Consider the following 137,017-nt stretch of genomic DNA (forward strand, 5'->3'; position numbering starts at 1 on the left):
CATTGGGTCACTGGATGAGCCGACGTTCGAAATCAGAACCGAAGAATTTTGAAGCAGCGGACTAGGATGTATTTCTATGATTAAATCAACTCCTCTGTATTAAATAAAAAATGTCATATATATGGAAGAAGAAAAAAAACATCATGTGGGCGGCGTTGTAGCCATTAAGTTGATTTTGTCGTCCTCCCGCCGCCAAAGCTGATGAAAACAGAGAAGAAGAAGAAAGGAGACGAGAGGGCCTATCAGCGCAAAGCCGAATGATGCAAATTCCCGAAAAGCCCGAGGAGGGGACGGCGTCATTCTCATTTTTTTTTTGGTCAACTCTTTTTAATTTCCACCTTCAAATGCGAGCAAGTGATCAAAGGATACTTTCATGATCGCAGAGTCATTCGGCCGCGAGACGCTTTCGGTTTCTGCGCGACACGGAAATGTTTCCTCCGGGGGCAGGCAAGGCCACGCTGGCCCAGCGTGAGTCACAAACCCGACAGTTCCTTTGAATGTTTTTTTTTTTTTCCCTTTCGCTCCACTTTGGTCGGCGCACGTCAGAACATCGAGTTTTCGTTTCAATCCGTCACAATTTGCTCCGTCCAATTTGGGAAAGATGAAGAAAGGAGAAAGAAACAAACGCTGGCGAGTGCTACGCTAACACATCATCAAAGCGGTTAGCTTTAAGGTCGACGTACGTTCCCACGGAATCGTCACAGGCCCAAAGTCAATTCGGAGATGTGCTTTGGGGATATTTTTTGATATCCGGCATGAGTCGACCTTCCACCGCTATACAAAACCTGCGCGCCTTTGTGCACGTCAGCTAGCTAACTCTCATTAGCTATTAGCTAACAATTAGCTAGCTCTCATCTTCCCCACATGCCAAAATTCACAGAAGAGTTCGGCGTCATGGTTTACAATTCCTAAATATTAAATATTTTGTGTTATTCAGGCTCCTGTAATATGCTAGAACGCAAAGCATTGTGGGTATGTAACTAACAGTAGCTTTCAGCATTATTAATTTTACCTTTTAGTTTTGTGATGAACATTTGGGCTTACTAGGCTACACTTAATGTCGGTCATGAAGGTGTTACTTGGAGATTGAAATATATTTTTTAGCTACCAATTGATGTAAAATATCCATCCATCCATCCATTTTCTTAGCCACTTATCCTCACAAGGGTCGCGGAGACTGCCGGAGCCTATCCCAGCTGTCAACGGACAGGAGGCGAGGGACACCCTCAACCGGTCGCCAGCCAGTCGCAGGGCAAGTAAAAGATAACAAAAGAAAATACAAAATACTTGCATGCGAGGAGTTAGTACAGATACAACGAGGTCAAGTACTCTATACTCACAGAGTTATCATCTGCTTTATGGAATTGGGAATCGCCCAGAATAAACAGACATCCATTCTCTGCGCTGTAATGGTTTTATTTTCATTTTTATCTACACATAATGTGTTTTATAGTGTGTTTAGATAGATGGATGGATGGATAGCTTAAAAAAAAATCGACATTTTAATTGATTCACAAAAGCAAGTAAAAAAACAAACGGACAGTGTTAAGGAAAAATAGATACAAATAATTTTTTATTTTATACATATCGCTAAATCCTTTTCATCCCTACTCGGTCGGGTAAGTGAAATGAAACCACGTCCAGGTTTTCCCGTCGACAATAGCGTGCAAATATAGTATTTCCTCCCTTGCCTGAGCCCCAACCTCACGCGGACAGCCTCTTAATAATAATAATGACGATAACGTCCTTGTGACTAATGCGGTGTGCAGGAAGCGGCCCACCTGCGAGCGCTTGATAAGCGTCGGGCGAGCGGCCGAGCCGAGAGCGCGATGGCGCCGCGATAAGCTCGATAAACGGCGGGCTGTCACCGGGAGTGGCACGCCGCGCATGCCAAACATTCAGTCGATCCGAGCACCGCTGCGCTGACCCAAAATAGCGAAATTCTGGCCACAGCGGCGGCTGACTTTCCACCTTTCCCCTCGCTAAAGTTGGCGGTGTCGTTCTTGCGTGACAACAGTGCAGTACGGCAGTACTTCCATGAAGGCCTTGGAGTCAGGCGTCCTCGTCAGATGGTTAATAAATATGGTGGAATATTGCTACAGTATGCATTGCATCCATTTGGATGGATTCGGTTCTATAAACGCAATACAGTACTGTACAGTCATGTAATTTCCGGCCTACTGAGCGCACCTGGTTATAAAACTCGGTTCAAGGAAAGAGTTTAACACTAATGCTAGCGGCGCGCTAACGCCGCGCAAACACTAGCAAAACGCAAGCAAACGTTAGCGCAGCGCAAAGCCTAGCACTAATGCTAGCGCCACGCAAACGCTAGCAAAACCCAAGCAAACATTAGCGTAGCACTAGCATTAAACTCTTTTCATGTATCGAGGCTTATAACCAGTTACGCTAATGCTAGCGCCACATTAACGCTAGCCCTGCACAAACCCCAGCACTAATGCTAGCGCCGCCAAACCGCTAGAAAAACCCAAGCAAATGTTAGCGCAGCGGTAGCGTTAAACTCTTTTCGTGTACCGAGGCTTATAACCAGGTGCGCTAATGCTAGCACCGCACTAACGCTAGCAAAACGCAAGCAAATTTTAGCACAGCGCTAGCGTAAATCTCTTTTCGTGTACCGAAGCTTATAACCAGGTGCGCTAACGCGAGCGCTGCGCAAATGCTAGCAAAACTCGAGCAAATGTTAGCGCAGCGCTAGCGTTAAACTCTTTTCGTGTACCGAGGCTTATAACCAGGTGCGCTAACGTTAGCACCGCACTAACACTAGCGCCGGACTAACGCCGCGCAAACGCTAGCGCCGCGCAAACCCTAGTTCTAATGCTAGCGCCGCGCAAACGCTAGCAAAACGCAGGCAAACGTTCGCGCAGCGCTAGCGTTAAACTCTTTCCGTGTACCGAGGCTTATAACCAGGTGCTAGCGCCTCGATAACGCTAGCACCGCATAAACCGCAGGGTTGAAAGCGTGTGAAAAAAGTCGCGGCTTGTAGGCCGGAAATTCCGGTACATTATTGAGGGTAAAGCAACCGAACGGAACGTCAGCTCTCATTTATCAGGATGTTACACACAAAAAGCAAATTGCACATTATGTTCACCATCGTATTAATAAGGGGAAAATGAACTTATTTTTACTACACCACGATTAAACAAAAAAATACTTGAATCTGGCAACATTGTAAAAAGTCACTGACCATAAATCTCTGTTATTCATAGTAAGTGACCCCTTGTGTATTTCATATCAAAATTGTGCTAATCTGTATATTGCATTGTTCTTTTTGCTTTAATACTTTCTTTTTAAACGCTGCTCAAAAATCGCGGAGCCAAAGCTGGGCACAGATGGCAGAAATAAGACAAGAATATAAGGGTGAAAGTAGACTCCATCAAAATGCAGCCGCCTGTCAACCATAAATAAATAAATACATAAAATAAGCGTTTCAGGGGAATTGGTGCATTATGAGATATTTGCTATGATGCCCCCCCCGCGGGCTGATCTTTGTGTTTCCGTTCAAGTGGAGGAATCTCGAAAGAGAAACACCCGAAAAAGCACATCATGGTCCCGCTGCAGAGCAGCAAAGCGGAAACGACTTCGCGGTCCGAGCCGCGACAAAATTGGACGCAGGCGCACCCTCAAGTTGTTCTGATTCCCCCCAAAATATTTCCCAGGAGAAAATCAGCGACATTGAAATAACCAGGATGACAATGAACTATCAATGCATTTTTAGAGGTCAGATGTGGATCAATAAATTAGGATTCGATATTGATGATAGGGTGACGTTTATGATAGGTTTCATGGGTTGAGGTCAGTGCTACGGTTTTGGGTGTGGTTGAGGGTAATTTGAGTAAAGGTTGGGGTTTGGGATCAAGGAGAGAGATTATGGATTATAGGTTTGGGGACGGTTTAGGAAAACGGACATGGGTTGGACAAGTCTGGACATCCCAAAATGCACATTTTCATGACATAACATTTTTATCCGACTGGACTTTCCAATATTTGTGCTGCATGGACATAGCATAGTTAGTCCAGATTTAGGATTTAAGAAGAGGGGCACGGGTTCGGATTGGGATTTGTTACTTTTAGGGGTTTGGTTTAGGCCACGGGTGTCAAACTCAAGGCTTGGGGTCATATCTGGCTCGCTGCATGATTTTATGTGGCCCGCGAAGGAAAATTATGGCAATAAAATTCCTTGTTTTTAAAAAAATCTTTAATCTGTACTAAAGCTGGCGGCACGGTGGCTCAGATGGTAAAGCATTGGCCTCACAGTTCCGAGGTCCTGGGTTCAATCCCAGACCCACCTGTGTGGAGTTTGCATTTTCTCCCCGTGCTTGTGTGGGTTTCTCCCGGGCACTTCGGTTTCCTCCCACATTCCAAAAACACGCAACATTAATTGGACACTCTAAATTCCCCCGAGGTGTGATTGCGAGTGCGACTCTTGTCTGTCTCCATGTGCCCTGCGATTGGCTGGCGATCAGTTCAGTGTGTAACCTCGCCTCCTGCCCGTTGACAGTTGGGATAGGCTCCAACGCTCCCCGAGACCCTCGTGAGGATAAGCGGTGAAGAAAATGGATAGATGAATATCTTACATCAATTACTACCTAAAGATCTCCAAGTAACACCTGACCGTGAGCGACATTAAAACAGTAGCCTAGTAAGCCCAAATGTCCATCACAAAACAAGTGAACCTTTTTTCCTAAAAGCCACTGTTAGTTACATACCCACAATGCTTTGCCTTCCAGCATATTACGGGAGCCTGAATAACACACAAAATACTTAATATTTAGGAATTGTAAACCCTGACACGGGAAGACGAGAGCTAGCTAATTGTTAGCTAACAGCTCATGAGAGCTAGCTAGCTGACGTGCACAAAGGCGGTCAGGTTTCAAAGTTTCAAATTGCCATATTATCAATGATAACATTGAGATATTGCAAGCATTATTGTGTGCCCAAACATCAGCAATAGATCAAAAAGCCATTCCCGTTGATTTGTGATTACAAAACTAGTTCATAAATTTCATCTGTAAATATGATGAGGTGAGAGAGGTTTTCACGGTTTCACATTCATAACGGCTCTCTGCAACTACAATGCGGCCCGCGACAAAAATGAGTTCGACACCCGTGGTTTAAGGTCTGGTTTATGATTGGGCTGCGTTCGGCTCGTGGTCCAGGGAGTCTGGGTTGAGGGCAGGGGAGGGGTCAAAGGTTGGGCATCGGTGGTTCGGGTTCGGGTGTGTTCGCGCTTTGGGTTCGGTGTCGTGGATGAGATACTTTTAATTACATCTCAGTTGCGTTGTAAATTTGTAACAATTGTCCAAGAAACTCAACATGGAGATGATGTGGAATTCGGGACTACTTCAATTTAAAATGCATCAAAACATGCAGAAAGAAATGAAAAATCGCAAAGAGGTAAGTAAGGAGTGTGTGTGTGTGTGTGTGTGTGTGCACGCGCCCCACAGAGGACACGTTTGATTAAACTTGTGTACATGGACCTGCTGGCTGCACCAGATGAGGAGCAGCAGATGTGTTTTTCCATCGCTGGGGCTTTCCGGGTTGATGAGTGCCATTTCTCAGGCCCCCCCCCCCCTCTCCCCCCCTTCCAAAAAAAAAACGAATAAATACCCGGTCCCTCCCCCTTCCGCCCCGCGTTCCGTGCAAGGTCTTCCTCTATAACATCATTAGCATGTAAATTGCAGCTGAGCCCTTTTGGGCCAGCGGGTGCTGATTGGCTGCGCAGGACCTCCGGTTTCTTCGGTGCATTGGAATTATTTTCCGCTTTGTTGAGGGATTACATGGGTTGGGGGGGGGGTTTAACTGATAAAAAAAATTCTGGTTTTTCTTTTTATTCCTGTACCGTCCCATCCTCCAGAATCTCCACCAAACTCAAATTGGGTATATTGTATGATTAAAAAAAAAATGGTTGCCACAGGAAATGGTCATAAATTTGAACACAATCCATTTAAGAACAGTTGACCAATTTATCCATATATATTTTTTTACAAAATATAAATAATACATTCCATTTTTCATCTCATCGTCTCCAGGTTATAATAACTCTCTTGGTAACATTTTAATTTTGTCACGTGTAAAAACAAGTTCACACTAACTCAAATCAACCCCAAAATAAAACAAGAACTTTTGCTAGGTTCCCATACAAATGTCAAAAATATGGTAGCAGTATTCAAGCTCATATTGAAGTGCCTACAAGGGTAAAAAATATATATATATATATACATATAATAAATTCCAAGACAACTTTCAGCTAACTGTCCTCTAAGTGTTCCTTGTTATGATTCAACTCAGTTTTCGTCGATTGATTTGAATTGACTTCGGGCTTATTATGAAGGTGCCTCATAGCCAAATGTTTTTTTTTTTCTGGGGGGGGGGGGGGCTGTGATGACGGACACGATCAGCTCATGTCATCAAGTCATTAGTATGGAGTGAACAGTTTCTGCAGGCTACAGCTCCTTTTTGTTCTGGCTCCCCTTTTATTTTCACCTCCAAAGACCAAAAGTCATATGTGGGGTGGGGGGGGGGCATATTTCATATGAATCATATTGAGTTGCATCAGGAGTCCTCTGCTCAGCCACATCCACCAAAGGTGAAAACATGAGGAATTATCCATCCACCCATTCCCAACACCGCTTATCCTGGCTCGGGTCGCGGGGGCCTGTCCCGCCTGACTTTGGGCAAAAAGCAGACTGCACCCTTAACTGGTCGCCAGTCAGTCGAAGGGCACACATATGTGCCCACACCGAGTGGAAACTGAACCCACGCTGCCTGCACTACACCGTGAAGGTAGTATTGGGAGATTGCATGACATCACGTGACAAAAAAAAAAAAAAAACGTCATCCTATTTTCCATCCTGCCCCTTTATTGATTGATATACAGAAAGTATTTTAATAGATAACACCAGAATTTCTCTGACGATTCGGTCACACACATGCATAAACAACGGGCTAAAAGGTAACTGCAGAGGCATTGAAAAAAAACCCGGCACGAAGTATATCGAAACTAACAAGCTAGACAGTGAGTTGTCTTCAATTTTTTAATCACTCAGTGTTTTCTCTTAAACTTGAGAAATGATATAAAAATGAGCGGGGAAGACTTAAGAAGTAAAGAAGCAAGTAGAAAACTAAGAACGTATGTTAGAAGAGAAGAACTGACCACTTTCAGAAGGAATGGGAGGAGTATTTTTGTTGTTGCCAGTCAGCCATCGCATTACCAAAAGAAGGAAAATCAAAAATACGACACTAACTTCCCGGCAAAAAGCGAGCTGAGAGAAAAAGTTGAAGAGAGTCAAATCTCAAAGGGGCCTTTCCGACCTGTCAGTCACTCGTACAATAATAGCCAATCAGATAGCTGCATTGTCTTAACCCCTGGCTTGACACGCCCCTGCCGCCATGGTGTCCCACAAGGTATGCTGGTTGTCAGTAGTGGGCGCTTGGAAAAGTTCATGTTACAAAGAAAATGGTCCTCAGCTGCGCTTGGGGAACGTGCAATTCTGATGAAAGATATCCTGCTAGCTTACAAGTGGCCCGCTTGATTCATTTTCCAAATCTCAAGACACCAAAACACAGTTGACGAAGTGTCTACGGTGGATTAAGGCGTGGACAATATCAACAAACGCAAGGCTGTATGTTCAAAGGTAAGTGAGGGAGAAGTATCTTCTCTGAGTTTGTACTCACCCTGTTTTACATGTGCAGTACGATGCCACTATTTTATCCTGTTGGATTTCAATATGAAGTTTGTGAGGCGTCAAACATTTTTTGCATTGATCGCCAACATTTCGCTGTCCTGCTCCGTCCAAAATCTTAATTCCGTGTACTATCCTCGCGTGAAATAGTTGAGACCTCTCTGTAGAACGCTCTCGGAAGAGTCTGACGCATTTGGCAAAAAAACATACCACAATGTCATCTGGAATACACAGAAGAGAATCCACTTCAAACACGTTCTGTTCAGTCGACATTTTGGAAGCTTGTGGGACATAGCTAAGGGGGCGCATCTTAAGGTCGCCATCGGAAAGGTCCGGACCCGTCATCGTTAAGAACATGCCAAGAAGCAGAGGCGGAAAAAAAGAGTCCATCGTTGAAGCAGCTGACACTTTGTTCTGGGACTTTAAAAATAAGGCAGAAATCTTATCTTCGATCAAAGCTCTCCAGAAGAAGTCCAGTTGCACGGCGCTGTGAAGCCAAGGCCGAGAATTTAACCCAGAAAATGTGGAACGACATCAGAGATTGAGAGTGCTTCTCACTGCAGTTTCAGAATTTACTCAGAGATCTTAAGTACCCCAACACGAGGACATGTTGAAGATCCTTCACTGCATGATGCAGCTCCACTTATGTGAGTCAGCCTTTTCCCACATGAAGATGCAAGATGCGAGTGCAAGTACCATTACACCATAACTGATGAACATTTCGAAGGGTGCTTTGGGCTTCTCTCGGCGGCTACTGTCCAAATCCCTGGCTGATTTTGATGACCCAAATAAATAAATAAATAAAAAATTATAATAAATTTTTGTTGCGTTGTGCAAGATTAGCTCACACAGTGATACAAAGTAGATCAACATACATTGGTGCTGGACTGTGTTGACGGCCCAGAATTTTGGATCACTCGTAGTTCTCTGCAGGGTTAGGGTCCAGTTTGAGAAAACTGGAGACATGGTCCCTCCCACCCGCCCCAAAAAAAGGGAGGTTGGCTGCTTGAGAAGTAGATCTTGGGGGAAAAAAAGTTTGGACACACCTTCCCTACTCCATAATTGAGTAAGTGAGGAAGTAATCGTTTGAAAATCCCAAAGAGAAGGACATGCTTCAGTTAATAGGAAACAAAACAAAAAGACAGATAGAGGGAGGGGGGTAGCTAGCTAGCTAGCTTGGCAAGTAGGTAGGTCAGTAGCTAGTTTGCTAGTTTGTTAGTTTAGCTTGCTAGTTACCTCAGTAAACACGTTGGTCACTAGGTAGGTGGTCCCGTAGTGGACCAAAGCTTTGGGCAAACTGAAAGGGAGCTGGAACGAGGGCCGTGAATTCTACTCAATAAGTTTCCGGCGGTGCTGGCTGGTCTCGCGGGACTCGCTGAATAATTGAGCAGCGTTCTCTGCGGAAAGCCAGGCAGCCGGCGAGCGGACGCTCCATCCCATCCTCCTCCTCCTCCTCCTCCTCCTCCTCTTCTTCTCCCTTAGGTTCCCCGAGCTCCGCTGACGGAAACAACGTGGCGCAGAGACGTGCCCGTCACGGCCCGAGCACGCCCCGGAGACTTCGCAAAATGTGCCAAAGCCGAGTCGGAACAGAGGTGTGCCTGCTCGCGGGATCACAAAGGACAGAAGACGTCGAAAAGACTTTCTCATTTCAAGGCAGTCGCAGAATGTGGCGCACTTCTGCCTCCGAGCCACGAAACACTTCCTCCGCCATGCTTGCCCCACATTTCCATTTAACTCTGGAAATTTTTTTTTTTTTTTTTTTGAAGGGGCAATAGTGCCCTATGAAATTGCATGATTTTACAAGATATTACACTATTCTTCATAATAGTTTGACTTTTTCTTGTGTTAAATATTGATTCTCGCCGTTGAACGTATGCTTGCTGTCTTATAGAGCTTGTGGACTTAACGTCATAAAAATCAGGTGACTTTTGTTTACGTCGCCATATTGCCGGTCTAGCAAAGCCTTGTTCAATGCTAAGTCGGTTGGAGACGACATGAAAATATGTCTTATAGCATGACGCCCTCTTGTCCAACACCATTAGACATTTAGAAGGTGAAAATAAACGACGGTACGTGGAAAAATGAGATAAACTCGGCATATAAAACCCATATTTAATGCCGAAGTTGATAAGAAATTGGACTGTTAATCCGCTTCAGATTGTCTTGGACAACTGGATACACACGTGGATCTGGTGAGTAAGTCGTCGAGATTTACACGGAAGAGTTTGAAAGCATAGAAAAGTCTGGATTGCGTACAAATACTTTGTTGCTGGAATAAATCCCACATAGTGACGGTTTTGACGGCTCGTGAACGCGGAAGCGTGTTCGGCCACACATTAACCTTTGACGGAATCCATCCATCTTTTCAGCTACTCATGTCATATCATTATCCAAGATGCTTATCCTCACAAGAGTTGCGGGAAAGCTGGAGAGCCTATCCCAGCTAGCTTCGAGCGAAAGGCGACCTACAACCTGAATTGGTCGCCAATCAGTCGCAGGGTAGATTTTGATACCATCACTGAGCGGGAATTGATCCCACGCTGCCCGCGCCAAAGGCAGACGTGTGTACCACTACACCATCAGTGACTTCTTCTTGTCAACTAGTATTCAATACAAATACCAATATTTAAATAAATGAAACCTGGTTTTACACAAACTCTCATTGATTAATTACGATTGAAAAAAAAAAATAGGACAGAGTCGTCTCCACGGAACGTAAACAGAAGCGAGTGCGGCCACACGTTAACCTCTCTGCTGGGACAGACGGTTTATTTTCTTTTTCTAAATACGCATTGTTCTCAAAAGAGCCAATTTGGCGTTAGAAATACTTGTTGATAATTTGAGATTGAGAAGAATAATTGCGACCTGAAATGAAGCGATCTTAATTGCGCCACAGACCGCGGGCGAGTCACTTTAACACATTTGAAGTCCAACAAAGAGGCAAATAAAAACTAATTACGGGAGAACGTGCAGCAAAGCCAAAGTCATCAGAGGACACCATCTTGGGTTGCCGTGTACGAGGCATGAATTGGCGTAAAGGACAGATCGGAGTTGACGGGGCAACACCCGGAGGCCGAAAAGCGCACAGTCGCGCGTCTTTTCTGACTCGGGACCAACGGGAGAATCTGGCTTGACCGCAATGAATTTTATGAAACCGGAACCGCTGCCGAGTCCTCCAATTACACGGCAACAAGTCGGGAAAACTCTCGACTTGTTATTTTATGGACTGTAAGAAAAAAAAAGTGTTCAGAAGTGGAATGAATACAGTACGACGTTGCGGCACATGCAGTCTTCGACGAACGCGTTAATGATGCCATCTGTCGTCGTTCTCGCGCCCTCGTCGTCGTCACCGCACGATGCGAAGACCCCTGAGAGCGTCTAAAACCCGTGGCTCCGGAGCCGCATTTGGCTCTTCCACCTTTCTGCTGTGGCCCTCCCCCGTCACGTTGAAAAATAAATAAAATGGACGCTTTCATTTTTCAAATTCCGAATTTGAAGACTGGGGCGCTCTTGACACATGACAATGATTTTTTTTTTGTTTGTTTTTTGTCGCTCCAAATTTGTGATCATCCGGGGTCAACATTTATCGATTTATTCGACCCTCGAGAAGCAAAGGAAAGTTTCTGAAAAATGAAAGTGACATCTACACCCCTGACGTGCCGACGCCGTGCGCTGAGGAACTTTATTCCTATTCGAATTCATCCTCAGTTAAAAAAAAAAAAACAAAAGAAAAAGAAAAAATGTCATGGCCATACTTTCAGAACTTCTCTTGCATATTTCTTTGAATGTTGGCCGAACTCCGCTTTTGAAAAGAACGAAAACCTTGCCGTGGCGCATTTTATGCAACATAGAACACTACATAATAGTGTGAATAGAAAGCGGAGAGTGTGTCCCCCCCCCCACCCTCCACACACCCTCCCTGAGTTTTCTCAGAAAAAAAAAATGAAAAAAAAAAAAAATCACATTACACATCATCTTCCATGAAGGCTAATCTTGTTATGCCCACGGACACACACACACACACACCTCATTAACTCTTTAGCGTCCCTTCTTTTAAATGCACAACGAAAATAATGTGAAGGCGACAGAGTAAAAAAAAAAAAAAATGTAATTTTTGGCTCACAGCAGGACGCGTGTTGTTGCTGTCCGCCGCGACGGCGCCTAAATGGCGAAATTGGAGGCGCGCATTTGTTCCCACACTCCATTAGCCACTTTAATCTCTCCCGCCGTCGACGGCGGCGGCGCCGACGCGGCTTTGATGGCGGTTCCATTCTGTTCCAGCATGCCTCGCCACGCGGGCCGTGATGGACCCCCTGCCGGCTTTCTTGTAGTAAAAATAAAGAAATATATAAAGGAGGAAAAAAAAAAAACAGATGGTGTGTGTTGTGGTGCGGGCGGTTGGGAAACGCACGTGGAACGTTGCGACTGATGTTTTTGACTGCTAAACTAACTTTTTAAATGTGCAACAACACAGCTTTACAGATTTACAAAAAAGACGAGCACATGTTAGGGGAAATTGACTTTTTCATTTCTTGTATCCATATTGTTGCATCTCGGGAATCATCTTCTCTTCTTCTTCTTTTCCTTTCGCCTTGTCTTGTTAGGGGTTGCCACAGCGTGTCATCTTTTTTCATCTAAGCCCACCTCGTGCATCTTCTCTAACACCCACTGTCTTTTTGTCCTCCCTCACCGCATCCATCAATCATTTCTTTGGTCTTTCTTTCGCTCGTTTGCCTTGCAGCTCCATCCTCAGCACCCTTCTACCAACATACACAATCTCTCACCTCTGGACATGTCCAAACCATCGAAGTCTGCTCTCTCGAACCTTGTCTCCATAACATCCAACTTTGGCTGTCCCTCTAATGAGCTCATTTCTAATCCTATCCAACCTGTTCACACCGAGCGAGAACCTCAACATCTTCATTTCTGCCACCGTCTTTAATCTGTACATCATGGCCGGCCTCACCACTGTTTTATAAAACTTTGCTCTTCATCCTAGCGTAGACTCTTCTGTCACATAGAACACCAGACACCTTCCGCCGACTGTTCTACCCCGCTTGGACCCGTTTCTTCACTTCCTTACCACACTCTCCATTGCTCTGTATTGTTGACCCCAAGTATTTGAAGTCGTCCACCTTCGGCCTCTCTTCTCCCGGGAGCTTCACTCTTCTTCATTCTTCTCCTTTCCAGTGCATGCCTCCATCTTCCCAATTGTTCCTCCGCCTGCGAACGTCAATGTCCAAGGGGATTCCAGTCTAAACTCATCTGTTAGCCGATCCATTACTATCGCAAACAGGAAGGGGCTCAGCGCGGATCCCTGATGCAGTCCGACTAACAACTTAAATTCTTCTGACACACCTACAGCACATCTCACTGCTGTTCTGCTGCCCTCATACATGTCCTGTACTATTCTAACATATTTCTCTGCCACACCGGACTTGTGCATGCAGTACCACAGTTCCTCTCTTGGTACTCTGTCCTAGGCTTTCTCTAGGTCCACAAAAACACAATGTAGCTCCTTCTGACCTTCGCTGTACTTTTCCACGAGCATCCTCAAGGCAAATAGTGCATCGGTGGTACTCTTTCTAGGCACGAAACCATACTGTTGCTCACAGTTACTTCTGTCCTGAGTCTAGCCTCCACTACTCTTTCCCATAACTTGAGTGGCTCATCTTTATTCCTCTGTAGTTTCCACAGTTTTGTACATCGCCTTTGTTCTGAAAAATGGAATTTGAAAAATGGTTGTGTCTCGGGGGAACCTAACCAAAATCAAGGCTGAAAATAAGTAAATCTTTCTTCCCATTTCTCAAAATGTGTCGGAGTCGTTCTACTGGAGTTGGCATGTTCTACCCCTGCCTGCGTGGCTTTTCTCCAGGCAGTCCGGTTTCCCCCAAAAACATGGACGTTGGGTTAATTGAGGACTCTAAATTGTCCATTGGTGTCAACGTGTGCGCCAATTGTTGTTTGTTTAAATGTGCCCTGTGTTTGGCTGGCAACTTGCGATCGGCTCCGGCACTCCCACGACCCTTGTGAGGATAAGCAGCTCAGAAAATGGATGGACGGATGGATATTATGTCTACAATTAATCATTGGGACTTGGAAAATGATGACGATTTGTGGCTACTTATTACGAGTTGATTACTGTGTAATTGAGAAGATTTTTTTCATAATATTTCAACTTTTAAGATATCCTTTTTGGGTGGGGTGGGGGGTGATATGTGACCACAGTACTCCATCACTGTGCTTTCAGAGTCTTACATCATAAAAATTAGTCGCAGCGGCTAGCGCAACGTCGGCGGGGTTTTTAAACGGGCGTGTCATTCCGACGGCGGCATCAGTATCAGGAGCTCGTCCCCGCGGCCGAACGAAATGCCGCCATCGGAACGAGCCGTCCTCGGGGCGCAGGAATTGCTCTTTTCATCATTTCATCATGCCACATTTTCATCTTCCTTTTTTCAGAGCTGAGTCTTTGAAGGTCCTGACATCTTTCACCTTAACTTTCTCCGTGCACTGACTCATCTCTCCGAGCCTCCTGACAGAAAAGTACACCCCAAGTTCACTTCACTTCCCCAACTCGAAGTCTAACCCGATGTAGAATGTTACAAACGACTCTCAGGATGATGAAGTGTGGTTTTACCGTCACAGTGCTAAACACATTTCTACCCAATATGAGCATTAATATGTCTGTGAACGCAAAATTCTTTGATACAGCTCTTGTATTCCATTTCATTAGATTATATTACATTACTCCATAATTCAAAGTTTATGGAATAACACATTTAGTGGCCACAAAAAGAGAGCTTTTCCATAAGAGCGTTGTTTTATATAAACTGCTTGAAGAGCTCCGTTTGTATAAAATGGTCACGAATCAACGATGCACGGGCGGACCCAAATGCAGGACTCCGAGACGAGGGCATGATGTTCAGCGCGTTTTACTATAAAGAAAAGTTGTGCACGACAACGCAGTCCGAGAAGGCAGGATCCAAAACACGAGAAACAATGTTCGATAACTATGAGTCAACTAAAGGGCATAACCAAGAGCGTGACTGGGCTGTAATGGCGCAGGGGCCGAGTAACCCTGGATGTGGGAAAGCGTACTCAACGAACTGGCAAAAACCAATAACAAAACTCTAACTTAAATACATTGTCTAATCACAGTGCTTCAGGTGTCAGAGATGAAACCGCTCTTGGCCGTGGTCCAGTCTTGCACATGACATAAAAGATCACATCAGCCATAAAGTATATGCAATTATAATGATAAATTAGTAATACGGGAGGAAATAAGGGGAAAAGGCCATTAAAAACATCTATGTGTACAAATGTATTCAGACAACAAAAACATTCATATTATTAAGGTTTTTATTTTAGTGAAAGGAGCTTGGGGAAGGACCTTCTTTCCTTGTCCGTGTGCACAAAACAGCAAGATTGACAAAGGCTTGCTTGGGTTTGGGCTTTTCGGCCGATGACAAGAAGCACAGAGGGAAAAAAAAACATGAAGAGGTGAATTCATAAACACTGAACTGGAGATATGTAGGGCCTTACTGAAAGACTACCTGAAATAAGCATGTAAAGACAAAACTGTACTGGTCCAAGTAAGGAACCCTGCGGGCCACCGTGACTGGGTTTTATACTGTGCACAGTTGTCGTCACTGAGGTTTTCAGAAGGTAAATGAAATGTTGGAGTCAAACTCATTTCAGAGGCATATCTTTCCAAGAACATGCAGATTGTAAGACTTTAGTAGCATCGGATTTTAACCCTTTGTTTCATCCTTCAGTCAGCCACTAGAAAATCGAAGCACGTGAGGTGGAAGAGAAGCTCAGTTGGGCAGCTACAACTACATAGGCAAGCAGAGAATCCACAGGAAAGACAAGACACACCTCAGCTAGCTTTGCCGGCAAAAGTACTGTCAGTCAGCAGCTGAGCAGGGCGAGCGTTCGCAAGGTGCTACGGCACGCGAATTGGCCACAAGGGAGCAGATCTTCCCCCGCCGTGTAGACTCCCCCTCGCTAATGGTCGCCGCCGGCATTGCGCTGCGACCATCTCTCGTCTGCGCACGCATCTTCGTTGACGTGGCCGCCCTCGTTTGCGCCACGGCACGTCCGATCCGGTCGAACAAGCTTTCCCTGCTTTTGCTTTTCAGGCTGATCGTATGCGATTGCTGCACTCGGGCTCGCGCGGCCATGCGACGGCAATCGCGGCAATTACTATCAACCTGCACAACTGCGTATCGAGTATTTATTCACTTGTATCTGTAACTCGACTCAACTCTTGACAGTTATTTGTTTTATTTCCTTTCATCAAGTTATATAGACAATATTTGTTATGACGGGAAAAAAATGCTGCTGATTATTCTTGCTACCGTTCACTTCTCTGTAGTATCTATTTTTTTTTCATGTATAGTTGTTCTTCCACTGCTGACAGTTACGACCGCTAATTACCAGTAATACTTCAGTTATTACACATGTAATTTTTTTTTTTTTTAACAACAAAAATGCTACTGCTTATTTTTGCTGTTGGCATCATTGACCTATCTGTAAACCACTGGATTTATTCGTGGCCGTTTTGGAATTCACATCTGTACATAAGGTGCAGAAAATAAGTATTTGAACACCCTGCTATATTGCAAGCTCTCCCACTTTGAAATCATGGAGGGGGTCTGAAATTTTCATCGTAGTTGCATGTCCACTGTGAGAGAGATAATTTAAAAAGAAAAATCCATGAATCACAATGTATGATTATTTTGAAGGATTTTTTTGCGTGTGATACAGCTCTAAATAAGTATTTGAACACCTATCTATCAGCTAGAAATCTGACCCTCAAAGACCTGTTAGTCCGCCTTTAAAAGTCCGCCTCCACTCCATGTATTATCCTGAATCAGATGAACCTGTGTGAGGCTGTTAGTTGCATAAAGACACCCGTCGACCCCATACAATCAGTAAGACTCAAACTTGTAACATGGCCAAGACCAAAGACCAAAACCAAGGAGTGGCTCCGGAAGAAGCATATTCTGGTGTGGCTGAGCCAATCTCTAGACCTAAACGCAATGGAAAAATCTTTGGAGAGAGCTGAAACTCCGTGTTTCTCAGCAACGGGCCAGAAACCGGTCTGATCCAGAGAAGATCTGCGTGGAGGAGTGGGCCAAAATCCCCCCTGCAGTGTGTACAAACCTGGTGAAAAACTACAGGAAATGTTTGATCTCTGTAATTGCAAACTAAGGCTACAGTACCAAATATAAACATTGGTTTTCTCAGGTGTTAAAATACTTATTTGTAGTTGTATCACACAAATAATTCATTAAAAAAAAAATCATACATTGTGATTTTTGGATTCTTCTTTTTAGATGATCTTATCTCACAGTGGACATGCACCTTGGATGAAAATTTCAGACCCCTCCTTGATTTCTCAGTGGGAGAACTTGCAAATAGCAGGGTGTTCAAGTACTTATTTTCTCCACTGTATCATCTGACAATTATGTAGTTACTAGATATTATTCTTGACTGTCCAACATTGCTGAACTTTTGCAAATAAAGGCTAATTCTGTCATTTTGTATTCTCCAGGCCACACAGAGTTTGCAGGATGTCTGTGCAATATCTAAAATGTGACATATCTGCATCCACTACTAAATACATGCAAATTGTAATATTTAGGCCAAACACACATCCACACAAAGTGGAAAGCGCGGGTGTGTATATTTGTGGTGGCACGCCGGAGCACGTCACGACTTAAATTGGATCATCCACACTTATTAGTCACGCGCTGCATTTGATCCAGTAGAGGGACTTAAATTAAATTAAAGGCATTTCCAACTCGGGCAAAAGGATACGACATTTTCTATGAATCATCAACAGTACTTGAAACTCTTCTTTTTACTACATACAAATTCAGTTGAATCTTAAAGGTCAAGTGTCCTGAAATGGATGATTTTTAGTATGTTATAAATGAAAAAACAGGAGCCGGTATGGATCCATCCACCCCCCCCCCCCCCCCCCACAAAACATGATTTTGACGTTTATATCTTTTTGTAACTCCCGGCATGAAAATCCTCTCAAAGGATTTGATTTCGTTTCGTGACGGAGGCAGTAGTGCGCTCAAGCGGACTCGTTTGTTTCCATTAGTTTTACCTGCTGGAAGGTAGCTCCTTGTTCCTTCGTGTTAGCCAAAATGCCGGCTCGTTGCATTGCTGGATATTGCTCGAACGCTCGCGAGGATGGGTTTACCCTTCATAAGTTTCCAAGAGACCCGGTTCGTCGTGAAAAATGGATTTCACGGACGCGAATGACGAGAGCTTCGTGGGTTCCAAATGACAGGTAGCTGTGTATACAACTACTAAAAAAAAAAAAAAATGGTTTGGAGGGGGACAACGTAATCCGTCTCTCATAACGTAACAAAAGATCCGCGTACATATGACAGGGGTGCTCAATGTCTCGATGTGCAGGCTTCCGCGTCGGGTCTCGCGGACGAGCACAGCTTCGACCGAGCTGGCTCATAAATACTGTCTGGGAGTCTGTTGTTAGTTAGAAGTGATCCGCATATCATCTAAACATGGCTCGAAACAACGGGGTAATATTCCCCCGGACACTTCACTCGATTGTAAGATGTTCTCTTCCGTGTCAGAAGGGGCGTGTTCGTCTCCCATAGTAGGGTGCACAGCGTGTTTTCAATGGCGAATGTCCGGGGTGACGTCACGGACAGGAGATGCAGCCAATATGGCGACCACTTTGGATGTGGAACGAGACCTCCGCAACTTTGCGCATGGATGACGCGCTGTCCGCTCATATTAATTTTTTCGTATAGACATTGAAGTGAATATTGTTATATGCATTTTTCATTTCAATATCTTGTTAAGAATGTTTATAGGGATGACACTTGACCTTTAAAAGTGCTACTATCCGATCGTACGATGAGTGAAATTCAGGGTACGGCCTGTACCGGTTGTGACCAATTCGCAGGGCACCGACAGACAAACACTCATTCGCACGATGGACCTAACGTGCAAGTTTTGGAGTATGGGAGGAATTCTGGGAAGACGCGATAAAGTGCAAACTCTTCACATGAAGGCCAGAATAGACACAAACAACAGTAGTGATATTTCCCCTTTTTTGAACAGGCATCATCGAGGCAGCCGTATATTCCGTGATGGCAGCCAATTACGGGGGCCTCGAGCGGCGGCCGGGCTGTCTCTTCGCTCGCACGGCCATTGTTGAAAAGAAGCCAATTATAGAGGCTTTTAAAAGCAGTTCTTGGTCAGTGGAGGTGAACGGATTCCGTTTGCGATAAACGGCCTCGGCGGCGATTGGACGCGGGTGAGGGCCCCCTCGCTATGGCGACGGCGCGATTTATTCAAAACGGCGTTCTTGCTCCAGCCGGGATTTTTGTCAGCGTGCCGCCATGCCTTCGTTGCCACGCTACCGACTCTCCGCTCGGCCCCCTGAGAATTGACAGACGTGACGCTAGCGGCATCACAGCCTCATGCGCACAAAGAGAAAGAAAGTGAGAGAGCGAGACATAAGGGTCCATCCAGCCTGCTACTGGGGGGGGGGGGTGGGGGGGGGGATATATTTAGACCGAGGCTTGCGTAATGTGCTTTTAACACAACACAGAGTGGATGAATTTTTAATGCCAGGGCGGAGAGTGGGGGGTGAATAATGTTAAGTATTTAATCTGTTGCTTAGGGAACAGACAGAGATGTGAGATCAGCCTATGATGTGCAGAACAGATGAGAAGAAAGCAAGGAAACCGGGATGGGGGGTCAACTTGGGCTGGGAAGACGTTTCTGCTCGAGGGTCAAACCTTCATTTTTAAAATGGACAAATGAGTCAGGTCAGTTGGAAGAGAAGATAAATGTGTTTGATTTCAAAGTTCCCAAGTGGAGGACTTGAAGTATCTTGGGGTCTTGTTCACGAGTGAGGGAAGAACTGAGAGGGAGGTCGACAGACGGATCGGTGCGGCGTCTGCAGTGATGCGGACTTTGTATCGGTCCGTTGTGGGGAAGAGGGAGCTAAGTCGAAAGGAGAAGCTCTCAATTTACCAGTCGATCTGGGCATGAGCTGTGGGTCGTGACCGAAAGGACAAGATCCCAGATACAAGCGGCCGAAATGAGTTTCCTCCGCAGGGTGTTCGGGTTCTCCCTTAGAGATAGGGTGAAAAGCTCGGTCATCCGAAGGGGGCTCAGTGCCGAGCCGCTGCTCCTCCGCATTGAGAGGAGTCAGATGAGGTGGCTGAGGTATCTGATTCGGATGCCTCCCTGGTGAGGTGTTCCGGGGGTTTCCAACTGGAAAGTGACCCAGAGGACGACCCAGGACACGCTAGAGAGACTATGTTTCTCGGCTGGCTTGGGAACGCCTCAGGATCCCTCCGGAAGAGCTGGAAGAAGTGGCTGGGGAAAGGGAAGTCTGGGTGTCCCTGCTGAAGCGACTTCCCCCGTGACCCGAGCCGGAAGAGCGGTAGATAATGGATGGATGTAGGGATGGATTTCAAATTAACCTCATTTTTTGTTTCATGCATTATTTAGAAATGATTCATACATCAATTTTCTGAGCCGCTTATTCTCACGAGGGTCGCGGGAGTGGCGGAGCCTTATCCCAACTATCTACGGGCAGGAGGCGGGGTACACCCCAAACTGGTCGTCAGTCATTTGCAGATTTTATTCAATTATTTACCCTAAATCCATTAATACAAAAAACATCACAGGACCATTGGTGGGTCGGATTAGACAACGGAGCCGTAGGCACTCTGGACACCCCCGGGATAGTGGACTGAATGAATGGACGGGGGAAAAAAATAAGAACAGGAGGAAAGCTCCCTGGCGCTGCGCCCGCGGACGCTCAGATTGCCGAGACATGAACAAATACCGCGATGTCTGACACGTTGTTCGGCTGGGCCCGACAACACAACATTGCTAGTCGCGCCGCCTCAAAGTTGCTGCCTCTCGTTTCCTTTTTGTTCTTTGGAGGTGGAAAATAACAAAAGGACTCGTCCCTGCAGAAAACCGTGAATAGAGTTAAAGACACCATTTACATACGAGACACGAATGAATGCATTCGCGATGACAGCAGGAAGGCGGCGTGGCACAAGAAAGCAGGAAAGGGGGGAAGCGACATTTGAGTGTTTTGTGCTTTAATGAAAAGAGCGACGATAAAGCGGAGGGGCCTTGCGCGTTCCACTGGCATTCTATCAAAACTTTTGCCATAAATATGCTGCAGAGTGTCAGCGTTTCGTGCAGGAGGAGTTCCAAAAGAAAATAGTCGAGTTTTTGTCAGGAACTGCAGCGAAGTTTACAAAAATCTCAGTTCAGCGAGCAGAGCGTGAAGTGATCTGTTCATACGTCTGGTTTTGGAGGTGTAGCTGGCGATAGTCTGTACCGTACTTGCATCAATGACACCGAGGGCACGGATGAGGGATTAAGCGCCTCACTGATGGTTTCAATCCTCAACCCCCTCTAAAGAGTCCGACAGCGTAAATCCTTGTGAGAAGACCCAAAGACGGGTTTCCAAGGTCCCATCTGTCGCTTACGTCTGCCGTCGGCCCAAAAATAGTCTCGAGTTCGCAGCCCGCTTGGGTGACGTTTACCCCCCCCGCGCTCAGCGGTTTGTGACGCCGTGTTCTCACGCAAGTGTGAAAAAAAAAAAAAAAAACAGCGAGAGAGGATGAGAGGAAAACCGTGTAGTGAGTCACGCAGCCCCGTGGGGATTGACCCAGGCGGGTTTGAAAAGCAACACGACATCCTCAGATGAGTCAAAGACGTTTTTATTTGCGTTTGTCGTCAAAGGCCGGGGATTGTGCGTTTGATTTGGGTTTTAGGTTTTTGCTCTACTTTTGGGGCCTGACACGGTGTCGAGGTTGTGAAAGAAGTACACGCAAAAACAATTGACAATAAAGTATAGAAGAGTATTAGGGCCAATCTACAAGTCAAAGCTGCAAGCAGAGATGAAGGTGCCCTCGCGCTCGTGGCGAGAGGTTGAAGTGATAATTAAACTTTGACGGCTTGCTGGGCCAACGTCCGTCGGGTTAGGCAGAAAAACTTGGCACTTTAGCGTCATCCATTTGTCTTGGATTCTGACTTCCTACTGAAGCTCATTTAGGGGAATTCCATTGTAAAAGTACATCACAGCACGATCCGTCATAATTCTCTCGAAATGACTGCCTCAAACCAAAATGGCGGACTTCCTGTTCCAACGTCCAGTTCTTGCTATTGTAACAACTCTCGTCACTATTTGCAGTCCAATTAGAGTGGACTCTCGTTTTTCAGCATGATTTTGTTCCAAAAAAGTCCGACTACAAAGACGGGACAGCGGAAATAAGGTTAATTCAATTAATCCATTCCAGATACCCCAAAATATGAACAAAAATACATTTCGTAGCTAACAATACAGTAGCTTAACATACAGGGAGCTATGAAATCAATACACTTCCATCCATCCATTATCTACCGCTTTTCCGGGTCGGGTCGCAGGGGAAGTAGCTTCACCAGGGATACCCAGACTTCTTTTTCCCCAGCCACTTCTTCCAGAGGGATCCCGAGGTGTTCCCAAGCCAGCTGGTCTCTCCAGCATGTCCTGGCCCTTCCTCGGGGTCTCTTTCTGGTGGGACTTGCCCGGAACACCTCACCAGGGAAGGTGTCCGGGAGGTAAACGAACCGATGCCCCAGCCACCTCATCTGGCTCCTCTCAATGCGGAGGAGCAGCGGCTCGGCACTGAACCCGTCCTGGATGACCAAGCTTCTCACCCTATCTCTGAGGGAGAGCCCTGACACCCAGCGGAGGAAACTCATTTCGGCCGCCTGTATCCGGGACCTTGTTCTTTCGGTCACTACCCACAGCTCATGCCCATAGGTGAGGGTAGGAACGTAGATCGACTGGTAAATTGAGAGCTTCTCCTTTCAACCGATACAAAGTCTGCATCACTGCAGACGCTGCACCGATCAGTCTGTCGATTCTTCCCTCACTCGTGAACAAGACCCCAAGACACTTGAACTCCTCCACTTGGGGAATCAATACACATATGAACAAACATCACTTTTCCTTTGATCAAAGACTCTTACTGGCATGTGAAAGACTGCGGTGAGGTTATTCTGTGGAAGGGAAAGCTGCCATTTTCGTACTTTGCTACAAGTTCTTTGTTGAATTGTGTTGTTTCTTGAAACTCGCCAGTCAAGTGCAAGCAGCTAACACAAGTAGCATAAGTGAAATGGTCTCCCTCACAGTTACAACAAGCCAACCAGTCAAACGGAAGCCAGCACCTGCAGCTACTATTAGCTGTGGCGCTAAGCTAAATGGGTGGCCAAGTGCTAACAACATATTAGGCAAGGTCGCATGGGCAACTATTGCTGGCGATGGCACTTTAGCTTGAAAACTTGCAAGACAGGCTGGCATAAACAGTTAACTAAAGAATTTCCCCTGAAGCTCATTTCACATTTACCTTATTTACTTCATGAGATGAAACGATAGACACAGAAATATTCCTAAATATATAGTTTGTGTTCCATTTACAGTATCTCGCACTGTATTTTCCACGTTAACCTTTAATAAACTCAGGAACTGTTCAAGTGCTTGCAAGCCAACCAGTCAAACTCAAGCTAGCACCTACAGCTAATATTAGCTATGGCGTTAAACTAAAAGAGTGTCCAAGCGCGAACAAGATATTAGCCTGGCGATGGCACTACGTTATTTACTTCATGAGATGAAATGTTAGATACTCAGAAATATTCCTAAATATCATGTAGTTTTTCTATTTACAGTATCTCACACTGTATTTTCCACCTTAGGCTTTACTAAACTAAAGAACTGTTCAAGGTCTTGCAAGCCAACCAGTCAAACTCAAGCTAGCACCTACAGCTAATATTAGCTGTGTGCTAACAACATATTAGCCAAGGTAGAGTGGGCAACTATTGCTGGCGATGGCACTTTAGCTTGAAAACATGCTAGACAGGCTGGCGTAAACAGTTAACTAAAGAATTTCCCTTGAAGCTCGTTTTGTAAGATATTCACGTTATTTACTTCATGAGATGAAATGTTAGATACTCAGAAATATTCCTAAATATCATATAGTTTTTCTATTTACAGTATCCCACACTGTACTTTCCACTTTAGCCTTTACTAAACTAAAGAACTGTTCAAGTGCTTGTGATGCTATTTTATTTGCGTGTCTTATGCGGATATTTAGAGTAACGGACCGCGGAGCTTTCCACATGGCTAAGGCGCGCGCAGCTCGTGTTCCAGGCGACGGCCTCTGCCAGGTGGAGGCTGGCTAACGAGGACATTATCGGATCAGCGTCTTCCGCCTGCCCGCCGCCGCAGCTGATCTGACCTTTTTCCAGTCGCAGAGATAAACCGGCCGCAAACAGGACACGTGAAGATTGTTTATTGTTCCCCAGGAAGTGAATGACTGCACAGATTACACTGCGGTCAGTGGGACTGTGTCGCCCCGTGCAATAATGTACATACAAGCATATACACAGATCCATTAAAAAAAATAAGAATAATGTGAGCACACACACACACACAACATGAACAGCTGTCTGTTAATTAACTTCACAGACCTAACACAAACAGATCAAAAGGCCCTCCAACAATGCAACCTCGCAAAAGCACGGAAAGACATTTCTTTTGCGATAATCCCCAAAACAATACACCAGTCATGACGAAGTGCAGCGTTGGCTATAATTTTTCAAGGTTAGGAAATCGTAAATATGCCCGTCAACGGTCGTTTGTTTACCCTGCCTCCCCCGCCCAAAGATAGCTGGGACAGGCTCCGGTACTCCCGCGACCCTTGTGAGGATAAGAGATCAAGAAGGTGGATGGATGGACCCCATTCAATGGGGCGTAATTATGTATAATCATGCTGTTTTCCTTTCTAAACAAATCAATGCTACAGAGGCTTCCTGACAATACGCCTTCTTTGTGATGATTAATTAGGGTTTGGATTTCTCTGGCTTCGTGGCGCAACTCAAATGGCACATTGGCAAAAATAAAACCCCTTGGAGGTGCACCTAATCAAACGTCCGTTGAGCGTATGGAGGAAAATGATTTTCTTAAAGGAGTACTTCGCTAAACAATGAAAAGCCATAATCCGATAGGTCATATGTACCGTACCTTGAACATTCGAAGTTAATCCGATATCATTTAATGGCGTTTGGAAAGATTTTTTTTTTTATCAGCAAATACGAATTTTCACGGGTGCCGCCATTTTGGCGAGTCACGTGACTGAAAAAAAAAACAGGAAGTGACGTCTCCTGTGTGCAAACAAAGGAATCATGGACGATTTGTAGTGAAATCAGATGCAGTACCACCACCACCGGACACATGAAAATGCCCGACTGTATCACGAAATTTTGCCATAATTCAGATAGAAATAATTCGAGGAAGGCTCGGTGGCATATTCTGCCCAGTAAGAAAAAGAAACATTTCAGGAACCAAGTGGCTAGCGAAGTCTGGTCGCCCTGCGCCGTACAACATATGTACACTATTTGCGCATTTATTTAAGACCAACACTTTTAGAGTACAATAAGTCTCTGAATTCTTTTCCATAAAATTGTCATGATGTTGCTAACAAAAGTACTTCTCCCGATGATTACATTACAAATCGGCCATGATTCCTTTGTTTGCGCACAGGAGACGTCACTTCCTGTTTTTTTTTCCCGTCATGTGACTCGCCAAAATGGTGGCGCCCGAGAAAATTCGTAATTGCCGACAAAAATGTTTCAAAACACCATTAAGTGATATCGGATTAACCTCAAATTTTCAAGGTACAGTACATATGACCTATGGGATTGAGGCTTTTCATTGTTCAGTGGAGTATTCCTTTAAGATGCAACTACTATGGTGAAAGGTGCTACATACTTGGCTTTTTCAACTTGGTTCCTCCTCATTTATTACATTAACAAATTAAAATCCTTTAAAAATCACTAAACGCAACAGATTGTTCAAGCACTCGAACGGCTCTGCCACCCGCTCAAACCAAAAATACAAGATTAGCAACTAGTCGACGCCACACACAAAACGCTATTGTGAAGTAGTAAAGTCGACTACCGTGATTTACGGCCTATAAGCCGCAAATGTTTTTCCACATACTTTCAACCCTGTGGCTTATGTGGTGACGCACTTAATTTGTGCATTTTTGCCAACAGCTGGAAGTGGGCACTCGAGCGGAAAAGGTAAGAGTGAGACCAGTGGAATATATGTGCCGAGGAAGTGACTTTTACCAATATATGTTTTTTTTTTTTTTTTTAACCAGCCCTGCTAGCGCTGCGCTAGTGTTAGCCTGTTGCTGCTGTGTTACTGCCGCATCTCGCTGATTTAGGCATCTTTTTGTTAAAACTCGCTCTGTTAGTGTTGTGCTACCGTGTTCCTACCGTGTAGCTGCCGCGGCTGTTTTTTTTTCCCCCGCGGTATGTTTTTTTTTTTTTTTTTTTAACCAGCCCTATTCATGCTACTGTCTTATTGCTATGTTAAGATAAGATAACGTAGTAAAACTTGGTAAACTCTTTCTGTGTACTGTCTTTCTTTGTAAATATCTCAATGTGGGTTTCAATGTGGGCACTTGCGGCATTTACACAGGTGCGGCTTATGTATGTACCAAATGGTATTTCCTTTACAAATGTACTGGGTGAGGTTTATAATTCGGTGCGCTCTGTACGACGGGAATTACGGTAGTCTGTACAAGCGCTGGTGGAAACTAAAACAGCACTGTTCCCACAAAAGTGGCATTTCTACAGCTAAGAGCACATGAACCATTTTGCTAATACGAAAACATAAAAACGGAAATTACAAAAGAGGTTTCTGTAAGCCGCCACTGGTTTTAATATGCAATTGTTGTCTCCAAAATGCAGCCAATCTGTCATTGTCGCAGGCTTATGCAGCCCATTAGTATGCACAATGAGATGCACTTCATTGTCACACAATGGGAGCTCATTAACTTCAAGCACTGGCATTATGCTGATGGTTATGGCGTTATTGTCTGTTAGCGAGGCCGTAAAAACATAACACACCGTCCCCTTTCCTCCGTGTCGTCGTTTGTTCGGGCAGTGAGGTTCAACGTTATCCGTCGGACATCAATTTACAAAATGGTCCGATTTCTCGCGTGACATGACAGATGACGGCGAAATGACCGGAAATGCTAATTGGGATTCGTGGGCGGTCGCGGTCGGAACAAAGTCAACATCCGATCCCACGTGGGAGGGAAGTCATTTTATTTCTTCAATTTTTTTTTTTTTTTTTATCCCCAGACAAGAACAGATGTTGGCGGCTGGAAAAAAAACTCGCCGCCGCAAAGGTCGGGCTGCTTCTGCGTGCTTATGCATTAAACAGCGCTTGAAGATCAACCATATAAACGGGTCTGAGCAGACACAATATAGATATATTATTATAGATCAGGTTGTAATGACTATATCAGTACACCGCCTGCGAAGAGTTTTTATCCCTCCTAGTCATTATATTGTCAGGGCATTGAGAATATATCGACAATATTTCCAGAAGTAATAAGTGGAGCGGGGAGTGACATGTGCAGTGAAGTTGACATTCCGTGTGTATCCGAAAAACTGATGAATTTCGAACCGACGCTACATATCTCAAATGGAGAAAAGACGAGAACACAGAAAAAACAATCTGCTCTGCGCTGTCAAGTGCAGTGAGGAATGAATTTGTGTATAATTGTGGGGAAAGCAAGCAGCCGCTGCACAGGCGCGTGTCACAGCATCGGCGGAGGAACAGGTCAAGACTCACGCGGCGACCGGCATCGCAATGAGAAACAGCGGGAAAAATGTACAAACTCTGGACGGAGAAGACAAACCGTTTGAAGGAGGAGTGAGAGAGGCCACTTTAAAGGTCAAGTGTCATGCCTATAAACACTCTAAAATAGATATTGTCATGAAAAATATATAGAACATTATTCACTTCAATGTCCATACCAAAAAATAAATATGAGCGGAGAGGGAGTCATCCACGCGCAAAGTTGCGGAAGTCTCATTCGACATCCAAGTGGTAGCCATATTGCCTGCAAAGTCTGTTCATTACATCACAGCGCGACATTCGCCAATGAAAACACGCTGTGCCACCGACTATGGGACACGGAAGCTCTTTTCAAAAGAAGAGAACATCTCACAGTCGAGTGAAGTGACGGGGGGGCAAGATTACCCTATTTTTTCAGGCCACATTTAGATGATATGCGGATCACTTCTAACTAACAACAGGCTCCCAGACAGTATGTATGCGGAAGCCCGACCGAAGCACCGCCAAAGCCGTCCGCCGCAGACACAATCGAGTGAAGTGACCGGGGCAATATTACCCTATCGTTACGTTTCAAGCCACATTTAGATGATATGCGGATCACCTCTCACTAACAACAGACTCCCAGACAGTATGTATTAGCCACCCCGGCCGAAGCACCGCCAAAGTTGTCCGCCGCGGAGACAATCGAGTGAAGTGACCGGGGCAATATTACCCTATCGTTACGTTTCAAGCCACATTTAGATGATATGCGGCTCACTTCTAACTAACAACAGACTCCCAGACAGTATGTATGAGCCACCCAGGTGGCGCCCTGATAAGCCACCCCAGCTGAAGCAGTCATCGGCGCCGACGGGTACATTGACACATTTAGCACCCCTAACTTACGTACAGGGATCTTTTGTTACATTCTGAGAGGATTCCCCCCCCCGCCCCCAACTATTGTTTTTTTTTTTTTTGTAGCTCTGTACATGTCTATATTTGTCATTTGGAATCCACAAAGCTCTCGTCCTTTGCACCGGTGCAATCCATTTTTCACGACAAACCGGGTCTTTTTGAAAACTATGAAGAATGAATCCATCCTCCCGAGTATTCGAACAACATCCAGCAATAAAACGAGCCGCCATTTTGGCTAACACGACGGAACAACGAGCTACCTTCCAGCAGGTAAAACTAAGAGAAACACACGAGACCGCCTGAAAGGGCGTCTGCTACCAACGTCACTTCCTGGTTCTTCTCAAAAACAAATCCCTCGAGAGGATTTTCATGGCAGGAGTGACAAAAAGACAGACGCCAAAAAACGGATGGGTCCATTCCAGCTGCCCATTTTTCATTAATAACATACTAAAATCATGCATTTCATGACAGTGGAGCTTTAAGTGAAGGTTGAGAAACTATTTCGAAACACGGCTGGGCGCTTACGACGCCACCCATGTCCCACATGGAACCCTGTCCTTTCATCCCTTCTGAAGATGTTCAAACATTCAGCCTCTAAAAAAATAAAACACACGTCTTCACAACCATTATCTACAAGTGAACGAACTATTGTGGGCGAGAGTTAGGTACCCCCCCCCAAAAAAAGAGAAGCTTGTGGAGAAAAGAAAGAAAAAAAAATTCGCTCTTAACACACCACAGGATCATCATTCAGGATATTTACAAGACGTGTATTAATTGGATCTCTGCTTAGCTTTGTTTGGAAGGGAGGACAATTTTTCAAATCCTTTGAGCATTTACAGACCCGTGTAAAGTGCTTTCTGTCTAATCAAGTAACAAATAGCTTCGAAAACGCAACGTCCTTGGCCAAGCTTCCAAACACGTTGATTATCTTTCAAGGCAGAAAACAGCAAGACATCGGCACCTTGATTGCGCAGGATCGCGCTCGTACTGAATAGGAATTCTATTTGCCGTGCAGCCTTTGAGCAGATTAGGTAGTGGCTTTTTTTTTTATTTTATTTTTTTTATTTTCAGCAAGTCCGGCGCAATAAAGCCCAACGGAGCCAATTCTTTGCAAACAAAGCCGCCAACACGTGTCATTAATGTCAGGGCCGTTACGCGGGCTGTGCTTCCCGCGTCCCTGCGCGATCGATTGGGAATCCGCGAGTCCTTAGTATCCAGCTGTCGACTCCAACGCTAATTGAAAGCCCAGATGGCAAGCGGGCTCATTACTCGGCTCCACGGTGCGGACTAACATTTATACTGTTTTTCATATTTGCCTGACTCATTAACGGAGCGCGGGGTCCGGCGGGGGCTTTGAATTTTTTATAAATGCACGGTCCGATGATGTGCTCCGATCAGGTGGCAAACCCGAAAATAAGGGGGGGGGGGGGGCTCTCATTAGCACAGTTCGGATATAAAATTGCTAAAGTGTGGACAAAAAAAAAAAAAAAATAACATTGCCTCACAGGCACATTTTCTTTAGCCTACGTAAAAAAGAAGTAAAATTCTTCTGTTCTATAGACCTCTGTAATGGACCTTTCCGACCTGTCAGTCACTTGTACAATAATAGCCAATCAGAGAGCCGCATTGTCTTAACCTCTGGCTTGACACGCCCCTCTCGCCACATTGTCCCACAAGTAACACTGGTTGTCAGTAGCGTGCGCTTGGAAAAGTTAATGTTCCGAACAAAATGGTCCTCGGAAGCGCTTGGGGAACGTGCAATTGTGATGAAAGATATCCGGCTAGGTTACAAGGTGCCCGTTTGATTCGTTTTCCAAAGCTTCAAACACAGTTGACGAAGTGTCTAGGATGGATTAAGGCTCGCGGAAGCTTAATTCTGTGTACATATCCTTGCGTGAAATAGTTGAGACCTCTCTGTAGAACTCTCTTGGACAAGTCTGACGCATTTGGCAAAAAAACATAGTGCAATATTATCTGGAATACGCGATAAAGAATCAACTTCAAACATGTTCTGTTCAATCGCCTTTTTGGAAGCTTGTGGGACATGGCTAAGGGGGCGGAGCTTAAGATCACCATCGTAAAGTTTCATTATTTAATCTCAACACATTTCACTTGTATAGCGGGATTTACGAGACCTTGTCCTGCATGCTACTTTTCCTGTACCCGCCCTGTCCTACCTGGTCCTGTCCTCCAGCCCAAGACAGTAACTACATTCCCAGCAGGCACAAGACGTGGATTCAACGTTGAATTAACGTTGTTTTAGTTCGCGATGTCAAACAACCTAAATTCAACGTAAATTCCACAGTTGAATTTTTACGTTGTCATATAACGTTATTTCAACGTTGATTCCTCGTGGATGTCGCAACTAACGTGATGTGTCAGTTTCTGTCTGAAAATATTCCCATGATGCACTGCATGTGATGCTGCCATTCGTTGTTTTCAAATGGTCAGCAATCGTTCATTTTGATTTACAGTTTTTATCGTAATTAATCCGTCTCAACTATCAGTCCGTCCGTCCAGGCTGTGAGCTCCAACAGTGACCGCTAGTTTCAATTCACGTCAGCCGTACATTCTCCGCCCGAGCTGTAGTGGGAACTTCCACGGGGTTAGGAGGTAACAAGGACGCCGGGTCGATGGATGAAGTTGACGTTCTGTGTGTGTGTGATAGGTTTGCATGTTCCGCCTGCCAGCAGGTGGCGCTGGGTTGTTTGCTGATGTAGTTGACTGAAGGAGAAGAAGAAGTCAGAGCCCACCGAAACACAGGCTGTACGATGCTAGCTAGCCGCCATTTCCACTCTCTCAATTACACTGTATCTTATTTTGTTTGTAACATACTTTAAGAAAAAAGTTATTTGTTGTAAATGTTAAACATACATGTATTACTGTGGGCTAAATGTAGTTTGACACGGCATAATAAAGGTTTCAATCTATAGTTTTAATGGCTCAATTTCCCTGTAGCATGGCTACGCTAATTTTATGTTAGATTGTCACGTCGATGCAATTTACGAATGCAATGTAAAAGCAATGTTGTTTCAGCGTTGTAAGACAACGTTGATTCTAGGTTAGATTGTGACGTCGCAATTTACAAATACAACGTTAAAACAATGAATTTTTGACGTAAGACAACGTTGAATCTAGGTTAGATTGTGACGTCGTCGCAATTTACAAATACAACGTTAAAACAACGTATTTTTGACGTAAGACAACGTTGAATCTAGGTTAGATTGTGACGTCGTCGCAATTTACAAATACAACGTTAAAACAACGTATTTTTGACGTAAGACAACGTTGAATCTAGGTTAGATTGTGACGTCGTCGCAATTTACAAATACAACGTTAAAACAACGTATTTTTGACGTAAGACAACGTTGAATCTAGGTTAGATTGTGACGTCGTCGCAATTTACAAATACAACGTTAAAACAACGTATTTTTGACGTAAGACAACGTTGAATCTAGGTTAGATTGTGACGTCGTCGCAATTTACAAATACAACGTTAAAACAACGTATTTTTGACGTAAGACAACGTTGAATCTAGGTTAGATTGTGACGTCGTCGCAATTTACAAATACAACGTTAAAACAACGAATTTTCGACGTTGGACCTGGACGTTGTTTCAAAGTAAAATCCACGTCTTGTGCCTGCTGGGTTTAACGTTGATTGGTTGTACATACGTGATTTCTTTTTTCCTTTTTCTTTCACATTCTGTTTACAAAGAGTGCTTTGTCTTTTTTTTCCCCTCTCTTTTCTTCCTTCTCTAGAAACCTGGTTCTGTTCAAGCGATCGACTCTCAATAAACATCAATTATAATGTTTAAAAGAAAAAAAAAAACATCAGAGAGGAAGCTTTGAAACTCCCTTTGTGACACAATTAACGTGTTCTAGCAGAGAAAGGGAGACAGAGCCTCCGTTCTGTTTGACGTCCGCCGAAGGTTTCTCCAAAAGCCACTGATGGGCATCGCTAGCTGAGAGCTGACAAGAAGCGTGCTAGCGTGTGAACACGTGTCCTTAATTACCGTGGTCATCTCGTGTGTTGGATGCAATTTTAACTTGTTGTTCTTGCACAGCACTAATAATGGCCTGAGGGAGGGATCCACAGTAAGGCGATGAAGGCACTGGAGGAGTCAGAAGTAAAGCTACTGCTCCTTCACGCTTCACTTACTTTCCATCTTGAAGTGTTGAGTATTAGGAGAGAGAAGGACTGGCACCCATGATACGTTTTCAGATTTCTGCGTAAGGAAGACAGTCACCTCCCACCAGGATCAATGTTACCTCAATGTGAATGTTGCAAATACAACAAAGTGGCTAATAAATCACATTTATAATGTTTTTTTTTTCTATCCACAAGGAAAGGAATGAATGTAGCCTCGCTGCATAGGTGATAAACTTACCCGTCGAGTGGAAACGTTGCTATTTCTGCGTCACTTCTCAATCGTCCCAGCAGTCTGAGAGTTTTTGGCAAATGATGGATGGACATTTTTCCATTTTCCAGAGATGGATGTTCCAAAAGAGTTTCGGCAAAGCTCCTGAAGCCCAAGGTCAGCGCCGGGCCTCTGTGAGTGTGTCTGCGAGTGCATGAGAATGATTGACAGGCTTTAGAAAAGAAAATCTGGGCATTCTTTATCCCAGTGCGCTTCTCCACGAGTCCCCGTTAGATGGTTTACAGGCACCATGTTGTCTCGATTCCTGGGCTAGCTAGCTGGATTTTTGGCTATTTTTGGACTAATGGTTGGTTGCGTCTCCTCCTCGAGCCGTCACCTTATCGTGTTGGAGCGGTTTGTGTGTCCCGATGATCCTAGGAGCTAAGTAGTCTGGGGCTTCATGCCCCTGGTAGGGTCACCTATGGCAAACAGGTCCTAGGTGGGGGACCAGACAAAGTACGACTCCAAATCTCCTATGATGACTACGAATATTGGATCTCGGTTTCCCTTGCCCGGACGCGGGTCACCGGGGTCGGTTGCAATGTGAGCTGGGTGGTGGCCAAAGTCGGGGACCTTGGCAATCTGATCCCCGGCTACAGAAGCTAGTTCTATGGACATGGCCTGGACGCCTCCCTGGTGGAGGAGTTCAAGTATCTCGGTGTCTTGTTCACGAGTGAGGGAAGAATGGAGCGGGACATCGACACACAGATCGGTGCGGCGTCTGCAGTGACGCGGATTTTATATCGGTCCGTTGTGGTAAAGAGGGAGCTAAGTCGAAAGGCGAAGCGCTCAATTTACCAGTTGATCTACGTTCCTACCCTCACCCATGGGCATGAGCTGTGGGTCCAAAAGAACAAGATCCCACATACAAGCAGCCGAGATGAGTTTCCTCCGCAGGGTGTCCGGGCTCTCCCTGAGAGATAGGGTGAGAAACTCGGTCATCCGGGAGGGGTTCCGTGTCGAGCCGCTGCTCCTCCGCATTGAGAGGAGCCAGATGAGGTGGCTGGGGGCATCTGATTCGGATGCCTCCTAACCGCCTCCCTGGTGAGGTGTTCCGGGCATCTCCCGCCGGAAAGAGACCCCGAGGACAATCCAGGACACGCTGGAGAGACAACCTCTCTTGGCTGACTTGGGAAGGCCTCGGGATCCCTCCGGAAGAGCTGGAAGAAGTGGCTGGGGAAAGGGAAGTCTGGGTATCCTCGCTTAAGCTACTTCCCCCACGACCTGACCCGGAAAAGCGGTAGATGATGGCTGGATGGTTGGTTGTGTGGCGGTAGGCCATTCCACTCATCCCAGACAAGCCGTACGAATAAATCGTAATCATGTGTAAAAATGGTTTATTTCATTAATAGAATCATTTGCATTGCTCGTATTTTTTTTTTTAAAGAATGTATTTATACTTAAATGCGGGTGCTGGTAACGGTATATAAAACCGTATTGGGTCATGGCGCCGTCTTTGTTCAGCGTTATTTACTCCTTGCGTTAAGAGCTTCCTACTCTTGAGTCAACACACCAAATGGAAGAAAAACAAGACAACAGTCGAGTGGCCGTTCTGTAAACGTACTCGGGGGGGCAGCTCGCCTGGCACAAAATGGGAGTTGAGAGGATGTGCAGTAAAAATGATTCATCCGGTCGCCTCACACACGACACACACAAGACTCTTGCGGCCATCTTAAAGCAACTTCAACCATTTGTGGCACCCGTGTGTACGGACTATTTTTAGCATGTTGCTTATGACTACACCGCGCACACGTGAGCTCTGACAAGCGTGACAACACGGAGCACCCGGGCAACAAAAGTCTCTTTTCATCTTGCAGTCAAAGGAAAACGTGTAGCATGGAGTCGTTTAGCGCTCTACGTGATTTTCTACGAACTAATAATTGAAGCTGCGCCAAAGTCTTTATTCCTACTTCCTTTATGGTTTCTTAGTGGAAAGATTTTTTTTCATTTCTTTTTTTTTTTTTTTTGCCTTAAATTTTCACGAGCACAAAAGCTCTGATTACGCATTCAAAATGTAGAACCACGTGAGGGATGTTTCAGATTTTTTTTTTTGTCAGATTCAAACCTCTCCATGATAAGTAAGTGGTTGTACAAATTGGACCCTAAACGCCTCATCATGATGCACATAATTTCCCGCAGACACTCGGGAATGAAAGACGCGAGTGAATGATATGAAAGTGCTTAATGATCAGTCAAAAAAAAAAAAAAAAAAAAAAATCACAAAATAGGATGCGCCACGGTGGGAGAGTGTTCAACATATCTGAATCACGGTTATGGAGTTTGCAGTTTGGAATCTCGACTTCGGCCTTTCCGTGTCCCAAAAAAGGGGCCTAGACCACTGTGCATAAAATTATAAAATAAGCGCGCAAGTCGATTTAGACTCAATCACTGGAAGCCATTTTTTTCCATCATCAAACAGGAAAAAAAAAATACATGATGAGAAACATTATACAGTACTGCATCAACACAATTCAGTTCCACATAGTTCACCATCATTCCAGTCTCAGCAATTATCTTCAAAAATGCCAAATGTATTTAGAAACAAATTATGATTTCACATGATCATATATCTTTTTTTAAACCTTAAACATTATTATGCTGTATTGAGGCAAATAAAAAGGAATAATAAAAAAAAAAAAACTTGCCCATCTGTTTTTCACCCAAAGTGTAAAGCATAGGTGTCAAACTCGAGGCCCGGGGGCCAGTTTCAGCAATTACCTTCAAAAATGTCAAATGTTTTTAGAAACAAATTATGATTTCACATGGTCATATATCTTTTTTTTTTTATCTTAAACATTATTCTGCTGTATTGAGGCAAAAAAAGGAATAATTAAAAAAAAAAACTTGCCCATGTGTTTTTCACCCAAAGTGTAAAGCATGGTGTCAAACTCAAGGCCCAGGGGCCAGATCTGGCCCGCCACATGATTTTATGTGGCCCGCAAAGCCAAATCTAGTGTCGATTTCCACAATTCTTGTAAAAATCCGTGACAAAACTTCAAATTGTTATATATCATAAATGATAAATTTGAGATATTACAAGCTGTTACCAAGCGTGAATAGTCGAAAAACACTTTACCCTTGATTTCTGATCCCCAAACCAGTTCATAAATTGATGATCTAAATGTGATATGACTAAATACTTTTATTACACACAGTCATAACAGACCTCTGAGGGAAACCGGAAGAGAAAAATGAATTTGACACCCCCTGGTGTAGAGTATATCCGGTACAGGTGCATCCCAATACATTTTAATACTGTAGAAATCATTAATTTCAGTCATTCAATTCATGAAGTGAAATTTGTTTATGATATAATATATATATATATATATATATATATTTTTTTTTTTTTTAAACTGTAACACAAGCTCTAATACTGTGAGATCACATTAATATAATGATGATTATTGTTCTATAATGCTCATTATTAATTCCCAGTCAAGGAACGGACACAAGGGTGGCATGCTTGTTATGAAATGAAATTTGGAGGTAGGAGACGTGCTCACTATTTATTTTTTCAAGCGCTCAAGGGTTTGCCGTCTCTTGCTACGTTTAATATTAGCCGCATAATCTCCCATGTAGCAATTTAAGACGGCTTTTACATGATAGATCACAGCACGCCGGCGCGCCCACTGCGCGCTGAATATTTCATTCATGCGTCTGCAGACAAATAATTAGGCATTTGTTCGTGGAATGTTTTATCCGAGAGGCAAACGTAGTCCAGGCTCGTATGGCATCACTTTGAAATGTGCCGGTGTGTCCTAAGGCTCACGATTTCTTTGAACCAGTTCCTATACGTGATATGCGGTCTTTTAGCGCTTTCATAACCAAATATGTCTTTTAATGAGAATTACTCCTTCGTGGCCTCAATGTTGTCCTCGTGTCCTCCGAATTGGACACATAATGCTAAATTGCTTTGGAGTATTCTATAGGTACATCCATCCGTCTATTTTCTTTGCCGCTTATCCTCACAAGGGTCGCAGGGAGTGCCGGAGCCTATCCCAGCTGTCAACGGGCAGGAGGCGGGGAACACCGTGAACTGGTTGCCAGCCAATCGCAGGGCACATCGAGACAAACAGCCGTACTCACAATCACACCTAGGGGCAATTTAGAGTGTCCAATTAATGTTGCGTGTTGTTTTGGAATGTGGGAGGAAACCGGAGTGCCCGGAGAAAACCCACGGGATTGAACCCGGGACCTCAGAACTGTGAGGCAGACGCTTTACCGGCTGCCCCACCGTGCCGCCCTCTATAGGAACGTTTGAAAAAAAACATTCGTAATGATTTTTTTTTTTTGTGGGGGGATACACGGTAGGCCTAGGGAGCCAGAGTACCAGAAACATGGGAAAAACATGCAAGATCCAAAACAGGGGATTGAACTTGAACCCTCAGAAATGTGATGGAGACGCATTAACTGAGCTGCTCGAAAATGTACAGTAAATCAAATTTAAGAGATTCATACATCGTTTAAAGGGGTTGCAAAAAATAAAAGCCGCTAAAAGCCAAAGCAAAAGCAAAACACAATTAATCCGTTAACGGCCTTATAAGACCCTCAAGAAAAATGACGCAACGTAGCCGAAACCAGTCGGCAGTCCCGACGCAGCCATTGTTTAAAAGAATTGCTATACAGCGATTAAAAATGTACAAACAATGCATATCCGCCCAATACGTCACACAGCGGGGTGGGAAATTTCAAATCCTTAGCATAAAGAGCAGCTTTCAAGCTTCCCTCGGCGACGACACGGAGGCTACTCGCGCGACTGCTTGTCGTGGCCCTTCAAAAGCGACGGCGGCATATCAGGGTCGCCTTTGCATCTTGTTCCGCAGATTGATCAGAACCCGTTCGTGCGTGTCAACACGTAGCGCTGCTGTAGATTCACATCAATATTTACAGTCCCGGTATATATTATTCAGCCGCGTCTTGTTGCGTTTGAGAACACGAGCTGGCGTGTCGCGGTGACAGCTGAGCTCCACGAAAGCGGGCTGCAAATATACCGAGAACTGGACTGGTTTTTGAGCATTTTCCCTCAGTAAAGGCCAAACTCATCTCGGATGTCAGTAAAAAAATTATTCTGAGTGATAATACCGAAGTCTGGGATGTGTTAAACACAATTTCAGTTCTTCAAAAGTGGAAAACCGCAAAAGTACCCTGCCTCTTCATGTCTGAAATGTATTATTGATCAGTATTCCAATCAAATATGGTTATTTTGAATCCCGTTAATGCGATCCTAATGATCTGCCTTAAAGTGTCACTATCATGAAAAGGATGATTTTTAATATGTTATTAATGGGGAAAAAAATGGCAGCCGGTATGGACCCATCCGTTTTTTTCCCCACCACAAAACACGATTTTGACGTACATGGTTTTTTTGTAACTCCCGCCATGAAAATCCTCTCGAGGGATTTGTTTTCGCCAAGAAGCAGAAAGTGACGTACAGGGCAGTAGCGCACTCAAGCGGACTCGAAGGTAGCTCGTTGTTCCTTCGTGTTCGCCAAAATGCCGGCTCGTTGCATTGGTCAATATTGTTCGAACGCTCGGGAGGATGGATTTACCCTTCATAAGTGTCCAAGAGACCCGGTTCGTCGTGAAAAATGGATAGGACGGGTGCAAAGGACGAGAGCTCAAACACACTGTCTGGGAGTCTGTTGCTAGTTAGAAGTGATCCGCATATCATCTAAATATAACTCGAAACGATAGGGTAATACTGCCCCGGACAATTCACTCGGTTGTGAGATGTTCTCTACTTCGAAAAGAGCTTCCGTGTCTGAAGGGGCGTGTCCCATCGTCGGGCCCACAGCGTGTTTTCAATGACGAATGTCCGGGGTGACGTCACGGGCAGGAGATGCAGCAAACATGGCGACCACTTGGTTGTCGAATGACACTTCGGCAACTTTGCGCATGTATGACCCGCTCTCCGCTCATATTAATTTTTTCGTATGGACATTGAAGTGAATAATATTTTAGGTATTTTTCATTTCAGTATCTATGTTAGAATGTTGATAGGGATGACACTTGGGCTTTAACGACAATAGTTACAAAGCAACAATTAAAAAAAAAATAAATCCCGCAACCAGAATAATAAAACACGTTGCAATATTAATACCTTATCTTTGTACAGGGACGTGTACAGCTGTATTGTAAGATGCAGTTGTGCCTTGCATGGTGCCCACTGATTGCACTGTAGCTGATTACGGTGCACTCTATTTCCCAGTGATTCTACGTGGTCATCATATCCTTAGCAAAAACGCTGTGACCTTGGTTGCTATGAAAAGCGCCATCTTATCTGCCGGCTTTGCTTGATGGCACTCAAGTGCGGCTTTTGAAGTAGCGAACAAACAAGCGGCCTCGCTGGGCGGTTTTGGCTCACCAGCGCGTAGTCGGGTCTTGGGGATTGGTACTATAACGTATTATAGAGTATATACACTACTATGGAGCATTAGGAAATAAACCATAAATCCTGGAAAGATGATTATCACCACTATAAAAACCAAAATGCCCTTCGCAAGGCTTGGCTATTGTTAAAAACCTGAAGATTAAATTTAGACTTTTTTGTTATGTTGCAATTGAATTCCATTTTGTTTTCTTTACGTTATGAATTGATATTGAGTTAAATGCTTCGATATCAAGTAAAACATACAGTGATGCGTCGGTTCTCGACCACAATCCGTTCCAGAAAATGGTTCGAGAAATGATATGTTCGAAAACTGAAATCGATGTTTTTCATTACAATGAATGGAAAAAGAAATAATGCGTTCCAAGCCTAAAAAAATGGGTTTTTTAAAAGCATTTTTTTAGCTTTTCTTGATAATAAACTGCATAATAGAAAAACATGAATAGTTTAAATACGATATAATAAAATATTTTAAGAAACATTTATTTTTTGCTTAAAATGTACGCTTTAGTAGTAGAGTAGGCTAGGCTGGGAGAGGATTGCCGTATCTGTAGCGACTCGGCCCCCAGCCTTGTAAACTTTTTTTTTTTTTTTTTTTAAATCAACAAAAGTGCAGAATAACTTTAAACAAGCAACTTACCTTCTTTGGAGCCATGATTGGTGGTTAATACTGGTCCCGGATAGTCCTGGATAAGAAGAAAAACAACAGTCACTACCGGGACGTGTCTGTAGACAGGGGCTGCGTTATACAGAACAACAAAAGTGTCATGTCATTTCCATTTTTTTTTTTTTTGGGGGGGGGGTCGTTCGAATTGACAATAACAAAACGCGTCATGGGTGGGTCAGCTGCTTGCGCCACACACGATGTTATTTCCGGGGGGCGTTCAAATAGACAATAACAAAGTGCATTGTGGGTAGGTCAGCTGGTCTGGCCACGCGCAATATGTTATATGTTTGGTCGGGGGCGTTCGAGTTCCGATTTTCGTTTGAAAACAGAAGAAAAAAAATCTTGATATTTTCGTTCATAAACCGATTTGTTGAAAAACGGGGACATTTGAGAACTGAGGCTTTACTGTATTTACTTATGTGGTTTGTCAAATTACATTTGTTGGGAATAAAATATCTGAAAATAAAAACTTGGACAATCATTTATTTGTGCATATGGAGTACAAAAGTAAAAAAAAAAAAAAAGTAGATGTAAATTTAAATGGATTTTCTTTCTCCTTGGAAATACTGATGAATACTACAACATCTTACAAAAGTCCTTACTTTTGTCTATTTCCTGTATTCCAGATTTATTGTGGAATTCAAAATGACCTCAAAAGTTTCAGCTGCTGACTTTTGGCGGCCATTTTCGCCTGTTTTGACTTGTGGTTGATTGCAGCAAATTGTATGCAGAGCGCCCCCGACTGGCCGGGCGGTGAATGGATTCAGACGATTGGCTGAATTAATATCGATTTGGGGAGAGGACTATTGCGAGGCATCGATTTATCAATAAAACTGCCAACCACTAACCTTCACCAAAAACTAATAATAATATTTTGTAACGGAAATACGTGGAATGGTCCTGGGCAGCACAGTGGAGCAGCTGTAGAGCATTGGCCTCACAGTTCTGAGGACCCGGGTTCAATCCCGGCCCCACTTGTGTGGATTTTGCATGTTCTCCCCGTGCCCGTATGAGTTTCCTCCGGGTACTCGGGTTTCCTCCCACATTCCAAAACAACACGCAATATTAATTGGACACTCTAAATTGCCCATAGGTGTGATTGTAAGTGCGGCTGTTTGTCTCCACGTGCTCTGCGATTGGCTGGCGACCGGTTCTGGCTGTACCCCGCCTCCTGCCCGATGACAGCCGGGAAAGGCTCCAGCACTCTCCGCGACCCTCGTGAGGATAGGGGGTGAAGAAAATGGAGGGATGGAATGGTCCTCTGTTGAAAATCTTACAGTAAATTGCTAATACTAATAGGACTGGTGGGTGGCTTGCAATGCGGAGGCAAAAAAAAAAAAAAAAAAATAGATTAACCTTCGTCGGGCGATAAAGTGTTGCTGTGCGTCGCTCTGGCAAGAAAAGCATCGCCCAAACCTGAATGAAAGTGAAGCCGACAATCTATTCCCAGACACTTCAAAGGGAGCGGCATATTCATTTAACCTCTATTTTCTGCATTTTCATCTCATGGTGGGGGAGAAAAAAAATAGCAGCCGAAATGGACCGCGGACGTTGTGAACAGCTTCTCTCCGTATTCGAAAGCAGGAAAGGAAAGTAATTTCCACTCTCGGTTCCAGGATGCGTCACCGGGAATAAGAACAGCACAATTGTTTTGCCGCAATGTTTATCTTTTGAGGGGGGAAACTACCTGAGGTGGAGTTGTGAGTTCCTACAATAATATTTTACATCCACCAGCAACCATATTGCCCAGGTTCATTTATCAATGTCATGATTTTTTATTACCGGTAATCCCCGGGGGCAAGGAGGGAGGGGGGGGGGGTCACTAATAATATGCACATTATTGTGGTACTGCATCAAACACTGTACTTTGGCTCACCCATTTCGCTACACGAGAGTCGAAATATTCAAAGTCTCTCAGTATGACGCGCCAACGCAAACTACAACCACAAGCGGTCGAAATGGGTGGACGAGATACACAGTAATTTTATAAATGAATATAAATACCGTGTTCAATAGTTAAATCCAAGTTAAAGTGCTAACTGTTCGCCATTTTAAATCAAAATCGACACACGCTGAATAATTCACATCATCGCAACAAGGCCTCACTGCCATTATCAGGCGCTTTTCCTCAGCTAGCTTCATGCTAACATAAAACGGGAAACATCACGAGTTAATGGAAATCAATGTTGCTTTTGCTATCACGTTCAAAGCGCTATTAGCCCACTTTGAGAATTACCCTAAACAATACTCGACTAAGTAATGGCAGCGTGTAATTGCAGTCAAAATTAGCAAATTCTCAAGTTAGCACCTTACATTGACCTAAATTCTTTGTTTAGTTGTCGCTTGTTGTTGCGAAGGGCAGCCTTGTCGATGCCTAACCTTGACAGTGAGGGTCTGTAGCGGAAGCCCATCCTTAAAAATGTGAGTCAGACACATCATCTTTACTGCATTCAGGTGTTCAATAATGCATGCTCGCTGGCTGCATGCATCAGCAGCAGATGCCCGAGCCTCCGCGGCGTCTCCTCCGCTCACAGTCACCCGCTGCTGCCGGCCCATCTGCAGCCATCACAACACTGGCAAGCCACCAAGCCCCAGAATAGCGCCGACTCGAACGGCGCGCCCGTGCTCGCCGCCCTCCACTTAGCGGCGCGTTAGGCCGGGACGGAGTCTGCAGGACGCACGCCTCTGCTCTCTCCGCATTTCAATTGCAACGGCGTCACTTTCGCAGTTCATTTCATTCGCAGTTCCGAGTGACACCACGTTGACTCGCCTACTGCCACCAGCCAACCCAACTCCCAATATATTACGTTTTAACGGGATTACCCTTCCGCAACAAGCCCCGCGGCAACAACGCTCGAATCCTGCCACAATTAACTCTGCACAAAGAAAACGGCATGCAGGGGATTGCAGATCGCTGCCAATCTCAACAATCCTGTTTGACGTTGCACGGCCATCCCAAGCCACACCAACCTTAAACTCACTCTTAGATGCTAATCACATGCTTGTCTTGTTGGTCAACTTTGACCTTCTTTAGTCAAGACAGTGTACGATATACCGCTTGCTGCTATGCCTCGGTGAACTCAGGAAGAAGTGGAAAAAATTGACTTTAAATGCGCACAAAAGCAGGAAAATAGAGGCTATATGCTAGCATCATGCGATCTATGTCGCTATGCTCTTGTCACATGGTTAGCATCGCAATGCCAGGCACCAATGATCAACATAAATAGACATCCATCCATCTATGCATCCATTATCTACCGCTTTTCTGGGTCAGGTCACGGGGGAAGTCGCTTCAGCAGGGATACCCAGACTTTCCTTTCCCCAGCCACTTCTTCCAGCTCTTCCGGAGGGATCCCGAGGCGTTCTCAAGCCAGCCGAGAGATATAGTCTCTCCAGCGTGTCCTGGGTCGTCCTCAGGGTCTCTTTCCGGTGGGACATCCCTGGAACACCTCACCAGGGAGGCGGTTAGGAGGCATCCGAATCAGATGCCCCCAGCCAACTCATCTGGCTCCTCTCAATGCGGAGGAGCAGCGGCTTGAAACTGAGCCCCTCCCGGATGACCGAGCTTCTCACCCTTCGGAGGAAACTCATTTCGGCCGCTCGTATCCGTGATCTTGTTCTTTCGGTCACATACCCACAGCTCATGCCCATAAGTGAGAGTAGGAACGCAGATCGACTGGTAAATTGAGAGCTTTGCCTTTCGACTTAGCTCCCTCTTTACCACAACAGACCGATACAAAGTCCGCAAAACTGCAGACGCTGCACCGATCCATCTGTCGATCTCCCGTTCCATTCTTCCCTCACTTGTGAACCAGACCCCCAAGATACTTGAACTCCTCCACTTGGGGAAGGATTTCATCCCCGAGCCGGAGAGGGCACACTACCCTTTTCCGACTGAGGACCCTAATCTCGGATTTGGAAGTGCTGATTCTCATCCCAGCCGCTTCACACTCAGCTGCGAATCGCTCCACTGAGAGCTGGAGATCACGGCTTGATGAAGCCAAGAGAACCGCATCATCTTCAAAAAGCACAGATGCGATGCTGAGGCCACCAAACCGGACACCGTCTACGCCTCGGCGCCGCCTAGAAATTCCGTCCATAAAAGTTATGAACAAAATCGGTGACAAAGGGGAGCCTTGGCGGAGTCCAACTCTCAACGGAAACGAGTCCGACTTATTGCCGGCAATGCGGACCAAACTCTGACAGCGGTCGTACAGGGACCGAACAGCTCGTACCAGGGGAATTGGTACTCCTATACTCTCGAAGAACCCTCCACAGGACTCCCCAAGGGACACAGGTGAATTGATACACGTACTTTTGAAAATCCTTTTTTTTTTTTTTTTTTGCAGCTTTGTTGTTTACAGCTAGCAAATAAATAATTAAGATTTTGTTCAACTCATCTCACGATCGAACTTTGACATCGTGACTGTCGTCTGGAATAGTCAAGATGCAGCAATTATAGATTGTGCCAAGTCTCTAAAACAGAAAGAAAAGTTTTTTTTTTTTGTCAGAAATCAGTCGTGTAGTTATTGACTGTACATGCAAATTGGCCAGCTGCACAAAAAAAAAAAAAAAAATTGGCGTTAAATGAGAACTGGGCACTTGTGCGTCTTATCTGTGCCAAGCACGGGCATTTTGAATAAGGCTGGCAGATAGAAATGTTAACTACTCTTTAGCCATTGAGAAACCACAACATAAAACATGAATCCTTTTTCCAAAAGTAATGCGCCAAAAAAAAAAACAAAAAAAAAAACTGACTGTTGAACTCTGTGCACTTTATGTAACATCCGCAAATAATCTCTTTGCTTCACAATCGGCTGACCTTGGGCATTATTTCAGTGTCAAAAAAGGGAAAGTGGATGTATTCAAAATATTCACGTGTACTGGTCACGCCCACATAAGCCTTCCACTTATTAAATCAACTCCCACTTTGCAAAAGAGTCCTTTCTGAGTAGAATAATGGGAATAAAAACAACAACGACAAAAAAAAAAAGCTATCTTTTCCAAATCAAATGTTAAATTGTTTGCAGGGTTCTGCTGTTATTCACAACTCGCAGCGACTTTATAGAAAGTGAACAATATCCATAACGTTTGATTCTATTTTCACCGGCGCTGCAGTTACAAGAGGCAGCGATAACAAGAAAAATGGCAGCGGAAGTGACTTGTAAGCGGTGGTCATTAGTGGAGGCTGTCCAAAGGACCTTAACGCCAGAGCTCTCTAAGGACCACGCGCATAGCGCTAATAAACCGACTCACCCATCGTTCCTGCTTTTTCTCACAAACGTGACACAAAATCAATTAGACGCGCCGCTGGCGATCACTTATCACGCACTTATTAGATCTCATTTTCCCCGCAGCGGCAGCCGGTGCACTTTTTACTTCTCGCGTCAGATGGACGCATCACTTTCAACTGCCACCGTCCACCTTTGGCGCTAATGGCGGTTTGAACCCGCCAAAAATTCCAAAAATCTGCGCTGCTTTCATTTCCAAGCGGTGTGCAATTAGTATCAAGCGTAGGTGTGAAGTTTTAATGGGTGAAAGCGGCATATTTAGCGTTCATGAGACTCACGGTAGACGGGAAGAAGCTGTTAATGTGTCAGCGGGTTCTGATCCAAATGGAATGTACCCTGCCGCCTGATGGGAGTGGGTTGAACTCAAGACTGCCAACCAAGATGGTGGCGCAGTTCTACGCGGCTACCCTCACATCCTCCGTGTCAGGTTGGCGTTTAGTCTTCAGTCAATTGATCATGCGTATTTTTTGTATGTGGGAGGAAACCAGAAAACCCAGAGAAAACCAACAAAGCACGGGGTGAACATACAAGCTCCACACAAGAAGGCCGGAGTCCAGATATGAACCTACTCAGAACTGTGAGTCATGTGCACCCACCACTCAAGCACTGCGCCGCTTGGCTAACCAGCTAGCGCTAAAATGAATTACCGGGTACAGTAAAAGATCCGCGACAGCCTCAAGAGCTAAAGGTTCTCTCTAAAAATGAAAAATAGGAAGCTTTCCCATTAAACTGTTACACTGGATATATATGAGCTTCGTGTTTTCCGCAAAGAAAGCCAACAAGGTATGCAGACTTTGCTGCAGCTGAGGAAGGAAGAGAAGAGTTCTACAGCTGTGAAATGAGGTTTTTGCCAACGCGGGTGACTGAAGCAATTAACCTGGAGCTTCGTCAACGCTGACAGAAGCCTGCCTCTAATGATTCCTCGCGGCTATAGTCCAACACCTTCAATGGGGGAAGGAACCGCAAAGGAGAGGGAAAAAAAAAAAAAAGAAGTTGTAAGATTAACACCGGACCATAAGAAACACGCGAGAAAATGAGTTATGCTTCGATCAAATCCAGGCTGAACTTTTTTGGTTTGGCACAAACACGGCACCGCTTATCACCAAAACAACGCCACACCTACAGTGCTTTGGGACTGTTTTTCTTCTTCTGGGACTGACTCCTTACACATGGTAGACAGAATCATCTCCAACAATCTTTCCCCATTGAAATAAACTGGCATTCATCCGTGGAGCTCTTCTACCCACTGGTGTCAAAGGTCAAATTGGCCGTTTTTAACTACTTTGGTGTTTAACGACAACTAATTAACAGTAAAACGCAGGCAATTACTCAGGCGCTTTTACACAGAGATTTGTGGCTCTTCTGTAGTCTGACTGCAGATCTCCAAAATCGCAGACTAAAATGGTTTTGAAATGAACACTTCTAGAGCAAATAATAATAATATGCCTTAAGAAAGAAACCATCTGATGTTTGAGAGTCTATCTTTGTAGTCCTAATAATAAGACGCACTTTTTGCATTACATCCATCCATCCATTCATTATCTACTGCTTTTGTGGGGTAGGGTCGCGGGGGAAGTAGCTTCAGCATAGATACCCAGACTTCCCTTTCCCCAGCCAGTTCTTCCAGCTCTTCCTTCGGGATCCCCGAGGCATTCCCAAGCTAGCCGAGAGACTTAGTCTCGCCAGCGTGTCCTGGGTCGTCCTCGGGGTCTCTTTCCGGTGGGACATGCCCGGAACACCTCACCAGGTAGGCGTCCGGGAGGCATCTGAATCAGATGCCCCAGCCACCTCAATGCGGAGGAGTAAAGCTTGACACTGAGCCCCTCCCGGATGACCAAGCTTCTCACCCTATCTCTAGGGGAGAGCCCGGACACCCTGCGAAGGAGGAAACTCATTTCGGCCATGTTCTTTCGGTCACGACCCACAGCTGGTGCCCATAGGTGAGGGTAAGAACGTAGATCGACTGGTAAATTGAGAACTTCGCCTATCGACTTAGCATCGTCTATACCAGAACGGACTGATACAAAGTCCGCATCACTGCAGACGCTGCACCGATTCGTCTGTCGAGCTCCCGCTCCATTCTTCTCTCACTTGTGAACAAGACCCCAAGATACTTGAAATCCTCCACTTGGGGAAAGATCTCATCCCCGACCCGGAGAGGGCAATCCACCCTTTTCCGACTGAGGACCACAGTCTCTAATTTGGAGGTGCTAATTCTCATCCCAGCCGCTTCACACTCAGGTGCAAATCGCTCCATTGAGAGCTGGAGATCACGGCTTGATGAACCCAAAAGAACCGCATCATCTGCAAAGAGCAGAGATGCGATTCTCAGACCACCAAACCGGACACCCTGTACGTCTCGGCTGCGCCTAGAAATTCTGTCCATAAAAGCATTACAGTAATGCAAAAACCTCAATGTGGAATTGAATGAAAATTATTCTTCAAGTGATGCTGCTTCGGTTTGTTGTTGAGTTTTTTTTTTTCGTCTAAATTCTTCATTTGGAGAGAGAGAGAGAGAGAGAGAGAGAGAGAGAGCGCAAGAGAGAAAAGTGCTTCGGGCTCATTTGTATGAACGGGTGGGAGACATTTTTCATACCCACTACTTTGCTTAATGGAGTCTGACAAAGCCATTGGCGGCCTTTATTTAGATGCAGATGACTTCCTCCACACTGGCTTCCTCTGTCACCGCCACAGTTGCCTGTCAGGGAGAAGAGGAAGGAGGATGTAGCGAGGAGGGGAGGGGAGAGCAGAGGATGGTGGGGGGGGGGGGGGTGTTGAAGCTCCCTCCACACTGATATTCAGTCAACATGGCTGCCTGTCAGTGCCCTTCCTAGCTCCATCTCAAGTGCCTTTGGCTAACACCGTTCTCCCTTTCACGCTTTAAGTTATCCATCAATGCGGCATTAAGAGAGCAACTCCCCCCGCTCTCTCTTCAGGAACGCAAGAGCCTGGCTGCCTGTCGTGATATTTATAGGAAGCTGGCAGGTATTGGCTAAAGGGGATTGGGACTAGTTTAGAACTTCCTCAACAAGCGCCTCCGCAAAGCCGGAGATGCTCGCGACTCAACGTGGGGGGAAAAAAAGTCAAAGGACAAAGCAGTCGTTTCCCGTGTCATGCGACACAATAGACTAGAAAAATAAATTATTCTATATTCTATTGCTGTATTGCACACACAATGCTTTTTTTTTTTTTTTTTTTTCAGGCCCAGGAGATATGATAAACATGGCCAGCAGCATACTGAAAGTGCAAGGGCTTCCCCTCTTGGGGTGCGCTTGTTTGGAAGGGGGTGAAACGCTGCGGCAACAGCGCCCTCTTGGAAAAAAAACAATCAACTGCACAAGTGCGAGCACACATTGTCAGGCAGAGCCAATGTAAGCCTCATATCTTGATAATAACAACAATAGATGCGTTCATTTAACAATATGTTTATGATTGTGGGGTATCTTATTTTTCATGTCATAGAAGGTGACTATAATCACTTTTCACTCGATTGTGACGGTCAAATTTGTCAATGTGCAGGCCCTAAGTGTGCAGGTTGTACATAGTTTAAAAATGGACTACATATTTTGTAGATTAATGGGGTTGGGAGGTTAAATTGTATTAATAAAAGTGTGTCATGATAATTAGCCATTTTGAAAAAATAAAAAAGCAGAAATGTGAATAAAAAAAGACGTTTGAAATCAATACATACATTTTAATGAAACTCATTTTAGGGGAAAATCATGTAAATTAATGCAGCAATTATGACAGGAGTCATGAGAATTACATATTTAAAAAACACAGCGCCCTTTGATGCCGTCCTCCTCAACAGACTCTCCTCCTCCAAATGTCGAAATCCTACATTTCCGGCCCCGCTCAGGCATTTATCTTCAATAATTCACCTCCCACCGGTCCCTGGAACTCATTTTTTTTACTTTTTTTTTTTTTTTTTTTAACCCTTGACTTTCCAGGGTTTTTGAAATGTTTTGTCCTCATCTACTCTGAAAGGTGCGTTTAATTATAATTAATTATTATTATTATATGTGAAAGCAAAATAATAATAATAAGGGCGAATGAGTCCGTGCAAAATGAATGCTTGTAAATGCTGATTGTAATTAAGATCCGTGATTTCGATGCTTTATCAGCACAAATTGTTGTTTGGGCTCCAATGCTACGTTTTGCAAATGAGAGCGAAGAAATTGCCAATCAAAGGTGACACGGCGCTGGCGTTTCACCGGACGCCCTTGTAGCTTTAATTAGCGCTTCAAGTGAACGCTTTTAATGGGCAGCCTGACATTTCCCTTGATGGTGGGAAAACTGATGGGAGAGTAAATGAGATAATCCTTGAATGTCATCCGGGATTTCGGGCCAACGTTTACGACCGGCCAATAACGTAAGGTTCCCAGACTAAATGAGACTAAATCTAATAAAAAGCAGGCGCGGCGCGAGGTTTACGTTCGACTTTTATAGCTCAGATGTGCAAATGGAGGCTAATCTTCAGAAGCGGGCGTTAAATCCTCTTCTTCAGCTCCTCAGATTAAAACAATCCACTCAGGGAGATGCTAAGTGATTGTTGCACGTCCACGTGGCGACCGGAGGCCCTCTGAGACGCTTTGTGACGACTTCTGATGGAGCGCGCTAAGATTGAGCGCTAACACGGAAGGCGACTTCAAGTGGAAAAACTTCAAAGTGGGCAACGCGGCCGCGGGCAAGGATTCTCTTTCCTTTCAGCTAAGGTCAGCAGTGAAGTCCTGCTGGACTCGCACGTCTTGCATTTGACAGCCTCTCCGAGGCATGTCCGGAAACGGATGGCTTCTAAATCAAAACTTCAAAGGGGACATTTGGGTTAAATGACTTTTTAAGAATATATGCGTAGTATGAAAAGAATTGCCGCTCTGAACTGCCTGCACACCTGAAACGAAACACCCAAGTAAATCTTTTGTCTCCCTATTTATGAACATGCCCCGCTGTTACGAAAATGATATACCTTGATTCCCGGCCTACAGAGTGCACCTGGTTACAAGCTTCACCCAGTACATTTGTAAAGGAAATACCGTTTGGTACATACATAACACCGCATCTGTGTAAAAGCCATAAGTGCCCACATTGAAACATGAGATATTCACAAAGAAAGACTGTACACATACAGTTTCACGCTAGTGCCGCCCCGCTAATGCTAACGCTAGCGCCGCCGCGCTAACAAGGCTGGTTAAAAAAAAAAAACATACTGCTAAAAATCACTGAGACATGGCAGAAACACACTAGCGGAGTGCTAACAGTGCATTACCAGTATATGAATGTTCTAATTTATTAAGACATACCTGCATTACCGTAATTCCCGGCCTACAGAGCGCACCTGGTTACAAGCCTCACCCAGTACATTTGTAAAGGAAATACCGTTTGGTACATACATACGCCGCATCTGTGTAAAAACTACAAGTGCCCACATTGAAACATGAGATATTTACGAAGGAAGACGGTACACAGAAAGAGTTTAACACTAACGCTAGCACTGCGCTAATGCTAGTGCCGCGCTAGTTAAAATAAAACTTACCAGTAAATATCACTGCGACATGCCAGTTACACAGCAGCAACATGCTAGCACAGCGCTAACGCTAGCAGGGCCAGTAAAAGTCACTTCCTCGGCACATATATTCCCTCCGGTCTCATTCTTACCTTTTCCACTTGAGTGCCCCCTTGCGGCCGTTAGAAAAAAAATGCACAAATTAGCAATATGAATCACGGCATAAACCGCAGGGTTGAAGGCGTGTAAAAAAAAGTTGCAGCTAATAGGCCTGAAATTACGGTAATCTAATTGTAAATAAATGATAAAATTACCAGGTACACACCGAGTTTCTCTTCCCGTGACATGATCGGCTAGGCCAGGGTGAGGATCCAGAGCGGCTTTCAACCGACAACTCAATATTGTCTAATACGTTATATGTCAAATAACTATATAGACAAGATAACTACTATGATACAACTAAAACTAAAAGAACTCGCTGATCCGTGCTGTAAGCAAGGTGGCATTTTTCGAAAATCGCTGAACGTCCTACGAGTGTGAAAGGTATGGTAAATACAGAAGTAAAACGAAATATTTTGAATCATGTGTGATGGATGAAAAACTACTGTATGTGGGCAGAGGGGGGTACTGTATGTACCTGGAACATGAGTTTCGTCATATCATATAAACACTTAATACAGCTTAACACTTAGAAGCAATAGTCGTGTTATTCTTTTCCTAATATTGTCGACATTGCGCTACATTACTCCGAGCTTTTGTCGTTGCGCTGCTACCCAATCACAATCATTTTCTTTTCCTCTTCAGTTTACTCAAAAGAATGAAAATGCAAAACAATGAAGTTGAGCTGCTCGCTGAGCTGAATTCCACTCTCGGACAAGATACCGGCTCACATAAATGAAGACGTGCCCTTTTCCGCGTCAAACGCAATCTGCCGCTGAGAAAATATCATAGAATTTTGTTTTGTAATCGTCACAATACATACGGAGTTAGCGGCTTACGGAACACGCCGGGTTGCGAATCTTCTAAACATACTCGAGTGTGACTCCCCCCCCCCCCCCCCCCGCCCCCGTAAGGCGAAGCGCTCGAGCTGAACATTTTAAGTGCGGCGGGTCATTGAAATTCATGTGAGCTGAGCACTCAAGACTTGGCTGATCCCTGCGGCTCTTTGGTCAGTTCCGCCCACAGGAGAATCTTGTTGGAAACTAAATCCGGGCTACTAATTAGTGGGGAAAAACAAAAGGAGATTTTTTTGCGGACCGTATCTTACGACAATAACCGCGTTGGAACAATCAGCAGCTATACAGCGGAACCTTAGAAGTCAAACCAGTTGCATTCTGGGACATTTGGCTACCTCGGATTGCTTGGAGGGGCTTAAACCACGGGTAATAATGAAAACTGAATCAATGAACTCTTCGATCAAACCGTCATCAAAATCAACATCAAACCTTAACTGTGACAACAGTTTCAAGTGATATTTGGCCATTATTTGCTGTAAAACTTTTGTGTATTAAAAAATAAAAACAGTAAATTGCGTTAGACGACCTTGATTCCGAATAACGCGCGACTAATGGGATGCGGTACGGATTAGCAATCTGCTAATCGCGCTAATTATTTGGACACGATACTGACCCCTGTGGTACACCTCGTAAAAGTATTGACAAACATTCACACCCAACGACAATTTAGGGCGTCAATGAAGCTAACGTGAGCCTTTTTGACATTGGGGCTGAAGCAAAACTCGGCAAAGGAAACCCAAACATCTTTTTTAATAATCTAGATGCAGTTCACCTTTTTTTTCCCCCACCCCTACATCGACCTTTTGTCACCTCGCCCATGCTGGACAACCAGGACAGCGATGCGTGCACCGCCTTCCTCCACCTCCTTCCAATTTCCAACTCTGTCGCTGAAAAGGGCGAGAAAGGGGGGGGGGGGGGGGGAACACTCGCTGTCAATCCTGATAACTCCTGGTGCTCATTACGCCCAAGTCGCTCGTGTGCCGCCACGCGTGACTGAATTTAGATGACCTCAGAGGAACATTTTGGCCAAATTCCCGGACATTCAGATGAGTTACTGCGTCGCTCACGATGCCTGAAAATCCTGCAGTTATACCGTGATACAAACCGCGACTTTTTTCCACACGCTTTCAACCCTGTGGCGATGCGGCTAATTTGTGCATTTTTCTCTAACGGCCTCAAGGGGGCACTCGAGCAGAAAAGGTAAGAGTGAAACCGGTGGAATATATGTGCAGAGGAAGTGACTTTTACCGGTCCGGTGTGACTGTCTGAGCGTTCCCAGTGCTGAAAGGTCTTCTTCAGGTTAGTACGCATGCGCGTAGAATTTTTGGAATTATTCTACTTTTTCCACATCTGTGCCAGTCTGAAACTTCCCCATCCATGCTTCTTCCGCGTGTTCATTTTCGCTCCGCGTGCATTTCGCGACGGACGTCGCACAGAGCCGAACACAGCGAATGAAAAAATACAGAAACAAATCCGAATGTCAGTTAAGTCAGCTCAGTCATGAAGGCACATTTGGGATAGTGAAAGTGTCATATCACCCGAATAATCCTCTGTTCATTCTTGTTCAATGCTGGAACGTGCTTTCCTTTTGATAAATAAACAACAACAAACAATACGTTCGCATTTGGTTCTGTATTCTTTCATTCGCTGTGTTCGGCTTTGTGAGACGCCCATAGCGAAATGCACATGGAGCGAAAAAGAACACGCAAAAGCGGAGCGAAAAGGAATATGTAGAAGAACCATCGATGGGGAAGTTTCAGATTGGCATGGATGTAGAAAAACTAGAAAAATTAAAAAAAAAAAAAAATCAAAAAACTTCTATGCGCATTAATCCGTCCTTTTCAGCACGGTTGAGCGCTCTGACCGTCACACCGGACCTGTTAGCTGTGCGCTAGCATGTTACTGCCGTGCCACAGTGATTTTTACCGGAATGTTTTTTTTTTTTTTTCCTTTAACCGGCCCTGTTAGTGGGGCGCTAGCGTTAGCATTAGCGCGGCGGCGCTAGCGTTACACTCTGTGTACCGTCCGTCTTTGTAAATATCTCGTGTTTCAATGTGGACACTTGCAGCTTTTACACAGCTGCGGCGTATGTACGTACCAAATGGTATTTCCTTTACAAATGTACCGAGTGAGGGCTATAACCAGCTGAACTCTGTTGGCCGGGAATTACGGTACTTGTAATATAGGGCTTTATTTTGTAGGATGTGACAAGAAAATCTCGTGCGCTATTGAGTGAAATGAGCTCAATTTTTGCCCGAGGCGTCCAGACGGGCCTTTTTTCAAGAAAATAAGTGTGTCAACCCGGAGGAGACAAACCGAGCGCTAATTAGCCAGTGTAGGTTTTGCTTGTACAACAAGTGACCCAAATATGTAGCTTGGATAAAGAGTATAAATGTTGTGAAGCTTCCCATAAAAATAAAAATGAAAAAATAACTTGTGATTTCCCGACAAATGAAGCCACACTTTTGCTTGATTCTTTCCACTCCTGCAGCTCCCTGACCTCAATCACAAGCTGCCACGCGGGGCTCTTTCCTGTCCATCACCTGCGTCGCTTTCGACGAGTTTTCTCTCCATCAGCCGTCAGTCAAGCGGCACCGCGGCACGACCTGCCTCCAATCCATCCCTCAAAACGACATCACAGCTTCGCGCCGTAATGTCGGAGAACTTCGCCGCATCGCAAGCGCATCATTCGGAAGCCCCCGCTTCCTGAGATGACCCAGTTCCCGTCGGGGCCAATTCACGTTAAATTATTAATTCCACTGCAAACGTCACGTCTCTTTCCTTTGACACGGAGTTGCTGTTGATTGGGATGAATGTTACGACCCGGAACGGCCAACTCAGACTGTTGCCCGGGTCGATCACTCAATCAATTCGTTTCTTCATAACCAGACAGACGTCCTTTTTTTGAATTATTAGAATTGTGTCAAATTACTACAAGGAGTCCTGGAATTAGCCTTTCTCGATCATTTACCACACTGCATAATCTGTAAAATGCAATTTCACATAACTTTAAATTTACATTTTATATGGTGCCTGTCCTCATTAGGATCACAGGTGAGCCGCAGCCCGTCCCGGCTGACTTTGAGCAAACACATTCCGGAATGATCACCAGTCAATCGCAGGGTACATAAAGGCAACCGTAATCAATGAAGCTGACGTGCATGTTTTTGAAATGCGGGAGGAAGCTTCATTAAGCTGTCATAAATAAATACATAAATACACAAGCATGGGGAGAACATGCAAATGGAACACAAGTCCCCAAACTCAGAATTGCTAAATGGATGTGTGAACCGAACAGTTTATATACTGTTAAAACATTTTTTTCAAGATGGTAAAGGTATGCATAGGTTTCCAATGACATCGCCACCACCACCCCGAGACCAATCGGATAAATTAACGATAGGAAAAAAAAACAACTTCTTGCGACACCTATCACCTGTGTTCTCCCAGCTCTATGACACACAAGATGGCGTAATTGGAAACCTATTCATAGGGTACAAGAGCTGGGTTTTGGATTTGCATTTCTTTAACTCTGAGAGGAATGGCATATTTAGAACATCTAGAAAAAGATAGCTGCATGCCTAGAAAGACTACCACAGATGCATTATTTGCCTTGAGGACGCTAGTGGAAAAGTACAGAGAAGGTCAGAAGGAGCTACACTGTGTCTTTGTGGATCAAGAGGAAGCCTATGACAGAGTACCAAGAGAGGAACTCTGGTACTGCATGCGTAAGTCTGGTGTGGCAGAGAAATATGTTAAAATAGTACAGGACATGTATGATGGCAGCAGAACAATGGTGAGGTGTGCCTTAGGTGTGACAGAGGAATTTAAGGTGGAGGTGGCACTGCATCAGGGATCAGCTCTGAGCCCCTTCCTGTTTGCAGTGGTAATGGATAGGCTGACAGATGAGGTTAAACTGGAATCCCCTTGGACCATGATGTTCGCGGATGATATTGTGATATGCAGTGAAAGCAGGGAGCATGCAGAGGAACAATTAGAAAGATGGAGACATGCACTGGAAAGGAGAGGAATGAAGATTAGCTGAAGTAAAACAGAATATATGTGCGTGAATGAGAAAAGTGGAGGGGGAAAAGTGAGGCTACAGGGAGAAGAGATAGCGAGGGTGGATGACTTCAAATACTTGGGGTCAACAATTCAGAGCAACGGTGCGTGTGGTAAGGAAGTGAAGAAACGGGTCCAAGCAAGTTGGAACAGCTGGCGGAAGGTGACTGGTGTTCTATGTGACAGAAGAGTCTCCGTTAGGATGAAGGGCAAAGTTTACAAAACAGTGGTGATGTACAGATTAGAGACGGTGGCAGTGAAGAAACAACAGGAAGCAGAAATGAAGATGTTGGTGTTCTCGCTCGGAGTGAGCCGGTTGGATAGGATTAGGAATGAGCTCATTAGAGGGACAGCCAAAGTTGGATGTTTTGCTGACAAGGTTCGAGAGAGCAGACTTCGACGGTTTGGGCATGTTCAGAGGCGAGAGAGTGACTATATTGGTGGTAGGGCGCTGAGGATGGAGCTGCCAGGCAAAAGAGCGAGAGGAAGACCAAAGAGAAGGTTTATGGATGTGGTGAGGGAAGACATGAGGGCAGTTGGGGTTAGAGAGGAAGATGCAGGAGATAGGCTAAGATGGCAAAAGATGACACGCTGTGGCGACCCCTAACGGGACAAGCCGAAAGGAAAAGAAGAAGAATAAGAAAAGATAGCTGGGATGGGCTCCAGCACTCCCGCGACCCTTGCGAGGATAAGCGGCTCAGAAAATGGATAGATGGGTGGTCAACATGACTCGTTTTTTTTTTTAAACAATTGAGCCCTCTGGTGGCCATTAAGTGTACTGAACATACTCATGCTATTTTATTTATCATCATTCATTTATTCCTTTATCCTCCAGCTGAACGGACAGTACAAAATAGCAGCTATAATGAAAATTTTAAAAATTCTCAGGTATTTCGCATTTTTTTAAAAAAAAAGATTTCGGGCATTTTACGGCAACACCGGAAACGCCGTGTCGTTGCCTAGCAACTGTAAAGTCAGCACGAGCGTTAGCAAAGTCGCACTCGCTGTTCGTTCGACGCACGCATTTTACGTATCTGAATTACACTTTCGTCGCTTTTTAGACACACTACACATAATTTTTCTCGTCTATACAATTTTCTTCTGTTTAGTAAAATGACAGCCAAGAGGAAAGAAACTATTTTGCAGGTACGATGAACAGATTCTACTAAACAATAATATTTTCAGTCAACCATCCCTGCTCAAAAAAATCTATCGAACATTTCTGAAGAACTTTAGGGCCCAAGTCCGATAGAAATTCTTTGGTTCTGTAGAAATTGTATAGAAAATCACAGCCAAAGTATTACAGAACAAGCTGTTCTGTACAAATTCTATAGAATTTGTTTTTTTTAGCAGGACTGAGTAGTACTTACTTCATTCTTCTTCTTTTCGCCTTTTTCCACCGCAGGTTTCCGCCACTAATCAAGAGCAGTGGGAGGAGGTTCTTGCAACAAAGGGATTAACGGGTAGGAATCGTTAACTTTATTCCATTTGAGTCTTCTAAGTGCGTAACAAAATTAGTCGGGGATCGTGAACGGACCTGTCAGCCGTTCCAACTTTAATTTGTTGTACTCTGGCGACCCCGAGTGGTCACCGTTGGAAGTGCAACGCTCCTCCTCCTCTTTTTGTCTGCACCGTAGTAGTCGACGTGTACCAGCACTGGTGCGGCCCCTGTCGAGCTGTCATCAGCCTCCTGCGAAAAATCAACAATGAACTCGGGGACGACCTGTTACATTTCGCCACAGTAAGCATTTCGGCGTGTCGATCAGGAACGGACAAAATTTCATGTTCAACCACTACATTTGAGCTTGAAAATGGAAAGATGGGCCAGGTTGGTTAAAAAAAATAAAATAAAATACAATGCAATTTAAATAATGCAATTGTACTCATCAAATAATTTTACTAACATTTTTAAAGTCTATAAATCAACACATTATTTAATCAAATGTGAGTCACTGCGGCGACCCCTGACAGAAAAGGTCAAAATAATTTAATAGCAAAATTAGACAGATGCATACATTTTAACTTCTAACCAATTTCTATCCATCCATTTTCTTTGCCACTTATCCTCACGAGGGTCGCGGGAAGTGCCGTCGCCTATCCCAGCTGTCGGCGGGCAGGAGGCGGGGTACACCCTCAACTGGTCGCCAGCCAATCGCAGGCCACATGGAGACAAACAGCCGCACTCACAATCACACCTTGGGGCAATTTAGAGTGTCCAATTAATGTGCACGTTTTTGGGATGTGGGAGGAAACCGGAGCGCCCGGAGGAAACCCACGCAGGCACGGGGAGAACATACAAACTCCACACAGGTGGGGCCGGGATCGAACCCTCAGAACTGTGAGGCCAACGCTTTACCAGCTGGGCCACCGTGCCGCCACTAATTTAATTGTAATCATCAAATAATGTTACTAATATTTTTGATGTCTATAAATCAGATTATTTAATGAAAAGTGAGTCACTGCAGTGACCCCTGACAGGGCAATCCTAAAGGTCAAAATAATTTAATAGTAAAATCAGATAAATACATTTTAACTTCTAACCAATTTTCTAGGGTAAAACAGCTTAATTGCTACAAAAAAAAATTACTGGATTCTTGAGACTGTAAACGCTTGTGGGTCACAACAAAAGTATGACGTCGCACAAGCTCAGCGGAAATGCTTGAATTCAAACCGAGGCGTCGAAAATTGTGCACGTACAGGCCGAGGCCGACGGCATCGATGCGCTGCGGAAGTATCGAGGGAAATGCGAGCCCACCTTCCTGTTCTACGGGGTGAGTCCGACCGAGCGGCGCTCGTTTAAAGGGTCTCGTACGGCGCTGACGGCGAGGGCTGCGTCGCAGGGCGGCCAGCTGGTGGGTGTGCTGCGGGGGGCCGACGCGCCCCTCCTTCAGAGGATGATCGTGGACCAGCTGGCCAAGGAGAAGTTAGTGCTGGAACATGGCGGACAACGCAAAGTGGTAACGTGAGCTGCAACGTGAACAGTTGTCAGTCCCCACTCTCGAGAGGTTCCACTGTAGGGAGTGAGAAATGTATTCATAAGTATTTTGCAATCAAATCACTAACTCCGTATGGGATTTCAAATTAATTTAAAAAACTGTGTACGCGGATAATGGAATAGCTCTCGAGTACGTCTTATGTGCCTTCCAGGTTGTAGATAATGAACTTGCGCTTGATGAGATTGTCGAGCAGGGGGGCCATCAGCTTTCTGAGGGTGGAGACGGCATAATAGGTACTTTGGAAATAATATTTTTTTATGTCTTCACCCCTGCACCGACACGAACCCTCCTTAATGGCTCTCGTTCTCGGTCGCTCATTATTTCAGCAGTTCCTGCCAGTAAATCCTACACCGTGGCCGTCATCAAACCAGACGCCGTTGCTCGGGGCGAGGCTGACGAGATCATTACGAAGGTGCGCCACCCCCGCGTGCTCATTTGCCACCTCGCTGTCAGAAATTCATTTTTGCCGTCGTCACGTCGCCGGGTAGATTCAAGACGCAGGGTTCGAGATCTTGGCCCGAGGTGAGCGGACGTTGACCGAGGCCCAGGCTCGAGAATTTTACCAGCGGAAAGCCACGGAGGTAATGTGCTACAGCAAAGAACAAAAGCCACTTTGCAGACTGGATTTACACTTTTTAAAAAACAATTTCCATCTGAATTTTCATTTCATGGATCTTAGATTGAAGTATATAGGATTGAAAGACTGGTAAATGAGAAATAAAAATACTGATATTGCAGTACCCTAGACTACACGCATCCGGTACCTAATTGGGGCACGGCATGTACTGGAGCAGAGCCCACGTCTTCCTGTGGTATGGCATGAATTGGTCTAAAGGAAATATCAAGTCGCCCTGCCGAGTTATTATTTTACTGATGTACAGTATATTTTGGGTGGGGCATAGTGGTAAGAGAGGTTTTTTCACAACATAACGAAGGGCAGAAGTACTTACCGGTCTTCTGTCTAGTTGGACATTTTCTGGGCAGGGGTTGCAAATTTGCAACAGGTTTAAGATCATCGAAAATTTGAAGTCCAGAGTATCATTTTCTGAAAGTATCAGATTTTTCTCGCTGCAAAATTTTATTTGGTCCAGAGAGGGTTAAGTCCATATTTGAAGAAAATACCTTTCTGGAATATTTAGTATTTCTCAAATTGCTGCATATTTCATCTGCTTATAAATTACTCACAAAGGAAAATACACCCCCCCCCCCCACAGAAAATATGTACAGACTTTGCAGATGAGTGTTGAAATGCAGACAAATTTGAAGTGTCAGGTTTTTTTTTTCCTCCCATGTGAATATTTATTTAAGAACTCATATCAACCAAACTAAGCTTAAAATATCACTTTTTGTTGGGTTTGCTTATTGAATTTGCTGAAGTGGACACTACAAGTACACAATGAGTATTTCACTTCAGAATACTGCCGTAATTCCCGCCCTATAAAGCGCACCTGGTTATAATCCTCACCCAGTACATTCGTAAAGGAAATACCATTTGGTACACACATACGCCGCAGCTGTGTAAAAGCCGCTCGTGCCCACATTGAAACACGTCATATTAACAAAGAAAGACGGTACACAGTTTAATGCTAGCATCGCAGTGCTAATTTTAATGCTAGCACCACGCTAACGCTAGCGCCGCACTGACAAAAAAAAAAACCAAGCAAAAAAAACATACCAGTAAAAATCACTGAGACAGGGCAGTAACACGCTAGCGCAGCGATAACAGGGCTGGATTGGTAAAAGTCACTTCCTCGGCACATATATTCCACCGGTTTCACTATTACCTTTCCCGCTCGAGTGCCCCCTTGCGGCCGTTTGGGGGAAAAAAAAAAAAAAATGCACAAATTAGCTGCATCACCGCATAAACCGCAGGGTTGAAAGAGTGTGAAAAAAAGTTGGAAATTAACAGTATTTACTCTTTATAGGCACATCTCAATGAATCAAAAGGACATTCAGTTTGGTTCAAAAAGTGAAAGTAAATTTATTAAGCATTAAAGTATACTTTTTAGAAGAAAATTCCGACCTACCGTAATGGATGTCTTCTGGTCTCTTGTTTTTGTGTGCATGTGACATGTAGGATGGTTTTGAGGATCTGGTGCAGTCCATGTCCAGCGGGCCCTCGCACATTCTGGTGCTGTCAAAGCCGGACAACTCGTCGGACGCGGTGGAAGCTTGGCTCCGCTTCATCGGCCCGGCAGACGTCGACGAAGCCAGGCGTCGCAAGCCGGAGAGGTGAGACGCCGAAAATTGTGCGGCACAATCCCGACGACCGTGCCACGGCAAATGATCACATTTTTTTTTTTATTCACGAGTCTATAAATGATTTATTACAAATAACGCGTCTCTCTTCATCTATCTACGGGAAGAACATAAGTGACTGGCACGACAATTACACGCGCTACCACTTGATGGGAAAAGGTATTAATAACCTGTGTACCCACCAACAGAATAGCTTTACGTTAAATTAAACAGGCCTACATTTCAGTGAACGTAGAGTACGTACGTCACGGGTGTCAAACTCATTTTTCCTCACAGGCCACATTGTTGTTCCGGTTTCCCTCAGAGGGCCGTTGGGATTGTGAAACAAAAATATTTAGTCATCTCATCATATTTACATCAATTTATGAACTAGTTTTGGAATCCAAAATCAAGGGTAATGTGTTTTTCTACTATTCACGTTTGGTGACACAAAAATGCTTGTCATATCTTAACTTTATCATTTATGATATATGACAATTTGATATTTTGGTACAGATTTTTACAAGAATCATGAAAATTGACACTCTAGATTTGGATTCGTGGGCCACATAAATTCATGTGGCGGGCCAGATCTGGCCCCCGGGCCTCAAGTTTGACACCTGGGACGTACGTCTTTGAGTATTCTCAAAAGAGCACAAAAACTGCGATAGGTTTTTCGGCGAATAGCTGAGGAAAGGCTCACCAGAAAGCAAGTATTGTAAAACACTATTGTCGTTCATGAATAGTGATGGGGAATAGGCAGGGCTTACCTTTTATATTTTTATGACATTATTTGGTGCAGTGCTGTATGTTTTGTTTAGTTTTTTTTAAATATGCGCCTTGGCTCAATAAACGCTGGGATAGAATGTCTTAACACGTCGTGCCTTTGAAATATCGAATAATTGTCCACTCGGATGTACAAGCACCAGTGTGGACGAACGTCAGATTTCCGCACCGCAAAAGGAGCCGTCTGCTCCACCAGACACACCCAAACATGACGCCCGTCCGCGGCCCGAGCGCCAGCCGAGCCGCCATCTGCTCTTCTCTCATTTCCCATCCCTCCCCCCCGCTTCCCGGGCGCCGACAGCTTGCGCGCGCAATACGGCACGCGGACGCCGTTCAACGCTGTGCACGGCAGCGAGGACGCCAATCAGGCCGGCAGGGAGCTCGCCTTCTTCTTCCCCGACCCGCGCTCGGTCCCGGGAACGGCGCGGGATGCGGAGGAAGAGCGTGTGGAGAGGACGCTGGCACTCATCCGGCCTCTCGCTGCCAGGGAAGACAGAGGTGGGGGTCCGAGGCAAATAAACAAAGCACGCGTCTGTGCGTGTGCTTGCGGCCGTGCAGACCTTAAAAGGTGCTTGTTATGCATCATGGAAATGGCGCAGTACAGTACATCACGCGAATCCACCAAGTGAACAACATCTACTGCCTGTCTGCAGTACAGTAAACGCTTGCGAGAAAAAAAAAAAAAACGCAAGCAGTTGACATCCCCTACTGAAAATCTTCCATTCTCTTATGAACAGTTTTAATTGTAGACCACACACAAAACACAATTTCAAACTACTGTAATTTCCGGCCTCCACAGCGCACCTGATTATAAGCGTCACCCAGTACATTTGTTAAGGAAATACCGTTTGGTATATACATAAGCTGCACTTGTGTAAAAGCCACAAGCGCCCACAATGAATCCCACATTGAAGAGATATTTGCAAAGACAGACGGTACACAGAAAAAGTTTACGAAGTTTTACTACGTTAGTTCAGCTTAACATTGCAACAACACGGTAGCACGTACAGGGCCGGTAAAAAAAAAAAAAAAAAAAAATACCGGTAAAAAAACAAACAGCCGCAGCAACTACACAGTAGCAACATGGTAGCACAGCACTAACAGGGCCCGTAAAAAAAAAAAAAAAAATCTAAATCACTGAGATGTGGCAGTAACACAACAGCAACACGCTAGCACAGCACTAACGCTAGCGTGGCACGAACAGGACCGGTTAAAAAAATATATATATACCGGTAAAAATCCCTTTAACACGGCAGTTACACAGCAGCAACACGCTAGCACAGCGCTAACGCTAGTGCAGCGCTAACAGGGCCGGTTAAAAATAATATACTGGTAAAAATCACTGAGACACGTCAGTAACATAGCAGCAACACGCTAGCACAGTGCTAACAGGGTCGGTTCAAAAAAAAAAAAAATACCGGTAAACGTCACTTCCTCAGCACATATATTCCACCAGACTCACTCTTATCTTTTCCGCTAGAGTGCCCCCTTGCGGCCGTTAGGAAAAAACGCAAATTAGCCGCATAAGCCACAGGGTTGAAAGCATTTGAAAAATGTCGCGGTTTATAGGCCAGAAATTATGGTATAACTATAATATTACCATGAACAAGAATTGACTGACAGTTGATTCGATTAAAAAAAAAAATGACCTGACGTGTGCATATACGTTAAAGCTGCATCATTTATTGGAATAACTCAAATTAATTACAAAAGAAAAGTTGATGGAAAATCTCTGCCACTGCCACTTTATATATTTTCCCACGGACTGTCAGTCACTGAGACGAGCAAATATGTACACAAGTATCAAAGATTAAAAACTTTCCGCTAACCATCCAGGCTAGGATGAGCTCCTGCTGAACATACAAACCGGGAATAAACCGGGTTCAGTGCACACTGTTTCGAAGTAGAATAGGATTACGACACACCAAATTTATGTTTTTATTTGATTTCTGCAATTTTATCGAATGACTTATTTGATGTCTTGTCTCTTTAGAGGAGATTCTGACACACATCAAGAAATCAGGCTTCCAGCTGTCCTTACAAAGAGAGGTGACGCTAACGGAAGAACAAGCTCGAGAGTTTTACAAACATCGCGTTGAGGACGACGACTTCCCCGCACTGCTGCAAAGCATGACCAGGTAAATCCAACACGCAGCTGACGAATATTGATAAGACGACGACTCATCATGTGCATGTCCACAACAGAGGACCGGTGCTAGCTTTGGTTCTCACCAGAGAAGATGCCGTACGGCACTGGAAGAACATGCTCGGTCCTTCTGACCTCAGAAGAGCCAAGGAAGAGGATCCTGAATGGTGAAATATATCTATATATATATATATATATTTTACTTTTAATTAGGTAAACTCTGTTCTCCTGTCAAAACGCTAAAAAAAATAGAGCGTAAGGGAACCTGTCAAGCGCAAAGGTTACAGTGATGCCGGATTTGTTTGCATTTCAAAACAATTTTTTCTCAAATCCACAAAAACCTGGAAAAAAAGTGATTGGTCAAACTCCTGTGTTATGCAGTCTTAAGACATGATGTCACCCACGATAGCAGTCCTTTGGGTTGTAAAAGCCAAAGAAAAAGCACCAAAAAAAAAAACCTCGATTCATCTGCTGATGTTTGCTGCTCTATGACCTTGAGTAAGGTATGCAGTCTTGCATCCTAATATTGTCTTACATAAAATCCATGATGTGTCCTTCATAAAAAATTTTTTAAAAAAGCCAAAGAAAAACACAAAATCTCCCAAACACAGATGGAGCCGGGGTGAAATTTTTGGTCAGCTGGAACTCAGGCCTTAGACGAGGGCAGGTGTGCTCTCACCAATGTTCCTTCTAAGCTGCGCAACTGCGCATTTGCGCACTTGTCGCACACTCTCAGCCCAGAGGAAAATAGGTCCAGCGCAGTGAACTACAGCCCCATTTTTTTTTTAAACATGGCAGCACACTGCCTCTCACAAAGAACTGCTGCTTAGCCACACCAGGCCACACACTCTACTTCCTAGTTTACCTGACACCGTCCCCTCCGCTCGTAAAGGGGTACACACATAATTACAAACACCCGGGCATGTGAATAATAGAAGAAAAAGTGGTGAAACTGGATGAGATTTTCTCTTTTTTTGAGTGAGAAAGGTCTGGTCTGAAGCCAAAGTAGAAAGTGCAGGATGAGATGGTGTATAATATTAAAATTCCACATTGGCACAGCCTGATCGAGGATGAAAGCACAGGCGATACAGTGCACAAAAAGCTAATTCTGTATTTTGAACATAGGAGGCAACATAAACTAAAAACTGTTTTGGAGCATCATTCAGCTTTCAACGTGCACTGCGAAAGATATTCTGCAAGCAATAATTCAGTTTTACAAGAAGAAAAACAGACAGGGATATCATTGTGGGTTATAAAAAAATGAAACAAAGTTGGAAGCGACATTTCAAATTTACAGTTAATAGCTAGCTTGTTATTTGTATTGTAGTGTATTTTTTTGTTTGTTGACATTTTCACTGTAAGTTTTCAAAAACACAAAATTCTTCTTAAAAATGTTCTGATGGGAATGTAATCTGAACCTTTTAATGAGCCACGTAACTTCAATGGAAAACACTGATCTGACCAAAGTGCGTACGTCTGATGTTGCTCACAGTGGTCAAAGGGGGCGCTCACGGGCTTAGCGCGTTTGCTCAGACGTGTCAAAAATAAGAGGGACCATCGGTTCTCACTCTCGTTAAACATCCGAGTTTGAATGTGATCCCTTAATACAGCAACCACCACAGTGAGGAGAGGGTGTACACACTTGTGCAACCACATCTATTTTGAAATGATTGAGCTTGCTCATTTTTTTTCCCCATCACAAATCCTTTAAGACTATTTCCACTGGAGTTGTTCAAGGCCTTCCCAATGCTGTTGTGTAACACGATGAAATACATTCAGCAACTTCATTGTAACCGTGGAACGACCTCCTGTGTGACTTCCAGTCTCAGGGCCCGTTTTTCCGCGGAAGGCGATCCGGTCAACCAGCTGCACGGAAGTCAGTCTCCTGAGGAGGCCTCCGGGGAAATCAGCTTCTTCTTCCCCGTGCAGCAAACGCTGGCCGTCATCAAACCAGACGCCGTGGACCAACACAAAGGTTCCGCGTCAAAGAAAAACATCACGTCACTCTCGTGTTGGGGCCATATTCACCCCCCCCCCCCTGTCCACCCCCTCCAGACAAGATTTTGCAGGAGATCCGCGACAGAGGGTTCTCCATCAGGCGACTGGAGGAGAAGCTTCTTTCCAGGGAGACGGCTGAAGGATTTTACAAGGAGCACAGGAAGCAGCCTTTTTTCAGCCAGCTGGTGGAGTTCATGTGTAGGTTAGTTGATCGCCCCCCCCCCCCCAGCCCCCTCCAGAGGAACACCACCAAAGGCGCCACTTGGCACTGTCACAACAAATTTTTAAGCTCTTTTATAAGCAGCAGCTCGCCTCAGGCAGACGGCCAGGAAGTCGCTCGCTTTTTTTTTTTCTTCCTCTACAGCTCATTTAAGATGTGGAATCATCTTCCGCTTCAGTGACCCTCTCGCGCTCCCTTCTACTTCGCTATTACACAACGGCTCCGAAAGAACGGACTGAGGGATGAGCGCGCAGACCACTTCAGACTTTGGCGTCACCTCCCCTCAACATCATTCCGAGCTTGTGTAGCACAATGCATACGACTTGTTTTACTCCTGTTACTTAAAAGAGGCGAGCATTTTTTCCCACCTCACCATTTCAAAGAGTTTGCCAGTGTTTTGTCTGCGACGCGCGTTTGTCACATCCCCCGAGGATCAACAACCATAGTACAGTGGTGCCTTGAAATACGACATACGAGTTTTTCGAGACATGTGCCAACGTTCGACGCATCTTCTGCTTTCACTTGCGAGTAAAAATTTGCCGTTAGCAATATACGGTGGCAGTGAACTCAAGTTAGCCAACCCGCTTCGTGACAAGCAGCATTTTGGCAGTTCAACTTCATAAAAGAAGCCCGAGGCTGTTTAATGCCACTTCCAGTTCAAGTTTACTGTCAAATTATGAAATCAAGAATCAAACCAACAAGCTTTGCCTTAATAAGGCCCATTTAACTGAATTAACAACAGCAAAACCCATAGATGGACTAACAAATAGTGTCGGTGTCGCAACACATGTAGACAACAAAATACTCACATCCTGTGTTGCTCAACCCAGGCAGCACTTCATACATGACACTTTGTGTATGTGGCACAGGCTAGGATCCCCCCCGCCCCCGCCCCCAACTAAAGAAGTGGCCCACTGTAGTTCATTCCAGTAATACTATAGGGTCACATTCAAAGCTGTCCACGTGACCTCTGCGTCTTCCCGTGTCAGCGGACCCAGTGTGGTGATGATCCTGGAAAAGGAGAACGCAGTGGAGGAGTGGAGAGCCACCATGGGTCCCACGGATCCGGACCGAGCAAAGGCGGAGTTTCCCGACTCGCTGAGGGCCCGCCTGGCCCTCGACGTCCTCCGCAACTCCGTGCACGGCTCCTCGAGCCGGAAGCGCGCCCAGGAGGAGATCCAGTCCATCTTCGGTGAACCAACCGGGATCACCGAAACTTCAGGTTACAACGTGACGTGCCTGTCGCACAACTGATTTAACCAAATGTGTATTTAGGGCTCATTTTCAATTGCTTCAAATTTTTATCTTCTTCCCATGCAGATGAACACTCAAATGAAGCCACTCTGGATGAACAGAAGCAACAATATGAAGGTATTCATAATGCAATATCTTCATAAGAGCATCATAAACGGTGTTAACTTAAAATTTGTATTGTTTTTGGTTAATTTGGTTATATTTATAAAGGCTCAATATGCATTTTTGTTTCAGAATAACAATTTACAATTTTTATTTTAAATATAATTTAAATTCAATGTAATTGGTAATTTAAACAAAATTGAATTTCTATTTAATTCAATTTTTTTAACTGATACAATGAATTAAGAATTTATTCTAGAAACAAAAAAAAAATACAATATATATGGTAATGTGACTATAGGTATGATTTGTGAATTGTACTTGAAACATAAAAACCGATACAAAAAATTTATTTATTTATTTAATATTTATATATTTGAATATTTGAAAAACTGCCAAAAATAGAAAATCATCAATATTGACTTTTACCAATTTTAATACCGATTGGATTTATTGACTTATTTATTGTAAAGTAAAATGAAAAAAGTGGCTCCACCCTTTCACTGAACTTTACATTTTAACAATAGACAATGTGGTCAGAATGTGACCTATACAAAAAAAATTTAATTATTTATTAGTAATATTTGAAATAATAAAGCCCAGAATACAGAACTGAATGGAGAATTCTGCAAGAAAACCACACTCAGTTTTTTTCGGACAACGTTAGATGTATTCAAGTTCGTTTATTATTCTGCTTAAAATTTGCAGCGTAGCCAGCATGTGCAAGTATATTCCAAGACGTACGAACAATGACGATAAAATGACTTTATTGACCTTATTTTCTCCTTCCGACTTAGGTGACACACACGAATCAAATCCTCACAGTCCAGCTTAACAAGTCAAAGAAGATTCACAGTTGTCAACCTGAAAATGCCCCCTGGAACAGAACTTCTCTTTATCATGTTTAAAATTGGAGCAAATGTCAACAACAAATTGTCACATTACAGTATTCAGCCTGGTTTTGAATTATTATACAGATGTATTTTGTATTTTCTCTAAGGAGTAAAAAGATGCAACTCTTTCTCAAGTCTTTTATCAGTCACATGAACTTTTTTCCCCCCCTTAACATAAAAGTGAAATCTCCTTACTGGCCTCCTGCCTCCGCGTCGTCGTCGTCGTCCTCATTGAAAGACCTCGCGAACATCTCGGCGATGCTCCTCTGACTGGGATCCTGCATTCAAAAAAAGAACGTTAGACACCAGATCCGACAATAAGTCCCACACCCCTTCCAAAAAACCTTAATAGCACCCCCGGAAAGTAAGAAAATAATAAGCCGCACACAGACCAGCAATTTCCAATTACAATACTGTCAGTTTTGCTTCCAGAAAATATCCAGTGCAGCTGGGTAAAGCGTTGGCCTCACAGTTCTGAAGTCCCGAGTTCAATCCCGGACGCGCCTGTGTGGAGTTTGCATGCGTGGGACTCTAAATTGCCCCTAGGTGTGATTGTGAGCGCGACTGGTTGCTTGTCTCCATGTGCTCTCCGATTGGCTGGCAACCAGTTCAGGGTGTACCCCGCCTCCTGCCCGTCAACAGCTGGGATAGGCTCCGGCGCTCTCCGCGACCCTTGTGAGGATAAGCGGCGAAGAAAATGGACGGATGGCTGAAAATATCCAGTTTGGCTTAAAATCTAGTCCCTCTGTAGTCTCGAAATCAGGGGTCACCAACGCAGTCCCCGCGATCGAACGCCAGTCCGCGAGGACCATATAAGGCGGCCGCGAGGTATGTTCCACAAATTGTTACTATTATTTGTGGTTTAAATTCTGAATCTGACTTGCTTATGTGAATTAAAATTTTAAAATATCCGACATGTCATTTACTACAATAAATCAAAACGAAAATATTTTATGCACGTGTAATGAACTGAGTGTGAAATTTGCCGGAAACCGGTCACGTAGCCCTTCATACGATCGGTGCTCACGAAGTAGCCCTCAGCCTCAAAAAGGTTGCTGAGCCCTGCTCTAAATAGTAATTAACATCATACAATAAAAGTTATGCAAGTTTGTCATTTTGCGGCTTAGGCGTGCGTGTCCATTGATCACAGCTCAGATTTTTAAAGTGCCGCATCTCCATTAGCGGCACGACCACTATTAAGAAAGTGGACCAACCTTAAGGTGGAAATGAGCCGTCACCGCGTCGGCTGAGAGGTTTGACTCGGACAGGCCGACCTTTTCCAACACTTGCATTTTCCCTTGGATCATTGGCCTGTGGAAAGTGGAAAGACGTCAGAATTGCTTCACGCTCCGCCAAGCACGCTGCTGGGAACAGTGCTGAGCGTTGTAAAAATCATACGTACCACAGGTGATCGTCGGCTGTTCCCCTAGCGACCAAGTAGTGAACGTTCACGTTGTTGGTTTGACCGATGCGATGGACCCGGTCTTCGGCCTGGATAAGGACCTGGAACGCACGAATACCGCGGTACTTCCACTTTCAAGTGTTCCAACTTACAAACTTTTCAAGTTATAAGTCACGCTCAAATGTGAGCTACCAAACTTGAAAACGACGAGCACAGCGCTTACTCCGGGGTTCCAGAACAGTTCGGCGAAGATGACCAGGTCGGCGGCGTGCAGCGTCAGGCCCATGTTGGCGGCGGTGATGGACAGAACGGCCACGCACGTCTTGCCCGAATGCTGAAACTTGTCGCACAGACGCTGGCGCTCACTCGACGCCGTGGATCCGTCGATGCGGATGAATGACACGTCCTGTTGAAAAATTGACACTGGAGGAGCGCGCAAGAACAACCCACCCAACACGCTCACTTCTACTTGTATAAAAAGTCAAATAAAAGTGACAAAAAACAAGTACTGAGCCATTTCATAAATTACTTTTTTACATTTTATGGTTTTCTTACATTACGAATTAACAAGAAAAAGGACAGCTTCATTTTCATTCATGCACAACTCTTTATACTCTTTTTACAAATTTACTCTTGCAGGAAAATATAAACAGTACTTCCCCTCCACGCTATCATACTTGTGAAAATAATGAGATAATTTTACATATGTCTTCGTCTCTGGAATATCTGAGAATTACTTTTCCTCTCGCTTCTTGTAATATATAGACTACTAATTAATTAATTTTCCCATTTTCACTCCCTTGTAATATCGTAGGTTTCATTTTGGTAAAATTATGACTTCTTGGAATAAAAATTCAGTTGCATTTGGATTATTTCCTCATAAGGCATTGTTCTTGTATTATCACAACAGAATTAAAAAAAAAAAAATTATATTACTTTATTTTCCCTCCCTAAGTAGGATTACCCCTATATTCTCAGAAGAATATTCCCCCCCCCATCTTTTTCTTGGAAAAAATCACATTTGTACTGTCCAATGCCTTTTGTTTCCTGTGATATTACAACTTTGATCCACATTTAATGTGTCATATTACAACATTTTTGTTACAAATCTATTTTTTGTTCATTCTTTTTTAAATTCTATCATAAAATGGCAATTTTGTTCATGCAACATTTTTTTTACATTTTTATTTCATAGTATCCTATTCAAAAAATATGATTGCATCCTATGATTTGCCTTACTTTGTTCTCGTCTCTTAGTCCTGAAGAAAACTTCAGAATTGGAAAATAGCTTCTTAAATCTTCTTGTTTACAACTATCCATCCATCCATTTTTTTGCCGCTTATCCTCACGAGGGTCGTGGGGAGTGCTGGAGCCTATCAACAGGCAGGAGGCGGGGTACACCCTGAACTGGTCGCCAGCCAATCGCAGGGCACATGGAGACAGACAGCACAACAACAATCGCACCTAGGGTCAATTTAGAGTGTCCAATTAATCTAGCATGTTTTTGGGACGTTGGAGGAAACCAGAGTGCCGGAGAGCCCCGTGACTGAGCGGCGACCAATCCAGGGCGGAGTCAGATATCTGGCCAAAGTTAACTGGGGTAGGCTGAAGCTCCCTGTCACCCTTCAGCAGGATAAGTGGAAAAGAACAATGATGGATGTTTCTTTTCAGTGTGGCACTAATACTCCGGTAAAAAGACATTCAAGTGAGTGTTTTTACTGTCCGGCACATGAAATGAATATTTAATCTGATGATGGTTCAAACAGCTCTGGAAAATTCCGCTTGCAGTGTAAGTTAATGGGGTGATCTTAAGTGCTCCTTCCTGGAGTGAAGAGAATCACGTATAGTTTTCTCTAAGCTTGTACTAAGATGGCAAGGGGAGGGGGGGGGGGTCACTGTGTTACGGCTTGACGGAGAGTTGGGGGCTAACAGTCCAATTGTATGAACCGCCAATTGAACCTCAATCCTAAACTCCTTAAACGCTGTCCGAGCTCACGACGATCCCATTCTTTACTTTCCCTGACCTTTTGCCATTTACTTTTCTTACTCACCTTCTTCGCTAGTTCACTAGTGATGTGATCCAGGACTAACTTGTGATGGGCAAACACAAGGAACTTGTCCCTCCCACACTCCAGCATGTCAGTGATGTACTCCCTGTCCGTGGAGGAAAAGCAATAGTTACTGCATGTAGAGAAATCATTAACACAATCAGCGTCTGCACATTAATGAATCTCACCAAATATTAATGAATAAATGTGTTGATTCTGAAGTGTGTATCATACTGTTAGCATTTATCAGGACCCAAAAAAAGTCGCTTTCAGTCTCAAAAAGGTCGCTTACCTTTGATCTACGGCATCTTACAGACCTTTGGAAAGTTAAACCAAGCATCTGTAAGTACTTTAAAAAAAAAAAAAAAAAAATTCCGTATAATAAAGGCCTCAATCGCAATGTCAATGGGTAAATATCTCGGTACAAGGCTGAAAAATAGTACTTTACAATATTTTATACTTAAAACACAACCATTTGACGAATAGCAACTGCCAATATTTGAAAGACCCATGAGTAAAATGAATTGATTTTCAAAAGTACCGTGATTCCCGGCCTACACACCGCACCTGGTTATAAGTCTCACCCAGTACATTTGGAAGGGAAATATTATTTGGTACATACATACGCCGCAGTTGTGTACAAGCCGCAAGTGCCCAGATTGAAACGCGAGATATTCACAAAGAAAGACGGTACACAGAGAAAGCTAACGCTAGCGCTGCGCTAATAGGGCCAGTTAAAAAAAAAAAACAAACAAAAAAAAAAAAAACATACTGGTAAAAATCACTTAGACACAACAGTAACAGGCTAGCGCAGCGCTAACAAGGCCAGATCGGTAAAAGTCACTTCCTCGGCACATATATTCCACCGGTCTCTTTCCCGCTCGAGTACCCCCTTGCGGGCGTTAGAAAAAAATGCACAAATTAGCCGCATCGCCGCATAAACTGCAGGGTTGAAAGCGTGTGAAAGTAAAAGTCGCGGCTTATTGGCCGGAAATTCCGGTAAATTCAACGGGTTACATGTTTTCTGTTATTGAGCAAAGTATATGAAAATATACGCACGTAATGGCTTGGAGCTTGGCTTCAGCTGTGTGGTTGTAAAAAATGAGGAGGGCGTCTCTTTCATCCTTTTTCTGAAATGGGAGCCCAAAAGTAATTTTGGCAACTTTTGGAACAAAAATAATTGGTTTTAAATCATTGAGGAGCAGGACCACTACAGCAAACTTGACTAACTCACATTTTGATGTCCTCTGGCTAACTCTACGGCAGCCGACGACAGAGCCGCTTTGGTTCGGTTGCTGATCCCGTCGATGGTCACCGTGACGACCTTGCGTTGTTTGGAGGGAAGCTGCGAGAGGACGTCGGACTTCAGCCGCCGCAGCATCAGACACTCGGACAGCAGCAGCTTTAGTTCGCCTAGATGGGAGGAACCTGAGTAGTCCCAACCCCAGGCGAGCTAGATGAAATTATTACAACACATACTATTAATTTAGTCAGATTTGAGCGTCCCCTACCACCCAATTTGCTCAGAAAAAAATCGGGGTGACCAGCGTAAATGTTAAATCTCATCAATATTTCGGATGCAGATTCTAAAGTGTGTGGTCAACAAATTCAGATGAATTATGGAGTCTCCGGTATTGGTCACATATGAGTACCGTAATTTCCGGCCTATAAACCGCGACTTTTTTCCACACGCTTTCAACCCTGCGGATTATGCGGTGACGCAGCTAATTTATGCATTTTTTTCTAACGACCGCTTGGGGGCACTCGAGCGTAAAAGGTAAGACAGACCGGCGGAATATATGTGCCGAGGAAGTGACTTTTACTCGTATGTCATTTATTTATCTATTTATTTTACCGGCCCTATTAGCGCTGTGCTAGCGCGTTGCTGCTTTTTTAACCAGCCCTGTTCATGCGACCGTGTTGTTGGAATGTTAAGCTAAGCTACGGTATTAAAACTTTGTAAACTCTTTCTGTGGACCGTCTTTCTTAATTAATATCTCGTGTTTTATATATATATATATATATATATATATATATATATATATTTTTTTTTTAACCGGGCCTGTTAGTGCCGCGCCAACATTAGCGCTGCGCTAGCGTTTTGCTGTTGTGTTACTGCCACGTCTCAGTGATTTAGACGTTTTGTTTTGTTTTTAACCGGCCTTGTTAGTGTTGTGCTACAATGTTGCTCATGTGTAGTTGCTGCGGCTGTTGTTTATTTTAACCAGCCCTACACGTGCTACCATATTGTTGCTATGTCAAGATGAGCTAATGTGGTAAAACTTCGTAAACTTTTTCTGAGTACCGTCTTGTCTTTGCAAATATCTCTTCAACGTGGGTTTCAATTTGGGTACTTGCGCCTTTACAAAGGTGCAGGTTATGCATGTACCAAATGGTATTTCCTTTACAAATGTACTGGGTGAGGCTTATAATCAGATGCGCTCTGTAGGCCGGAAATTACGGTACAACCACACACTACAAGACAAGTAACACTGATTTTTAAAATTGATGGGCAATAGTGCGAGCTCAGCCTTCTTGTAAGCAAGAAAGATGAAACTGAAAACTTTTAAATTAACGAAGAATTCTCTTACCAGAGGCCAAGTGGTTACCTGTTTCGCAGCGCAGTAGCGCAACCCAAAATCGTGGAATCGCGGGAAGAGTGTGGGTCTGACAGCAAGGATCTGCGTGTAAAGCTCAGAGGGTCTGGACATGGCGGGGGTCCCCGACAAGAGAATGACCCTCTTGGCGGTCTGAGGGTACGAAGAAGACAAAAAACTAGAAGTCGAGAAATTAATCCTGCTCATGAAGCATTACATTTTTACAATATGTCAAATTAATTTGTTCAGATGCCCACCCATACTTAGTGGAGGGAATTGAATGGAAACTGTTCTTATTTAGTATAATAAATATAATTAATCACATGTAGCGTATGCACAAACCAACCATGCAGCCCAATTTAGTATGATAAATATCAATTAGTAACTTTAACAATTTAAATTAATTTTGAAAAACTGTGTAAAATAAATTCATTCAGTGAAATGCACATTACTAAGTCTCATAACATTTTACATCTTTAATAAAAAAAAATATGTTAAATTAAATTCTCAAACCTTTTTAGTAGAATAAATGTAGTTAATAAAATATTCTAAATTCAGTTCAGAAGTACAGGTGGGTGGAACGGTGGGTCAGGTGGAAAGGTTTGGCCTCACAGTTCTGAGGATCCGAGTTCGATCCCGGCCCCACCTGTGCGGAGTTTGCATGTTCTCCCCGTGCCTGCGTGGGTTTCCTCCGGGCACTCTGATCTCCTCCCACATCCCAAAAACATGCAACATTAATTGGACTCTCTGGTTGTTTGTTTCTCAGTGCCCTGCGATTGGCTGGTGACCAGTTCAGGGTGCCTCCTGGCAGCTGGGATTGGCTCCAGCAATCCCTGCGACTCTCGTGAGGATAAGCGGCAAAGAAAATGGATGGATGGGAGTACAGGTGTACCTAATAATGTGCAGAAACCTAACCTACTCGCTAAAAGTGCTGAAAAGATAAAAGACAAGCACCTTTGACAGCGGCAAAGCAGCTTTACAGCGAGCCGTCTTTATGTTCTTTAGGAAGTGAGATTCATCCTGCACAAAAAGGGGAAACGTTTTTTTTTTTCCAAATAAATAGAAAACAAATCTTTTCCAAAAAGACGAGTGATCAACCTGACCATGATGAGGATGTTGAAGGGCTTCGCTGGCAGCTGTTTGTCAATTCTGCTGAGGAGGTCGTAGCTGATGATGTTGACCAGCCCCGCCCGGAGGTTGTCTTTGGCCTTCACCACCACGTTGATGCTGTCGGGACTCAACGATGGAAGCCAGCGACGGAAGGACTGTTGTACAAATACATATATAATATTTCCTTAAATACTCCCGTCTTTTGAGTAAGGGAAAGCTGAGCCCTTTCGAACTCTGCTGCACAAAATGAGGTACATAAATAGTCCCTCAGATTAATTCAAGTGTGGATCTCGCTAAATTGCAGTTTTAAAAGATGAGCCTACCTTATGTGCAACCAAGTCTGTACCATAATTTCTTATAAGTGGCTGGGGTGGTTATTTACTCAACTGCAGATGAAGGAGGCTTTTTTTTTTTTAAATAGCAATAATACATTAATAAGGTGTGGAAGATAGGGTTCCACACCACATTGCGCTGAGTGATCATGTTAAAATCTACCTGAACAAAACTCACCAAGAAGCCACAAAACATAAAATCAGCATCATATTCCACACTTTAATCCCTTTGTAAGAATGTTTATTATGATGGGTGCTGCTGTTTAGGTTTCCAGCTGGATTTAAATAAAGTTAGCAGTTAACAACAGCGTCTATTAACTGAGATGATTTCAGTTACAGTAATCCCTCGTTTTTCACAGTTAATTGGTAACAGACCCACCCGCAAAAAGTGAAAAACCGTGAAGTAGGGGTTATTGTTTTTTTTTTTTTGCTTCCTAGGTCCTTGTTGTCTTGCTGGGGATGTATCATTACACCCTATCAATGTGGCTTCCCGCTACAATACTGTACTAAAGTATGCTGGTGGGTTTTTTTTTCCATTTAAAATGTCCAGACTCATGTATGTTGGTGTTTTTTTTGGGGGGTTTCAATTTTTTATTTATTTCCGCTTTATTATTATTATTTATATATTTTTTTCAATTCATTTTGCTTCATAGGTCCTTGTTCTCTTGCTGGGGATCCCGCATGATACCCGAACAATTCGGCTTCCCGCTAAAGTACTGTACTAATGTATGCTGGGTTTTTTCTTTCCCCATTTAAAATTCCCGTACTAATGTATGCTGACGTTTTTTCTTTTGTTTACATTTATTTGTTTATGTTTGCTTTTTTATTATGATATCTCCTCCCCCAGTTTATTTTGCTTCATAGGTTCTTTGTTGTCTTGCAGGGGATGCTGCATGATACCTGAACAATTCGGCTTCCCGCTACAGTACTGTACTAATGTATGCTGGTGGTTTTTAAATTTATTTATGTATTTATTTTTGCTTCATTGGTCCACGTCGTGGCGCAATAGTACGGAGTGATCTGGCATTTTTTTTTTTTTTTTTTTTTTTTTTGGGAGGCGGTGGGGGCCTCAGAAATCCTCGATCCACTGAATCGGCGATAGGTGATCTGCGAAGTAGAGAGGGTTTACTGTACTGCCTTTTATTTGAAGGTGTTAGGCTTAAACACCTTGAAAGGAACAAACCACCTATTAGATGCAAAGTCATTATTTGAGCAATTGCAATATAGTATTATAGTCAACCCCACGACCCGAGTGAGGATAAGCGGCAAAAGAAAATGGATGGATATTATATTCAAACAATCCATTCTGTGGTCAAATCTTCCTGACCCTGAGTTGACTTGCGCTACTTTCCCGTCCCCTCCACCTCAAGTCGTGATCTTGCTGTGCTTGTGCTTGGCGGCTGATTTGGCCAAAGGGGGCACAGCAAACAGCTGATATAAGACCCAAGCCAATCGGAACCATATCATCTGACTTCACTCCCTGCAGCAATTTCAACTCCTGATTTGCAATGTGCTTGATAGTCATTTACAGAGCAGGCTGAGGCAGTCTCGTCAGCTGTCTGAGTACCGGCTCATCGAAAAATGCCCTCCCAGTGATTTTTTTTCTGTTTTTGCTGCTTGGAGATAAGCACAGAAGTGTTTTGGTGGGGAGGCCAAAAAAATACATAAAAGGACCAGAAGTTTTTGGTTTTTTTTTTTTTTTTACTTGACCAATTATTTAAAATAGAAAAAAAGTAAATCCATAAAGACAAGGTCTCCCCAAAAATAACTTAAATTGAATACAGCGGCACCTCAGTTTACGAATGTCTCTGTTTTCGTACAAATCAGATTTCAATGACATTCTTATGGCCCATTTCAGGAACATGCTCAAAAGACTGCAGAAACAGTCGACATTAGATTATTTCTTTGTCAAAAAGGGACGAGTCACCCCCACCAAAGACATTTGAAACAGTTGTTTTGCATTGCTATTTTGTTTTGTTCCATTAACCCTACCTGTAGTTGCAAGTTCATTTTTTTTGTAAATGTTACGTACTTTCTGTGCAAATAAAAAAACAATGCCTGTTTTTCTCCCCCCTCATTATTGCTTGTTTAAAGTTATTCTGCACTTCTGTTAATAAAAAAAGGTTTACAAGGCTGGGGGCTGAGTCGCTACAGATACAGGAGTGCACTCCCAGCCTAGCATACTCTACTGCTAAAGCATACATTTTAAGCCAAAAATAAATGTATTTCTTAAATGATTTTACTATATAAAGTATTCCAACTACACATGTAATTCTACTATGCAGTTTATTATCAGGAAAAGCCAAAGAAAATGTTTAAAAACCCTATTTTTTTAGGCTTGGAACACATTATTTTTCCATGCATTGTAATGGAAAACATCGATTCAGTTTTCAAACAAATCACTTAAACCGTTTTCTGGAACGGACTGCGGTCGAGAACCGAGGCACCACTGTATTTGTACCCCATTTTAGGAACATGTGCTGGGATGCAAGATGGAAATAATAGAGGAACGTTTTCAATAGGACTTAAAAACTTCAAAGTTAAGTATTTCCTGTTGGAAAAGGCTTTCAACCAGGATGGAATGATAAAATACTGCCCATAAACACACACTTAACCCCATTTTCTCCCAGAGGTGGCGTCATATTCTTTTTACCTCTGCCCAGGTAAAGCGCACAGAGGACGGAGTCACAACTAGTACGGGCCACTCCTTCCTGTAGTAGGCGGCGATGCAGATGGCCTGCACGGTTTTCCCCAGGCCCATGTCGTCAGCCAGGAGCAGGCGGCCTTGTTTCGACACTGCGTAACTGCAAAGACCCAAATTGAAGGGTTTTTTGAATTTTCTGACCTCTGATCGGAAATGACCTCAAAAATGGAGAGAGAAAGCTTTGAGGGAGTCAAACATTATGAAAAAGGAACATGATTGTTTCTGGGCTGCGCCTGTGCATCGGAAGAAATGTTTTTTTTTTTTCATGAAATTGTTTTTCTTGAAAAAAAAAAAAATGTTAAAGAACATGTTTAGTATAATTGTTTAAAATATACAGGCAGAGATTTGGTGAAGATATGTGAACAAATACCTCTCTATCCATCCACCTAATTATAATATTTTCAAATATCAAATTATGTGTGAATACATCAACTATTACTACATTTTAATTTATTCATAATTTTCTCCTTTGCACCGCGTCCAAATGAGGTGTTAATGATCGTCCACAAGCGCCTACCTGACTCCTTCCATCTGGAAGGGCATGAGGCTGCTTATGATCGCAGGGTCGACGCAGGACAAGTCGGCCTCAGGGATGTCCGAGTTCTTGGCTTGGGGCCCTTCAAAGTTGGCAGCGAAAGCCTGGACCACCGCCCGAGGAAGAGGCTCCACCTCCACGGTTGCTATCCCACCGAGGAGCCCCACTGAGAATGGAAGGCGGCGCGGTTACACGAGGCGGCAAACGGCAACAGGGTGATAAATCCGACAAGTAGAACTCACTCAGTCTCTTGTAGTCCTGCAGTGAAAAGCTCCACTTCCTTGTTTTCATGTCTGCAAGCATGGAAAGATGAGAGGTTGGATTTACACTGCAGGTCCAAGAGCCCAATCCTGATTTCATGCCAAGAGCCCATGATTTAACGATTTCCACATGAACTGAGTTTACACACGCGGAACACACGAAACCGACATGCACAGCCAAATTGCACAGTAACTAACACAACAACATGAAAGTATATCATTCATAAAATACAACTGTTAGCATTTTTATCACAATGATTTCCTCGAGAGCAACCTGCACATTACTCGACTGTCCTTTTTTTTTTTTCTTATTCACTGATGGACAAACCGCTAAACCAGAATATTAGATCAAATTTATTTGTCCATTTCACTGTAGTTTCAATCTACAATTTGTGTATTAACATATTTACATGTTGTTTGTGCAGTGTATTTAGGTGATGTCAAGCTAGCACTGACGTGGTACATCTTGACTGTGTTTATGTTGCACTGGCACATATGAAAAACTTGGTTTATTTGATTCCAATGTGAGGATATTAATTCCTTGTGGGTTTTTTTCCCCTTTACGCTGCAATGTTGCATATGCCACTTGGAAGGCAAAAATCAAAATTCCAACACTTAAACAATGGACCTTTCCGACCTGTCAATCACTCATACAATAATAGCCAATCAGATAGCCGCATTGTCTTAACCCCTGGACTTGACACGCCCCTCTCGCCACATTGTACCACATGCAATGCTGGTTGTCAGTAGCGTGCGCTTGGAAAAATTAATGTTACGAAGGAAATGGTCCTCAGATGCGCTTGGGGAATGTGCAATTCTGATCAAGTACATCCTGGTAGTTTACAAGGTGCCCAAAAGCTTCATTTTCCAAAGCCTAAAACACAGTTGACGAAGTGTCTACGATGGATTAAGGCTTGCGGAAGAGCGCACGTACAACTAAATGTGGACAATATCAACAAAGACTATAATGATGTTACTCGTGACCTTTCCAAGTAAAAAGTACTCACCCTGCTTTACATGCACAGTACAATTCCACTATTTTACCCTGTTGGATTTCAATATGAAGTTTGTGAGGCGTCGAGCTTTTTTGCATCAATCGCCAACGTTTCGCTGTAATTCTGACATTGCGTCCTGCTCCGTCCAAAATCTTAATACCGTGTACATATCCTTGCGTGAAATAGTTGAGACCTCTCTGTAGAGCTCTCTTGGACAAGTCTGACGCATTTGGTAAAAAAAACCATACCGCAATATTGTCTGGAATACACGATAATCGACTTCAAACATGTTCTGTTCAGTCGCCATTTGAGAAGCTTGTGGGATATGGCTAAGGGGGCGGAGCTTAAGATCGCCGTCAGAAAGGTCCATTCAGTGTAAACCCAGCCGTAGAAATACAATACACCCGTGATTTTATTCTCAAGATGGTACCGTAGATTTTTGTCGGCATTTGCTTGAACGCTGCAATCACGTCGACATGGTAACCGATATCAATCTCAAATCTGGAGGGCGACACCAGGACGCAATGGCCCTGGACCTCGGCCCCCGGTTTCTGCCAGCCGTTGCACAGCCTCAGCAGAGCGGGCAGCGCCGGACCATCTTGAGCTCGGCCGGTCGCTGCCGCCGCCAAGTCCGACGACTCCGCCCCCTCCAGGGGCCTCAAAGACACTGAGGGGATGGAAGCTACTTGGGTCACTGCAACAGGTTCGAGAAACCACACGTCACAAGGGAGCAGCTGCGTGTGCATGAAATGTTAAAACACTGCTAAAAAATTGACATACTAAGCTGTTGGTAATCTTCCATGCTGAAGCTCCATGTCTTGTTGCCAGGGTCTAAAACACAATAAACAGGGTTTACCATGGATTTCAATCCAAATTTCTAAATATGGCAGATGTACCATCAATAACACAGGAGGAAAATTAAGATCACCTTGAATATTTGTATGAAAAACAATTTTCAGCCATGAATATAAAACAATTAAATGAAAAACTTTCAGTGCAAAGATAAGTGAGCGCGGCTTTTTCCCAGTATCACTGCTGATGTAAAAATTTTTTACAATATTTTTTTAAAAATGCACAGATTCTACACACCGACGGGACTTCACCTGCTCGGGTGAGGAGGTGTGAGACGTCGAGTACTACAGAAGTAATTTTTTAAGTGTGTGTGTGTGTATATGTGTACAATATTCCTTCTGTTAAATTTCTTGCACACAGGATGGATAATATCTATATTTTCTTTTCATTGGTCTAAAAGCAGAAAAAAAAGCAGTATGAAAAGTCTGTTGTAAAATATTCAAATACACACATTACAGTAAGATGGTATGTGGCCACCTAAGTGGTCGGTGCCACTAATTATTTTCATATTAAAAAAAAAAAAAAAAAAAGGTGCACAGGACAGATGTCCATATTGCTGAGTGTGGGCATTATAAATCGGATTTATGCGACCACAAAGAGTATTTGGGTGTCAGCTCAGAGCCAAGGATTACGTTAGCCAACATATGTCAGCTTTTGGCCTGGTGTCACTAGCAGGTGGCTTGCGCATAATTTTTTTTTATTAAACGAGCGGTCATAATGTCCAATTTTTTATTTCTGTGCTGTGCTTGCAAGGCCACAATGATCATTCTACAGGTTAGGTCAAATTACTGATGAAGAATAATTTTGACCGCATGCATTTTATGGTTGATAAATGGCATCTGAAAGCAATTGAGAACAAATGGAAGTGCAATGGGCAGCACGGTGATGCAGCTGTAGGGCGTTGGCCTCACATTTCTGAGGACTGTGGTTCAAATCCCGGCCTCGCCTGTATGGAATTTGCATGTTCTCCCCGTGCCTGTGTAGTTTTTCTGCGGGCACTCCGGTTTCCTCACACATCCCCAAAACATGCAACATTAATTGGACACTCTAAATTGCCTGTAGGTGTGATTCTGAGTGCAACTGTTGTCTGGTCTCGATGTGTCCTACGATTGTCTGGCAACCAGTCCAGGGTGTAACCTGCTTCCAGCGCGATGACAGCTGGGATTGGCTCCAGCACTCCTGCGACCCTTGCGGGGATAAGCAGCTCAGAAAATTGACGGATGGATGGATGGATGAAGTGCGCTGCAGTACTTGCCAGCCTCCACTAGAGGCACTGTAGATCAGTCTAAATTACAAGGCTGCCTAAAGAAGAAATAATTACTTTCGCTATGGGAAAGTTGGGCTAAGACGGCACGGTGGATCAGCTGGTAAAGCATTGGCCTCACAGTTCTGAGGTTCCGGGTTTGATCCCCACCTGTGTGAAGTTCGCATGTTCTCCCCGTCCCTGTGTGGGTTTTCTCCGGGTAGTCCAGTTTCCTCCCACATCCCAAAAACATGCAACATTAATTGGACACTCTAAATTGCCCCCAAGTGTGATTGTGAATGTGGCTGTTTGTCTCGATGTACCCCGCCTCCTGCTCATTGACAGCTGGGATAGGCTCCAGCACTTCCCGCGACACTCATGAGGATAAGCGGCAAAGAAAATGGATGGATGGGCTACAGCTACACTGTGCCACAGCTTATTTTCCTCAATACAACCCTAACAGGATAGCAGAATTCAAGAATACTCAGAATAAGATTCTTACAACCCTAAAGTTTGAATGTAATGTGTTTCTGACGTTTACATTTGTTTGATAATCTTGAACATTAATGTGGGGGAACTATGTAAACATTTTTTCGAAAAGGTAGCAAATACCTTTTTTCACAGGAAAGTATGTGACTTGAGAGGTATGTACGTAGTTTAAAAATAGGTTTATTTTTGTAGTTGTTGGCTGTGGCAGCATTTACTACACTGCGTCATTCTGAGAGCTGTAACTGATATTTTTTAAACCAAAATAAGGGAATTAAAATATCCAAAATAAAGTGTCTCATGCAGTTCAGGTACACAGCACTTCAAAAGACAAGCACAATATTGAAGTGTTTTGTGGGTGCATATGCATAAGCTTGTTGAACAGAACACTTACCATATGTCTTGGATGGGATGGATTTAAAAGCAGCGACGAGCTCAGCGTGATAGCCCACCTCCACCCTGAAGCGTCCGTCAGTGTGCGGCACGCATTTGCCCCAAGTGGCTATCGCGGCCTTCTTAGCGGGCACAGCCTTTAATGTTGGACAGTCTGACGAGGGTTTGTTTGGTTGTTTATAGAAGGACCCGAGTGCTGCGCCCCCAGCAGAGGGCTGCTTACTTATGTGCTCCGGCGCTTTTGGACTACTAGTGCTGCTGTCAGCGCTAGTGAAAGGCTGGTTTACGTGTTGACGCTTGGCTGCAGGCGGGGCATCTCCGCCCGAAGTCTACGAGGAAAGACAGCATTAAATTAGTCTTCACGAGGCAACTCAGCATTGAAGCAGTACTAACGCCGCATTGAAGAGGAAAAAAAAAAAAAAAAAATCTCCAAAATGTGTTTATTCCTCAAAATACACCAACCATCCATCCATTTTTTTTGCCGCTTATCCCCACGAGGGTCGCAGGGAGCGCTGGAGCCGAGCCCAGCTGTCAACGGCTTGCCAGCCAATCACAGGGCACATGGAGATAAACAGCCACAGTCACAACAATTAATGTTGCATGTTTTTGGGATGCGGGAGGAAACCGGAGTGCCCGGAGAAAACCCACACAGGGACGGGGAGAACATCCAAACTCCACACAGCCGGTGTCGGGGATTGAACCCGGGACCTCATAAGTTTACAGCTTTACAAGCTGAGCCACCATGTTAGCAAAATACACTTTATTCTTGTAAAATTATACATTGACATGAAACTAAAAATGATTAATTTAGAAAATACTAACTTCAGTCTCATAGAATTAAAACTAGTCCAATACAAACAATATATAACTTAAATTTAAATTACAGCTTTCATCATCCTAAACATTTTTCCTTGGAACTTGTATATTTAAAAAAAAAAATACAATTTAATCCAAAATATATATATTACCTGAGAAAGTCTTTTATCCCCCTACCAAAAATACTACAAGTTTTTTTTTTTCAACTTAAGTTCTCGTTTAACTATGACTTTTGCCACGAGACCTTTTCCTCACCCGTGGCGTCGCTAAGCCTCCTTTGCCAAAAATCGTGCCTTTGTTGTGGTGATCGGTGACGTTCGCTTCTTTCTTGATGGGCGGAAAAAACTGCTTCGGTGCCGATACAGCGCCACGGTCCGGTTGACTGGGCGCGTTCTGCCCGAGCCTCTGAGCTCTCCTCTCCAAAGCTTTCCGTCTGTTCTCCTCAATCATTCGATGCTGCTCGGGAGTCAGCGTCGTCGACATGATGGATGCCCCCCCCCCCCCCACCCCACCCCACCCCGATTTAAATTCCCATCGAGGCAGTGACAACGGTCACATCTGGACTGTCAGGCTGCGCACAAGCTAACTTTAGCGCGGCTAACGACGTTCGCCAACAACGTGTGGGCAAGAATCTCCGGGTCACAGGGTTAGCGTTTGGCGGTACCTGGATGTGAACATTCATTTGAGAATATAATAATCTAAATATGCAGTAATGTCGACAGAACAAGCTACCATTGACCCATTAAATTAGCTTTCGGTGCAGGACGTCCTCGAACTCGGAGATATTTCCTCGTGCGTATCTGGCGCGCAGGAAGTGACGCATAATAACAAGAATGCACGTGAGGAAGGCGCGTCGCCAAATGTCTGTTCATGTTCACGTTTCTCCAAATATCAACGATTTTGAAAAAAAAAAAAGATAGCTAAATAAAAATATTGATCGTAGTTGCTGTCAATTGAACAATAGCTAGTTTCTACCAGTTAAGACTGACAGATAGATAGACGAAAAATAGACTAGACTGACCAATAAAAGCCAGACACGTGTAAACTACAATTTAAAACTCCATTTTAGTTTTTCTTATCTTTGTCAGATATTTACATTTGTTTTTTATCTTAAAAAAAACTACACTGTGATGAAAAAGTATACATAAGCCCACTTTATTTTATTTCTCACCTGTTCTTGCATTTGAAAAAAGGAACTTCCCTTTCCCCCAAATATAATTATTAATTTTTTTATGAGGAAACGGGGGGGGGGGGGGGGGGTTTGAGAAAAGGGCCTATATTTTTTCATTGCATTGTAATGCATTAAGATCATCAAATAGAAATATCAGATCCAAGTAAACTACTTTTAAATTGTGTTTTTTATGTACTGGGTGGTGGGGGGCGGGGGATATTCATAGCTACCTGGTCTTTTGTGCAAAAGTAATTGTCCCCTTATTAAATAATAAATTAACAGAAGCTTATCACATTTTTTTTTGGGGGGGACGCTAAATTCAAGAACAGGTGAAAGATAAACTACATACTTTTGACTTATCAGTCAGGAAAGGGTTAAAAATGTCAGTTGTAGGACTCCAGCGAGCCACGGTCAGAGCCATTACCTACAAATTAATTTTAAAAAAGAGAGGGGGGGGGCAGTGGTGAATCTTCCCAAGAGTGGCCTGGCCTACACAAATTACTCCAAGAGTGAAGTGACAACTCATCCAGGAGAACATCAAAAGAAGTTCAGATCTCCTTTGTTAGTTCAGGATCTGGATGAAACCGTTAATTGTAATCGTTTCCTGAAATTGGTCACCACTTTGTCAATTTAAGAACTTGTTTTCTGCACCAGAGCGGCCAAAGCCACAGTTATGAGGGTATGCACACTTTTGCAACCACGTTTTCTTTGTCACTTTTATTTTCCCTCTTGAAAAGGGTACTGTGCAAAGTGTATTGAAATGATTCATGTGAATGTCATTATCATATGACAAGTGCCTTGCTTTTGAGCAGGGGTGTGTAGACTTTGTATAACCACCGGGGACACGTGATCGACGCGCCGGGGCGTCTGGTCTGGGCTCCGTCCCAGGGTGCATCATGCTCGGCCGCACATCCGACGACAGCCGCTGCTCACACAGCACAAGTCTCACCGGATGCTTGTGTTTTTTTTTTTTGTTTTGTTTTACCTCGCCCACGGGCAAGACGATTTTCCTCCCCATCCTCGTCGGAGGCGTCCACGTATAGCTTCCCACGGAAGGCGACGCTGACAGCATGTGTAAAGAGGGAGGGTGAGAGGGGGGTGGGGGACGGGATGAGGAAAAATGATGAGGAAATCGGCGTAGCTGCCCAGGTAAGACACGTCCGGCTCGATTTTCCCTCTACAGTGACGTCTTTTCCCCCCGCATTAAAGGCGGATTGTAGTTTCGAAGCTTGCAAACGAAACCGTGAGAAGAAGAAGAAGAAGAAAAAGATGACAGCGGTGACCGACGGGCCACATCCTTATTAGTCAAATGCACGAGCCCATCAATCTAACGTTTGACTTTCCTCCCCGGTTCACTCCGCCCAATGGCTTCGGACACTTGTTTACGTCCGTGGGATTTGTCCGCCTTTTGGATTTACTCGGTCTCGGAGCGACGCTAAAAGACGTTGGACCGGAATACTACTAGCTCGTAAATCTCCCCGTCAGGTCAGCCCGTCCGAGCGCCACATGAGGGGACGCGCAGTGCGCCCCTCCGCCGCGGTGCTGCTGTGACCCGCAGGGGCCGATGCTGCGCGGCCGGGGCATGCTGAAGAGCCGCTGCTGCGTCCTGCTTGGTGACCTGAGGCTGCTCCTGCTCGGGCCGCCTATGAGCGGGCAAGCCACGCAGAGCCGCGAGCCGGGCGTCGCCGAGCGAGGCACCCCGCCCGCGGCGACTGCCGCCTCGGCCGGGGCCGAGCGAGGACCGGCCGTGCCGGGCTGGGTGGACGCCGCGGAGCTGTCGGCGGCGCTGCGCGGATGCAGCAGCTCCTCCGACGACTGCTCGAAGGGCAAACTGGAGGAGAGGTTCTCCCTCACCAGCTACACGGAAAGCGGCTTCAGGACGCCCGTGTGCAGGATCTGCTTCCAGGGACCGGAGCATGTGAGTGCGTTTCGGTCGATGCGCAAATTCACTCAAGGAGCGGAGCTGCAGAGAACCGTGTACATGTGCACCGTACTGCAGTGTTTCCCGGCCTTGAACTGAGCCAGGGCACATACACATTTGACAGTAGAAACATTTCATGGCATTTAAAAAAAAAAAAAAAAAAAAAGAGCAAAAAGTACTTCAGTGGCATATTTATGAGTTTAATTCGTTACCCAAGCAGGTTTATAGCTCAAATTAATCGTCGTTATAGTCGACCCTGCAGAGTCACAAATTCACACACCAATGAGCGATATATTATGACACACAAAAAAAATAGTTATTCAAATAAGTGAGTTGTTAGCATTATATCATCTCCAGAGATTTTAGGGGGGGGGGGAAGAGATAAAGGCATGTATGTCGATTCCATTAACATAACATCTTCATACAGAGCAGGCCATTTTCAACACTTCACATTGGTCAATAATTTGTACATAAAAATAACATATCCACTTGGGGACTGACCAATAGAAATTATTTTTTTAGGGGTGGTGGCGGGATAAAAACCACATTCAAACAAAGGTTTCAACACAATATCAGAGATATTATATTTTGTATGCGATAGATGATTGCACAAAAAAGTGAATGGTGTTACTTTGGCGCCATCTGGTGGCATCAAACAAACGCAAGTGAGTTGAGGAACTTCATGTCTTTGCTGCCGTCTTGTGGCATCTCAAGGCCACTGTCGGGTTATGCTAGGCCAATTCGTTTTGATGATTTCTAAATTGGACAAAAGAAATTATTGTTGGTATTTAGTCTGAGGTGGGTCCTTGTCTTCTGGCCTACGACTGTCGGTAGAAAGTTGCTATATGAAATACTGTAGCGGTATTCACTCCTTGCCTACACGGCAAGCCATTACAGTACTTTAATTTTCCGCGGATTATCTCTCTTGGCACATTATTTGCCTCGGCGGATTGATTGGAAAATCCTTTTACGATGGACATCGCACATTAACACAACACTGGGTACTTGCCTGCACTGCCGAGGTTTTGTTCGACAGAACCCGATGTCAGAGCGAGGCTTCCGTTGCTACTGCAACATAAGAAAAGCCAGTCTTGTACTAGTTATTGAGGCAAAAATAAATTGAGGAAAAAATAGTAGTTCAAAATTAAGTAATATTACAAAAGCAACGTCATAATATCATAGGGGGGGATGTTATTTTACATGTGTTGAGTTGTCAAATTTATGAAGACAGTCATAATTGTACACGGTCGAATTAGTAAAATTTATGAGGACAAAGGAAGTTTTGCTATGACAGGAATAATACATTTTTGAGGGAAACCATCCATCCATTTTCTTAGCCGCTTATCCTCACTAGGGTCCCTGGAGCCTATCCTAGCTGTCAACGGGCAGGAGGCGGGGGATGCCCTGAACTGGTTGCCAGCCAATTGCAGTTTTGAGGGAATCCAATTATTATTTTTTTAAAGATTCAGACTCATGGTATCTGTGAAAGTCCAACTTTGTCAGCAAAATGTTTTGTAAAATACTGACGACGACTGTGAACCCGCGAGAACTTTATTTATCATAGATATAAAATACAGAACACAACAACATTGCCATCTTCGTACAGCTTTAGAAGCTGATGTCAGTATACCAAACGACTGTACGCACTCTAGCAACACTTGTGAGGATAAGCGCCTAAGAAAACAGATGGATTTTAAAGCTCTGTGCATAATACCAATACAAAATATGTATGTGCTGTCTGGGTATTATTTTTCTCGACCGGGGTGGGGTGGGGTGGGGGGTGTCATCGACCTCACATTCAACACTGTAGTATCTGTGAGTTTGTGGCTTTAAAAGGCGGGGCCAGACCCGACGAGTGCCGCGGGAGACAGCAAACGAGAGTGTAGAGTCGGCTGTCGTCGGCCGGCTGTAAACCGCCACTATGTGAGTGAGTCTGCGTTGCATGCGCCTCAAAGCGAGCGCCAGCCCGAGACGGAAGAATGCGAAGGAACGCAATTAACGTGTCCCTTTGCCTTCATGCAAAACGTGCGACCGACTGGATCATTTCACGCTCGTTGCGTTTTTTTAATGGCGTACAAGCTAATTACTCTTTCCGCATCTCTCTGCATCGTTTCACCTCCGAGCGCCCACTTTTTAATTACACGGGGTCCAGAGGCTGATGTGCGCTTAAAAAAAAAATTTTTTTAACTCTTTCCCGCACAATTGCTCGACGCAGTCAGCACATTTTGCAGCGCATGCAGAGCAGCGGCGAACCCGGCGCGTTTCCCACGGCCTCCTCCCCGCCGCGTTACCGACGTCTCCTCGATACGTCGCGGCTCCTCAATAAAGCTTGATTGAACGCCGTTTTATCTCTTAACGCCGGGCCTCGTCCCTCGCCAGCCGGCCCGGCGTTTGGGGGTGTTGTCTCGCCGCCAAAACCCAGATACGGATCTGGCGAGGTGCGAAGCCTGCGCGTTTCTGAAAGGGGAGATAAGTGGACGGTCCGCATGCCTTTGAGCGATAGAGCCGGCGGGGATGTTACTCGTTCCTCTCTTCTGCCTTCGCTTTTAAGGTTGTCACGTAGAGCGAGGCGGCTCGTATATGATGTGACAATCCTTCTCCAAACAACACTTGCATCCCCAAGGCTGCGAGACAAAAACCAAAAAAAAAAAATGGCGTGAGAGATGTCTCAGTGCTTTGCAAAAAAAAAAAAAACAAACAAACATGGAGTCTTGTATTCTGATCAGAATCCAGTTAGAAACCAAAACCAAATGAAAATGCTCCATATAAACGCTTCGAGAGTCACTGATGGTGTAGTGGTACACCCGCCTGCCTCAGGTGCGGGCAGCGTGGGATCGATTCCCGCTCAGCGATGGTGTCGATATCTGGCGACCAGTTAAGGGTGTAGTCTGCCTTTCGCCCGAAGCTAGCTGGGATAGCCTCCAAGGTTTCCCGCAATCCTTGTGAGGATAAGTGGCCCGGATAGTGACATGACATGTTTTGATTGAACGGTGGCTCAGCTGGAAACTGCTGGAATCGCAGCTCTGAGATCCTGGGTTCAATCCTGGACCTGCCTGGGTGGGTTTTCTCTGGGCACTCCGGTTTCCTCCCACATCCCCAAAAACATGCAACATTAATTGGACGCTCTAAATTGCCCCCAGGTGTGATTGTGAGTGCGGCTGTTTGTCTCGATGTGCCCTGCGATTGGCTGGCAACCAGTTCAGGGCGTCCCCCGCCTCCTGCCCGATGACAACTGGGATGGGCTAGAGCGCTTCCATGACCCTTGTGAGGATAAGCGGCTAAGAAAATGGATGGATGGATAAACGCCTCAATCTGTATAAACAGGCCGAATCAGAGAGGAATTTCATTGATTCACGTTTGCTGAGATGATAAGCACATTTTTCATGAATCGGAATCTTGTGATAACGTCAGCGTTGACGCTCGAGAAAACATGACAGCTTCTTATTGCAGATGGTCTGACGGAGAGCTAGTTTTTAACCGATTATTTGTTTTTAATCCTGGTTGTTGCTTTCATAAATAAATAAACCCGATAAAAGGTTTCGTTAAAGTGTAAAAACAACGGCAACTACCGTGCTAAATAGACCACTGACCTCCATCTTGATGCGTACGTTGATCTGATTCAACGTCGTGGCCCACGCGAGCATCAGATCGGGATAGTTCACACCACGTGTCAGAATTCGGAACCCTTGGGGTATTTTTCTTTCTTTAAATTAAATCTCGGACATTTCAGAAAAACACCTGGGAACTGTTTTGAAGTCTGAAACCCGCTTTAGGGTTTTACAGTGCCTAAGCGACGGAAAAAGGTGGCAGGACAAGACAAGGGGTGTTCAAACATGACGCCACGCTGTAAAGATTCCGCCGTTTTGTGGACTTTTCGCATCGCCGCGCTCGCACGGGAGCAGTGAAAGTCGTCCTTCCTTCCCCTTCAAACCTTCGAGCAACCGTTCCGCTAAAACAAACGAGGGAGCGGATCCAAGCGTCCTTGCCCTGCCGTGTCTAAAAATACCTAAGCGGAAAAACCGGGCGCCCGCAGTCCCTTCGAACCAGATCAAATGTTTTACAACCTAATTCTCTCTTTGTGTTACAATCTCTCGGCGTACAAAGAGACTAATTCTGAATATAACCCTCTTGTTTGCGCAGAACGAGATAATGAGGATGATCGTCGTTACGTAAGAATCCCACAACAAAGGGAAGCGCCTCGCCGCCAGGTTGGATCGGCGGAATGATCACAGCCGCAACGTAGGTTTTTGTTTTTTTTTTGTGTCCGCGTTACAATTTCCTCATTCTTTCCGAGTCAAGCCAGACGTCGCGCGTGGGAGTTCAATTTACAATAAACAATTAAAGGCTTTCGTTCCGCGCGTGAATTGAATGCGCGTTCACGTGCGGCCCTGGCGGCGTGCGTCTCGAGTAGGCTACGCGTGTTCTGATTTCTGCCATCTTCATACAGTGGCTCTCTCTTCTTCCATCACCATAATGAATAACATTGTATGAAAATATTAGCAAAGTATCGAGAATAAAAAATTATTTTCAAATATACTAAGCTAATGTAACGTTACGCAATGGGACAATTAACACTGCGCTTGACAACAGCCGGGAAAAAATATACAGCCCTTAAAATCAAATCAGAGTTCACCATACCGCCATTTCCAGTACTTTGGTCGACAGAATATTGCGTTCTATGACAATACAATACGCACACCTGACCGTCTAAAACAGTACACTCTTCTTTTTCCATCGCAAAAAGTTTGTTCCGACCTTTTTCTGGTTTCTACTATTCAGCAGTAGAACATGGCTGAGTTATAACAAAAGTGCGGTTTCCGCAAACGATCGCAACATACTTTCCTCTACGTACTGTTTGGGTCTTCTCCAGGTACTCCGGTTTCCTCCCACGTCCCCAAAACATGGATGGCAGGTTCATTGAAGACTTTTAAATTGCCAGTAGGTGTGAATGTGAGAAGGCGGCGCGGTGGGTCAGCTGGAAAGCGTTGGCCTCACAGTTCTGAGGACCCGGGTTCAATCCCGGACCCGCCTGTGTGGAGTTTGCATGTTCTCCCCGTGCATGTGTGGGTTTTCTCCGGGCACTCCAGTTTCCTCCCACATCCCAAAAACATGCGACATTAATTGGACACTCTAAATTGCCCCTAGGTGTGATTGTGAGTGTGGCTGTTTGTCTCCATGTGCCCTGTGATTGGCTGGCAACCCGTTGACACAGGTGGGGCCAGGATCGAACCCGGGTTCTCAGAACTGTGAGGTCAACGCTTTACCAGCTTGATCCACCATGCTGCCCCCTTCCCAGAAACATGCAACATTAATTGGACACTCCAAATTGCCACGAGGTGTGATTGTGAGTGCAGCTGTTTGTCTCGATGTGCCCTGCGATTGGCTGATGTTGGAAGGCGCTCCTTCTGGGGTCTTTTCGCGTGTTTGTCCAATTCCAGGTTCGGTCAATAACTGGACTCCAGACAAACACAAGTTTGACGAACAGAGCGCTCTGTGACACACAGTGTGACACAGGCAAAGGCTGTAGTCCAACCCCAAGTGTGTGTGTGTGAAAGCAGAACAAAGATTATCTAGGCAATGTTGGAAAGCTGTCGTCGGCGGAGAAGTCTCAAAACAGGATCTAACTGATGTGACTTGACACCCAAGGGTTAGTTGATTCTATGGAGAACCGCCTCTGTTGTGACGGACACTCAAGGCAGGTGCACTTACGGGAGTTCCTGGAACTGAGTATTGGCGCAGGTTGCTGTCCTAACATAACCTTTTCACTGGCGACCAGTTCAGGGTGTACACCGGCTCCCTCCCATTGACAGCTGGGATAGCCTCCAGCACTCCCGTGACTCTCGTGAGGATAAGCGGCTAAGAAAATGGATGGACGGATGCAAATGTGAGAGCGAATGGCTGGTCTTTGTGTAGCCCTGCGATTGGCTGGGAACCATTTCGGGGTGTGCCACCTCCACCGCTCGCCCACAGTGCCCTGGAATAGCCTCTCACACCCCTGCAACCCTATTTAGGATAAGCGGTTCGGAAAAAAAAATGAATTCTGATCTTTCCCGTTCTGTGGTTGTCATCCCTGCCCGTTTCCCATCAGAAAACAAGAAAATCCGAAATACAACTTCAGGCCATCATTTTCTGAACCTTCTACGGCCCAAGAGCTCAAATGAAGGCCGCTTTACGTGACGCACAAGTAACGAGCGCTCCTTTCATTTTTCGTCCTAATGACTTTAATGGATCATAGAGTATGTTAACCAGTGTGGCAGCTGCTCCGGTCCCATCACGACACCGCCGGTAATTTAGCTCAGGGTTACTCCGAATTGCCTGCGCTCCTTTCCACAGCCCACTGCCCTCAAAAGTCTTATTCAGCTCCATCACCGAAATAATTGCTGGGAACCTGCCAGGTCTTTGGCAAATGATGTACAATTTGATCGAAAAAGAATGCAGCAGTCCTGCGCGGGGGGGGAGGGAGGGTGTAAAAGTGCCATTTTGGAGCCACCGCTCGCATCTCGTCTTCACCTCCGAATCCTCGCTTTTGCTTGCTAAATGGCAACCCGGCTAATGCGCTCGGACTCGTCTGCGGCACAATAAGAAGCCTGGAGGGGCAACGAGTTCGAGGCTTTCTTCCGATGCGCCTCGGCGTGATGCTTCCTGCGTCTTACGGAGGGACAGACGTGCTGCCATTTTGTTGGAAATGGCCCAGGGGGAAAGCAAATTTAAAAAAAAAAAACCATAAGAGCTCATCTTGATCCAGGCCTCCCTCCCCCCATTTCATCTCAGACACAACGGAGCTCATTTGAACGCCAATAGAACCCCCCCCCGTCATACCTCTTAAATTAATCTCCCGGGAAGTGGGCTTCCTGGTGTCTCGACTCACTTAAAACGCTCCAATTTATTCCTCAAGTAATCATCACTCAAGACGGCACTCAAATGCAAAGCGGGCACTGCGTCATATTGCATATTTGGCTCCATGCGCCGCAAAAGAGTTTCCACTCGTTTTGTGTTTCGTTTATATTATCATCAAACCTTGTGCATTTCAATTCTGTATATTTGGGTATGAAGAAATTGATGCAAATGTGGAGCTAATCCAATCAATTTTGAGCAAACATTGAGATAATTTATTTTTCCTTCTGGTTGTCGACTCACCCGCTGACTCGATTTCCCCCGCTGACCTCACTTGCACTGGCCCCGCCCCGACTCACTCCCGACAATCGCTCATCCGTTCACATTGCGGCACCTCCGTCGCCTCGCAGACAGTCGGAAATTGGAAAACTAACACCGATTCGGGAAGCCCAAATGCTGGCTTGCTACTCGCTACAGGATATAATACTAGTCTTCTTCTTTTCCTTTCGGCTTGTCCCGATAGGGGTCGCCAGGGCGGGTCATCTTTTTTCATCTAAGCCTACCTCGTGCATCTTCCTCTTCAACCCCAAGTGCCCTCATGTCTTCCCTCACAAGATCCATGAACCTTCTCTTTGGTCTTCCTCTCGCTCTTTTGCCTGGCAGCTCCATCCTCAGCAACCTTCTACCACTTTACTCACTCTCTCGCTTCTGGACATGTCCAAACCATCGACGTCTCGAACCTTGTCTCCAAAACATCCAACTTTGGCTGTCCTTCAAATGAGATCATTTTTAATCCTATCCCACCTGTCCACTCCGAGCGAGAACCTCAACATCTTTATTTCTGCCACCTCCAGTTCTGCTTCAGTGCCACCGTCTCTAATCCGTCCCACTGTTTTATAAACTTTGCTTTTCATCCTCGCGCAGACTCTTCTGTCACATAGAACACCAGACACCTTCCGCCAACTGTTCCACCCCACTTGGACCAGTTTCTTCACTTCCTTACCACACTCGCCATTGTTCTGTATTATTGACCCCAAGTATTTGAAGTCATCCACCCTCGCCATCTCCTCCCTGGAGCTTCACTCTTCCTCCTCCTTCTGTTTTACTTTGGCTAATCTTCGTTCCTCTCTTTTACAGCCCGTGCCTCCATCTTTCTAATTGTTCCTTTGCCTGCTCCCTGCTTTCACTGCATATCACAATATCATCTACGAACATCATAGTCCAAGGGGATTCCGGTCTAACCTCATCTGTCAGCCTATCCATTACTACCGCAAACAGAAAGGGGCTCAGCGCGGATCCCTGATGCAGTCCCGCCTCCACCTTAAATTCTTTTGACACACCTACGGCACATCTCACCGCTGTTCTGCTGCCCTCATACATGTCTTGTATTATTCTAACATACTTCTCCACCACACCAGACTTGCGCATCCAGTACCACAGTTCCTCTCTTGGTACTCAGTCATAGGCTTTTTCTAGATCCACAAAGACACAGTGTAGCTTCTTCTGATCTTCTCTGTACTTTTCCACGAGCATCCTCAAGGCAAATAATGCATCTGTGGTACTCTTTCTAGGCATGAAACCATACTGTTGCTCGCAGATACATACTTCTGTCATGAGTCTAGCCTCATGTGGCTCATCATTTTTATTCGTCTACAGTTTCCACAGCTCTGAACATCACCTTTGTTCTTAAAAATGGGGACTAGTATACAACAATAACAAAAATACAGTACATACAGGTGGGAATGATTTGCTACCTGCAGTTGTATTAAGTCAGGGGTCTCAAATTGGCGGCCCGCGAGACGCTACCTTGTGGCCCCCACCTCAATATGGGGCCCTCGAATTTTACATGAATGGCACTTTCGCGGTGTCGTACGCGCAGCTGATGAGCCGACCAATCACGGTGGGGTAGATGGCTATCCGGGCGTGTGACATCGACCGGACTTGATGCTGTAAACAAAAAAAAAAAAGATGTTTGAGAAGATGGGATTGTTTTTCATTTCTAATTTAAATTCCACGTACGTACACGTGCGCCGAGGCTGCGGCCCAGCCTCAGCCAGACTCCGCCTCCAGCGGCCCCAAGCGAAATTGAGTTTGAGACCCCTGTATTAAGTGCATTTTCTTTTACAAGAGTTTTAGCCGACTGTCAGGGGGTGGGACAATCAGAAGAAGGAAGAGGATTCCAAGCTTATGTCTGCACGATGAAGGCTGACAGATAAGAGAAACGCTAGCATTAGGATTTTTTCTTTTTTGGGAGGGGGTGTTGACATAAAGCGTTGAGTTTCATTATAAATAAAGAGACTATTGATCGACCACCACTTTTCTTGGGTTCATCGGCAACACAAGGGGTGTCAAACTCATTTCTGTCATAGGCCCCAGTGTGGTTAGCGTTTCCCTCAGAGGGCCGTGGTGACTGCAAAACAACACAAATGTAAAATTGCCTCATATCAATACACAACAAATGGATGAATATCTTATTTTTGCAACCAGGAGCCACGTGATATGCTTTGGCGGGCCAGGTTTAGTCTTGAATTTGTACATTGTACTTGTGGTTTCCCTCAAAGGGCCGTTATGGCTGTGAAACGATAAAAAATCTTTAACTGCCTCATCATCATATTTATGCGTGAAATTTATGAACCAGTTTTGGAATCAGAAATCAAGGCTAAAGTTTTTTTTTTCCAACGGTTGTTGTTTGGTAACACAAAAATCCTTGTAATAGCTCAATGTTATCATTCATGATATGACAATTTGAAATTTTGGTCCAGATTTGAAGAAAAAAAAAATCATGGAAGTTGATACACACAATTTGCCTCCGTGGGCAACATAAAATCATGTGGCGGGCCAGATCTGGCCCCCGGGCCTTGAGTTTGACACCCGTGATGTAGAGAGTATGTAAATGTAAAAGTTGTATGTAAAATATGAAAATGCAAAGTTTTATTTTATGACATTGGGGGGGAAAAAGATTTTTTTTTTCAAGGAAAAAAAACTGCTATATTACAATTGGGTTGCAAGTTTAAACATTACAATTTCCAAATGGACAAATTTGAGGATGGCAATTTTATACTTTTTATTTTTGTGGAATATACATTAACCTGTGTAAACAAAAGAATGATAAAATCTATGCCCCATCCAGAGCCCAGACCTAAATCCATCTGAAAATCTGAAGGAGTCTGTGCACAAGAGATGCCCTCGCAATCTGAATTTGGAGCGCTCCTGCAAAGTCTGAATTTTGCTATAAAAAAAAAATGGCACTTGCCCTCAATTGATATTTGTCGATATTGGAAAAAACCACCCACCCTCCCTCGAACTTGAATAAGACCATATTAAAACCATTTTATTTGCCCATTTTCCCAAGGTCTGTTGCATTGCCGGCGCTCATAAAAAGAAATGCTTGTGGTCTGAGTGCGGTTGCCCCCACTTAAAAAAAAAAAAATCATTCACGTTCTGTTGCAGTTTTTATTATGCGACAATTTCCCTTAATGGAGAGCACTTGGACGCATGCCACGCCTTTAAGTAATGCCAGAAGCTATTGCTAGTTTAGCATCATGGCATTGCAGTGAGGGTTTTGTTTTTTTTGGAGGGGGGGGGGATAACACGGAAGAAAACACGGAAAAACAATGCAAAATCTGCGTCATCTGAAAACAAAGGGCCGCGTTGTTCCATTTTGTTTTCTGTTTTTTTTTTTTTTCCACTCCTGTGTGATCAACAAAAGGACATTTGAGTTATCACGCCGCGCGCATGTGGGCCGGAACACCGCGTTTGTTGTCAGATGCTCCCGGTCGCTCTCCAGCCCGGCTTTTCAGCTTTTGGCGGCGGTGGGGACAGTCACAGCGAGCGTGTCGAGTCCCGCTGGACACGTCACAAGTGTTCCGACGGCCCTGCCAATACACGCCCACTCGGACCATCTGTGGACCGGCCTTTTTCTACTCCACCTCGAACTAAAAGTTGCGCAGGCTTATCTTCATTTGTCATTGCATAAATTAGCAGCACAGTAGAAAGTGGTTTGCGTATTTGCTCCACATTTCAGGGTTCCAATCTGGGTTTTCACACTTCCAAAAAAACAAAAACAAAACCTGAACGTTAGGTTCATTGAAGATGCCATAAGAGGCTCCAAGTTACCGTAATTTCCGGCCTACAAGCCGTGACTTTTTTCACATGCTTTCAACCCTGTGGTTTATGCGGTGATGCGGCTAATTTGTACATTTTTTCTAACGGCCGTGAGGGGGCACTCAAGCGGAAAAGGTAAGGATGAGACCGGTGGAATGTATGTGCCGAGGAAGTGACTTTCACCGGGCCCTGTTAGCGTTGTGCTAGCATGTTGCTGGTGTGTTACTACCGTGTCTCAGTGATACAGTGAAGAAAATAAGTATTTGAACACCCTGCTATATTGCAAGTTCCACTACTTAGGAATCATAAAGGGGTCTGAAATTTTCATTGTAGGTGCATGTCCATGGGAGAAAGTTTTGTGGTCAAATGAGACCAAAACGGAACTTTTCAGTCATAATTCCACGAACTAACCATGTTTGGAGGAAGACGAATGATGAGTTCCATCCCAAGAACACCATCCCTACTGTGAAGCATGGGGGGTGGTAGCATCATGCTTTGGGGGTGCTTTTATGCACATGGGACTGGACGACTGCACTGTATTAAGGAGAGAGGACCACGGCCATGTATTGTGAGATTTTGGGGAACAACCTCTTTCCCTCAGTCGGAGCATTGTAGATGGGTAGTGGCAGGGTCTTTCAACATGACAATGACCTGAACCACACAGCCAGGAAAACCAAGGAGTGGCTCCGTAAGAAGCATACCTAGGTTCTGGCGTGGCCTAGCCAGTCTCCAGACCTAAACCCATTAGAAAATCTTTGGAGGGAGCTGAAACTCCACGTTTCTCAGCGACATCCCAGAAACCTGTCTGATCTAGAGAAGATCTGTGTGGAGGAGTGGGCCAAAATCCCTCCTGCAGGGTGCGCAAACCTGCTGAACAACTACAGGAAACGTTTGACCTCTGTCATTGCAAACAAAGGCTATTGTACCAAATATTATTATTGGTTTTCTCAGGTGTACTTAATACTTATTTGCAGCTGTGTCACTTATTTTCCTCACTGTATTTAACGTTAAGTTTTATTTTAACCGGCCCTTTTAGCGCCGCGCTAGGGTTAAACCCTTTCTGTGTACCCTCTTTCAGTGAGGCTTGTAACCAGGTGCGCTCTGTAGGCCGGGAGTTACGGTATTTCATTTTTTCTTTTTCTTTTTTTTTGCAGGGGGAGCTCTTGAGCCCGTGCCGCTGCAGCGGCTCGGTCCGCTGCACGCATCAACCCTGCCTCATCAAGTGGATCAGCGAGCGGGGTTCCTGGGCCTGCGAGCTCTGCTATTACAAGTACCAGGTCATCGCCATAAGCACAAAGAACCCACTGCAGGTGACGACGTGGATCGCGCTCAAAACTTTACATTCACCAGTCGGCGCTTCGATGACGGTTCTCGAGATTTTCCGAATTGCCCCAGACGCTGATAGCGTGGGACAGATTGAATTTACACTTAAAAAAGGATGACAAATTTTTCTTCTCCCAGACTGAAGCATTTGTGAGCATAACGCAGAACTTAGAGTACCTTATATCGCAACTCTGCCTCATGAGTGGGAGGTGAAATGGGTGAATAACTCGCAATATAAAGTGCTTTGGCGCCATTGCAATCTATTTACATCATGTATTCAATTTCCAGGCACTTGCTTAAAAGTGATGTGCAAACTTGGTATGCCCCCACGCCCCTTCTCGTCTAGTCCTGTGAGAACTATTTGAACCGAGGGCTGGTAATACATCACTACATACGTAGCACTTTTATTTTAAAGGAAAATTCCGGTGGTTTGGAGTAAGAATGTATCCAATAAGTCACGTAATATGTACTCTATCTTGACAATGTGATGTTAAATCCTCTCTCATTTAATTGTGTTTTGAGAAGATTTTTATCGACAATTACGAATTTTCAGGGGTGCCGCCATTTTCGCAAGTCACATGACCTACGTGCGCGGATGTGACCTGTACCGTGCCACAACAAAGGCTTGTTTACATTTATGCCCAGCGCTGATTTCTCTGATTTATCCTCATCCGATGAAGAAATAGCGGTATCGGTTGATCGGGAAGACGGAGGAATACTTCCATACTTATTTTGAACCTGTGGCTGTAAATAATGCCGCGGAGCCGTGAGCTCGCTACCCGGCCAAGCTCGTCAGACGCCGCGTCATTCCGACCGAAGAACCATCCGAATATTCGACATTATTTACAGCCGGGCGGCGGAGCTCGCCGCTTGGCACCATTGATTACACAGGTTCAAATCTGTATGGAAGTATTCCTCCGTCTTCCCGATCAACTGATACTGCTATTTCTTCATCAGAAGAGGACAAATCTGAGAAAACAGCGCTGGGCATAAATGGCGTCCCATGTAATCGAGCGATTCGAACGGCGGCGCCCCTGAAAATTCGTAATTGTCGATAAAAATCTTCTCAAAACACGATTAAATGAGAGACGATTTAACATCACATTGTCAAGATAGAGTACATATTACGTGACCTATTGGATACATCGTTACTCCAAACCACTGGAATTTGCCTTTAAGTATCTATTTGTGGAAGAACCGGATTTTTATCATTCATACAACACAGGAAATTATTACATTTCTAAAGGCCAATTGCTGTTTAAGTTTGATATTACAAATAATTGTCATTGCTTTTCATTTGATATTCAAAACTGTCAATTTGGGGAATTTCGAGATTTATTTCCATGCAATCTATAACCAAAAACTTTGAAGTATTTCCCTCTATATGTAGTGAATCTATATTTGATACACATTTCACTTTTTGAACTGCAATACTGAAATTCTTTTCCCCCAATACTGCATTCTAATTCAAAGTTTGATATTACAAATAATTGTGATTGCTTTTCATGTGATATTCCAAATTGTCAATTTGGGGAATTTAAAGATTTCTTTCCCTATAAGCTATAATCAAAATTGTGAAGTATTTCCCTCTATATGTAGTGAATCTATATTTGATACACTTTTCACTTTTTGAACTGCAATACTGAATTGCTTTTCCCCCCAATACTACATTTGAATTCAATGATACAGTGAAGAAAATAAGTATTTGAACACCCTGCTACATTGTAAGTTTTCCCACTTAGCTGTATCACATAAATAAATCGTTAAAAAAAATCATGCATTGTGATTTCTGGATGTTTCTTTTTAGATGATCTCTCTCACAGTGGACATTAGTGAACTCTAAAATTTCAGACCCCTCCATGATTTCTAAGTGGGAGAACTTGCAAGACAGCAGGGTGTTCAAATACTTATTTTCTTCACTGTGTGTCCCTGTATACATGAACTTGAATGTCACAATTTATGAATGACTGACCAAAAGTGTGTGCGTTTGTTTGGTCCGGCAGTGGCAGGCCATCTCGCTCACGGTGATCGAGAAAGTGCAGATCGCGGCGGCCATCCTGGGCTCCCTCTTCCTGATGGCCAGCATCTCCTGGCTGGTGTGGTCCTCGTTCAGCCCGTCAGCGCGCTGGCAGCGCCAAGACCTGCTCTTCCAGATCTGCTACGGCATGTACGGCTTCATGGACGTCGTCTGCATCGGTGAGCTCAAAAAGACGAGGAGATTAAATGTCAGAGGCGCTGAATAAGACACGTGAGGAACATTTTTGAGGGGATTGAAAACCCCTGTTATTATACACTTGATGGCCAAAGTACAAATCCAAAGTAGCTAGGAAACTATAAACGAGTTTCACATTATTCGATAGATAATAAACTATTACCCATCCAACCGCTTATCCTCACAAGGGTCACGGGGCGTGCTGGAGCCTATCCCAGCTGTTAACGGGCAGCAGGCGGGGTCCACCCTGAACTGGTTGCCAGCCAATCGCAGGGGACATCGAGACAAATAGCCGCACTCGCAATCACACCTATGGGCAATTTAGAGTGTCTAATTAATGTTGCATGTTTTTGGGGTGTGGGAGGAAACCGGAGTGCCTGGACAAAAACTACACAGGCACGAGGAAAACATGCAAACTCAACACTAGCAAGACCGGGATTCGAACCCCGGTCCTCAGAACTGCGAGCCCAACATTTTCTAGCTGTTCCACTGTGCCGCCTTGTAAACCATTAATGAATGTTTAATTATATTGTCATGTTCATGTTTGGCGGCATGGTGGATCAGCTGGTAAAGCGTTGGCCTCACAGTTCTGAGGTCCCGGGTTCGATCCCGGCTCCGCCTGTGTGGAGTTTGCATGTTCTCCCCGTGCCTGCGTGGGGGTTCCTCCAGGCACTCCGGTTTCCTCCCACGTTCCAAAAACATGCAACATTAATTGGACACTCTAAATTGCCCCTAGGTGTGATTGTGATTGCGATTGGTTGTTTGTTTCTATGTGCCCTGCGATTGGCTGGCGACCAATTCATGGTGAACCCTGCCTCCTGCCTGATGATAGCTGGGATTGGCTCCACCACTCTCCGCGACCCTTGTGAGGATAAGTGGCAAAGAGGATGGATGGATGTTCATGTTTTGCAATTCCACTTTTTGGGTGAACGTCAATCACTGACATATTTTCATTGTCAGTCTGGGATTCTAATCAAATGAGGCATTTAGGTTCTTTCTAACAGTCAATAGCAATTTTGCATGCACGTTAATGCCTCACATTTGCATTCGATAGCGTTAATTCATGTCAAAAGTTCCTCCCTTTGAAAATTTTGCAACCCTAATTTTGACATATGATTTGAATTTTGATTTTTTTTTTCCTGTGATACGCTGTTTCTCGGCTCGCCCAAAGTTGCAACCCTACTTAGTCCAATACTGTCACTCAGCAGTAGGGTGGAACAAGTGGTAAACACGTCTGCTCCATGGTCTCCAGGTCCCAGGTTTGAATCCCGGCGCGGAATTTGCATGTTTTTCCCGTGCTTGTGGGAGTTTTCTGCGGGTATTCCGGCTTCCTCTTACATTCCAAAAACATGCAAATTATAGTCACTGAAGACATGAATTTTCAGTGAATATGAAGTGTAAAATGCAGCGGAGCTCAAAACCCCAGCAAAAATCATAATTGTGACAATGTGGAATTATTTTCCTCAGCATTATTTTTGGAAGGGCAAATTGTTTTTTTTTTTTTTCATACATTTCCTCCGTTAGATATCATTGGAGCGGTCACAATGTCTGTTTCAACGCACATTTTGTTGGATGAGTTTCATGAAACGAAAAAAAAAATGTTATTATTCTTATTGCGATACTGCGTCACGGATTGTTTGATCCATAGAACATGAACACGCTCAACTTTGAAGTAGGTTTCAATTGCATACATTTGAATAGATTTCGAAGTAAGTGACAGTTTGAGAGTCCCTCGCTGAAGGACGGGTGGGGTGGGGGTCGGGAGGGGGGGGGGGGGTATTTGAGTATCTTCTGCATGTGATGATGAAAGTGACATTTGTAGCGTCATCCCTTTTAAGATCAACGTCCTGCTGTGAGATGGATGGTGGGATGGCATCCGGTATGAGGAAAACTCTTTGAGTGTCGTCGCAGGAATAAGCAGGATGAGGAGGAGGGGGGCGGGGCGGGGGTCTTGATTACCGTCACTGTTGTGAGGATTGACAGCGGAGTCGTTCGAGAGATGAATTTGTCATCTGGCGGACTTTCAATTAATGTGCGCGTGGGCGTGTTGAAAAGACGAACGGGCATCATTTCTCGCCTCTCGCGAAACAATGTAGAAAAAATTAGAGGCGATCGCTGCGGTTTGAGTTGATTTTCAGAGGATGTCGGGAAAAATATATCCGTCCATTTTCAGAGCCGCTTATCCTCACAAGGGTGGCGGGAGTGCCGGAGCCAATCCCAGCTGTCAATTGGCAGAGGGCGGGGTTACACCCTGAACTTGTCACCCGCCAATCGGAGAGCGCATGGAAACAAACAACCATCCGCCCTCACAATCACACCTATGGGCAATTTAGAGTCTCCAATGAATGCATCATAATGTACTGTCAAATGTGAAAAAGGTGCTGTATAATAAAGCTATCCATCCATCCATTTTCTGAGCTGCTTATCCTCACAAGGGTCATGGGCCGTGCTGGAGCCTATCCCAGCTGTCAACGGGCAGGAGGCGGGGTTACACCTTGAACTTGTCACCAGCCAATCAGAGAGTACATGGAAACAAACAACCACCCCCCCTCACAATCACACCTATGGGCAATTTAGAGTCTCCAATTAATGCATGTTTTTGAAAGGAAACCAGAGTCCCTGGAGAAAACACAAGCAGGCATTTGAATCCTGGTTTGCTGTGAGGCAGATGCTCTAACCAGTCATCCAACGTGCTGCATAGAAACACACACATATGTATACATATATCTATATATACACATTTCTGGGTGGCACGGTGGATCTGCCGGTAATGTGTTGGCCTTACAGTTCTGAGGACCCGGGTTCGATCCCGGCCCCGCCTGTGTGGAGTTTGCATGTTCTCCCTGTGCCTGCATGGCTTTCCTCTGGGCACTCCGGTTTCCTCCCATATTCCAAAAACATGCAACGGTAATTGGACACTAAATTGCCCCAAGGTGTGATTGTGAAAGAGACTGTCTCAATGTGCCCTGCGATTGGCTGGCAACCAGTTCAGTGTGTACCCCACCTCCTGCCTGTTGACAGCTGAGATAGGCTCTAGCGCTCCCCGCGACCCTCGTGAGGATAAGCGGTGAAGAAAAAAAAAAAGCCTGAAGTTGCTCTAAAGTCCCAGCTTTTCAAGGGCAGGAGGCGGGGCATGTAAAAAAAACTAGAGAGAAAGAAGAGAGAGAGAGATCTCTCTCTCTCTCTCTCTCTCTCTCTCTATCTCTCTCTCTCTCTCTCTCCTCTCTCTCTCTCTCTTCTCTCTCTCTCTCTCTCTCTCTCTCTCTCTCCTCTCTCTCTCTCTCTCTCTCTTCTCTCTCTCTCTCTCTCTCTCTCTCTCTCTCTATATATATACATACACACACATATATATATATATATATACACACACCCACACGCACACACACACACATACAAGCCCCGCTTGTACGGTTTTCAAGTTTTGTAAATCCAGACGTTTTCGCACAAACCCGATCCGTTCTGCACGGGTAGCTCATATTGTGGTGCCTTTAGTTTTTACGATGAAGAAAGTTTTGCTGACGGCAGCATCGAAGCCGAGATGACTATTTAAGCCGAAATGTGCACTCCGAGCTTCTTGTGTTACAAATGGATTGTCCTCCTCTCCGACGAGAGTTCAAAGAACACAAAATCAATAAGTAATTTCAAAGTGCGCTAAGAGATTATTGAACGACACCCGAAAGCAAAACAATTTACTTTTTGCTCACCTGAATTCAAAACAAAACAAAATAAAATGCAACATTGACAGTTTTTGTGCATCAAAAGAATCCTTGTTTGCGCTAAACGGTTCTAGAACCTAACGAATGTTCTAATTGATGGCCTCCGCAGCGCTGATTGTCCACGAGGGGCCTTCCGTGTTCCGGATCTTCCACCGCTGGCAGGCCGTCAACCAGCAGTGGAAGGTCCTCAACTACGACAAGTCTATGGACAACGTGGACCTGAAAGACGTCGCGGCCGACAGGACTCATCAGCCCGGCCCAGCTTACCAAGCCGGGCTCGGGGTGTCCCCCTCCACCTCCTCGCTGATGGCCGTCGCCTCCACGGCCGCCGGCTCCACTTCTACCACGGTGGTGGCGGCGGCGGTCGCAGGAGGGCCGGGGGCGGGGGTGAACGCCGACGGCAGCGCGGTGGGCGACCCGCATTGCCCCTACAACCTTCTGCACCTGCTCAGCCATCTGAGGCCGTCGGAGCCCCGCGGCCCAGCCAACGGTAACGCGAGAGAGCTGGTCATGAGAGTCACTACAGTCTGAGAAGTCAGATGAGGCCTTATCTCTCATGTGGAGGGGGCGGAGGAAAGCTCCCAAAGCAGTAAGACTGCTCTGAACTGATACCGTCTTCTTTGTTTGCATCATCGCTGTCCTTCCATGGATTGAATAAAAATATAAATTGGTTCATTTGCCGAGCTGCCTGGAAAATTGTTCTTTTGAGGATTCTAAATAAGAACGCGCAGACATCCGACCTTACCATAATGTTTGCTCATTCAATCCGTCTCGGTTCCTTAGCCTAGAAGGGGTTTCTGAGTAAATCTCACCACGAGGTGCTTTGAGGATTCTCACATTTCACAAAATAAACCCAAAACTTCATGCAGTGAAGAAAATAAGTATTTGAACACCCTGCTATATTGCAAGTTCTCCCACTTAGAAATCATGGAGGGGTCTGAAATTTTCATCGTAGGTGCATCTCCACTGTGAGAGATCATCTAAAAAGATTGAAGATCAGATTTTTTTAACGATTTACTTGTGTGATACAGCTGCAAATAAGTATCTGAACATCTGTCTATAAGCAAGAATTTTGTCCCTCAAAGACCTGTTAGTCTGCCTTTAAAAGTCCACCTCCACTCCATGTATTATCTTGAGTCAGATGGACCTGTATGAGGTCGTTAGCTTCATAAAGACACCTGTCCACCCCATACAATCAGTAAGTCTCAAATTTGTAACATGGCCAAGACCAAAGAGCTGTCACACGACTGGAAAGGGCGACGGAGAAATTGCCAAGCAGCTTAGTGAAAAAAGGTCCACTGTTGAAGCAATTATTAGAAAATGGAAGAAGCTAAACATGATGGTCAATCTCATGCAGGATATGACCTCGTGGGGTCTCAATGATCCTTAGAATGGTGAGGAATCAGCCCAGAACTACACGACAGGACAGGGTTAATGACCTGAAAAGAGCTGGGACCGCCGTTTCCAAGGTGACTGTTGGTAATACACTAAGACGTCACGGTTTGAAATTATGCATGGCACGGAAGGTTCCCCCGCTTAAACCAGCACATGTCAAGGCCCGTCTTAAGTTTGCCAATGACCGTTTGGATGATACGGGAAGCGTCATGGGAGAGAATTTTGTAGTCAGATGAGACCAAAATGGAATGTTTTGGTCATAATTCCACTAACAGTTTTTGGAGGACGACGAATGATAAGTTCCATCCCAAGAACACCATCCCTACTGTGAAGCATGGGGGTGGTAGCATCATGCTTTGGGGGTGTTTTTCTGCACATGGGACGGGACGACTGCACTGTATTAAGGGAGGGGATGACCGCGGCCATGTATTGTGAGATTTTGGGAAACAACCTCTTTCCCTGAAGATGGGTCGTGGCCGGGTCTTTCAACATTACAATGACCCAAAGCACACAACCAGGAAAACCAGGGAGTGGCTCTGTAAGAAGCACATCAAGGTTCTACCATGGCCTCGCCAGTCTCCAGACCTATACCCAAGAGAAAAATCTTTGGAAGGAGCTGAAACTCCGTGTTTCTCAGCGACAGCCCAGAAACCTGCCTGACCTAAATAAGATCTGCGTGGACGAGTGGGCCAAAATCCCTCCTGTAGTGCGTGCAAACCTGGTGAACAATGACAGGAAACGTTTGACCTCTGTAATTGCAAACAAAGGCTACTGGAGCCAAATATTAACATTGGTTTTATCAGGTGTTCAAATACTTATTTGTAGTTGTATCACACAAATAATTCATTAAAAAAAATCATACATTGTGATTTTTGGATTCTTCTTTTTAGATTATCTCTCTCACAGTGGACATGCACCTTGGATGAAAATTTCAGACCCCTCCTTGATTTCTCAGTGGGAGAACTTGCAAATAGCAGGGTGTTCAAATACTTATTTTCTTCACTGTATTCATTGTATGCAATTAACGTAAATATTATGCTATTAGAATTGCACATTAGTCAAACTCCCCACACTTTGTTTTTAATTCACTGCAAGCAAAGAATACATGCAAAGATCAAAATAAATTAGCTTGCTAGATTGGGGACATTTTTTTTGCTAATGTTAGCCTTTTATGAGCTTGTGGTTTTACCTTTCCTGAGCAACGTGATTCAGTAAGCAGGCTAGCTGTGTACTGTTCAACAAATATTGCAAATTTCTGGAAGCTTTTTATATCGCTTGATATTACAGTACACTAGTAGACATTTAACTTGACAAAATCAAACTCAAAAGGATCTTACGAAAATAGCAAAAACATGTTCATGATTTTCCTGCAACTCTGCGCTGGTTGAGCCGCCAATAAAGAGACGAAACGCTTGTTGTGATGTCACTGAAAACATCAGAAGGCTTTTAAAAAGGCAATTACTCGATAACAACAGCAATTACTGAGATTCCTCATTGAAATATACTGTAATTATGACTTTGCTACTGCATTTGCATGACTTAATGATAGACTACGGCTTGTGCTGATTTATGTAAAAGTGCGTGTTGCTTGGAACTACGATTGAAGACCGCCTGAACTTAAAAAAAAAAAAAAGTAGACTATACACTATCTCTAAATGTTATTTTTTTTCTGCAGGTACAGCAAAATTTCATCTTCGATGTACAGTATGTTCATGGTCACTTCCATGCAATTGCTCAACAATTTGTTGCTTGGGAGAATTTATCGGGTTTTATCATAACTCATCTGTAAAACGGTAACTTTTCCTATTTCGGGCACATTTGACAAACTTCGGGTGTAATGGCAAAATATGTTATTTTGCATGGGAATCATGAGCTGTATTAACTATAAAAAAGCAAAGGGGCAATAAATAGCGCCATCTACTGGATATGGTAGGGCACTGCCAACTTTACTTCTCACGCGAAGTCAACATTGCAGAAAAATGTTATGAATCATAAATTTCCGAGACGTAAAAAAAAATAGATATATTATCTTTTGTGTTACCATTGTGGTATTTTTCTTTTTGTCATTATTTTATGGTTATTTTGTTTGATGTCATCCCTAATTTATTTTCCTCGCTCTATTTTTTCCACGTTAAAAAATTGCCTTCTCTGGAGTTATGTTGACACTTTCATATCCACTGTAGATCAATGTTCTGGCTTGGCCTTTAAGAAGATAAATCTCGACATCCAAGTGAGAAATGAGAAGCTAAAATATTTATACTTGGAAAAAAAAATTGATATCATAGGACAGCTTATTAGAGGCACACAGAAGAGCCAAGGAAAAATTAAATAAAGAGTAATGTTAAAAGAAATTTGTAGTACAAGAAGTCTTAATATTTTTTCTTACAAAATTAAAATCTGAAACAAAATCTTTAAATATTAATACTTAAATCTGGGCTGCACGGTGGGTTAGCTGGTAAAGCGTTGGCCTCACAGTTCTGAGGTCCCGGGTTCAAACCCGGACCCACCTGTGTCGAGTTTGCATGTTCTCCCGGTGCCTGCGTGGGTTTTCTCCGGGCACTCCCATTTCCTCCCACTTCTCAAAAACATGCAACATTAATTGGACACTCTAAATTGCCCCTAGGTGTGATTGTGAATGTTTGACTGTATGTGGCAACCAGTTCAGGGTGTACCCCGCCTCCTGCTCCTTGACAGCTGCGATAGGCTCCAGCAATCCCTACGACCCTTGTGAGGATAAGCGGGTAAGAAAATGGATGGATCCCTAAATTTTTTACATCGTGTACCAATTACGAAGAAACTGCGCATTTTAACGCAAGATGGTCGAATCGAGACGAAAACTTACCGCAGGCTCTGTTTGGTCATGCTCCCTATATTCATATTTGTGTTGAATTCTGACGACCTTCGCTTCAAACTTCAAAAGGTGGATGGAAAGGAAAGAGCTACTTGCTGTCCAAATGTGCGAGCGTCGTTAAATGAACTGGAGGCAGCATCTTTGTGTCAGCGTTGCATCAGCGAAGGGCCTGCAGTTACGGAAACAAAAAAGGAAAACAACAACACGTTACCAAGAGAGAAAAAGCAGAACATTTCTCAGGGAATTTTTGTTCCAGAGCTTTAATACTTTAATACGCGTAACAGTGAGAAGCAATACAAAATGGTGTTTGCTGCTGATTTTCAAGAAATCAACAGTCTCAAATGGATATTCATTTCATAATACGCCCTCTCGGAATTACTCTGTGTTAGTTTTCTGACGAGTGAATCGCTTTTTGAATACGCCAACATGCCGCCAATTGATGAAAGAACCCAGTGCTATGTCTTAAAAGTCTGATGTGATCCAAATAGGCAAATAGATATTTCTCATGCATGAGATCACGCATTTGCGTATCATTAACCCGACTCTTCGGCATAAAACATTACTTCAATCAGCAGGTCAGTGATACACTAACAAAGTGAAAGTTGTTCTCCTGTAATGTATAAAGCACTGATAATAATTCATTCAAACGCAGAGAAGATACTTCTCCCCTAGTACCTTCGAACATACAGCGTTGTGTTTGTTGATATTGTCCACATTTAGTTGTACGTGCACTCTTCCGCCAGCCTTAATCCATCGTAGACACTTTGTCAACTGTGTGTTAGGCTTTGGAAAATGAATCTAGCGGGCCCCTTGTAACCTAGCAGGATAGCTTTCATCAGAATTGCACGTTCATCAAACGCATCTGAGGACCATTTCCTTCGTAACATTAACTTTTCCAAGCGCACGCTACTGACAACCAGCATTGCTTGTGGGACAACATGGCGGCAGGGGAGCGTCAAGCCAGGGGTTAAGACAATGCCGCTATCTGATTGGCTATTATTGTACGAGTGATTGACAGGTCGGAAATGTTCCACTGGGTGGATCTGTCGAGAAAAAGTCTCAAGGACGCATAGCCAGCGAGTGAACGGGAAGTCGGCCATTTTCTTTTCAAAACGTAATTCCCAAGATTGTAGTTTGGCAAACTCCTAGCAGGAAATTTGCAGTCATCGTTTTGGGGCTTCAACAGACTCCATTTCGTCCATGCACCCCGATGAAAACATTTGTGGTGGTTCCGAACACAAGGCTAAGAAGCTCGGTGATCCACAGCGAGAGTTCGGGGGGGCTTGGGGGTTTGGGCTGGTTAGAATGCTCAACGGACACCTCCCTGGTGAGGTGTTCTGCGAAAGTCCCGTAGGGAGGAGTCCCCGGGGACAACCCAGACTGCGCTGGAGAGACTGTCTTCCGGTTGCCTTGGGAATCTCTTGGGATTACCTCAGAAGAATTGGACAAACCGGCTGGGGAGAGCGAAACCCGAGCGTCGCTGCTGGCCCAATGAGCCGACCTTGGATAATTGGAAGTCGACAGCTGGTTCCTGAACATGACCCCCCCCCCCCCACCCTGGATAAAAAAATAAATAAAATAAAACCACCATTAAAATGGGGGCTGCGAGGAACGTTACTGTCCTGATTCTGTACACAACAAGCGCAATCACAAACATTTTAGCATTTCCTTTCCAGGCATTTGACACCTTTTCTAAAAACAGGAATATTTCACAGTATGCATGAGAAGGATGAAGGTGGAGGGGAGGGACAGTGAACGCACCAAATTACGGGTGTCACTTGCAGTCTATTGCCTCCATCCAGTATTCATGGCTCACAGCGCCAGTCATCTCGCAGCCTTTCAAGTGCTCCCGTTCAAATATGCTCTTTCATTGCTCTTGTTTCGCGTCCCCTGAATGTCACTTTGAAGAAAGTGTCTGCTATTGGTCACTCTACTTAAACGGCGGGGGGGAGGGGGGGAAATAACCAAACCCAACCCAACATCACGACTTCCCCGGTCGTGTAAAAGTAGCAAACATACCAAAAAAAGTGAATCGTGTTTGAATGCAAATGTCGAAAGTAGGGAAAAAATGTGTTGTTTGCTTCTTAGTTGATAGATGACATCCAAGTGAACATCAGATGGGAGGTGCCACGATGATTCTCTGGAGTGAATGACTGGCTCAAACTGCGAAAGTACAGTAAACGGCGGATATAAAAAGTCTACACACCCATGCTGTTAGGAATGTTTTGGAATTCTTTAAAATGTGTCCAACGTCCCGTTCCAACTAAAGAAAAGAAACAATACCACTTATCAGCGAATGGTGTCGTTTCTTTTCTTTATCTTATCTTTTTGAAAAATGGTCCAAAAGCTCAACCTTGGTTTCATCAGACCGTGGCACATTTTCCCAATTCCTCTCGTCACATCAATGGTGGAACATGTTTTGAATATACTAATATAATATATAATTTGTTGATCTCATTCTTCTGTACCACAAAAACTGGGAATTTGTAGGCATTTCATATCCACAGTATTCCCACATCTGTCCAGTACCCCCCCCCCAAATTGAATCCATCCATCCATTTTCTTTGCCGCTTATCCCCAAGAGGGTCGTAGGGAGTGCTGGAGCCTATCCCAGCTTTCAACAGGCAGGAGGCGGGGTACACCCTGAACTGGTCGCCAGCCAATCATGGGGCACATAGAGACAAACAGCTGCACTCACAATCACACCTAGGGACAATTTAGAGTGTCCAACTAATGTTGCATGTTTTTTGGGATGTGGGAGGGAACCGGAGTGCCCGCAGGAAACCCATGCAGGCACGGGGAGAACATCCAAACTCCACACAGGTGGGGGCCGGGATCGAACCAGGGTCCCCAAATTGAATATTTTGTGAAAATGTGTTTTGCATTTTTTGACATCCTCACTGCATCTAAGCTGTACTACGGAAAAACGGCATACCATAAAAACAACAATGTTAGTGGCGGATTCAAAGGCTTTAAAAGGTATCATGTGAAATCTTTTGAATATGAAATGGGATTTTTCTTTATGATCGACGACAGATGGCCAGCCTGCAACTTCTGACCCTGAAAGTTTTCAAACTGCACGAGGATAATTTAATAGTCTTTATTATTAGAGCAGGGACTTTAACTCACACATCCCGAATACCGCCCTGGAGATGAATTAATAAAATAATGAAATGTTCCAGAAAGAAAGTACACATTCACTAAGTAGTAGCAAGTACTGAACTCCAAGCGACCCGGAACTTTTCTCAGCGCCCCACTTCTAAAGATCCACTTACAGTTGACTTACAGTTTATTTTTGTATAAAAGTACACGATGGAAGCATCTTAGTTGTGCGCAACAAAGATTTGTGGCATACACCTGCGCAAAGTGGGTGCACAGCACCCAAACAATCCGACTAAACCAGTGTCAATAAAACTTCTTTAGTGGAGGGATCAGAACCACGCAATCATTCAACAAGCTAACACTCTCGTCCTTAATATTTAAGAATTCGATTGAATGCTGAAAGAAAGATCAATGGGTAACTGCGTGAATACTTTAATTGCATGATGGGGAAAAAAAAAAAAATCAATTTCACTATTCCCACTAATCACAGCGCTCTCCTGTGGCTGCCCCCCATCCCCATTACTGCTATCTGACAAGCTTACGCCAGGAGTCCGGTATCCGCGTAGAATCAGGTAGCGTAGCGCGATTTGACTGCTGAATTATTGAAGCGACCATCCAGCGAGGAGCCGCGGCGAGGTTGTCGAGAGTTCATCGCCAATCTGCTCGCCTCGCTTCTCGTCGCACATTTTAAAAGAAGGGGTGTAACACGCCGCGATGAAAGCGGCGACGGGGAAATAACCCAGTGAAGGAAGCGACGCGCTACTTGTAAACCGTCAACATCATGTTCATTTCGCAAAATCTTGCTTCATTATTTAAAGTCTGCAAGAGAGGCAAATGAGTTTTTTCCCCCAAAAGAAAATAATTGAATTTAATTTGATGCACTCTAAAATTCAAATTGTCACCCTAATAAAACCTTTATTATCAGCACTGTCAATGTTTTAAGTAGCACACTGACATTATTAAACGTCATACAAGTGTATAAAGAAGTTAAGCACTTTGTAATAAAACAAAAACAGTTTAGAATCATTTAACTGTGTGGCACAACTGCATCATACTGTCAAATGTGAAAAAGGTGCTGCATAATAAAGCCATACATCCATTTTCTTAAGCCGCTTATCCTCACAAGGGTAGTGAGCCGTGCTGGAGCCTATCCCAGCTGTCAACGGGCAGGAGGAGGGGTACACCCTGAACAGGTTGTCAGCCAATCGCAGGGAACAAAGAGACAAGCAGTCTCACTCACAATCACACCTAGGGGCAATTTAGTGTGTCCAATCAATGTTGCGCGTTTTTGGGAAGTGGGAGGAAGAAAACCCACGCAGGCACGGGGAGAACATGCAAACTCCTCACAGGCATGTCCGGGATCGAACCCGGCACCTCAGAACTGTGAGGCCAACGCTTTCCAGCTGCTCCTGCGCGCTGCCCATAATAAAGCTACGTTGAAGTAAAACTAGCCACGCAATGGTAAGTCATCTTAAATCACATTTTTTAAACATTTTTGACTATCATAAAATACGTTTAGATCATGAAAACGTATTTTTGCTTCAGATGTTCCTCGTTGTTGGCCACGAGTGCATGCATTTTATGGGGAAGGAGGCATAAGAGAGAGGGGATGGGCAGCAACTGGACAAAGCCCCCCTTGCCCCCCTATTTGAGTGTGTCCCTTAGAAAAGGGGTGTCGAACTCATTTTTGTCACGGGCCACATTGTCGTTACAATTTTCCTCAGAGGCCCGTTATTACTGTAAAACCATGAAAATCTTTCACCTCATCATATTTACACGTGAAATTTATGAGCTAGTTTTGGAATCAGAAATAAAGGGTCATTGGTTTTTGAACCATTGCTGATGTTTGGGCACACAATAATGCTTGCAATATCTCAATGTTATCATTTATAACGTCCCCGGGCCTTGAGTTGCACACCTTTCGAATGACGACGGCACCTCAAATCTTTTTGTCATCCTCCATCAACCAAGAAGCGGTATACTAACAAACAAACGAGTTTTTCCACGTCGAGAGTCCTCGGTGAAGGTAAGCGACAATCGAGTTCTACGCGGGAATTAGAGCGCAGCCTGAACAAATCACCGGCGTATTTCATTTGAAAGCTTTTCCAGTAATTGCGCTAATGCAATCTCAGACCAAAGCGTGAAGCCACACCGAAACACACGAGCGCGCAGATATTCTCGCGAGCCGACGTTCTCCTCGTCCGGGCGCATTATGATTGAAAAACAACGATGCGCTTCAAGGCAGAGAAAAACGGCCCGAAAATGGATTCGGCGGTGTGTTGAAAGTGGATGAACTGCTTTTAGTCGGTGTCATTTCAACGCTGAAACACTCTGGGATGAAAGTGGGCATATTAACATAACTATCATAACTCCCCTCGGCACTTCTGCCACTTCTACAAAAAAAAATATTCCATTTCGACAAGATGAGTGCATCGTCGTCGGAATAGATTGGGGCATTATGGCCACCCCCGAAAAAGATTATGAAAGAATGGTGACCGGCAAAGCGGGAATCCAGCAAACACCAGAACATAGCCATATACAGTACCGGTATAGTTGTGTGTGTGTGTGTGTGTGTGTGTGTGTGTAGGGCGGGGGTGGGGGGTACTACGGAATTCAAGGATTTTGAGGACACGCTGTCTGCTGTCCAATCCATGCTGGATTTGATTTACATAATTTGCAAAGGAAATTGGATGTGTGGATAAAAGGCACTGCCGATGAAATTGAAACAAGAATGCAAAATGAAATAAATAAATAGATAAGACGACGTGAACGGGAACTCGTCGAATCGACTTAAAACACATTCTAATATGTAAAATAGGACAAACGACACAGGGGAGGTTTGCATATTCAAATTTCATATGCGCAGATTTATCTTTTACCAATATTAACACTCACACATTCATATACAGTATATACATATATATTGTGTGCATGGCTCAGCTGCCAATTTTTTGGAAAACGCATTAAATTGGATATACTCTGAAAAAAAAAAATCAGGACATCTCCAAATGTTGATGCAAAGATTTTTTTCCCCATTTACAATTGAAAGCATGACAAAATAAAGATAAGTTGAAACTGAAATAGGCCGCACCACAACAATTATGATGATACAGGAAAATATGAAGGATCGGGAATCTAATAAAATATATCAAAATACAAGATTCTATTTCTTTCAATGCATAATTTTTCCGTGCTGATGTCAAATTTTTAACTTCAACGCCAAAACTTGTGGCTTCATAACTCGACTCCTATTATGGACTACGCTTGTTGAACATCGTTTTTGCAGCACCTCCCCCCCTGGTGGTTGACGGCTGTATTGCTCACATTGAGCGGCAGGTCGCCAAAGGGTCGCCCCTCACTTTGACATCGGTGTTGATGAAATGCAGACTTAAAGGTGTGAGAGCAGTCAGTTCCGTGACAGAACCTTAAATAATTCTTTACCCCCACCCCTCGAAAACCAGTGTTGCTGCTGTAATTCCTGACCACAAGACGTTTATTTTCCTCTCTCAAGGGCTTTTATCCGTGATACGTGACAGTTCCAAACTGGTATGTCAATCGCGCGGGTTATTGTAGATTGTGCAAGTGAAACTGGAATGAATGACGTTGATGCAGTGCCGGCGGGTGGGCGCATTTCAACAGCGGCTATAAAAACATTAAAGGTGTTTTTACTGAGCATTTGTTTTGACCGGCAGCAGAGAAAGTATTTTATCTCAGCGCATCAGATATCCATCCATCAATCCATCCATTTTCTTTGCCGCTTATCCTCACGAGGGTCCCAAGGTGTGCTAGAGCCTATCCCAGGCGTCAACAGGCATGAGGCGGGGTACACCCCGAACTGGTCGCCAGCCAATCGCAGGGCACATAGAGACAAAGAGCCGCACTCACAATCACACCTAGGGGCAATTTAGAGTGTTCAATTAATGTCGCATGTTTTTGGGATGTGGGAGGAAACCGGAGTGCCCGGAGAAAACCCACGCAGGCACGGGGAGAACACGCAAACTCTACACAGTCGGGGCCGGGATCAAACCCGGGTCATAACTGTGAGGCCAACACTTTACCAGTTGAGCCACCCAGCTGCCCGCATTAGAAAGTTGTATGGCAATTTAGAATGTACATCCATCCATTTTCTTTGCCGCTTATCCTCACAAGGGTCACGGGGAGTGCCGGAGCCAATCCCAGCTGTCATCAGGTAGGAGGCAGGGTACACCCTGAACTGGTCACCAGGCAATCGCAGGGCACATAGAGACAAAGAGCCGCACTCACAATCACACCTAGGGGCAATTTAGAGTGTTCAATTAATGTCGCATGTTTTTGGGATGTGGGAGGAAACCGGAGTACCTGGAGAAAACCCACACAGGCACGGGGAGAACATGCAAACTCCACACAGGCGGGGCCGGGATCGAACCCGGGTCATAACTGTGAGGCCAACGCTTTACCAGCTGCCGCATTAAATATTTGTATGGCAATTTATAATGTACATCCATCCATTTCTTTTCCCCTTATCTTCACGAGGGTCGCAGGGAGTGCTGGAGCCAAGGTACACCCTGAACTGGTCGACAGCCAATCACAGTACAATAAATAAAATCAATAAATAGTCCCTGAAAGAGTTTATTGTATTATTTGGCACTTATTAACTTTCTGAGTTAGAAAATAAAAGTTAATATGTACCTGCGATTGGCTGGCGACCAGTTCAGGGTGTACCCTGGCTCCAGCACTCCCCGTGACCCTCATGAGGATAAGCGGCAAAGAAATGGATGGAAGGATGTACATTTGAATTGCCTTACAAATATCTAATGCGGGCGGCTCAGCTGGTAAAGCGTTTGCGTGTACTTCCCGTGCCTGCGTGGGTTTTCTTCCGGCCACTCCTCTTTCCTTCCACATCCCCAAAAACATGCAACATTAATTGGACACTCTAAATTGCCCCGAGGTGTGATTGTGAGTGCGGCTGTTTGTCTCTATTCATGGAGCATGTTTTGGGGATGTGGGAGGAAACCGGAGTGGCCGGAGAAAACCCACGCAGGCACGGGGAGAACATGCGAACTCCATACAGGCGGGGCTGCGATCGAACCTGGGTCCTCGTAACTGTGAGGCCAACGCTTTACCAATTGAACTACCGTGCCGCCTAGAATGTACAGTTAATTAAAAAAAAAAAAAGACTGATTTCCTATGGGAATATTTTTTTTGTTTGTTTCTCCCAAAGTCAAACAAATTCAAGGTCAATCAACTTTCACGGCATTATTCTAAAAATACTTTGGTGATGTTATGAAGTACTTTGTGTTTGCGCCCTCAGCCCTTGAAAAATTTGTCATATCGAGGCCTCGCGTCGATGTCGTATAAACACGCAGAGAGTGTCTCCATGTAAGGAGAAGAAAGAGAGCAGCTGCTGTGTTTGTCTGGGAAAACACTTCTCGTGTCCACACAGCAAGATAAATACACAATTGCAGACGGACTATTTACTTTATAGACACCTTCTATTACACTTTTTTTAGGGAGTTGAGGCTGGGCCATCTCGCTCTGTCTCCACTCTGTCAGGCGTGTGCGTGCAAGCGGCTGCAGCGGGGGCGCGCTCCCTTATAGAATAAATTGAGCAGCTCCCCCCACCCCGCTCGCCTCCCCAAAACCGAGACGACGGATAAAATGCGAATCTCGTCTATACTTTGATTGCAAGACTTTCCCAAGTAGGCGGATCGTGCGAAAGAGGACTTTTGTCTTCCACTTTGGGTAAGTAAAAATACTTTTTTTTTTTTTTAAATAGTTCGGCTTAAATACATTTTCTGCAGTTATTACCGCTATCAGTTTGGTTTGCTCGGGGGAACTTACAAATACTGATTCTGTATATATATATTTTTAAAAAATACAAAATTGGCTCGGTTAAGATATCTCAAAACGTTATGAATTACAGAAAATATACGTACATTGATGGAACAGCTGCACAACTTGAGATCCAGTCCAGGACCTGTATCAAAAGACTTCTGCCTTTCTAAAGAAAATGAAGCATTTTCAAAAACTGAACAATTTTAACAACAGAAGTTTTGATAAAATTATATTAAAAATTAGGATAATACATACGCAAGTTCTTTTTTTTTATTTTAAAATCTTAATGTAACGAGATAAGGCAACCAAAGCATTAAAAGTGCTCAGTATGATGCAGTATACGACAAAACTACAACAGCAGGAATAAACTAACACCAGTACTGCTCTGACAATGTCATTGAAAACCGGACGCGTACATTTCTATACGGCTCCTGAATTCGATGGATGAGATCCATCCATCCATTTTCTTTGCCGCTTATCCTCACATGGGTCGCGGGGAGTGCTGGAGCCTATCCCAGCTGTCAAAGGTCGGGACGCAGGGTACACCCTGAACTGGTTGCCAGCCAATCGCGGGGCACATGGAGACAAACAGCCGCACTCACAATCACACCTATGGGCAATTTGGAGTATCCAATTAATGTTGCATGTTTTTGGGATGTGGGAGGAAACTGGAGAACCCGGAGAAAACCCACGCCGGCACGGGGAGAACATGCAAACTCCAAACAGGCGGGTCCAGGATTGAAGCCGGGACCTCAGAACTGTGAGGCCAATGCTTTACCAGCTTATTCATCGTGCCGCCGATGGATGGATGAGATGGAGTGAAAAACAATGGCCGGTCAAAGAAGTAAAGCGAAAAGTCAAAGTAGCCACGGTGTAGGTCTTTTACAGTCATACAAAACTGAATAAATACAATATTTTAATGTTGTAGCCATTTATAGTGAACCGAAGGATGCATGAGAAAGATAGTATGAAAAAGAAAACACGCTTGTTGTACGATTATGTATTATGTATGATTATGGCGATAAAGGTATGGTGAGAAATGAAGGAAGTTTTCCCAAGAGTACAAATAAGAGTCCAGATTGCAGCGCAAATAACTCGAGCTCATGTTAAAAGATTCCATCTCTTTTCCTGTATGAATCATAAATTTTTAAGCGTTGCCAGTCACATATTTATCTTTTCTGTTTTCATTATGAAGTTTGTTCTCTAAGCTGCATTGCACAACTGGGAGATGGGCCAAGTGCACGAATCCAGAACCCTTTTTTTTTTTTTTTTTAATTCTGCTCGCAAATTCTATTTAAATGATCACGGATGAAAGAAATTGTGAAACACGGGATGTTGCTGTCAAAGAAAAGTTCTTACTTTAATAATTTAGCAGCACAGCGATAAGCTCCAGTTTATCCATCGTTTAAAAATGCTTTTCCCAAACAGCGCGGTTGGTCACATTGTTTAAAACAACGATAAACATCCTCGGTTGCTATGGTGAGGTCTTTTGTGAAGCCCCACTTGTTTGATATCTCCCTCCTGGATTTAATGTCGAACACTCCACAGCTTCTTCTCCGTCTTGTCGCAGGGGACCGAAGGGATTACAAAAAATGGCTAAAATACATCTTTCAGTCTTCATCACCATGTGCATGGTCCATACCAGCATTCCCCAGCTGACCCCTCGCGGACCGAGGCCACTACCCATGCCCAGAGACAGAACATATGAGAATCTGCCAAAACCACAAGGTTGTGAGAGTGAGTTGGCATCAATTTTATGAATAATGGGCGCGGCTGTGTATTGTCGTTCTGTTCAAGTGGTGAATGTCAGTATGTTAACCGCTTGCAGCCAGGACAGTCAACTGTCCCATCAAACTGTTCTTCACCATCGACACCTCTGAGACCATTGCCCTGCAGGAGTCCCCGCCGGGAATACTAGTGGAAAACATCAAGGAATTCACACGGATGTTTGCCCAGAAGCTGGCGGATGAGGAATACCGAGGTCAAGTCCAGATCTCCTGGTCCATCGGAGGCCTGCACTTCTCCCAAAAGCAGGTGGTTTTCAGTCGCTTTGCAAGCAGGGAGAGCTTCATCAGGAGCCTCGGAGACATCCGATATCTGGGCAAAGGCACCTACATCGACTGCGCTCTCAAAAACATGACCCAGCAAATGACTCAACACTACTCAGACACAAAGGCAGCCCTCTTCTCCGTGGTCATTACTGACGGCCACGTGACGGGAAGTCCCTGCGGCGGCATCAAGGCGGCGGCCGACAAGGCCCGTGAACAGGGGATCCGCATTTTCTCAGTGGCGGCGTCCAGGTCCATTGACGAAATGGGAATGAGGGAGATTGCCAGTTCTCCCACCGAAGTTTATCGCGACGAGTACACAGCCGTGGAAATCGTTGACGGTAGACCGAAAATTAAGAGAGAATCCATTGATCGTATCATACAAGCCATGGTGATCTCCGATCTCTGATTTCATGATACCAACTTAACGACAGGTACATTTCGCTCACTTTAGTCTTTTTCTTACAGAAATATCAAGCCTATTCAGAGGTAAGAACTACAGCAGCATGGTCCGTTGTCAACCTTAATGCGTCTGTATATGCGTGACTGAGGTTTCTTTTTTGGATGGTATTTTATTATTGTAGTGCTACCAAGACCAATGCTCGGAAACCCTTGGGATCCCTGGACCAAGAGGGCTTCGAGGGCCAAAAGTAAGATTACGATGAGGAATGGATGATGGCGATGAAATCATATGAAGTGGTCATTTTGGGGAAGGCCTGGAAGGCTGGCGTTGGAATGGTTGGCTTGGTTATGGATGGAAGCGCTTTGGTTCTGAAGGGTGCAATCTTCGAGGACGTACGGATGGTTGGAACAGATTGGATGGCTGGACCTTTGCTGTCATGTGATGTTGCATTAGGGCTGATCTATTACTTCACTTTTGAGTGATGGGAGGGATAGTTGGTTTGGAAATTAAATGTTTTGAATGAAATTGTTGGGATGGTTTGGGTTGGGCTCAGTTGTGTAGTATGACTTCAGTTTGAATGGATGGAATGATTGAGATGGATAGTATGACCAGTTGTGAAGATTGATGGGTTGAGATGGAATGTTTTACATTCGTGGATAGATATTATTGTAGCAATATCTGGGTTTTAGTTTGACCAGTAAAAATTTTATATGATGACGATCATTTTGATGTACTCAGGGTGAAAAAGGTGACGCTGGTTATCGTGGACCAAAAGGAGAAAAGGGAGGTCAGGTAAGAAGGCTTTGCTGGCATTTAATTATTCTTTTGGTTCTAAATTCTGTCTCTCATTTCATTTTTTTTTTTTTTTTTGACAGGGTGATCCTGGCATTGAGGGTCCAATTGGACATCCTGGACCTAAGGTTTGCTGAGGGTTCCTGAACACCAAATACAGTACTCCAGTCAATTTTCGCCATTTCAATAATTCACAAGTTCTTTTTGTGCTTTGACATAGGGAGAAGTCGGGTTGAAGGGCGACAAGGTGTTTTTTTTTATTATTATTATTATTAGCAGTCTATTCATAATTTCTCTGAGAGAATGACTAGAATTGACATCTTTCTTCAACTCCGACAGGGTGATTTGGGAGCAAGTGGAACCAAGGTAGTTTTACTTTTGTTGGTATCACAAGTTGGATGAGAGCAAGCACATCATCTCCTCAAACCTTCAGGGCTTGCTTGGAGTACCTGGCCACAATGGAACCGATGGACAGAAGGTGATTTTTTTTTTTTTTAAATAAAAAAAAAAAATTGCGCAGGCGTATCTACGGTAATCTTAGTGACTGCAACGATGTGTGTCATACGTTCAGGGTAAGATCGGCCATATTGGAGCTCCGGGTTGCAAAGGGGAAGCAGGTGACGAAGTTAGTTAATTATGTTTTTTTGTCCTATGATGAATTTTGCTGAACTTCATATGTGAGCGATGTGAGGTTTTTTTTTGTTGTTTTTTTTTTTTGTCTCAACAAGGGGCCAGATGGCTACCCGGGAGAAGTTGGGGATGTTGGACCACTGGGGAAAAAAGGACAAAAGGTATTTTAGTTTTATTGTAAAAAATAGTATTCCATTATTAAACATATTAAAGAAACCCCCACATCTCTCAGCTGTATCGAGAGTCCGAGCTAAGTGTTTTTTTTTTCCTCACATAACTGCTCGCGAGTGTAATGTGATGAGACGGCAGACCAACGTGCGACAGACACATTCAATTTGAGCTGTTAAACATTTTACGATGAGCATGGCGCTCCTAAAATGTAAAAACACTTTGTGTATTTTTAAAAACCTGTTAAGAGTGTATTTCCTACAGAGAGTCAGTCATAAAAATATGATGGAAAAAAAAAGGGATCCTACAGCGGTAGGAGGAAAAGTCACAAGAAAGTCTCAAGTCATAACCTTTAAAACACAAGCAAATCCAATGCCACTGTGGGAGGAGGTTTAAATATATATATATAATATATATTTATAAGTATAAATCAAGCAAATTCAGTTGAGTCACCACTAAATTTCAAGCAAGTCGGGTCAAGTCTTTACAGTAGTGCCTCGGTTCTCAAACGTCCCCGTTCACAAACAAATCAGTTTTCGAACCAAAATTTCGATATTTTTTATGCTTTTGTTTTGGGACGAAAATCGGTACTCGAACGCCCTCAACAAAACCCGGAAATAACAACATGCACGGCCAGACCAGCTGACCCACGACGCGTTCTGTTGTGAATTCCCACCCGCTGGAAAAAAACCCGGAAATAACAACGCGCGCAACCCGACCAGCTGACCCACCCACGACGCGCTTTGTTATTGTCAATTCGAACGAACGCCCGAAAAACACCCGGAAATAATATAACGTGCGGCGGTTGATTCGGTTTTCGAACAAATCGGTTCTCGAACCGCCTTCTGGAACGGATTGTGGTCGAGAATCGAGGCACCAATGTACTTGATCTAAGGAAGTTGCAAGTGAAGTCATACAACCAAGCTCCAGTCAGAACGGACTGGAGTGGTAATAAAATGATTTTATATTTATTTTACATTTAAACCAAGGCCAAGACTTGCACATCACTAAATTTAAAGTGGATAGAAAAGGTCAACATACTCCTCACCAAATATCAGGTTTTTGTGATTTAAAAAAATATACACATTAATTTTTTTTTTTTTTTTGCCCTTAATGCAGCTAGTTGCAGAAATTAAAAAATATTTCTGATAGAGGTAAATCGGTGCAGTGTCTGGGGTGATGCGGACTTTGTACCAGTCCGTTGTGGTAGAGAGGGAGCTAAGTCGAAAGGCGAAGCTCTCAATTTACCAGTCGATTTACGTTCCTACCCTCACCTATGGGTATGAGCTGTGGGTCGTGACCGAAAGAACAAGATCCCGGATACGAGCGGCCGAAATGAGTTTAAACCGCAGGGTGTCCGGCCTCTCCCTTACAGATAGGGTGGGAAGCTTGGTCATCCGGAGGGGCTCAGTGTCGAGCTGCTGCTCCTCCGCATTGAGAGGAACCAGATGAGGTGGCTGGGGCATCTGATTCGGATGCCTCCCAGACGCCTCCCTGGTGAGGTGTTCCGGGCATGTCCCACCGGAAAGAGAACCCAGGAAACGCTGGAGAGACTACGTCTCTTGGCTAACTCGGGAACGCATCGGGATCCCTCCGGAAGAGCTGGAAAAAGTGGCTAGGGAAAGGGAAGTCTGGGTATCCCTCTCTCTCTCTCTCTACCTCTGGGAAACAAGTAGCCACATTGGCTGAATAAATCTTCTATGAAAATTAATAAAAATAATGTTTCAGGATGAAGTGAGTGAATGTTAGCCAGGACCAAAAATGGAAAGATCACTCTCTTCACTAGTTGGCAAGCTAGCTATTCTAAATTTGTTTAAATGGGCCCGTTATTGACTGAGAAGGTGTCTTTTTTTCCGTTCCCAACCCCCCTTTTTTTTCCCTTTTTGTGAGCCATTCACATTCTCAGTTTGTTTTTCGTGTCATTCAGGGAGACCTTGGCCTTCCTGGGAAAGCAGGTGTTTTTGGCCCCGAGGGTGAACAAGGAGCAAAGGTGCAAATCTAATAAAAACACCCTTTGAATAATCACATTCACACCACATTCATAACACCTGGCTCGAATATCTCCAGGGTGAAAGAGGTAATCCAGGAAATCCAGGACCCCCGGGAGAAAAAGGACCAGCGGTACGTATTGACTTACATATTATCATCTTTTCTAACTCAGACAGTTAATAAGTGTTAAATAATATAATGAACTCTTTCAGGGACTGCCTGGCTTACCTGGACTAAGAGGCGAACCGGTATTTTATTTTTTGATTGGCATTCAATTATTTTCTTCTGGTGACCTCACTGCAGTTTGTGAAGAAATGAATGTCCACAGGGATGGAGAGGACACGAAGGGCCAAAAGGACCTCAAGGACCTATTGGGAAAAAGGGAGATAAGGTAAAAACCAAACACAATATAGTCACACTACAATGGCTGCGTTTACGTGGAGCCTTGAAATTCCAATTATAATGCGTTTAGAAACTGAAATGGAATGAAAATGCTCCATGTAAACTGAATAAAATAGGATGAATCAGAATGGAATTTGTACGTAACCTCGCTCGTTTGCAGGGAGAACGGGGGCCACAAGGAAGCAGGGGAAGAGTAGGGGAGGACGGATTCAAGGGTGCAAAGGTCAGGCTAGAGTTTTTGCATCGACACCCGGATTTTGTCAAATTAACGTTCGTCTCAAAAGGAAGTCGATTAAAGATGACACTATTCTTTCTGTTCTAGGGGGATTCTGGACTACCAGGCCCGAGGGGTCAGGCAGGAGAACCGGGAGGCCATGGAGAAAATGTGGGTAGTTTAAAACAATCAACTAAAGCCTGCAATTTGAGAGTATTGCTATTACAAAAGAAGGCTGGAAGACTTCAACGACTTGGGGTCAACAATACAGAGCAGTGGAGAGTGTGGTAAGGAAGTGAAGAAACGGGTCCAAGCGGGGTGGAACAGTTGGCGGAAGGTGACTGGTGTTCTATGTGACAGAAGAGTCTCCGCTCGGATGAAGGGCAAAGTCTATAAATCAGTGGTGAGGCCGGCCATGATGTACGGATTAGAGACGGTGGCACTGAAGACACAACAGGAAGCAGAACTCGAGGTAGCAGAAATGCAGATGTTGAGGTTCTCGCTCGAAGTGAGCAGGTTGGATAGGATTAGAAATGAGCTCATTAGAGGGACAGCCAAAGTTGGATGTTTTGGAGACGAGGTTCGAGAGAGCAGACTTAGATGGTTTGGACATGTCCAGAGGCGAGAGAGTGAGTATATAGCTAGAAGAGTGCTGAGGGTGGAGCTGCCGGGCAAGAGAGCGAGAGGAAGACCAGACAAAAGGTTGATGGATGTTGTGAGGGAGGACATGAAGACTGTGGGGGTTAGAGAGGAAGATGCACGAGATAGGCTTAGATGGAAAAAGATGGAAACCCCTAATCGAGACAAGGCGAAATGAAAAGAAGGATAAGCTATTACAAAATAAGACAAGAGTGAGTGTCAACATGTGTGCATAACTATGTGATCTGCAGGGCACCTTGGGAAATCCAGGTGACGCCGGACCAAGAGGAGACCCGGGTTCTCAAGGACCAAGGGTGGGTAAAACTAAAATTTCATTGTACTGGAACAAAATTGTCTCTCATTAATTGTGAATTAGTTTAATAGGCTATCCACACCAAAAGGGTTTTATATCAAACCATAAAGTACAGCACTGCTGTTACAGCTCTTTGATTTATTTATTTTTTTAAGGGTGATAAAGGAAGACAAGGATTCAGCTACCCTGGACCAAGAGGACCAACAGTAATGTTCTCTTTGCTATATAAAAGTGTTTCATTTCTCCGCTGTGCAGTGAAAAGCATGCATCTCCCAAAAATCTCTTACTGGGAAAAGGAAGAAAACATTTGTAGATGCATGTTTTGATTAAAGGGAGTTTGTGCGTTTGCCTCACAGTTCTGAGACTCAAGAGTTTGAATCTCAACCTAAGCCTTCCTTCACAATGTTTGCATGTTTCTACCAGCGCTTGTCTCAGGTTTTCAACCAGTGGTCCAGCTTCCTCCAAAATCCCAAAGACAGAACATGCATTTTAGGTTCACGGGCAGAGTACCACTCAGATATGAAAAGAAGCAAAAGTGAGGCAGCCGAGGACAGATGGCTGCTGTCAAATATAGAAGCTGGCAATAACCAGAAAAACACACGAGTTCCTTCTGCCAGCAACACACTGCCAGTTAGCAGTATATTCTTAATGTAATTTAACGCACTGGTAGCGCCTGAGGAAATCATTTGTCAGAATACGAGTTTTTAACCTTTACCAAGTACAATTTAAAGATGTTCTTGATATGAAGACCCTATTTGAATTAAAGCATTGAAAGGAACTGTGGTTTTCAGGGCGACCAAGGCGATCCGGGGAAAAAAGGACTCAGGGGTGGTCAAGGTGAATGTGGACCCAAAGGAGAGCCAGGAAACAAAGGTCCACGTGGGGAATCTGTAAGATTAATCCTTTGTGCTTTGATTTGCTTGCCATATCTGTACTCCACTTTTTGAGTCACACTTGATGGATGATTTTGCATTCACATTATCATTTTTATCATCTGGCCAAAGGTTCCCAAGTAAAAATATGGAATCGTCACCCAATTAGAGAGCGTTTCTGAGGCAGTAAGACAGAATCCATACCTTCCAAACAATGTCTGACGGGGTAGATACATTGGATGGAGAGACTGGTTGTTTTGGTGCCCACCACTGTTAGGATGACTATTTTTTACATCTGAATTGAACCACGCTATCAGAAACCACACGAGTTGCATTCTTTTCAGGTGATTGTCACCTGTAGTTTGCTTTCTCAGGTCCAAATCAGTCAATCACTAGCTAAGATACAAACAAAGGGATCCAAACTACCGCTTCCAGATGGTCTTTTACCATTCTGCTGTACACTTCGATTACAGCTTTCACACCCAAGTTTGATTAAAACAGACAAGGTTGCAAACATAACCGCACATATGAAGGGACTGAAACACAGCAGCCAGTTAGTTTACATTTCATTCTTAGTGGGACAGATACAGTGAACAAAATAAGTATTTCAACACCCTTGTATATTGCAAATTCTCGCACTTAGAAATCAGGGAGGGGTCTGAAATTTTCATCGTAGGTGCATGTCCACTGTGAGAGAGATAATCTAAAAAGAAAAATCGAGAAATTACAATGTATGATTTTTTTTTAATGATTTATTTGCGTGATACAGCTGCCAATAAGTATTTGAACACCTGTCTAGCAGATAGAATTCTGACCCTCAAAGACCTGTAGTCCCCCTTTAAAAGTCTACCTCCACTCCATGTATTATCCTGAATCAGATCAATCTCTGTGAGGTCGTTAGCTGTATAAAGACACCTGTCCAACCCATGCAATCAGTAAGACTAAAACTTGTAACATGGCCAAGACCAAAAACCAAAAGCAAGGAGTGGCTCCACAAGAAGCATATCAAGGTTCTGACGTGGCCTAGCCTGTCTCCAGACCTAAACCCAATAGAAAATCTTTGGAGGGAGCTGAAACTCCGTATTTCTCAGCGACAGCCCAGAAACCTGTCTGATCTAGAGAAGATCTGCGTGGAGGAGTGGGTCAAAATCCCTCCTGCAGTGTGTGCAAACCTGGTGAACAACTACAGGTAAAGTTTGACCTCTGTAATGGTAAACAAAGACTACTGTACCAAATAACATTGGTTTTCTCAGGTGTCCAAATACGTATTTGCAGCTGTATCACACAAATAAATCGTGAAAAAAAAAAATCATACATTGTGATTTCTGGATTTTTCTTTTTAGATGATCTCTCTCACAGTAGACATGCACCTACGATGAAAATTTCAGACCCCTCCACGATTTCTAATTGGGTGTAGCAGGGTGTTCAAATACTTATTTTCTTCACTGTATATTTGACCCAGAAAACACACGATAGATTGTTTTTAGATGATTATTTGGTCTTGTTTTTCTGTTTAGGGGGAGCCAGGTCATCCAGGAGAGCCTGGAGCCAGAGGAACCAGAGGGGACCCTGGGCCTGATGTGAGCAATAGCACGCACTGTAATTGGAACACTCAAGAGTGTTGCTCAGTACGGTACTTATATTGTTTGTATGCAGGGTTACCCTGGAGCAATGGGCGATCCTGCACTTACTGTGAGTACATTCTAGAGAGAGAGAGAAAAAAAAAACTGCTTCAAATTTCCGCATTGACATTGCAGGATTGCGACGTCATGACTTACATCAGCGAGACTTGTGGCTGCTGTGGTGAGCAAACCATAAATTTGTATCATAGTACAAACGTGCAGTTACCGACGATTACAACAGACAGATTCAATGGACTAAACTTGTTTTTACCTTTTGTCACAGACTGCGAGAAGCGTTGCGGTGCTCTGGACATTGTATTTGTCATTGACAGCTCAGAGAGTGTCGGTCTGACCAACTTCACCTTGGAAAAGAACTTTGTAATCAATACCATTAATCGTCTGGGATCTATGGCCAACGACCCCGCATCCCCAACCGGTAGACTGACACATTTGTCTTGTAAATTGTATTGTAAAACACTTCACGTGACAAGAGTTTGCCACAAAAGAAAGTGTGAAAATGTTTACAATTATTGGAGGAGTTATTCCTTTGATTAATCTGGTACAAATCTTTACACATGAAATTTATGAGCTAGTTTTGGAATCAGAAATCAAGCGTAATAGTTTTTTTCAACCATTGTTCACGACTGGTCACGCAAAAACGCTTATAATATCTCAACATTATAATTTATGATGCATGAGAATTTGAAATGTTGGCACATATTTTCACAAGAATCACGGATTTTGACACTGATAATTCGCGGGCCACATACAATCATGTGCCGGGCCAGATCTCACTCCGGGCCTTGAGTTGGACACCTGTGATTTAGACAATGGCTCTAAACTATTGTGTGATAAGCAGAACTTGAGTTGATTAATCTGAAGATCAATTAGTTGTCTATTAATAAATTAACTGTGACACCTCTACTCTTGGGGTACTCCATTTAATAATTCTTGCATCTGTTTATTTCAGGAACGCGAGTCGGAGTTGTTCAGTACAGTCACAACGGGACATTTGAGGCCATCCGTCTTGACGACCCCAACATAAACTCCATGTCTGCATTTAAAACGGCGGTGAAGAACCTTCAGTGGATCGCGGGGGGCACCTTCACCCCCTCGGCTCTCAAGTTTGCCTACGACAACCTCATCAGAGACAGCAAGAGAGCCAGGGTCAAAGTGTCCGTGGTGGTGATCACCGACGGACGCTTCGATCCACGTGACGATGAGGATCTTCTGACGTACCTCTGCCATGACGGCAGCGTCGAAGTGAACGCCATCGGGGTCGGAGACATGTTTCGAAAAGCACAGATGATGAGATCCTAGGTTCCATTGTGTGCGACAAAAAGGATCGGGTCATTGGAATGAAGAATTTTGTTGATTTGGTCACAGAGGACTTCGTAGACAAAATGGAAACTGTTTTGTGTCCTGGTAAGTCCAGTGGGATGATCTAGAATGTTCTCAAATGAGGGTTTTAACATTACATCGCTATTTGTTTCTCTGTCAAGATTCGGTTGTTGTGTGTCCTGATCTCCCCTGCAAAAGAGGTAGGTGGTCTTGATTTCACCCGGATCTTGTGAGCGGAACTTGGTTGTCTGTTTACACCAATACTTTCTCAACATGGGCCAAAACGAGAACTTAAAAAGCATTAGCTTTAAGTATTAGGGTTTAATGTGGGGGTAAGGCTTGAGGTTTGGTAGGGTTACAGGAAGCATTCAGGGTTTGAGGTTACAGGCAGTGATATGAGTTCAGAGTTAATGTCAGAGCCGAGGGAGGGTGACAGAGTTTGGTTACAATCACGGGGTTACAGTTAAATTACACACTTCGTTCAGCAGGTCAGTAATACACATACAAAGAGAAAGTTGTTCTTTGGCAATGTATAAAGCACTGATAATAATTCAATCAAACTCAGAGAAGATACTTCTCTCTCACTTACCTTCGAACATACAGCCTTGCGTTTGTTGATATTGTCCACATTTAGTTGTGCGTGCGGTCTTCCCCGAGCCTTAATCCACCGTAGACACTTCGTCAACTGTGTTTTGGGCTTTATAAAATGAATATGCCCCTTGTAACCGAGCGGCATATTTTTCATCAGAATTGGCACGTTCCCCAAGCGCATCTAAGGACCATTTTCATCGTAACATTAACTATTCCGAGCGCACACTACTGACAACCAGCGTTGCTTGTGGGAAAATACGGAGAGAGGGGCGTGTCAAGCCAGGGGTTAAGACAATGCGGCTATCTGATTGGCTATTATTGTACGAGTCATTGACAGGTCAGAAAGGTTCATTAGGTGTGAGGGTGGGAGACTAATTTGCAAACTTCGCTACTTGGTGGAGAAAGTAAACTCCAATTGTACTTTGTACAGCTTGCTTGAGAAAAGTGGTAGCTGAAGTTGATTTCAATTCAAATCTGAAATGTAAGGTAAATCAGCAATTTGTTGGCTCTCCTTCTAGAGCCTGATGTGGCACCGTGCGCCCAGCGGCCAGTGGACGTGGTATTCCTGCTCGACGGCTCGGAGCGTCTCGGGGTGGACAACTTCCGTCACGTTCGTGCATTTGTACAAACGGTGGTCGACAGACTGGTACTGGCTCGGAGCAGGACGGATCGCATGCGAGCTCGCTTAGCTTTGTTGCAATACGGGAAGGACGGGGAGAACGATTTGGCTTTCCCTCTCACGCATGATCCCGTCCTCATCTCTACCGGTATGGCTCGACTGAGCTATCTGGACTCTTCCTCGAGCGTGGGGCCAGCCATCACCCATGCTATTAACAGAGTGCTTGGCAAGGGAACGACTCGCCAGACGAGACGCGCTGCCGAGATAGTGTTCGCTTTCATCACAGACGGCGTCACAGACAGGAAAAATCTGGACGAGGCCGTGGACGCCATGCGTAGGGAACAGGTCGTCCCCACAGTGATCGCCATGGGAAGCGATGTGGATCAAGAAGTCTTAACGAAGCTGGCCATGGGAGACGAGAACGCCATATTCAAGGGAAAACACTGGTCCCAGTGGCAGTCTGACATGCTTCAGCATTTCATCCGGTGGATATGTTAAAGAGGAAACACAATGGAGACATGAACCAAGTACTGGTGCTACTAATATTAATTAATCTGACATTCAAACATACCACATCTCCTGGTGCACTGTACAGTGTGTAACTGTAGCTAAGTCCATTATACACACAATAAATCTGATTTAAGATAAACATACAGTGTCCTGTCTTTTATCAAGTCCCAGCTGCAGTTTTCAGACCCCCACAAAAAATTATAATCAGGATAAAGTCTTGTCCGATACAGTATTCCTCCCAGCTACCCAACAGGCTCCATGTGGGAGACAGAACAATGGACAGATGGACCCAACGACGCATACTTCGCATTTTTCCCCGTAGACGCTCCCATTGCCTTCTTTCTTACATGTTGTCCAGCTGCACAGGAAGAGGGAGACGGAAAAAAAGATGTGTGAATGGAAATTTGTATGGGAGATTTGTAATATGCCCGGACCATTGGGGACACTTGATGCAAAATACACGAGAAATAGTTTTTAAATGAGTTTGACTCACAGCAGTGACCTAATGTTTCGTAGCAGTAAAAGGGAAGGGAAAAAGAAAAAATTACCAAGTCGTCAACATCTCCAGTGTCATCTGCCATTGTCGCGGCTGGCTCTTCTTCTTTCTCGTCAGGCAGTAGAAACTGACAAAAGAGTAAACTTAGTCAGAAATTAGGACGATGTCAAGGTCACAATGAAATTGTTAGCATGATTCACCTGAGCGACTTCATTTTTGGAGACGGAGCTTCCTTCCACCTCGTCTTGGCCAATAAGCGAAATGGAGCCTGTAACACCAGCAAAAAAAAAAAAAAAAAAAAATTGCGAAATTTACTAAGCAGGAACCGTACCATTGCTAGATTTCTCTACAGTGAAGAAAATAAGTATTTGAACACCCTGCTATATTGCAAGTTCTCCCACTTAGAAATCACGGAGGGGTCTGAAATTTTCATTGTGGTTGCATGTCCACTGTGAGAGAGATAATCTACCATGCCATGCATGATTTCAAACCATGATGTCACCTTGGAAACGGTGGTCCCAGGTCTTTTCAGGTCATTGACCAAGTCCTGTCGTGTAGTCCTGGGCTGATTCCTCACCTTTCAAAGAATCATTGAGACCCCACGAGGTGACATCTTGCATGGGGCTCCACTCCGATTGAGATTGACCGTCATGTTTAGCTTCTTCCATTTTCTAATGATTGCTCCAACAGTGGACCTTTTTCCACCAAGCTGCTTAGCAATTTCTCCGTAGCCTTTTCCAGCTGTAGGGAGTTGCACAATTTTGTCTCAGCTCTTTGGTCTTGGACATGTTACAAGTTTGAATTTTACTGATTGTATGGGGGTGGACAGGGGTTTTTATGCAGCTAACGACCTCAAAGAGGTGCATCTGATTCAGGATAATACAAAGACTGCAGGTGGACTTTTAAAGGCGGACTAACAGGTCTTTGAGGGTGAGAATTCTAGCTGATAGACAGGTGTTCGAATATTTATTTGCAGCTGTGTCACACAAATTGTTAAAAAAATAATACATTGTGATTTCTGGATTTTTCATGTTAGATTCTCCCTCTCTCTCACAGTGGACACTCACCTACGATGAAAGTTTCAGACGCCTCCATGATTTTCAAGTGGGAGAACTTGCAATATAGCAGCGTGTTCAAATACTTATTTTCTTCACTGTATATTGTCAAAACCTGTGAAAATTTTTGTGACATCACCCGGTGAAATGAATAGATAGGCTTTGTGTACCTTGAACAAGCAGGTCCCAGAAGACTTCCAACCCCCTACTTGGGATGCTTCCTTTCAGCAACCGGAGGTAGCTATTGTAGAGATCGGCCTTGCCCAGCTGCACTTCCAAAGATACGCAACATTCTGAAATCCTTCAGACACTTGCCAAGATTGCACACTGACTAGTAATTGCATATTTGAGCAAGAACTGGCATTGGTTCAATTTCTGAGGAATGAGAAATAGTCAATGTTTGTTTACCTTTACAGACTCCTCTCTGAAGGCCTGGATACAGGTGATGCTTTTCATATAGTACTGTGTGTTCTTGTTGCCTAGCAACTGCTCTATCCTGTGAGTCAGCTGCTCGCAGGCTAGGTGGGAAAGTGGGGCGGTTCGGTAATCACACCCAAACAAAGAGTTAGAATTTACAATAGATGGTGATTAGTCATAATCATGGTTTATTGTACAATGTGAAGAATGGAAGAAAGTGAACCCTCACCCTCTTCGAAGGTTAGCGTTTTTTGTTTGATCAGGATGCGGAAATCACGAGCGGGATTAACACTTCCGACCTGGATTAAAAGAGGAATGAGGTTGAAAATGGTGAGTCGTAGCGCAGCCCCACCCCGACCCAACCACCCCCTGCCAGCTTTTTACCGAAGTCACAGAGCCTTCAGAAATGTCAGCCAGATTATACTCCTCCTCCTCTGCCTCCTCTGCAGTGTCTCCCTTTGCCTTCTTGGCATCGGGCTGTTCAGAGCTGACAATGGAAGGGGACAAGTAGAAGACAGTGAAAAGTACATTGAAGAATCTTTGCCAAACATGCATCTACAACACATTCAACACAGTCGCAGAGAATATTATTACAGCGAAACAACTGAAGTTGAACAAAATCCCCTAAATGAAAAAAAAAAACATCAAATATTTAATGTAAATCAAAAATAAGCAGTTCGGTAAACAAAGTCCCACCACTAAGTCATTATTTATATTTTTGTATGTATCCTTTTAACATTCTTGAACATACAAAGAGCTCACCACTACAATAAAACAAAACAAAACCAAGATTATCCATCCAGCCATTATCTGAACCGCTTATCCTCACAAGGGTCACGGGAGTCCTCGAGCCTCTCCCAGCTATCGTCGCCGAGGAGGCAAGCTACGCCTTGAACTGGTTGCCAGCCAATTGCAGGGCACATAAACTAAGCTTACTGATCCTTTAATGACTGCTGGCTGAAGACTTTAAAATGCTTATCTCCAGATAAAACAAATAGATTGATTGTTTAAAAACAGGAAACTTTAAGTATTGTTAATCCATAGAAAAATATTTCCAATGATTGGCAAATGTATTTTATATGTATTATTGGTAGCAATGCCACATTCCAGCTTTGCTGTGGTTGGATGGCTGGGTAACCAGGTAGAAACAATTAATCCTGTGGATCAAATGATAATTTCTTATATTTTGTTGTTGGTGTATTGTGTGCAATATTAACCCATTCATGGGCAGGGTGGAAATTTTTTGCCTTATTGAGAAAAAAGGAATTAACACTTGTTTTTCGTTTATCGCATAAAACAAGCGGCAAAAAAGATGTACCCTCTCGCGGGCAGCGTCCCAAAACTGGGACGGGTATGTTATCAGTTCTGTGAAATAAATCCAGAATTTTGAAGGTTCTACTGATTGACTGTTACTCGTTGGCCTTCTAAAAACACCGGACTTACTCAGTTCTATTTGGCTGTACTCTTATTCCGGACTTACTCTCTTCCAAAGAGCTGAGCGCTGGTCTTCAGCATCTTCTTCTTCTCCACCACCTTGAGAGGAAACATTTTCTTCACCTCCTCTAATGGCGCTTGACAACGCTCCTTGATGACATCGGGGCGGTCCAGTACAGCTTTAAGCCACGGCTCCATTGGGGGGAGGGCCGTGCCAGGGCTGACAGCTCGATGATGCAGGCACTGGGACAGATCGGAGGAGACAAAACATTTCAATTGGATTATATAAAATGAATGTGTTTGTCTGACTGAAACTTCTACACAACATATGAAAAAATTAAGTATGCTGTCAACTCGCTGGGCCCTGGGACCTTGATAGAAATGAGAACATTCCCTCCTTTTCCACTGCACGGTACCTAGCATAGTCTCACGATTGATGTTCTTATTCAGGTACCATGTCTCAAGTGCGGGACACTTAGATACTGTAGATACTGGAGTGTTTATTTTTCAGATTTTTCTAATGATTAACCTAATACCTGCACTGAAAAACATTTGCGTTTTCTATTTCTTTGTTCGTCAAAATACCGTGCAGTGAAATATTACCGAAGCGTATTGCTGCCACACCCCAAAAAAAAAAAAAAAAAAAAACTACAGAAGCGTATTTCTGCCACACCCTCTTCAAAAAAAGGTTGCGTTTTCACATTATAATGTGAATTGTTCACGTTATAATGTGAAAAAGATTCACATTATAACATGTAAATAACGATTCACATTATGATGTGAAAACACATGTGAAACATAACCTTTTTTTTTTTGGGTGTGGCAGCAATGCGCTTCCGTAAAATAGCAAGAAAAGAAACATGAAAAAGTGAAAAACATCGCGGATGACAAGCTTGTCACCTGACCAAGATTTTGTATTTGAAATAGAGCTTAAAAAAATTGAGCAGATTTCCTACAAATGCTAGTAAGACAGATTTCATGACTTGTGGTAGTTGTAGGTTGAAAAAACAATGTGAGGAATGAAATCAGAATGTAAGATATGATCCATTCTACTCAGATTTTGCTGATGTAAAGAGAAGAGAGTACCTGGAAAAGCCGCTGGAACTCTGGATTGGGAATGTGGTGTACTTTAACCAAGTCCTTGAGTTCTCCATCTTCATCTTTGTCCACCAACATCATGGAGTCAATGAGAGAGTCAACAGCCTGTAGCTGTGAGTCTGTGTATGCACCGTAATCTCAAAATTAATTGGGAGGTACTCGAGATTTTTTATGGTTGCAGGTAGTGAAATATCAAATTAAATGGAACATTTTTTTTTTAAATCTTTGTAAAGGATGACATCAATAAACAAGAACAATACCCGAGGGGCTGAATTTTTTGCTGTTCAGAGAAGCATATGTGTAGTGTCGGAGGTCTTCCATGAAGGGCAGTTGGACGTATATAAGACACTGCGGAGAGAAACACGCATTGCATGAGAATGAAGGGTAGCATTGCATTGGGATTATGGGACATAACTGTCTAGTTGTAGTTGCTTAAGTGTATAGCTATAAGAGAGAGAGCGAGAGAGAGAGAGAGAGAGAGAGAGAGATAAATAGATAGATACAGTGTGTTTGTGTGAAAACAGTTTTAGTTTTACAGGATACAGCGTCTCTTACCTCATGATAAAATAACGTAGCAAGGTTTTTAAAAATAATTTACAGATGTAAAACCAGACCTTGAATCTTAAAAATGTACAACTGTGCTCAAATAGAATAAGAATAAATTTATTTGTTTAAAAAATAAACCGACTGGTGAGAGAGTCTGCCTCACAGTTCTTAGGACCGGGGTTCAAATTCTGGCCTCGTCTGTGTGGCGTTTGCATGTCCACCCCGTGGCTGCGTGGGTTTTCTCCAGGCAACCCGATGTCGTCCCACATCCCAAAAACATGCATAGTAGGTTAACTGAG

General features: G+C 44.2%; 5 protein-coding genes and 2 long non-coding RNA genes across 15 annotated transcripts in view; 3 read left to right on the plus strand and 4 right to left on the minus strand.

Moving 5' to 3' along the window:
• Positions 1-32,716: 32,716 nt before the first annotated feature.
• Positions 32,717-57,357, minus strand: LOC133511795 (uncharacterized). Its single transcript, XR_009798036.1, has 3 exons — positions 57,041-57,357; positions 39,772-39,817; positions 32,717-32,884 (listed from the first exon to the last, which is right to left on the minus strand). It is a non-coding gene; the product is annotated as an uncharacterized LOC133511795 (long non-coding RNA).
• On the plus strand, positions 56,616-68,340 carry nme9 (NME/NM23 family member 9). Of its 6 annotated transcripts, none has more exons than XM_061840724.1 (17): positions 56,617-56,816; positions 57,076-57,133; positions 57,308-57,411; positions 58,370-58,441; positions 58,511-58,627; positions 58,818-58,899; positions 58,993-59,078; positions 59,155-59,247; positions 60,744-60,898; positions 61,992-62,188; positions 63,684-63,828; positions 63,896-64,003; positions 65,660-65,811; positions 65,892-66,036; positions 67,044-67,276; positions 67,375-67,425; positions 68,208-68,340. In XM_061840724.1, exons 1-17 carry the CDS (start codon positions 56,784-56,786, stop codon positions 68,243-68,245), a joined length of 1,869 nt encoding a protein of 622 aa, XP_061696708.1. In that variant the 5' UTR covers positions 56,617-56,783; the 3' UTR covers positions 68,246-68,340. The 6 variants fall into 6 exon arrangements, with proteins under 6 accessions (XP_061696710.1, XP_061696713.1, XP_061696708.1 ...); XM_061840725.1 differs by having other exon boundaries at positions 58,996-59,078; XM_061840726.1 differs by lacking the exon at positions 63,896-64,003 and having other exon boundaries at positions 56,616-56,816.
• Positions 68,161-84,590, minus strand: smarcal1 (SWI/SNF related, matrix associated, actin dependent regulator of chromatin, subfamily a-like 1). The gene is made up of 17 exons (XM_061840722.1): positions 84,332-84,590; positions 83,262-83,589; positions 81,067-81,117; positions 80,717-80,980; positions 79,274-79,324; positions 79,014-79,197; positions 78,446-78,596; positions 75,454-75,615; positions 75,305-75,370; positions 74,363-74,503; positions 72,988-73,206; positions 72,813-72,883; positions 71,757-71,859; positions 69,929-70,111; positions 69,706-69,806; positions 69,518-69,614; positions 68,161-68,581 (listed from the first exon to the last, which is right to left on the minus strand). Exons 1-17 carry the CDS (start codon positions 84,557-84,559, stop codon positions 68,495-68,497), a joined length of 2,487 nt encoding a protein of 828 aa, XP_061696706.1. The 5' UTR covers positions 84,560-84,590; the 3' UTR covers positions 68,161-68,494.
• A 1,674-nt stretch (positions 84,591-86,264) lies between these two features.
• Positions 86,265-106,305, plus strand: marchf4b (membrane associated ring-CH-type finger 4b). 2 transcript variants are annotated; one of them, XM_061842041.1, is made up of 5 exons: positions 86,265-86,396; positions 86,733-87,165; positions 99,261-99,416; positions 101,433-101,625; positions 105,467-106,305. In XM_061842041.1, the coding sequence occupies exons 2-5, from the start codon at positions 86,812-86,814 to the stop codon at positions 105,886-105,888; spliced, it is 1,125 nt and encodes a 374-aa protein (XP_061698025.1). In that variant the 5' UTR covers positions 86,265-86,396; positions 86,733-86,811; the 3' UTR covers positions 105,889-106,305. The 2 variants fall into 2 exon arrangements, with proteins under 2 accessions (XP_061698025.1, XP_061698024.1); XM_061842040.1 differs by having other exon boundaries at positions 86,265-87,165.
• LOC133512425 (uncharacterized) lies at positions 87,088-109,767 on the minus strand. 2 transcript variants are annotated; one of them, XR_009798188.1, is made up of 4 exons: positions 109,595-109,767; positions 101,402-101,617; positions 95,809-95,949; positions 87,088-89,792 (listed from the first exon to the last, which is right to left on the minus strand). It is a non-coding gene; the product is annotated as an uncharacterized LOC133512425 (long non-coding RNA). The 2 variants fall into 2 exon arrangements; XR_009798187.1 differs by having other exon boundaries at positions 95,757-95,949.
• An 8,364-nt stretch (positions 109,768-118,131) lies between these two features.
• Positions 118,132-131,813, plus strand: LOC133512133 (collagen alpha-2(VI) chain-like). The gene is given in 29 exon segments (XM_061841476.1): positions 118,132-118,426; positions 120,090-120,256; positions 120,348-120,958; positions 121,036-121,056; positions 121,152-121,217; positions 121,709-121,762; positions 121,846-121,890; positions 121,983-122,009; positions 122,102-122,128; positions 122,196-122,240; positions 122,334-122,387; positions 122,491-122,553; positions 124,488-124,550; positions 124,628-124,681; positions 124,762-124,797; positions 124,878-124,940; positions 125,112-125,174; positions 125,274-125,336; positions 126,056-126,118; positions 126,273-126,323; positions 126,909-127,007; positions 128,507-128,569; positions 128,646-128,681; positions 128,747-128,792; positions 128,895-129,047; positions 129,582-129,902; positions 129,905-130,036; positions 130,114-130,152; positions 131,062-131,813. Coding segments are annotated over 28 exon segments (3,102 nt in total). The 5' UTR covers positions 118,132-118,426; positions 120,090-120,111; the 3' UTR covers positions 131,661-131,813.
• xrcc5 (X-ray repair complementing defective repair in Chinese hamster cells 5) overlaps positions 124,780-137,017 on the minus strand; it is a 20,605-nt gene continuing 8,367 nt past the window's right edge. Inside the window, exons 12-21 of one of the 2 annotated variants that reach the window (XM_061841477.1) lie at positions 136,433-136,520; positions 136,161-136,291; positions 135,121-135,317; positions 134,025-134,127; positions 133,870-133,939; positions 133,632-133,741; positions 133,394-133,490; positions 132,369-132,436; positions 132,221-132,295; positions 124,780-124,917 (exon numbers count right to left, since the gene is read on the minus strand). In XM_061841477.1, coding sequence (XP_061697461.1) covers positions 124,825-124,917; positions 132,221-132,295; positions 132,369-132,436; positions 133,394-133,490; positions 133,632-133,741; positions 133,870-133,939; positions 134,025-134,127; positions 135,121-135,317; positions 136,161-136,291; positions 136,433-136,520 — 1,032 coding nt within the window. In that variant the 3' untranslated portion in view covers positions 124,780-124,824. Of the gene's footprint in view, positions 124,918-131,692; positions 132,031-132,220; positions 132,296-132,368; positions 132,437-133,393; positions 133,491-133,631; positions 133,742-133,869; positions 133,940-134,024; positions 134,128-135,120; positions 135,318-136,160; positions 136,292-136,432; positions 136,521-137,017 lie in introns of those variants that run through there. The other variant, XM_061841478.1, reaches the window with a different exon arrangement.

This window comes from Syngnathoides biaculeatus, chromosome 14 (assembly GCF_019802595.1).
Source record: "Syngnathoides biaculeatus isolate LvHL_M chromosome 14, ASM1980259v1, whole genome shotgun sequence".
NCBI classification, from domain to species: domain Eukaryota; kingdom Metazoa; phylum Chordata; class Actinopteri; order Syngnathiformes; family Syngnathidae; genus Syngnathoides; species Syngnathoides biaculeatus.

Bases quoted from the DNA above. Each gene is read 5' to 3' on its own strand.
- marchf4b (XM_061842040.1), top strand. From the start codon at position 86,812: ATGCTGCGCGGCCGGGGCATGCTGAAGAGCCGCTGCTGCGTCCTGCTT. The intron at 87,166-99,260 runs GTGAGTGCGTTT...TTTTTTTTGCAG, and splicing joins GCTTCCAGGGACCGGAGCAT to GGGGAGCTCTTGAGCCCGTG. The intron at 101,626-105,466 runs GTGAGCTCAAAA...TGGCCTCCGCAG, and splicing joins CATGGACGTCGTCTGCATCG to CGCTGATTGTCCACGAGGGG.
- nme9 (XM_061840724.1), top strand. From the start codon at position 56,784: ATGACAGCCAAGAGGAAAGAAACTATTTTGCAG. The intron at 58,442-58,510 runs GTGAGTCCGACC...GCTGCGTCGCAG, and splicing joins CCACCTTCCTGTTCTACGGG to GGCGGCCAGCTGGTGGGTGT. The intron at 65,812-65,891 runs GTTCCGCGTCAA...CACCCCCTCCAG, and splicing joins CGCCGTGGACCAACACAAAG to ACAAGATTTTGCAGGAGATC.
- smarcal1 (XM_061840722.1), bottom strand. From the start codon at position 84,559: ATGTCGACGACGCTGACTCCCGAGCAGCATCGAATGATTGAGGAGAAC. The intron at 80,981-81,066 runs GTATGTCAATTT...AACCTGTTGCAG, and splicing joins GGAAGATTACCAACAGCTTA to TGACCCAAGTAGCTTCCATC. The intron at 70,112-71,756 runs GTGAGTAAGAAA...ATTTTTCAACAG, and splicing joins CTAGTGAACTAGCGAAGAAG to GACGTGTCATTCATCCGCAT.